The sequence below is a fragment of the Corvus kubaryi genome, unplaced genomic scaffold (genome assembly GCF_017639235.1).
Source record: "Corvus kubaryi isolate FWS band 111438036 unplaced genomic scaffold, C.kubaryi_AGA036_p1.0 72, whole genome shotgun sequence".
NCBI lineage: Eukaryota > Metazoa > Chordata > Aves > Passeriformes > Corvidae > Corvus > Corvus kubaryi.
The window spans coordinates 6,127,121-6,231,677 of NW_024582060.1; the positions used below are offsets into that span (position 1 = coordinate 6,127,121).

The window sequence follows — 104,557 nt, forward strand, 5'->3', positions numbered from 1 at the left end:
TCTTTTTTAGAAATATTTTGATGCTCCCCCTAATAGTCCTACGAGTATCAGCCTCCTTTCACATTCTATGATCTTCCCACATAGAGAAACACTGAACAAGAAGTTCCTCTGTAAAAACTACTGAATTGAGTTAGACGAAGACACAAGAACTATGTAAACAGAGTAATAATCGGGCTCTCCCCTGAAGAGCTGTTACTCTAAAACAGACCCAGGTCAGGGGATCTTTAATCTTAGTATTCTTTTCCATCTAAACTTTGATTCAGACCAAGCATTTAAAATCTTCAGAGCCAGGAATCTGTCTGTGAAGCTCGAAAAATAAATTTTCCTTCTGTTGTATTTTAAATTAAAATTTAATGTTTATGGGTTGGTGTTATTAGTGTAAGTATGTTTTTCTACATTAATAGGATTTTTCTATCAAGGATTAAAAGGGAAAGAATATTGGGGTCTGAATCAAATTTCAAATGCCATAAAATTTCACCCATTCTTCCATTATCCCACTTCACTTTTTCTTCTATGCAAGTAAGGATATTTTGAAATTTAAATGCCTTGAAAAATAGGTTTCTTTTAACACATTCACCTTCATACACTGTTTAGCCCTATAAGTCAATATTACCATGGAGGCATGATATCACTCTACCAGATCAAGCATGTGATTCATGGTGGCCTCTGCTTCTGCTTAGGCAGTTTGGTAGATGATAAACTAAGATTTATTTGTAGATTAAGGCCAAAGTGATATTTTGTTGAAATAAAATATCAAAGGTTGAATTTTCCAGCTTCCAAATGTTAATTTTAACAAGAACTGGTCTAAAAGAGATTCAGTCTTGCTAATGCTGAGAATAATAAATACATCTACCAGAAGGTTTCAGTCGTTAACTCTGAGAAGCCTTGTGAACTTACCCAAGTCTGATTAGATTTCCATAAATTGTTTGTTAGTGTATTTTTAACATAAAGGGGGAAAGTTGAAGCAGTCATGGTGCTCAGATTGTTTGGGAATTATAAGAGCTGAACTTCTGTATATTAAATATTTACAAAAGTAGTTGAAAGAACCTGAAACACTTAGGCAGTAGCACTCTCATGTTTCTGGTCATGGTATAAAGACACATCCTTTTGGCTTGTCCTCATGGTGCATTGGGAATTCTTAATTCCTGTGGTTTTAATTTTTAAAAAATTATAAAAATTTCTGGTTTTCCTAATTCCTGTTATTTTAATCAATAAAAGTTACAGTTAGCTACTCACCCGTTTTTCTTCCATTTTTACCTTTTGTTTCCCACAAACATTTGCTGTGTCCAAATCAAACCCCCAAGAAATGTGTTTTCTCTTAATGCTTGATGCATTTGCAAGTCCACTACACCAAACTAAACTCATTCCAAGGTTGGTCAGAGATGCTCGCAACAAGTAACTGAAGGAAACAGGATGTTTTACTTCTCTCCCAGGCCTGTGCTCTACCAGGCAGCCTGTCTGACCTGCATATCCTCCTCATTCTGCCATTCTCTTTTCCTTTTCTGCTAATCAGGAAACAGATTGTGCCATTTAAATTATTCCTATGCTTTTCACCTTGCCTTTATGTCAGCGCTGGACACTTTATAAGCTCTTAAAAAAAAAAAAAAAAAAGGCAAAAAGAGCAACATTAGGATCAGAACCAGTTTTAACTTCCCAGGTGCAGTTCACTTGGCTGCTTTCCAAAGCCAGCAATTGTTTCAGAAGGACTCATTGCATAAATGTGACTAGAAATGGGACCCCTTCTAGTCATAATTAATTTTAATAACATTTTGCATAGTAGCATTTCAAAATGCTTTATATTGTCCTAATCTCACAAATAAAAGAACTGAGTCATCAGAGAGTTAAATCTGCCACTAGACCAGATAGTGGGCTTGGACATAATTTTTTGACATCCAGTCCTGTCCTTTGATCACAGGATTTCTTCAGTGCATTCAAGCATATAATTTCTGTTCATTATCCCACATATATTATTTGTTTCAAGATGAATCATGTCTCTGTACGCATGGTATAAAACTGTAAGTCAGCTTTATATATTTATTTATTATATTGATTTTTGAAGTGCCTGGTGGCCTAGTATCCATACTGATTTACCAGCAACAACTCTTGACACACAAAGTTGATTGTTCTGTCATGTTTATTATATTCTGTAAACAAATTTCATTTTAATCTTGGGGAAGGTGAGCTTGAAATAGTTTAGTTTACAAAAATCTTGACACTTTAGAAATTTCTTGAAGATGGATACTGCTTGGTATGTTGTTGAAATGGTAAAAACTCCTCTCTCGAGCAAGTTGCTTGAAAAAATAATAGATTATAGCTTTCTCAAGTGTATTTTGAAAGCTATATGAGACAGTAAAAAGCCTCAACGCTCACTGCAGTTTTACAGTTCAATTTTCTAGTAGGCTCCCAATTACTGACACTCATTTAACACACTCCATATCATAACCTGGTTGCAGTGAGGATTTCTGCAACATGTATAGACAGCGAGGCCTGTGGAAAAGAAATAGAGACCGATTCTTGATAGATGTTTTTCAGACATCTTTATTCTCCAGCCGCATGGCTGGACGACTGCCAAAGAGCCCCGACAATCAGGGGACCAGCAGGGAGTAGGGAAACCCCATGCCTCTACCCCAGGGTCGCCTCCCCCCAGACCCCACAGCAGGGGGGAAGAACCCCAACATAACCTAGTTCCTGACTATCTAAATCCTTTTCCAACATGGGAGTGGTATGGTGCATAATGTAATGTGTTAGGATATGTGATTACATGGGAAACAGATAAGAGGTTTCCAGCTCCTTCAGATCTTCAGGGTTTCAAATAGAAACCTAAGAAGTTTCTAGTGGAAGTCTAGACATCTGTGCCAATGGGCTTGGTTACCCTCCAAGGCCTCTCCAGATGAATGTCCAGGAACCTTCCGTCTGTGCTGTCCCTGGCTCCAAGTCCATGAACTGTATGTGAGTAGTTACCCAGTTACACTTCCTGCTGGAAACCTTAGCAAACTAAACAAACCCCTTAACCAGGCCTGTTAATTAATCTCAACACCAGGAAGAGATAAAACCTGATAAAACCTGCCTAAGTCAGTAGGACCAAAGACATGTTTACACTTAAGCAGGTGCTAAATCAAAACAAGCTGCTTAGCAAGGAATTCTGCAGTTTATCCATTTTCTCCATGCTGTGTATTTGTTTAGGGCTATTTATAAAACAATATAGCCACTGAGTTAAAAGAAAGAAGAAAAAAATCTTCATATTAATTACACTACTCAAAAAATACCTGTACAAAAATAGAGATTAAATAAAGCAGCACAAAATCATAATTAAGGCCAGTGCCTGCATTCATTTTAATAGACAAAGCTGTATTTTAATATTTGAAGAGTAGTTACAAGTTGACTGATCCTTGACCAAACTTGAACTCTACATGTGCCCAATGATTTACCATATCCTGGTGTTTTTCGCAAGGGCAATCAGTACACATATTGTGTAAGTACCCAAAAAGAGTCTATTTCGGCAGATTTAAGATCTCTTGCATTCAAGAATAAATTCACCAGCAGCAATACAGGAGGAGGAGTTGAACAGCTTTTGTACCTTCTAGAAATTTATGCTTTTCTAACATTTTATTGACTAATCAAACATCCTCCTACAAGGAAAGTTATAAACACCAGCAATTTAAAACACGGTCTGTGAAAAAGACAATATCAAAAATGTATTTAAATGTCATGCAAGCTGTAAAAGAAGCCTGGAATACTTTTTCCTCTTTCTAAGGTACTATCAGAATGTCATTCTGTATTCTCTAGTGAAATCTCTAATCAATTTTACAGTATAAAGTGGGGCAGGGAGGAGATTGCTGAACTAAATTAGAACAATTAAAAATTGTGTAGGGAATTATCTTGAGGGACTGAGAGCATGGTTATCACATATAAATGACTGCCACTTTACATTCAACCTGAATCAATGAGAAAGGAGAGAGAAACCTCAGACTGAGACCTGGTTGAATGGCAGATCTCAGAGGGTTGTGATCAGAGCCTAGTTGGAAGCCTGTAGCTACAGTGTCCTCAAGGTCAGTCTTGTTCCACTTACTCATCAGTGACCTGGGTGACCATCAGCACATTCGTTGATGATACAAAGCTGGCAGGAGTGGCTGACCCACAAGAAGGCTGAGCTACCATTCAGTAAAACCTGAGCAGGCTGGACAGTTGGGGACAGAGAAATCCAGCAAAGCTCCACAGGGGCAAACACAGGCCCTACACCGGGGGAGGAAGAGCACCTGCACAGGCTGGGGGTGACCTGCTGGAAAGCAGCTCTGCAGAGAAGGACCAGGGAGTCCTGGTGGACAAGAGACTGTCCATGAACCAGAACTATGTCCCTGTGGCCAAGAAGGCCAGTGGCGTCCTGCCGTCCTGGTGTCCTGCACTGAGAAGAGTATTGCCAGCAGGTCAAGGGGGCTTTTATCCTCCTCCTCTACTCAACTTTGGTGAGGCCACCTCTGGGCTGTGACCAATTCTGCACTCCTCAGGACAAGAAAGGCAAGAAAATGCCTGAGACAGTCCAGTGGAGGGCTGTGGAGACTATTAGGGGTCTGGAGTTGTAAAGAAAGGCTGGGAGAGCTGGGCCTGTTTAGCCTGGAGAAGAGATGACTGTGAGGGGACCTTATCAATGCTTCTTAAGAGAAGTTGTCAAAAAGTGCTGGTGACAGGAAAAGGGACAATGGGCACAAAAAACCACAGGAAGATCCATCTGAATAAAAGAGAAAATATTGCTTTGAAGGTGACAGAGCACTGGACAGGCTGCCTAGAGAGGCCACGGGGTGTCCTTATGTGGAGATATTCAAAACTCACCTGGACTTGATCCTGTATGACCTGCTTCAGGTGAGTAGAGAGGTTGGACCAGAGGATCTTAAGAGGTGCCTTCCAACCCCAACCATTTTGTGATTCTGTGAAAGGCAAAGAAGGGTGTTGAAGAGGGGAGATAAGAGACAGAAGGGAAAGGAAAGAGCAGGAAATTGTTGCAATTCTGTGTCAGTGAGAGAAGAAATTACTAAACTGGCTTATATGTCTTCCTCACAAAAACACCATTCCCAGCAACCTTCTTGGTAGTTTCAAGAAGACAAGGATCAATAAAACCAGAAATTATGCAAAATTTGCACTGCACTCCTGTGCTTATGGCCAGTTCCTTTACATTAAATTGACAGATGACAGGAGGACTCTGAGACAACACCACATCCTTTTCCTAAGCATTCCAGCTTGCATGCTGAGGCCTGTGTATCCAGTAGACTCCAAGCTGGATGCTCTTTTGGTTCCCCTCTGTGTACTTTTTCTCTAGGCCTTACTTCAACCTTGTTCATAGCCCATTTCCTACAGAATCAAGGTTAATGTGACCAGATTTTGTGTCTGCCCTCCATTAATGACTTAAGAAGAAGCAACTTTTGAATTTCACTAGGTCTTTTAATCCCAAAGATAGCTTTAAATCCTATAATTGGGAATTACTGAACAGGTGGAGGCTACAATCTGTAGGTCATCATCTCAGGCTGCTTTTGAAAGCCCTACAGATAATTATTATTACTTTCAGGATTATTTTATTATTCACCTTGGAGATTTTATTAACTCCCAAGGTGTTGATTCTCAGAGGACTGGCAAAAGAAATATCGTGGGCACAAGAGAAGAACAGCTCAGAACAGCATGATATTTAATCACAGGCTGTAAATACCTTTTACAGACTTGTCTGTTTGCAACTGTCGCTAAGCATAGAAAATTACTAAATTAGTCAGCTTCATTTATACTCTTCTTAAGGGAGATCTTGGAACATTAGTTAAATTACATTTCAGGTTTAAGGATAATAAAGCTATGTATTCCTCTTGGAAAAGTAAAACAATATTATAAAAAAAAATAAAATACAATAAAATCATAGCAACTATATCAAAGGTAAAGGGCCAAACTTTGCCCAATTCTCTATTTTCCCTTCCATAGGGTTACAGAGTTCAACAGCCACAGGAAGCACAGAGGACTGCAGGGGAGAATTGCTTCCCTGGTTCCTGCAGCTTGGACAACCAGCACTAAGCAATCAGGAGGGTAATCAAGGAGAAAGGTATCAAGAGTTGCTATAAGAACATCGTGTCTTACTAGGAATTTCCATTGCAAGTAAAATTCAGAGTTTAAGTTTTATCAAAATATCTTGGAAGAGAACTGGAAGTGTCACTGCAGTGTAAGCAAACATATATTCTTAATCTTTACCAGCTTTCCTAGATTCTGTTTCTTTCTTCTCTTCCCTTAAAATATTTTGGATTGTGTAGCAGATCCAACTCTGCAGTCTTTGCACCTGAAGATGTGACATACCAGTAAGGTTTGTGGTTTTTTTGAATCCACCAAGCTTTTAACATGTGTAAAGCAAAGAATATTCATTCAGGCTTCCCCCCCCCTCCTCCCCCCACCCTTTCCCCCAGAGCACCAGAGGTGTGGACCCATGCCTGTGATTCTTTCTCATTGACTGGAATTTTGCATTTCTACGTCAGCTGGGCCTCCCTGCCCGCAATCCTTGAAGGCTGAGGTTTGCCCAGAGTAAAGAGAAAATCCTGTGCAAACAATCGCAGCTGCAACATTTTGTTTCTTTGTAATCCGTGTATCTGTTGCTTCAATGTTATTATGATAGTTACATTTTTTTATCTAGGTTTTAAGTTTCTAAGTGAGGAGAATTTTTGTTTAGAAGATACTGTTTTCCCTGGTATTTGTTACAATCGGCTGTGTTTCAAGTATGTCCGGAGCTAGTCAGCTGTTCCTGCAACTGAGACTTGGTTTTCTTCTTTTTATCCCTTTCATCCAGTGGAAAAAGTTTCCTGCTGCTCTCCCTACTGATACTTGATATCCTATCTCCAACTGATGTACATCTTTAACTTTTAAAGAACAGCACCTCAGCTAGCTCTGCTAATTAAGACTCTTTCCGGTTTTGTATTGTTTGGTTTTCATTTGTTGTTTTGGTTTTTTTTGGTTTTCATTGAAAGATTATTTTGGAGGTATTGCTTCTCAGAGGAATTACTTTTTCTAATCCAACTCCCTCTTCTTAACAATAATAATTTTTAAAAATCACTTGCTCATACTTTGCAGCAATGTATTTATTTAATCTTCAGCATTAAAGGAATGCTTAGAGGGAGCAAAGCAGCCAGTCAGCAGCTTTTTTGAATGTCTGCTACAGGTCATTATAATGCAAAAAAAAGTAGGGAACTTGAGAGGTTTGTTTTTAGTTTCTCTAGAAGTGTTTTACATTCTAATAGCTTTCTTGATAATCATCTTTCCTCCTCTTTTTTTCCACAGGAAATAATCTTTCTGGCCCCAACAGCAAATACTTACGGTGGAAAGCAACAGTGGGAAGCCATTAATATGTAGTTATTGATCATGTTTTCAAAATGTATCACTAAGTCAAAGACTAAAAGCTGTCCACTGGTCTTTTTATGATGACTAAATGACAAAAATGCTTCCAAACCATTCAGTGAACACTAAACTCCCTGCTAACCTTTACAAGTATTTGTTCCCCACTGTCTTTGGGAACAGGAAGCTCCAAGTGGCAAAAACCCACAAGTACACAAAAGCAGGAATACTGAAGGAATGTTGCTTTGCTAAGTTGCGTAAAGTCATTGGCTCAAGGTCAACTTCTGTGTGATTCCTGAAGTGTCCCCAAACCAGCTCTGCCATAGCCTCAATCAGATCCTTTCTTACAAAGCTGCATCACACTCTGATGAAGGAAGTAGAATAAACCCAGATATCTGAACCTGCAGAACCTACTTTAAAAAAAAAAAAAAAAAATCACCTTTAAAATCTCCTTGATGAATTTAAGGTCACAGCTTATTGGTAGTCCACTTTCTGCTGGTCAGGGATTTACATTTCCTCCACCAAGAAGGAAAACTTTTCCACCAAGAAAGTTGATGCCAAAACCTAAACCTCTGGCCAAGACTATTTTCCCTGTAATAACATATCACTTGCTTACTCTTTTATAAAGCAAACTCTTCAATTACTTCCAGAAATATTCTGGGCTTCTGCTCTTCTCTGTTGTATTTTAACTTGCCCTTTTTATTTTTGTGGTGTTTTTCAGCATCCTTTCCTGCTAGCTGTTCAAATTTGATCCTCATAATTCACTACATGTTTTCATTAAAAAAAAAGTGAGGCTTCTCTTGGATAGAAAAGATCATAAACAAGAGGTTTCACCTGGTCGAAAGAGCCTGGCAAAATCTGAATTTCATATGGGAAGGATCACAGAGTAGAACACAAGTACAAGAATATAGAGCACTTTTGATGCAGTTGATGAATGCATAAACAAGGTCAGAAAAAGGTTAGAAAATGAAATGTAATTTGTAAAGGGCTTGGGGGTTTGAATACTGTATTGTGAAACACAACCTTAATTGGGAGGAGGGGGATGATAGAAAAATTGCATGATAGAGAACCTTCGGCTTGAAGTACAAGAAGCAGCTGAAATAGGCACAGAAGCAGCCATGGAGAAGTACTTCTCATGTCTATGACCCTGTTCTACGAAACCCCAAAGGTAATTCTAGTTTTACTTGAGGAAAAGGTGGTCCATGTGAACACAAGGTGAGTGAAAGCAGTACAGGCATTTAAAAAATAAGATAAGCTGTTTCCATAGGTATAGCCTAAAACTAATCATTACTTCTATGACCCTTATCAGCAAAACAAGGAATTCATGCAATAAAATTTATGTCCAATGAATTTAGAATAAATTAAAGAAAGGCATTTTTAGCTGAGATAGGCATGTAGAAAATAGTGCTTTGGGCAGTTCAGGTAAATTTTGTGGCTGAATAATTTCATAGCTGATAGTAATACATGCAGTTATTGCACATACCAAGCTAAGGATAATTAAGATAAAGGTGATTAAATCTCCTTCTCATATAGTATAAATTAAATTGCCAAAAGTCAGGAGGGAATTTCTTCTTCTGAACTTTTTTATTGCTCACTGTATATTTTTAGGGAATATTTGAATATGTTCACCAAGAAGCCTCTGCTTCTTGGATACAGCTGGTAATAGAAGAATGGATCACTGATATCATCTGGCATCAGATTATTTTTGGTGTCTGTGGTAGAAAGCCACCGGGCCTGCAAACACAGCACTGCAGAAATTCGCAGTGAGAACCATATATTGCATTGTATGTATATTCAAAAGGATGCTAAAGTATTCATTTAGCCATCTTTAGTATGTTTTAAATTTCCTGGTTTGGTGTTCTGGAAGAATTAGAATCCTTTCCTACATTGAGTATTCGTAACAAATGCTGCTGCATGTTGGCGTGGAGATCTGAGGGAAATGAGTCCTGTCACCAAGCCTTTCTGCTGCCTTAATGAGCTTCCCAGCCCTTCAGTGGCTGCTGAGGAAATCTAGGTCCTCAGAGGGATAATCCACTGCACAAGCAGTGCACATTCCCAGCTGTTCATCAACTGGTGCTGCATGTGTAGAACACACACAGATTAGGTTTTAGTTTCTATACTTCTGTTTTCACAATTGCACTGTGAATGGGCATTACTCTGTTTTTATAAACTTGTCTGTTTCACTAATGTAATACACTTGTCAAAAAGGCAGAAGGAATCCCAGGATGTATTAGAAAAGGTAGTCACAGCAGGGACTACCTGCAAATCCAGAGGCACACGGGGTAAAGAAGTAGGGGGACTGTAGTACAAACACTGCTGAGACCTCATCTGAAACACCATGTCCAATTCTGGTCTCATATAGTAAAAAACAAAAAAGAAAACGAAAACAAGTATAGATAAAGGATAATGACATAATAAGGTAAATGGAGACTCCCATCCTCTTGTAAGTGAAGTCTGTAGCTTGGCTGGTTCCACCTCGTAACAGAAGAGCTGTGTGTGGACAGAACCATTCATCACAAGTTTCTGCACAGATGTACCCTGAAGGCAAAATATACATTTAGGCTATAAAACAACATTAGTGTGCAGAAAATATATCCGGCATAAACTGATACTGGAATTCTACCTCGAAATTTCTAATCGTGCACAGGTCCTAAAACAGACTTCAAATATGAGCAATGGGGACAATAAATGTCTCAATTAAAAAAAACAAAACAAAACAAAACAAAACAAAGCCAAAACAACAACAACAACAAACCGCCACAAAACCACAAACAAACAAACCAACAACAACAAAACAAACAAACAAACAAAACTCCCCCAAATCAACCAACCAACAAGCATAGTTAAATCACAAGAATCCTAATCACTCTGTCCTCTTCAAGACTGAATCAAAAATAGCAGGCTTCTTAATGCTGGGTAGTGTAATATCTGTAAGGAACACCAGACATTCCCAGCAATGCTAGAGCTGTACTTTAAATTCAGCATCCCACTATTTTCAGTTGTTGCAATTTGGAATGAGGAGGGTGATACAGAGAAGCATAACCCCGTGTACATCCAGCCCACCTCTAGTTAAGAGTTTTGATATTTCTCTGCATCTGACCATGTGGTTATAACAGAATTTTTTTTTTTCCAGATTACTTTTTAGCTGCACTTTTCAACTACCTGATTTTGTTCATCACAATTTAGATACCTCCAGTTGACAAAGCTGTGAGTGAGGATTGCATTTTACTACATAACAAAGTCATTTTCAGTGGCTGTGTGAAAAATATGTCTACCACCATGAACAGAAAATGAAACTGTGCCACATATCTGGTTTATGAGGTGAAGATCCCCTTCCCTCTGGGAGCCACTCAGTATCACAGAGAGATTTGAAATAAAACTTCTCACAGAGAGATTTGAAACACAACTTCTCTAACAGCCTGCTCTGATAACACAGACTCAGTTAGAGGCTGGAAAAGACCAGAGTTGCAAAACCTGCATCTGAAAGACTGAGCTGTTACTTCTCTGCTGCAAGCAGATAATAAAAAGTGTTCATGGAAACCATTTTTAAGCTTATCTAACAATCCCTGATTAAAAAAACCTTGAAAGATGTGAATTACAAAGGACAGGCAAGTATCTAAAATGGCAGGGGGAGTCATCATCCTTTCCACACTTTTCTAGTGGTACCCCACCTTGGTAGCATCAATCCCAAAGATATTTTGCCTCTTAGTTCTCTCCCATGTTCTCATCTGTCTAAGGCTCTGCGCTAAGGATTCCTGGCTCAGAGGAATATCAGAGTCCATGACAGTTAAACAGATTGTGTGTGTGCATGTCAAACACTTCATAATGTAATGAGAACTCCTACTCATGGATAATAAGCCAGCCACTTCTAGCAGAGTTTCCCCTAGGCCTTCACTCAGCTCATGGACTATGAGTAGTCTGACTACACCAACTACCAACCCCACATCAGTGGCTACATGTAAATTCAAATCTATCTGCAGTACAACTCTTCTATCAGGATAGTTCACATCGTCTTATCTCGGAGACACCTAAAAACCAAAACCAAGCCCTTACATGCATGTGTTTATTAAGAAAGATTGTACATGGCAGATATACAAGAAAAATGTTTCAAATGTTATCTGAGACAATTTGTGCTTTTTTTAAACTTGAAGATCAGTTCTATCAAACTGTTTCCCTACACATGAAAACAAAAACAAGGTTAAAATAATATAGATCTGTCTTAATTTCAAAACAATCCTCCAAAATGAAGGCTGATGAAGTGATTAATCTATTGATTTGAGGCACTGAAACTTAACATAGTGCTTTGATGTAATCTCTGGCATAAAAGGAAAACCGCTGGAAATGAAGGCCACAGATAAAATAGGAAACTCCAGGTAAAGGCAGTTAACTCTTCCGATTTAGAATTAGGCCTTCACACAGATCACAGCTATGCTTTGCAACAAATTCTTGGAATGGTTGTCCTTTGCAAACTGATTATACAAATTTCTTCACTGGAGGGTTCAGCACCCATAGCAATTAAATCAGGAAGCTCAGTAGGTTTTCATACTACTGAAAAGTCATCTGTGACTTCCTGTGGCATCTCAAGACTGGGAATGTAAAATTATAACACAAATTTAGTGAACATGTTCAAAAATGAGGATGGATGTACTGGAATATTTTTATTCCTCCTTGCCTTTTTCAGACTGCTAAAATTAGCAAAGGACGGTCTGTCCTTATATTAATAATGGCTAGGGAGTAGAGATCTTTCTTACTCCAAGAGCCTAAACTGTAGGATACAGCTCTTACAGGATGGCAATCATATACTTGTGTACATGAAAACTCTCAGCTACTGTAGAGAGGGATTTTTTGTTACTTCTTAAAATACAGTAGCACATCTCCTTATTTTGTGTTAAATACTAGTTTATTTTTAATTTTGGTAGAATTTTCCCAGCTGCTAGGTGCTTTGGTGCTAGGAAGTACTTTTGCAGTATTCTTCTGTATAATTAAGCAATTTATTTAGCAAGTATTTCTCAACTCATGCTGTTCATAATAATCTTGGCTAAGAAAATCAAAGCAGCATCTCCCTCAGCTGCTATCAAGAAATTCCAAGGTGATGATCATAATTCTTCCATACATAAAAGAAGAGAAAGGCAGCACAGGCCTGATGAAAGAGAATTTTTGTGCTTTGAAGACAGTCTGAAGACACTGTCCTTGCATTTCAAAAGCCCCATAAATTGCTGTTAACAGGGTCAAATGCAGCACTGAACACAGCTCTGCCAGGAATGAATTAAGACAGTACTCAAAGAACAAGCACCAATGATAGGCTTCTCCTTTAGCCAGCTTTTAGTGGACAAGAGTTTTTGCTTGAGAATTAAGATGGAAAGTAGTTTGTTCAAATGGCTAATAATCAAGAAAGTCAACTGGATTAATTCCTGTTGGATAATAAGGAATTATCATCTTCTTTCCACTGTACATAATTCAGTTTTATGAATCCACAGCTATATATACATTAAGAGTCTTTGAAAGGTTTGTGGGGTTATCCTGCAGTTCTTGAACTTTTCTGCTTTCTCTGTGAATGGATATTTCCTTCCGACCTTAGGTGGGTATGCATTCAGGAATAAAGATAAGTCTAAAAAAATTATTTGCTTTGTTAGAATTATTCATCTTGTTCCATTAACCCATCAGCCATGGATAAGAGGACTCAGAATTCAGATCTTGAGCCTCTTCAGTCTCCTTTGGCTTGGCACTACACAAACCCCTCTGTATCATGTTTTGACAACAAATAGGTATCACTGTGTAGACACAAGCTTGAATTCCACTTCTGTAAGAAGCTGGATGTGAGGCATTACATGCTGCTAAAACCAAAACTCAGCAATTTGCTTTGTTAATGAGCTTTATTTTTTATATATTTAATACTTTAACATTTAATAACTCACATCACCATGTCCATTTCAAATGGAACATACAAAGCAAAAGCATCACATGATTATTAAGAACTGCACTCACTCCATGTTTTAGAATATAAAAATTTATTGTTTTGATTATAATCCAATTTAATGTCTTTAATGCACCAGAAAATAATTTTCATATCTTGTGAAGTATCTTGAAGACTATTCTAAAGATAGTTTATGCAGTTATTACAGTTGAAATAATCTCTTTGGCAGCACAGACGGACCTGTGGAGAAGCACTTATGTGTTCTTGCTGCCTGTGCCATAGTTGTTGATGAGACATACAAGGACAATGGCTTTAATAAGCCTTAACCTTCTTCAAAATTGGAGGATCATCACCTTTGATCCTGACAGCAATTTCAATATATAAATACATGCATTCATTAATATGTCCATGTTTTGGTGTGGGAGCTGAATAAATGATCTATTTATTACATTTAGGCAGGTAAAAGGAAAATACCAACATAAAATAACATAATATAACCAGCAAATATAACTGTTTTAATAACTGTGGAAGGCTAATACATATTACTGACCCAGTTAAAGATCTCATTTGTCTCAACCCTTAAAAGGAAAAAAGGCAGAAATGCTGAAGGTGTCACTGAAGGACTATTTATTTTTTAATGCTATAAATACTGCTGCTGACAACTACATTTAATTAAATTACTTACTAGGTATTGACTAATTAACTAGGGCTTTGTACACAGAAAGGACTCTGGGAAGTTATTATTATTCCACTGCTTGTAACTCAATATCTTTGCTAGAGCATGTGTGCATGGTTTCTGGTTCAATCTCTGCGAACTGATATCCCAATTATGCCATTGCCACTCATAAAAAGCACCAAGTCACATGCAGTGTTATTTCCCTCAGAACTGTGAGAAAGAGAAATGATATCAAATTACTGGCTGAGAACATGGCATCAGATCCAGTTGTTTGATTCCCCCTGTAGTCAATTGCATTCATTCCTGTGTCACTGAATATTTATTTTATCCAGTTTCTTTCAAGTCTAGATGGAAATCAAGACCTTCAGACAGCAATAGTATAATGAAACAGAATTATAATTATTATGATTTTGATGGCTCTCTATTTTTACAAATTGCTTGATATGGACCAAACCCCAAACTGCTGAAGTCCACAGAAGATTGACATGAGTAGACTGTTGGAAAGGTGTCACATTCAGAAGAATACAAAGTGTTGAGATCTCATTTCCAAGGGAAATACTTTCATTTGATATACATGAAACAAGTGTACATAAAAAAATCAGAAATACAATTTTAGGACTATGACATATGGTCTTTGTTTTTACCCTCTTTAATGTAAGCCTTGAGAATAATTCTTGGCTTATTTTTTACCTTAAAGGACAACCACATTTTATTCAATTCACTAGATCTTCATGGGAATATTACTCTGAATATTATTGGAATTAGAGTTCATTGGATAAGCTTTTTTCATGCATATTATGGGATATTTAAAAGACACATAGATGTGGAATTAGGGTAATGATGTAGTGGTAGAATTGGCTGTGTTGCGGTAATGGTAATTGAGAGTCAAAATGAAGTACATATTTCAAGTTTGAATTGGCTCTGCTCAGGCTTCCAACCTTCCCTTATCACATACCTGTTATATTAGAGATTCTTATGGTAGCAGGATTTTATTCCAGTAGATGGTAACAGACATTAATATTGCTTTAATCTTGTGTTTAAACAGCCTAACTACAGTGAGCTCCTCCAGCGTAAATCAGAAGCCTCAGTAATGAAGACTTGTTCATAATAAACCCCATATCTTCATTTCAGGGAGACAGTTTCACCTTACTGATTTTATTGAGAGAGGATTTCACTGTATCTTTTAATCTAATGAGAGGGATTAGGGTTGCAATGTCAATAAACAGTAGTGACTAGGATTTTGCCCTTATCAAAATCCTTGCAGTGGGCATATAGCACAGCACAAATAGAGCAGAAGGAAGTTTGGGTTTTTTTCTGGGATAGAGGGGTCCTTTACTAAGGATCCATCACTCTGGATAAAGAACCCCTATGAGCATTATTAAAAATATTTTTAGACTGGTGTCCACCAGATTTAAGCCAGATTGATTTGAAAAGTGTGGTTAGTTTTACAGTGAAGTACAAGGATTTTTCCACAAACCAAAATCTGACACTGCAGTTTCCACTGTTGATGATAGCTGAAAGATTCCTGTTTCAAAGACTGCTTATGACAGTGAAGGGAATGAGATAAATTTGTCTTCACAAACAAACTGTGAGTGTGCTGATAGGTAAAGATAGATACAGAGAGATGAAAGAAGCAATGGGAAGAACAATAAATTCCATAGGAAAAGAAAAAGGGGGGGGATACATTAGAAGGGGGTCTCTATTAGGCAATTCAGGGAGTCTGTACCTCGCAACTTCCTCAGCCAATGGGGAAAGAGAGAGGGAAATGCAGCTGGGAAATTAGAATAAAAAGGAGGCTGTATCGTCTAACAGTTTGAGAGACCCCAGGGGAATACCCCACGGCCCCTCCCTTTATGCGAATAAAGTAACAGGACTCCTCTGTCTCTTTTTTGGACATAAACCTCTGGTGTTTGTGGATTAGTTTTTCTGACAACAGTAACTGCAATAGAAACTGAGCCAGTACCTTCTGTAAACCAGAGATAAAAAGCATTTTTTCTGTGTTTCAACAAACTAAAACCCCTCCAAAAAGCTTTTCATTCATTTCTGTTTGAATCAAGTCAAGACAATATAATCCAAAAGCACTTTTCCCTGTGGATAAGAGACAGCCCACCACATCCCAGGTCCTGCTGTAACCTGAGGAAAACCTAGACCACCACCTTCTAATCTCTATCTCGAAGGCTGGTAAACCAATATAATTGAAACCTACCCTGATGCGATGGGCCAGCAGACTGAAGTTACAAGGAAAACCTTATCTCTGAAGTATCAATTTCCAAACTAACATTCAACATGCATGTCTATCACAAACTCTCGATCTTACTTAAAACTGAAAAAGAAGGGACACATGGATCATTACATTTAAGTGGCCAACTCTCCCACAAAAAACTCTCCTATTTTTCTGACACTCACTGTCCCACACGAGATGACTTCAATATTGTAATTAGCAATATTCTTGTTTTTTTAGTTGAGTTACAGTGCCATTTAATACATAACAGTACCTGCTCAAGTAAGATAATGCTGCTCTTTAAGCATATTGCAGTGGTTATCTTGCTGAAACAGGACTTCTATTGTCATGACTTACTAAAACAGCACTACTAAGCAGAAGGGAAAAAACTCAGCAAGAAATAAAGTGAAATGCAAAGTCAGATATCACTTTTTTCCTTATGATGAAAATACACCTTTTAGTATTTTCTGTGGAGTTCTGGCATGCATATTACTGAGCATGTACATACTATAGCTTTAGTTTCCAGTATATCCATTATATTTGCCTAAAACTGATGGAAATTTAATGCTATTTTGGAAGCCTCAAGTAGTTTATAAATTCTAGGGGTCTGAGTATACTTTCAGCGGAGTCCCTGCTACCTTTCAGAAGTCCCTGCTGGCCCTAGACAACTGGAATGCCATTGGCAGGAAATGTGTGAAGTAACATGCTAATTTGTGGAAAGACAGGTCTCATTCTGCCAGTATAGAAAATCCTCAGCCCCAAGGCAGGTCTAATACACCAAACAGGTTTCTTAATGCATTAAATAATATCTAATTCATCTTTCCAAGTATCTAAAAACCAGATTGGAACTGAATCTCCAAAACAGGTGTTTTCTGATTTCTAGTCCTTTGACCACTAGAATCTTCCATTGAAAAAGCTGGATCCTCAGAAATCTTTTGAGAAAGAAATATGCATTGCATTAACCCCTGTATTTCATAATCTCAGAGAGAGGGAGATGTTCACTAGGCAACATTCGTAAAATGTTAGAAAAAGCAGCAAATAAACAGAAGTTTTGCCAGAAATAAAGAACACATGACAAAGTTTACTTTTACGTTGTTTTTACTTGTTTGAAGTCCAGAATTTATTTTACATTCCCTCAATCTTGGGCTCTAAAGCAGAGTACCAGAAATGAAAAAATGCCAAACAATCTGACATGGACAACAGGGAATGTTTGGGGTTTTCTGTAGTCCCATCTGCTGGTAGTTCTTTACTGTAACATGGAAGTTAAGAATGGTTGTGTTCACAAGTAGTGTAGTGGATCAATGGCCCCATTTTTAGGGTGAAGCAGTGCTGAGGACTCACCATCCACATCACACTGATGCCCTAAAGATAGGCTGGAAATAAATCCCCATAGACCGATGTCTATAGAGCAGGTATCTGTTTATTGCGGCGGTGATGGTGAGGGGGATTTTTCCTCCTAACTCACCCACCTTTGTCAAGTGCTGTGCTATATTTATACAGTAAATTTTGCTTAATGTTGCTATGTCATTACAGCATCATCACATATCCGCTGGAACTAATTTACATAGCACGATCTCATGGTTATTAGATAATTCTTTGCACTATGCATGCATTTCCCCAGTTCCAAGGTCTTGTGGGGGTCTTCTTTGATGAAGACTTCTAAAGTCTTCTTCGCACTTGAACTTTTCAACTTTGTCTTCGGGGCATGCGCAGTTACGGTGCTCTTCAGTCCGTCTGGTCTTAACTGGCCTAAATTCTTTGTTTTGTGGCTAAGTGGTTTTGGCTTGCCAATTTCTCATTAGTACTACACTTACCTATCTCTAAATCTATACACCTGGTGTTTTGTTTTGTTTTCTTTCTCTTTTTCTCTATTCTGCATATAAGCAACTAGTTAACTATATACTAGCCATTACATTGTATAAAAAGTTATTAATATTAGATTATATGGGTATCAAAACTTATGATTCAGGTTATATAAGCATCAGGATATATAGCTATAGAAGTTATGATTCAGTCTATGTAAGTGTAGAAGGCTATGCTTCAGGTTATATTGATAAAAAGTAATGATTTAGGTTATATTGATATTAAGATTACGTAGATATATTATAACCCAAGCTATATAAGCACTTTGTTACTTTGACCTAAGTTATATAGACATCAACACACTGGTCTGGTGGGTTATTTAATCCTGGCTTAATTTGCTGCCAGGGCCCAAATGCCCTATAACACCTACAGTGTATTTGATGTACTGCTACCGTACACTTTTCTGTTCATATGCTGTATAACTCCCTGATTATGTGAGCCAAAACAACATTTAAGCAGGCAAGATCAGGAGATTCCACTCCAAAAGCTCATTTCTGGTCTGAACTAAACCCTTAACATTAGTAGCATATTTTCTGCTTCTGATTTCCTTCCTGGGTCTTTGCTCTTCACACCTATCCTGCTGTTGAGATTTAGGATTTTTCCTTTTGTTTCTTACTCTCATGGAATTTTGTCCCATCTGTCGCTAAGAAGCCGTAACGACCGATACTTAAGAGAGACAAAAGAAGTTGCCACAGGAAGGGTGTGGCTGGCTCTTCTCGTAGCTGGGGGGTTTCTTGTGGAGGAGCAGAGATACCTCGAGACGTGGGCTGGGCGCAGCTCCCTGCTCTCTTGCTCTCGCGGTTTCGGAGGAGAAACAGGCTGTGGTTGCTGTCAGGAGATTTCACCACCGCTGCTTGGTTCCGTCTCCTGCTGCCTTCTGCCAGGAGTTAAGCTCTTTTTGTGGGAGCGGCCGTTGCACTGGAACCTTATTAACACCCTACCTCACTAAAAAAAGGACCCTTTCACTATCTGCTCGGGTGCCTCAGGAGAAACTTCGGGACCCCGAGCCCTTTTCCCCTCCAAAGGAGCCTCTCCCGGCTGTGTTTGGGACCCGGGCTGCAGCTGCCCAGGCCCCGCCGTTTCCTTGCCACTGCTCCGGGTTTTTTGCTACGCTGTAGCCACGTACCCCCTGCCTGCTGGGACACCCCGCGGCTCCTGCCACAGCTGCCGAGTTTCTGCTACCTCTTGTTTGCTACCCCGGGTGAGCCCGCCCGCCCTGCCATTCTGGCCGCTGCTCCGAGGTTCCTGCTGCACCTCATTTTTGCCCCCCAGCCCGCCCGCCATTACCACGAGAGGGAGACGTGACGGAACTCGCGCCACAGCGCCCCCTGCAGCTGTGGGGGAACCATCGCACCGCCCTGCCCGGCCGGGAGCCACCAGCGCCCCTGCCGGCTGTGAGCGGAACTGCACCCGAGGGGAAAGTGCTTAGAGAGCAGAAGGAAACTTTATTGGGTTTTCTGTTCTTGTTCGTTGTGTTACCATTGTTGGGTTTTGATTTGCCTTGTTTTATATATACATACTAGTAAAGAACTGTTATTCCTTTTTCCATGTCTTTGCCTGAAAGGTGCTTAATTTCAAAGTTATAATAATTCAGAGGGAAGGGGGTCATATTTTCCATTCCAAGGGAAGCTTCTGCTTTCCTTAGCAGACACCTGTCTTTCAAACCAAGACACTTACCTTGGGAGTAGTCTCAGAATCACAGAATCATTTAGGTTGGAAAAGACCTCCAAGATCGAGTCAAACCTTTGACCCATCACCACCTTGTCAACTAGACCAGAGTACTGAGTGCCACATCCAGTCATTTATTGAACACCTCCAGGGATGGGGATTCCATCATCTCCCTGGGCAGCCTGTTCCAATGCTTGACAACCCTTTCCATGAAGAAATTCTTGATGTCAAATCTGAACCTCCCTGGGCATAGCTTGAGGCCGTTTCCTCTTGTCGTGTCCCTTGTTTCCTGGGAGCAGAGCCTGACCCCCACCTAGCTGCACCCTTGTGTCAGTGAGTTGTGGAGAGTGAGAAGACCCCCCCTGAGCCTCCTCTTCTCCAGGTTAAACACCCCCAGCTCCCTCAGCTGCTCCTTATCAGACTTGTGCTCCAGACCCTTCCCAAGCTGTTTCCTTCTCTGGAAACACTCCAGCCCCTTAATGTCCTTCTTGTCCTGAGGGGCCCAAAACTGAATGCCAGGTTTACATTGAGGCCTCACCAGTGCCAGGTACAGGGGGACAATCACGGCTCTGGTCCAGCTGGCCACACTATTCCTGATCCAGGTCAGGATGTCACTGACCTCTTGAGCATGTAGGCCCAGCTGGCTCATGTTCAGCTGCTGCCAACCAGCACACCCAGGTGCCTTCCTGCTGGGCCAGCCTCATTACAGTATTCCATTTAAACAAGGATGGATGAGTTAAAAACAAGCATTTAGCCTGTTTATAATCTACTTGGATATGATGAATACTGGCAACAGTATGGATTGTTCCAAGGGTAACTTCCAAACAAGCCCAAGAGAAAATGTGCTGTGTTGGTGGGACTAACTGCAGGTAGCCCGAGGACAGCCAGCCAAAGATCTTCTATACCTCAATTCCCTACATCACACACTGCTGCATTTCATATGGTTTGTTTGGAGTATCACATTGGAGTATCTAGCCCATAACATTATTTAGCTTTTTTGTAAAACTACAAAGAAGATAAAATAATCCCAGCAGATCTACTATTTGGCTCAACACCCGGCAAGTGCTTAACCAAAACACAAGGGTTCTTCTATGTTCCTGCTCCTGACCACACCAGCAGCACAACCCATATCCCACAGGATCTCACACAACCCGGTTCCATAATCCCACCTGTAGGACCACACCTGATCCAACTCCTGGCCCTGCTCCTTTGCTTTTTGCCAAGCTCCCACAGTGCTGTTGCCTAAACAAAGAGCTTTTTCAGGCATCAGAAAGTTACAACCTGGCTGCAAGAACCGTATCAAATCCTATTTCTGATAGCTAAATTCCGTTTAATCTATCCATAATCCTTCAAATACTGTAAATGTTTGTCTTTCGATTAAGAAAACAAAGCCAAACCCACGGGGAGGGGGGTGGGGGCGTACTGGTGTTGAATTTCAACGCTTTACAGGACACTCCCACCGAGTGTCTGGGGATGCACGTGTGCTCCATGCTCCCTTTTAACTGGTATTCATCGCAGGAACTCCTTCCTTGGGAAAGCAGAGCATCCCGAGGGTGTACTAGCTCCTTTCTCTGGAAGGCAGAGTATCCGGAGGCTACGCCAGCGGACACAAGGCGGGATGCGATCCCGGTCCATCCCACCGCAGCCGGGACAGCAACTCCCGGGCATCGATGACTCGGCGCTCAGGCTGGCCTGGGCAGCGCCCCACCACGGAACCCATCGAAGAGTCGGCGCTCGACTTTTACCAGCGGCGTCCTGAGGCCGCGGGCGCCATCTTGGAGCCTGGCAGGGGCGATACCGGGGGATAAGGCCAGGTTTAGGGTCCGGACCTGGGGAGGGACAACCCCAAATACCAGCACAGGCTGGGGGTGACCTGCTGGAGAGCAGCTCTGCGAGGAAGGATCTGGGAGTCCTGGTGGGTGACAAGTTGACCATGAGACAGCAGTGTGTCCTTGCAGCCAGGAAGACCAGTGGAATCCTGGGGTGCACGGGGAAGTGTGGCCAGCAGGTCAAGGGAAGTGATCTTCCCCTTCTACTTGGCCCCAGTGAGACCACATCTGGAGTGCTGTGTCTATTTCTGGGCTCCTCAGGGCAAGAAGAACAAGGAGCTACTGGAGAGGGTGCTGCAGAGGGTAAGAAAGATGATGAGAGGTATGGAGGATCTCTAGTGAGAAGGGACTGTGAGAGCTGGGCCTGTTTATCCTGGTGAAGACTGAAAAGGGATCCCATTAATGCATATAAATATCTCAAACGGGTGCCAAGAGGACGGTGCCAGACTCTTTCCAATGGTGCCCAGCGACAGAATAAGGAGCAATGGCCATAAAGTAAAACACAAGGAGCTTAATCTCAACAGAAGGAAGCACTTCTTTACACTGAAGGTGGCAGAGCCCTGGAACAGCTGCCCAGGGAGGGCGTCGAGTGTCCCTCTCTGGAGACATTCCAAACCCACCTGAAGACGTTTGTATGTCACCTGCTCTAGGTGACCCTGCCTTGGCAAGGCTGTCGGACAGGGTGATTTCCAGCCCTAACAATTCCTTGACCCTACGACTCCTCTCCCGCTCCCCGCCGGCCGAGGGCGGGGCGGCCGTGGGGGCCCCGCGCATGCGCATGCGCAGCCGCCGCGCCCGCCTGTCCATGGCACAGGCGCGGTCGCGCTGTCCCTGCAGCTTGCGGGAGGAGGAGGGGAGGGGAGGAAGAAGATGCCGGGGAAGCTGAAGGTCAAGATCGTGGCGGGGCGCCATTTGCCGGTGATGGACCGCGCCAGCGACCTTACCGACGCCTTCGTGGAGGTTGGTGGCAGGGGCAGCGGGATGGGCGCGCCGGGCCCGCGCGGCGGAGGCACCTGCCGGGCCCGTCCCGCACCTCCGTGCTCCCGGGAACCAGGGGCAGGGCGAGGAGACAGTGCCCTGAGCTGCACCGGGGCGGGTTTAGGTGGGACATCAGCAGGAATTTCTTCATGGAATGGGTGATCAGACATTGGAACGGGCTGCCCAGGGAGGCGGTGGAGTCGTCGTCCCTGGAGGTATTTAAGGAAAGACTGGACGCGGCGCTCAGTGCCATGGTATGGTTGTTATGGTGGTGGTCGATCATAGCTTGGAGTCGGTGATCTCTGAGGTATTTTCCAACCTAACTGATTCTGTGATTAGGCAGACGTGTTGTAAGGAGGATGGAGAAGTAATAAGATCATCTTTAAATCAGTTATATTGCTTAATATATGAGTGGTTGTACAGGCTTTACTTTTAAGGCCAATATTCATCTTTCCATTTAAAATGTTTGAAATACTAAAATATTTTCCAAGGGGACTTTTAGTCAATAAATATTTGATATTATTTGTGCGTTTTAATCACTTTATTGCACCCAGAGTATCTAACTTCAACCTTCTTTACAGTCATATACTTAACAGGCAATATATAGGGTGTTTCTCAGGCAGGGATTGTAAAACAAGCTGAAGTGCAAAATAAGTGGAATTATTTAAGGCCGAGGTTGGAGGAGGCTCTGAGCAACGTGATCCAATGGGTGACATCCCTGCCCATGCAGAGGGGTTTGAATGAGATGGACTTTAAGGTCCCTTCCAGCACAAGCCTTTCTATGATTTCTGTTATTTCTGTTACATGATCCTTATGTTTTTCGATTCATTATTTCCAATATGGATGACTTAGAACATTTCAGAAGCATTCCATAGATTCAGGAATCATACTCTCAGAAAAATCAGAGCTATTTTAAAATAATGTGCTATGAAAATCCATGTCTTGTACCACAAATAGTGATTGAGGTTGGCACAATACTAGAATTAAGGTAGGAAGACAGAATGCCTTTCTAGAACTGTATACACTGAAAAATATGATAATATTAATATTAAAAAAATTGGGGTATATAAGTCCTGATTTCATTTGGTGCTTAAAAATTTGGTTGACATTAGACTCTAAGGGCAGTGCTTAATGGGAGAGTTACCTGTAATAAAGTGAAGATGTATTTCAGCTTTTCAGTGGAGCTGAAATAGTACAGCTATTTTTATGTATTTATATTTTATTACATGAAACTTAGCATTTCACTGTTTTGTCAGCTGTTTCACTGGTCAGGTTTTAATTTATAAAATCTTCTCTTGTAGGTTGCCTATTAATCCAGTTTAAAATTACAACAACTGTGATGCTTGCTACCAGGAGACAGGGAAAACAGAACTAGGAAATACAGTTCACTGAGTTTCATGTGGCCTGTTTTTACTCTGTGTTAGGAGAAACAGCTCTCCTCTTCTGTGGGTTACTTGTTCCTAAGCGTACTGTCTGTGTAGCAAAGTAGATTTTTGAAATTCATATAGTAAAATACTAGCATAGCAAAAAAGGAAAATAAAAATTTTCATCAAGACCAGTTTGCTTAGCTGGGTTAACATGAGTTCCATGAGTGTCTTGGCACAGATAAGGCTAAAGAAATACACAGATGGGGGCCTTGCTTTTAGGATTGTTACTTAGGAACAGTGTGGAGTAACTACCCTTTCCATGTGTGGAGTAGGCAATACAGCAGGTGAGATTTACTTCAAAATAAATTGAGCTTGAAACTATTGTTTTATTTTTCTGTATGAGATTGCTGAAAAACTTTACAATGTGTTTTTCCTTAAAAAAAAAATGAAAAGCACTTGTTAAAGTTCTGGTTGTTTACTAGCCTTAAATTTCCTTGTTAAATATTGCAATATAAACTTAGAACTAGAAAAGAAAATGAGAAGAGACTTGAGAGCTCTTACTTGGCTCAGGTTATGCAAAATTTGGACTTCACTAGTATGAGCACAATGATCCTTGTCCCAACTCAGAATATTTTGTTACAATTTCTTCCATAAATGTGCTTTTAACTTTGCACAGTGGACAGCAGTGTGGTGTTTGGTTGTCTCTACAAGCTTCAATGAAGTAGCTGGAGTACTGGGGAAATTCAGTTATAACTGCCTGGAGCTCTAAGGGAACTGATTTACTCCCGAGATAACATGTTAAAATAGGTGGGGTAGAGCTCAGGGCTGTTGCATCCTGGCAGCTTCTGGAGTCAGAAGCTCCCTTAACTTACAGCCAGTGCTAACATCACTTTATTGTACTTAAGCAAGTGCAAAATCTCTTCAGAGCTGGGATATGCACCTGTGCAAAATAATCACTATATTATTGAAATGTATGAAGTGGTTACTTAATACTGTCTTGAGCAGAAGTGTTAAAAGAATTACTACACAGTTTTCAAATCCAGGCCTAAATTTAGTCTCCAAAATGCATTTAGACTTTTAAAAGGTAACAGCTGTCAAAATCTACACACCTCTAACTCCAGCATTTCTTTTCTATCGGTATACTCATTATTTTCTTTAAGATTATTGAATAAACTTAAAAATGTAACTTTCAGTATTTTTAAGTACCATCAGATACTTGGTATGAGGTGAAGTGCTCATTTTTTTGAGAGGCAGCATTCAGAGAACTGCAAGTGTTTGTGAATGATTTGGAATGAAAGCTGCAGTAAGATAAAGGCTTTTACATGGTGCTGTGTGGTTTCCTGATGTATGGAGCATCACAGAAATTCAGTTTCACTTTAAAAAAGCAAACAAGAAACCCCCACAAAACCCAAATGGGCTTTGACTGAAGTAGACACCTGTGGAGACCGTATGGGTGCTGCTGAAATAGGTTATAATGTGGTTGAAGGTGCAATAAGCAATAAAAGTATGGAAAATATCTAATTTTTAATAGTACTCTCTCTTTATTTCTCAAATCCAATTTGGTTTTATACTTATTTTAACAATTGTCTATGAAGCTGATTGAGAAATCCTAGAGAGAAGAGTAATAGGACATAAACTATCAATATTTTTAATATTTTTTTCTTATAGAAGGCAAGGAGAGTATGCCAAGTGACTTTGAAAAGCCAATATAAGTGATATTTTTGCCTCTCAAATGATTGAGGAGGAAAAGAAACAATTTTAGTAGTATGAGAGAGAGATGATTGGAAATGTCATTGATACATGGATACTGATGTATGTAAATTGATTTTAAAAGGCACTCTCCGTGAGAAAAAATGATTTGTTGAAATATGTATTTGAAATTATTTGCATATGTCAATTTAAGGAGTTTCAAAATTTCTTTATTATTTGTAATTGATAATTGAATGTTTGTATTTTTAGGTGAAATTTGGAAATACAACATTTAAGACAGACGTATATCCCAAATCACTTAATCCTCAGTGGAATTCTGAGTGGTTCAAATTTGAAGTAAGTATTTTTTAAGAGTTTGCCTGTAACTATGTAGACACTCTGGTTTAGCTGCCCTTAATGAAATAATTGCATTTCAGGCAGAAGATGAGTTTTGAGCACTGAAGTGTATTTGTGTTTAAATACACAACAAAGCCTTTTCAGGAAACCCAGCTCCAGTCAGTCCTTGTTTGCTGAGGGCATCTCATTGGCTTTTAGGAGTGTTTGTGAAGACAAAAGCTTGCTAGGTTGGATTCAACTTAAATTTTCTATTAGAAAAGAGAATACTGCAGAGAAGGTGAGGGGAATGTAGCAAGGATTAGGCTTTTTCAGTACAGTTATCAGTACAAATATGTATAAATATATGAAAGTATGGGTGTTCTTGTGGGGTTTTTTTTTTAATTTTGAGCAAGGAAAGTTAATTGGTATTTGAAGTCTTACATTTGGTTGCAAAGATAATGGTCTTGTCAAAGGAGAAAACGGAAAATTCCTATGCAAAGATTACAAAATAAAGAGCTTGGACAACAATTATTGGACACTTTATCTTCCCGTTTCCTTATGTAATAATGAGAGCACTCAGCATTTTCCTATAATTGCTGGTTGCTTTCCAGGATTTAATTTGTTGATATCCTTTGACATTATGCCCTGAGCAAGTGTCTACATGTTCCTCTTTTGTTATTACATTTTTTTACTACTTAAAAAATGAGGATGATGTTTAGAATAAATTAATTATTAAAACACTTGAATGTGTAGTTCTGGTTCATTTACCGTGTTCTAAGGCAGTATCACAATTCTTCAAATACATGAGTCATCTCATTGCTGTTAGCAAACTTAATTCTTGGTTTGTGACATTCAACATAAAAAGTTGTGAAATGTCTGTCTTAGTCATAAAAGAAAATAGTTGAATTATCTGTAGATGGATTATTGCTTTTGTTTAGGAAATTGCATATGTAGAATTACTGAATTTTTACTGCAGACTGTGTAAAATATCTTCTTTTAAGCCATTGACCAGTGATGAGAACACCATAATCTTAACTTCAGAGTGTAATAGTCCTCTGAGATATTTTATCTTAAATTTTCTTTTTTTTTCTTTTTTTTTATTTATCAGTATGTATTGTGGAGATGGGTGGGCAATCTAGGAAGTGTGACTTAAAACACTGTAGAATTTAAAAATGCATAATCACTGTAATCTTGCTTTTCTATTCTTCTTCCAGTGATAGCTCTTTTTCCAGGATCTCATCAGTCTCTGAAGGATAAAATCAAAATAAGTGAACGTGTTGTTTGGCTTCAGGAAACTGAAATTACAGATTTATCTGTCAGGTTGCTGTTCGTAACTCCTCTCTTCTGTGTTTGTTTTTCATCAGTGTTTCCCTGCACATTTTTAAATACTCAGATTCCATGTTAATATTTGTTTTCCAGGTAGATGATGAAGACCTCCAAGATGAGCCTCTCCAGATCACAGTTCTTGATCACGATACATACAGTGCCAATGATGCCATTGGCAAAGTGTACATAGATATTGATCCTCTGCTCTATAGTGAAGCAGCCACAGTTATTTCAGGGTGGTTTCCAATTTATGATACCATTCATGGTAAGATTTTCTAATTTAAAACAGTCTTGTTTGAAATGTAATCTGCTTCTTATAATCTTGTAAACTGTCTTCAGAAATTTGTAATAGTTTTATCTTTGGAGTTGGAAAACTACTTTCCTGGCTTTTTTTTTTTTTCCCCTCCCCTATTCGTTTCTGGCATGAGAAGATTTCTGGCATAGGAGTTCAGACCAGTGCTTGGCAGAATGCCTTCCATAGGACTTGTGACAAGTGGGAAAAATCTTCACTAGTTGCTGCAAAATTCAGATTAAAAAAAAAAAAAGACTCAGACATATTCATCCAATTACCACGTGTTTGCTAAATGAGTGTAACTTTGCTGGAGTTATTTGGGGTGTGCCTTCCTGAGACTTGGGATAAACTTAATTGAGATGAAGGGACAGAATGTGAGATATCTTCAACAGGATGAAATTCCTTTTCCGTGCAGCAAGTGCTCTCAGTGTTAGGTGAATTTCATCAGAATGTCTTGAAGGTATGAGAAAATGAAGTTAATGATATTTTTGCTTTTGATTTTAATGAAATAGCTTTTGTCTCAGAGAGCCAATGTCAGTTTAGAGCAATTAACTTGCCGATTGAATACCTTAGTGCAGAACATCTCTGTGGTTGCCATTATCTCCCTCGTTCATTATTCGGGGTGAATTAAATGACCTAATAATATTAAAAGCTAATTATAAATTATTGTTGGGCAATAATGGTGTTTGCCAGATGCTCGTCATAACTGATGCAAAGTATTTTTTGCATCTAAACCAGTTATAGCGAACAGAAATATCGAGAAATATTGCATGTATTTTTTTAATTGCCTTTTTATCCTATGCACATTTTCCTGTCACACATTTTCTTCTGGAGCTAAATTATGCAAACACTTGTTTCAGGATGTGTACAGCTGGTAGGTTAGAGAGAGTTAGATTTCTCTATATTTTTTCAGATATGTTGGTATTTCACAGCTTTTTTCTATTTAAGTAAAATTGGAATTCTTATATTTTCATGCTCATAGCTCTAGATTCCAATTATCTTGACTCTTGGCAAACATTAATTGATGCTTCCTTAAAAAATAATAAATACAGTGTTCGTAAGTTTGTATTAAAATTTTTTTCTTTCACCTCAACATGATTATTTGTGAAAATACATAACCCTGCGGCATTTCCTGTTATAGTAACTGAAGGCTTCTTTCTGTTGGCATTTTGGAAGGGAGATGCAGCTGATTTTATTGCAGTAATATCTGAGTTGAACAACAAATCCAGTGCTGCTCTTTGGGTATCATGTACTGATGTGATAAAGGCTTCTGAAGATGCTAGAAATCAGACTCATCAAGAAGTTTAGTCCTCAATATGTCAGAACCTATAATATGTGAAATGATTTTGTTACTGGGTGGGGAAAAAGTAGAAAAAACTCAGAACAGGAAAATAGAGAAGTCGAAAGGGAATGGTTGTGTGTTAGAAAATATTCTATTTCTAGTAAGGTTTAGTCATAGTTGAAAATTAAGCTTTGTCTAAAAGGTCTGTAATTCCTTATTTTTTATATATTTCTCATCACAGTTAGTATTTTGCAAGCACTTCCTGTTCCACTTTGTGGTTCTAGAAAGAACCATAAATCTTTCTCCTTGGGTTGAACTTCAGAGAGGAGCTTTACTGCAATTTTGAAATTGTTTCAGGGATGAAATTCAGCAGAGAAAGCACCCTGCAGCAGAGGCCACTGCAGCATCAAGAGGCTGATGGCTTCTCTTTTCCCAGTCCCATCTTTCTTACAAAGTCTTGTTTGGTGCAAATAGGCATTTGAGGAGTGTTGCTTTTATTGCTTCAGCCTCAAAGCCTTGGCAGAACTAAAAACTTCTTCTGAGTCAGTGTTTCTGCAGCAGACCTGACAAGCAAGGATATGGCTTCCTGCTCCTCTGGGATTAATTACTAATAATAGGAAATAATTTGTAGGTCTAGTTTTGTATTGAACAGTTATATTGTTATAACTTCTGGTATTTAATTTTTTTATCAATAGGTATACGTGGGGAGATCAATGTGGTGGTGAAAGTAGATCTCTTCAATGATTTAAACAGATTTAGGCAGTCATCCTGTGGAGTCAAATTTTTTTGCAGTAAGTAGAGGAAAAAAGTTTATTTGAACAAAAACCTTTTTTCCTCCTTTCCTTTCTTTGCCTCTTCTGTTGGCCTCCCTTCTCTTACCACCTCATTGCATAAACTGAGTGGAGATAACATTGGAGCAAAATGCAAAGAATTGTTTAGTTTGCTTTTCTTTTTTAACACATTTTTACTGTTCGTATCTCAAAACAATGTAAATAACTGATGGGATTTTTTAATCTCCATAAGTTGCATTTCAGTGTCTGTGCATACACATGCGGTGTTATTTTGGGTCCATATCCTTTTAAAGAGGCACAAAGTGAAAAGGTTTCATAATGGTACATACTGTAACTGGTGCACTGAACAGTTATCTTACAGGGTTCCGTGATCTCACAAGCAAAACTGCCTGGGTATGTCCACATTGTCAAAGAAAATTGTCTGGAAAACTTTCTGGAATCATTTTTATGTCTAATTTTATGTTTTTCTTGCTATTCTTGGCTCATAGACCTATGTCTTATGTCTTTTATGTATATATTTTTTAACAGCTACATCTATTCCTAAGTGTTACAGAGCAGTAATAATTCATGGATTTGTGGAAGAGCTTGTAGTTAATGAGGACCCAGAGTACCAGTGGATAGACAGAATCCGTACTCCCAGGGCATCGAATGAGGCTCGGCAACGACTCATTTCACTCATGTCAGGTATTAAACATGTGGGCTGTAATGGTTATTGCTACTTCTAAAAATGTTCAGGATTTGAATAAGTGCCTTGCTTAAGATTGTATATGAGTTTTGTTGTTAATTATGTTGATTTTTTTCAGTTCACAGTGTCTTCTGTTTCTGAGGATTATGTTTTTCTAATTGATGGACAGGGTGACTGATTTTTTTTTTTTTTTTTTTTCTCTCTTCCTGACGAGGCCATGCTGCTGCCTAATTTTTTGGTTGCTTTTAGCAAGGTCAAACCTGTGAAACTTTTCTGAAGATGTTCTTAACCCATATGAGGAGTATCACTAGAATTTTGACTCAAACAATTAAAGTAATGAACTTCACCCTCTTTGAACTGTTTTGAAGTGTGTGAGCAATTACACACTATCTCAGATACAGTGTATATCAATACTTACGTTACACATCCTATCTCTTTGAGGTCAGGCTTGGTTCATTGTTTCTCAAGCATCTCCTGTGAGGAGAGGCTGAGAGATTTGGGATTATTCAGCCTGGAGAAGAGAAGGCTTTGGAGTGACCTAATTGTGGCCTTCCAATACCTGAAAGGAGCTAGAAGAAAGATGAAGAGGGCCTATTTGCGAGGGCCTGGAGTGACAGGACAAGGGGAATGGCTTCAAACTGACAGTGGGTTTAGATTAGGTATTGGGAAGAAATTCTTCCCTGTGAGGATGGTGAGGCCCTGACACAGGTTGCCCAGGGAAGTTGTGGCTGCCTCATCCCTGGAAGAGTTCAAGGCCAGGTTGGATGGGGCTCAGAGCAACCTGGTCTAGTGAAAGGTGTCCTCGAGATCCTCAGTAAGTAGTGCAACATAAAAGATTATGGAGATGTTAGTACCTTCATTGGGAGGGCCAGCACGCTGTGGGGGAAAAAAATAACTAAACTGTTGTGATAACTAACATGAAGACACTTTTTTTAATATAGTTCCCATATTAATTTACAGAATTCACATTTGCATATTTCTTGCTGTGCATAAGTAGTGCAGGGAGATAAAGTATTCTGCTAGATTTTATTCATGGCAATAGATAAGAGGATAAAAACCCAAAAGAACTCACAGCATTACTGTTTCATCTCATGTAATAAAATGTGTGATACTGTTATTGGTGGTCACACATAAAGAATCTTGCATAAATCTATAACTTCTGACAGTGAGCCAGGCTGTTTCACAGATCTCTGTCATATTATGTATTATGTTAAAAAGAAACTTTCATACTCTATCTCAACTCTAGAACTTTTTCAAGACAGGTACGGACTGTAACTTCAGTTAAGAAGTTTACAGTAGTAACCTGTGCTGGTAATTTTAAAATCAAACTTCCAGAAAGCAGTAGAAACCAGAGCCAGGAGTTGGACTTAGGTGATCCTTGTGGGTCCCTTCCAACTCAGGAGATTTTCTGTGACCATTTCATTCCACTTGATTTCTCAGCAGCAGTGACATTAGGACTGTTAGGCCATCCTTTGTGACAGTGAGGATTTTTCAGTTTGTTTTAAGAGGATTTTAGAAATCTTTCATTTTCATAAGAAGAGAGATGATATTTTCCACCTTAGTTATTACCAAGGCAATCCAACTACATAGATCAATTAATGTTTTTATGATATCCTCCTAAATAAGCATCAATGGCAGACCAGTTTCTTATAGTCACAGTCTTTCAGCCCTTGTGTGCAGCTAATACAGTGGTAATCTTTGGTTTGCAGTAGAGGGGCAAAAAGTATGAATTAAGTTGAAATATGCTTAAATAAATTGGTAAATGAAGAAATGTAGATTTCAAAGATGTTGCATTGTCTTGAACTATATGAAGTATTCAGAGAGAGACAGAGGTTGTGTTCTCGAACTCATGTAAGTTTCTAAATAAGTAGAAAAAAGGAAAAAAAGCCTACTGAAAATAAAGACTAGTGGAAAAAACCCCTGTGAAATAACATGTTGTTTTGGCAATCAGAATGGATTTGGAGAAAAAAGCAAAAAGCTGTGTAAGTCATTAGTATCACACAATGTTATAGGAGGCTGAAGTTGTGACCGGCTCCTTGGCCTAGCTACGTAGGATTGGATTTATTACTTGTTCTACTGACTTGGTTGGCACTCCAAAAGCAGAGGTCAAAGACCACAAAAGAGAATATAAGTAGTTCGCTGCAATTATGAGTTCTTTACCTTTTGTTTTGTAGGTGAATTGCAAAGGAAGATTGGCTTGAAGGTGCTTGAAATGAGAGGAAATGCTGTTGTTGGTTATTTGCAGTGTTTTGATTTGGAGGGAGAGTCTGGACTTGTAGTGAGAGCCATAGGAACAGCCTGCACTTTGGATAAAATAAGTAACACATCAGCATTTTTACCTGCATGTAACTCCCCATCCAAAGAAATGAAGGAGTAAGTATGAATTAGTAGCTTGTAGGGAAACAAGTTTCACCTCTTCTTTTCATACTCATTCAGTTTTTCATAACCGGTGTGATTTCTTTTTTTCCCAGAACTTTTCTTTTGTAGTTTTATTTGTCTGCAACCCAGTTTTATATTCTGCAATTCTGAAATGTTTTAGGTTGGATGATTAGTTATTTCAGTAGAAGCTGGAGTGGTAATTCTTACTTAAGATGACTTTCTTTGAATTTATGTAGTGATAGTACTACATATCTTGGCTTGTAATCCACCAGTTTAACTGTAATTAGTTCTGCTTTGGCGCTGTGTTTGTGTGATGAACGTTTTTGTGAAGGCCTCTCAGAAATACACCTTTAGTCCAAGTTTAAATGTTTGTGAGCATATAAGAGAAGATAAATTTTGAATTCTGATGGTTCTGTCAGTGATTTAGACAATGACCCCAAAGAGGTCTCATCTTTTATTGGGTGTTTTGCTTTTTACTGTTGTAAAACAAGTTAGGACTGTGGCAAAGCAGGTAGACAGTGAGCTTGCAGAGCAATCTTTATGATGAGAAGTATAATTTTGTGATTTTTGTCATATGTACTGCAGCACCAAACAGTTTGAATGCAGTATTTTGATATTAATAGAAATTACTAGAAATACACTTGCAGTCTTCTTCAAACTGTTGCTACTTTTTTGCTTGGATATTTTAGTTATCATCTGTTTGGTAGAGCAATCCAGGAAGGAAAAAACTGCACCAGGAAGTGTATTACATATCCTGTATTTCTGGCTGTATTAATTGAAGTAGCCATTTTCATTAACTTGAACTGTTGTGTCACTACAATAGAGATGAGGCATTTTTGTTGTGCAAGCATCAGTTGCTCTGCAAAATATTGCAAAATATGGACTGACTTTTAAAAATTACTGGTTTCTATTTCACAGCATAGCTTGTGGTGACTTGTCTTGATTTTAAAAAATTGCCTTTAAAAGGACTTCAGGATACAGTGCAGCATAGAACAACAGCATGGTGTTTAAAAACAAAAAAAGATAGACCTGGTAATTATCAACTTAAAAAGTGTCCATAAATAAACCAGTGGCTTTCACTCTGCAGCAATATGTGGAAATTCCACCTCCCAAATTATCCATGTTCAGCTTGGTGATGGATGTTGTCTCAGTTCAAAAAATGGGAATGTTTCTCTAAGGCAGCAAAGTCAACTAATTTGATTCTTCTTATTCTTGGCTTTACTAACTTTATGGCTAGTTGCCAAAGAATCAATGATGCAGTCACAAGCAAGTGCTTAAGCTGTTCCTTTCCCTCCTTTTATTTCATCTGGACTCTTGCATGCTAGGAATTGAAATTCTTAGAGTCTGCTTAGAGTAAGAGATCTCCTCTAGCTAAACTTCCCTGAAATCATTGATAACATAACTTTGCAACCTGTTTGTGTGTATTGTTTTCTTTTCTTCCACCTTGGCTGCAAACTCTCTCAGGTCTCCGCTGGTTCATCCGCCAAGCCATGGATGCCGCTCGACTCACAACAGCCCAATTCACACTGCTACTGGCTCACGACTTACTCAGAACTTCTCTGTGTCTGTTCCCACTCTCATCTACACTGGTACGAGACTGCTCACACTCCAGAGCTGGGGAGAGGCAGCCCACAGGCACAGTGGTCCCAAAGGGCAGGCAGGCAGGCAGTGTAGGCAGGTACCACCCATCTTTCCTCCCTCATTTTCTCGTGGACACACCTTCTGTTATCAGGGAAGAAGCACCCAAGGTGCAGCTGCTCAAACAAAGGCAGAATAGTTTCTTGGAGATGCCTCAGGGTCTCTTCCACAAAGCCACACTCTTCACTTCAACATGCTCTTGCTTCCTGTGAAATTAAGTAAAAAAATAAGGTGATGTATCTGGGAAACATTGATTTGAGCTCATAATGATTTTCAAGCATAATTCAGATACAGTAGGTTTTAAAATGGTTCTAGGGAGGGTCTGTGCCATTTGTGGAAGAGATGGTTTTAGAGAGCAGGTAAGTCAGCTGTGCATAAGTAAACTGTTTGTCAATAGAGTTGTTCCCATAAAGATTCTCCTCTTTGCTCTGTTTTTAGCTGTGGCATGCTGCTGATGCTATAGGATAAGGAAACATATATTTTTTTTACCTTAAAATGCATATGTGTATATACATAAGTGTATAAATATGTATAAACACAACTATAACTTGAAATAATTTTTTCTTTATTAAACTAACTCAGAGCATTGTGTATTTGACCAGATTTTTAAGCCATAAACTTTTCAATTTTTTTCTTTTGCCTTTTTTTTTTTTTTTTTTTTGTCACATCTCATGCCTTTCATTTGGCATAATTGTTTCATTGTAGATGATTAGCATCTCTCTGTAGGATGCTGAGAGGGTAAAACAGCATTTCTTTGCCTCTGGCCTCATTCCCAGTCTCGCATCTAAGGAATAACTGCTGGCCCTGCCCCAATCACATCCTGGTGTTTGGATCATGCTGCTGTCAGCCAGGTCCCTTGGCACAGGATTACTGAATATGTTTCCACCTTCTTCTGGCAGGATTCCTTTCAATGAAGATCCCAATCCCAATACTCATTCATCAGGACCCTCCACCCCTCTGAAAAACCAAACCTATTCCTTTTCACCTTCCAAGTCCTACAGTCGACAGTCCTCTTCTTCTGACACAGATTTGAGTTTGACACCCAAAACTGGTAAGGCGCTTCCACCCACTTTTTGTTTAAGTTGTGTTTCTCTTTATATTTTCATTCAACCCCTTTTTGCTTTTTGGCATTTAAGTTATCAAAATGATGTGAAAATTGAAGACCTCACATAGCACACCTCAAGCCTCAAGAGAATTTCTGTAGGGTCAAAATTTCAATCCTGTCTGTATTTCCACTGTCCTGGATAACCTGAAAATGACTTTTGTGCCACAACTGTATTCGAATCAAAATAAAACATCTTAGAGCATTAAGGGAGTCCTAAGTAATTGCCTTTTTCTTATTTCCTCCATTTCATATCACAGATCATAGGAATGTATTTCTTACCACAATATGTTAAGGATGGTGTTACTAAAACTATGTAGCCTTCAAGCCTACTGTGTTGTGCTCTAAGTTTACTGCATACATTTATCTTAATATTGCAAATGCAATAATAGAAATGTAGCAGCCACTGTCATTTTATTCTCTTGGTATATGGAAATAGCTTTACATACACAGTATACACTTTCAAAGTAACTTAAATTACATTAGAGGTAATCCAGCCATCTTCAGAAAGCATTTTTCTTTCTCTATTGCTTTATCATAATTTTTTCAACTTGTTGTTTCCTCCTTCCTTATTTTTTAGTCTGTTGTTAGAATCATGTCAGTAATAATGTCAGCACAACTTAAAGAATTATTGTCTGTTTATTCTTCATTATGTGACCAATGCCCTGAATTTTGCTACCATAGGGCAAAGAATTTTGCAGAATTGTTTACGGAAGTGTGGTTAGTTTTATAATGATGTTTTAAATTGTGGTATTTGAAGCTCAGAATATTCTGGTGTCCATCTAGTTAGACAATTTTAAAGCACATTAAAGTAGTTGATTCAGCTTTACTTGATAGCACCCCTTTCAAAAATTTTTCCTAGCAGATAAATTGAATATTGCATTCAAATGGAGTTGTATTAAATATTTCATGCAGTTTATTCCCTAAATATGTTTAAAATATTCCCAATTAGAAAGCTGTCTTTCTTAGTCCTGTCTTCTCTGTCTCATTTTTAAAACAAACAAGCAAAAGAAAGCACACTTTATTTTTTTGTCTTTTTTAAAGGATGGCTGTCCTGTGGGTAACCTATGGTGGTCACTCATTTAAAGGACCTACAGATATAACTGGATGCTTATTACTTAGGAGCACCCCAAATTCATGTGCTTGGTTTACTGAATATTTGAAAACCTGTTTCTTTTGATCAGATTTTCCATGGTAAAGATCATGTCATGTAAAGGATTTAAATGTAACGTAGGTGGTCATCTTTATAGATGTGGTGTGAATTTAGGCATGTGGCAACTCACTGTGAATGTGTTCAGGTTTTAAAGCAGCAGCCTTATATATTTCCTGGCAATGTTATGTAGATGGATAAACCCTGTTGTCTTTAGTCAGTTCATTCAGAACTGAAACAGATTGTGCATTTGGTGCCTCTTATTTGTAGGGATTTTTCAAGTATGTAAAGATACTTTTTTAGCTATCTTTCTAGTATTAAAGCAAACTGTGGGCATAGTTTTGCTTATTAGCACTGTCTTTTTGGCAGCTTTTAACTCTGCTACTGAAACTTGTCCAAAGAGGATTTGCTGGTTACATTTAAAACTTCTGTATCTTGTTATGACAAACTCGATTTTGAATCTTAATAGATTAAAAGGACAGTATGTAATGAGTAATTTGTTTTACTTTTTACCCAAAATTTGATGATGTGCAGAAGACACTTCCATAACATGCTAAATTCGGTGTGTTGTTCTTAGCAATTACTGTATATGTTTAGACCTCTGTTTTCATTTCCCAAGGCTATTACCAAGTTGAAATATTTCAATGTGTAAGTTGGTGATCTTAGTGGTTAAACAAAGTTAAAGAAATGCAGACTTCTCATGTGACACATCAACCATTATCAAATTTGAGATGCCAGTTTCTCAGATTGGCTGATGTGAAAAACAAAGTATTTTCTGCTATTTCTGCAGTATATTCTTCTTTATTTCTCAGTCAGGTGGTTAGTGTGCTGACATGTCTGAGATGGAGACTAACCTGGAGAAACAGTGCAGATACTACAATTTCACAGTATGAGTAACAAAACACTGGAGGTTTAAACTTGGATCTGCTTAAGCATCTAGTTTTCAATAGCTGCAAATCTGGAAAATATTACCTTGATGTCTTCTGTGAAAGACAGTTGTGCTTGTGTTATCCATTCTGGTCTATAAATACATTTGGTGAGAAAGCTTGTTTGTGTTTGAAGTTAGACTTCTGGGAGCAGGGATATATTTTATGCCACTGCAAATGAAAAGAATCAGGCTGACAAAAAGTATGATGTATTTTAATCAGATAATAATACATTTTGATATGCCATAGCATATGTTTGGAGGAAATGGAGAAGGTGGGAACTCCTTTTCTTGGTGTGGGAACTTAGAATTCTACAAGATTTATCACACTAGAAAATCATAAAACAAATCCATTACCTCTTTGGAAAATAACTTTTTCTATTGAGATAATGAAAGTAATCAGATTAAGTGTGTGCAAAGACTCTGTTATTTGGGTTTTACTCCATACTATTTGCTATCAGATTTTGTTTGACATTTAAAATAATGTTAAATTACCATGTTTCTAAAAAATTAATTTCAAAATAAAGTTAATCAGGTCATGATTTTTAAAAGCATGCTTCTCATGCACATTGTGGAGCTGTATTGTCATTCCATTTCTTTGTATGTCGAGAAATAATTTGCAGTAAGTGTTGATTCGTTTAGAGAAAACAAAAATGCTTCATTTTGATTTCTTTTGTCTGTTTCTTTAGTCATCTTCTGAATCTACATCTTTGTCTCTATTACTTTCCTCCACAGCACCTTCCCCACAGGGACCTAGGATTTTCCTGTTTCCCAGCTCCCCTACACTTTCTTGTGATTCCCCACATCTTAAAAAGTCCTGTCTCCTCCTCTCGGGGTCTAGCATTAAACCTCTACACTCTAGCCATGTCAGCCCAGTTGTTCTGAGGAAAAGCGTTTCTTTAACTGAAGAGCTGCTTCTGGCTGCTTCTGGTAGGATCTATCTATTATGGCCTTTTAAACAAACTTGTAAGGAAATTATGTCATTTGATTAACACACAGATGCTTCTATAACCCTGGGTTTGCTCAGTTAGCCTCCGAAAACTGCTGGCTACATGACTATTCATTCCATCTCTCACCTCTGCCCCAGAAGCTTGAAACACCTTCAGAACTTCTTAGAGGATTTGAAACAATTTCATTTATGCTACAGAATTTCTTCTTTACCCTTGCAAAATATCTTTTGATAATTGGTAATTGGACTGAAATAATTTACTCGATTTGTAATCCCACACATTCTCTTCACTTTGTTGTTCCTGCATTTTGCATGGAGCAAATGCTCATTGCACTTTTTCATGAATTCACTCATAATTTGTTGAAATAATGGTTATCAGATGGCTACCAACTCTGCTTTTTAATTTAACCTTTTAAACAAAGCCCATGTTTTTTATTTTTACTGCTCACTTTTTCATTTCACTGACATGGATTATTTTAATAGATTTCAATTAAATAGTTGATATTACTGCTTTTTTTTTCAGAAACTCTTTTGGTTAGTTTGTCATTCTTGAGTTTGTTTTATGTGTAGTATTTATGCTATGTTTGTCTGTATTTAAATATTGTATAGTCCCCGACAATGATGTTTAGAATCAATGCCAAATAGTAAAAGCAATTTAATCTTGTTTATGGGACTATACAGATACTAATATTTTTGTTTCCTTATCCAAGAACAGCTAAAAATACTCGTTGAAAATTGTAGTGTTTTTATATCTAATTATATAGTAATGATAGCCTAGTAACTCTTGAAAATGAATGAGTGAGTTTAGGAATGAATTTACATACAGTATTAAGTCTGATATTATTTCTAGATCTTCCGGTCTTTGGTTAAAAAAAATAACTGCGCTTTGATGTATATTTACAGTCTTGTTGATCTTTATCAGATGCTTGATAAGAAGAAAAAAGAAAGTAACAAGGAATTGTTATATTGAGTTAGTTACAAATTCTGTAAAAGAAAATCTTGGCTTCATTTCTAACTGTTTGCACTGTGGTGTTTGTATTTCATCCTGCTCCTGACACCTTTTTGTTCTTTATGCTCTGCTTTCCTCTACTACTTAGGGGCTTATTTTTGCTTGCTCATGTTAGCCCTCATGGCTTTTAGATACAAGGAATAGCAGTGATAATGTGTTTTTAGGCATGAAGTATTACCAAGAAAATCTGTTTCACTAGCATTGTGTTTACTTTAGGAAAAACACAATCTTGGTATGTGTTTACTTTAGTGATTTTTTAACCACAGAGCCCATAATTTACTGTCAGACACTTAACCTGCATCTCAACATGCTCTGCTAAGGGGACAGGTCCTTAATAGCAAATAATTCAACATCAAAGATGTTAGTGAATCTAATAAACTCTCTGCAGAAAAACTCCTATAGTTGGGGGGTAAGGCTGGAGGTAAAAATCTGAAAGAAGGAAAGAGAGAATTACCATATTATGCAAGATTGGAGTTTATCTCATGTTCATTTACAGATAATCTACAGGTTACGTGTGTGCAAATATAGTAATCAAATAAGTGTAGTTTTAAATGCTGAGCAGTAGCCCCTAGCTTATTTGAATGAATCAGATGAGTATTTAATTATGTAAAATAATTTGTAATTTTTTTCAGAGTTTATATTTCAAATCAAAGGATGTGCATTGCCGTTGTATTTTCTTGTTCCTAATCATGCATTATGTAACTGCTGCTGTAATTATGTGTACAGTCTCCTACTAGTAGTTATGAAAGGTGATTTAGTTACCTGAAACTCTCTGAAAACCAGAATTTTATTACTTCTATTAAATAAAAATATTGTAATAATATTAGTGAGAGATACATAACTATAGAGTAGTCTGACAGTGAGACTGTTTTTGATAAGGGCAGAAAACCTGGTTATGTAGAAACTTTATGTGAAAAGTAGATCTATATTTAAATCATAGGCAAAAAGGCATAACAAGAAAATAAAAAAAAGTTACATGTCACAGGAAAAGTTTTAAACCTGCATCTTAAAGTTTTTCTGTTTAAAAGTTGATTTTAATTCAGGTTGACAGCAGAAAAAAATTTTAGTTGGGGGGGGGTGTCCAAATACTGTAAAATCACTGCTAGTCGTGTAAAAATGAAAACCTAGAATAACCCCCAAACCAAAATTAAATTTTGATGCTCTTTTTTTTTTTTTCTTAAAAATTAAAATTATGGAGATAATTTGACTGTTTTCAATAGCTCAGTTTAATCTATTTTGAAATCACCCTTTGATTGCAAATTATAATATATGTTTCTTTGAATGTCATTTGTACTGATACTCTTCAGGAATGGGCAGTGGGAGTGCTGGAAAAGAAGGGGGGCCATTTAAAACTCTTTTAAGACAACAGACTCAGTCAGCTCTGGAACAAAGGGTAAGGCATTTTATACTTCCATTTCTAATCTACTGAAGTGAAAATTTATCTTGTAGTAAGTTAAATGTTTGCTGTTACTTTCTGTTTGAAAACGTGTAACTAGGTCTGAACTTACTACAAATGTTGGCTGTTTAATAGCTCTTTTTTACACAAATTATTTAAATACTAATATATTACTAAAGCATTAAGGAAAGTGGAGCAATTAACTGTGCACAGCACTCAAGTAATTCCAGTGGTATTAAGAAGTTATAGGAGAAACTGTCGTGTGGTCTCTGTAACGTACTGATGCATGTTAAGTTTAATACTTGAGTAAATACATGATGATAAAGTTTTTACAGAAGCCTAATTCAGAAACACTGGCATAGCTTTAAACAAGTTGAAAATCCCGTTTGGAATTGGGAAAACTTTCAGTTTTTGGAAATTGAGTTGGTACATTGCTCCCCATTTCGTGGAAGGTAGCCTTTGATTGGGAACTTGAACCTGAACTACTTGCCAAGCAGAAAAAGACATTTATAAATTTAAACTTTTCCTCTACAGGACTAAAAATGCCATCTGTCATTATACTGAATAGACTATATGATGAAAATAGTGGTTTTAATTAATTGTTTACATTGTGTAATTGCAATTTCTTAGTATAAATTATATACTGCTTTGATCAAAATGTTGATAATGAGGTGTCTTGAAGGAAAAAATGTGAGTATTTTCCTACTCAGAAATAAATTTAATTGCAATTTCTGACTACCTAAACTAGTGACATAGGAGCATGTAAGTTAGTTGAGAAGAAAATCACTTACATCTGTGAAATAAAAGTGCCCAGCTGCTATTTTGAGTAAGTGGATGATTCTCTTCTCATTTCTTGTGTTATCCATGGCTAAGGGAGGATCTCCTCATAGGTTCTGTAGAAGGCGGGGTATGTGAAAAATACTGTGACTCTTTCTAGCCCTTTCTTCTTTTATTGGGGATTCCTAAAGCGTCATTTGAAATACTTAATTGTTTTTCTTTTTTTTTTTTGATGAGGCTTTGCAGATGTCTTTGTAATCTTATTTATGCAGAATTTTTTTAATTCGTTGTTTTTAAGAGAATTTTTAAAATCAGTGTACTTTGCATGTTGATACATTTCAGTTAAAATTTTTATTAAGGTATGAATACAAATCCATGGGTTTTTTTCTTTTAATTTTTTAATTTGGCAGAAAGAATGCTTTAAAATGAGCCTTTTTTCTGTTTACCTTTGATTTGACATTCCATGGCTGATCTTTTTGTTTCCTCAGGAAGCTTTTTAAAGACAATAAAAATGTAAATTAAGAGCCCTTAATATATTTTTAGAGCTTGAATTATTTGCACATTATTTTGATAAGGTCTGTGTATTGTCTAGTAGAAAAAAAAGTACTGTAAAATAGGATGGAGACATGCTGAGTCTGTTATTGATGACAATTATGATGTAGCAGCAAAGCATGTGGGCAGTTAATTGATATAAAATATGTTCATTCTGCCTTCTGAAAATTTCATATTGGATGTGTTTTTGCTATGGTGTTACCTCTTTTGGTTACCTTAAAGTGGAGTTAACTAGAATGAATAACATCTGTAAGTTTTGTCTGTTTTAATATTACACACATAAACAGTGCACTCTACTTGTCTGGATTACTTAGGATAACAAGTATTTGGGAAAACCAAGAATAAATTCAATATTTTGAGTTTAAGGGACCTTAAAGATCATCTTATTCCAACCACCCTGCCATGGGCAGGGACACCTTCCACGACACCAGGTTTCTTAAATTGTTCTTTTGAGTCTTACTTAGTTTATTTGGGTATATGGTAATGCTAAGGTACCTTAAAATAAGTTCATTTAATTGCATGTCTCAACAGCTTTATTTAATCAAATGTATTTTTGGTGTATTACTTAAATAACCCTAACTGTAAGCAGAACAGAGTTAGAAGGGTAATATTCCTCAATTTCTTCCCTGAAAATAAACCTGTGGAAAATACAGCTGTGGAAAACTCATGTACATGTTACATTGTACATTAATAACTGGTAGCAATTCCCTGTACATATGTAGATAGCAAGAGTAACTTTATAACAGCTGTCTTTCTATATATTTTTGACTAAAAATATGTATATTGTATTTCCATTAGTAGGAATATTTGAGGTTATCTTACTCCTATAAAATTAGCCTATGTTTTTGTAGAAATGGCCAAATGCTGCTCTCAATGGTATTTTGTGTCTCTGACTTCCACTTGGACAAATTCTGTTTTCTTCCTGTTTTTACATTCTGCAAGTGCGTGAGAGATCTTTTCTGCTGCCTTTTCAGAATGGGGATCTGTTGGCCTTAATTTCTGAAGGGCACTGCAGGAAATCTGTAGTGTTAAGAGCACAGTTCTCTGGGAGATTCATTTGGCTGAAATCCTGACTTAAGCATCTTTTCTTTCCAGTGACTTCTTATCCACTCATCCCCTCAGTTCAGGTCAAGAAAAACTGTAGGGTTGTTTGGCCACCTTGTGAGATGGCACAGTGAATGTGCTTAGAATAAAAATAATTAGCCAGGAAACGAACAAGATCTTAATGTGGACCAGTTCCCTGCTCTGGTTCAGCCCCAAAAGCTCTGTGAGCACACCCGAGTATTTATCTGTGGGAGTGGTTTAATGATGGGAATGAGTGAATGACTGGAAGGGGATCAGAGAACTGCTTCAGTTGGCACTTACACCAAAGGATGTGTGTAGCCTTATTCCATGTGCTTCTTCATTGTTTTGTGTGTCTTTGAATGAAATGTACTTTAAAAAGGGCACTAGCAATACATGTCTGTGTATATACATTTTTAAACATTGTATTAAGCAAATATTTGAGGATTTGATTGTAACCTTATCAAACTTTGCCCCCCCCCCCGCCATCCACCCAAAAAAAAATCTCTGTGCAGTTGCGAGGACTAAAACGGTGACAGTTCTTTCATGGTCTATGCAATCAATGACTGTAAAGTGGAATAGTGAATTGGTATTGGTAGAATGATTGACCATCTTCAGTTGTAGCTTGGAAATCGTTGTTTGTCATACACTGAAATACCTTGTGGTTGCATCACCTTGATGTAAAGGTAGTCCTTTGCAAATTGCAGTAACAGAGGGGATTTGTAATATGGCAACTGCATCTGGTTCTTACGAATTCTCTGTTTTCCCTGAAATAACTGTAGATTTATAATTTTGAACTATTACAGTTTACAGCATGTAATTGAGGCAGGAACTTGTATTTGAGTAATATAATAATAAAATTCAAAAAATCTCTAAATGAGATTAAAAAAGAAAAAAGAATGTCATCATATGAAATGATGGAGTTCCATCAGTGTCAGAATGAATGACAGATTGTTAGCAGAATTGTGTCAAAATGGTTCAGTGAGGCTGTTACCCAGATTTGTCTGTGGCTCGAATTAACTGGTAGAACACCTTATTTTATAATGTAATACAGGCTTGGGAGTATTGATATATTGATTGAGATAAAGCCATGTTATTATTTGAGGTTTTACTCCTGATTTCTAGTATAGAGAATCAGGCAAACTGGAAGTCTGAACATGTTAAAATTACTTGCAGTACCCAGCCTTATGGAAATGAATAGAAAATGAAAAACCTTCTGAATTTCCATATAGATTAAAAAACATTGGATTTGCTTAAGCTTTAGAGCATGGAGTTGTTTACTTTGAGCAAAGTTGTTTACTTTGTTCACTCCTTACTGCTTCAGCACAGTGTAAATGTGAATGTATCTATAAAATGTAAATGTAGTATAGGCTTAATGGAATTTCATATAGCTGGCACATTCAGTAAACTTTTTTATTGATTTCTGCAGTCCTGGAAAAGCAAATATTTTGAGTATTTCGACTTTTCTGGTAACTTCCAAAGCACTTTGCAATCTTTTAGAACCTTCTGGGGGAATCTTTACTGTATCATTCTAGAGATCCATTGCTGCTCCTGAAGACCCATCAGTCAAGCAGGTTTGCATAATCCTGGGCTGAAATCTTCCTGCTTTTTAATTGCATCATAAGGCAAAACTGCAGGGTTTGGGTTTTGGGATTGTTTTGCTTCTGGTTATTGATACTATGGTTGCTGATTTCAAAGTTTGCCTCTTGATTTTGAAAGTTTAAGCCAAATGAAAATCCAGAAAACATGACGTTTGTAGGACCTTTTAAAAGTTTAAAGAGTTCCTGTAACAAGGGTGGTAAGAATCCTGGAGTATTAGTTTTTAAACCTACATTGGGCTTTAGTTTTAAGATGACTTTTCATGCCATGTATTGCTGGAAGAACCTGATCCTTATTGAATCTGCAGCATGTGTGCTGTTCAGGTAGAAGCTCAGTTGAATTGTACTGTTTCTAAGTATGTGAGAAAGGAATCTATCCTATACTTTCTCTCATATAAAATTATGGTATTTATTTGTTCCATTAAATCAGTTACGATTATATGAAACATGATTGCATGCTTTATATTCTTTTTTTTTTTGCTTTCTGTGTTTAGAATTGCTGAACATGAATTATTGCCTTTCCCCCATAAGTGTACTATTATGTATATATTAGACATATCGCAGAACATCTCTGGAGAAATTAAAATCTAATTTTGGGCTCAACTTCTTTGAATATGACTTTTATTTCATCATATGTGCCTTGAAAAATTGCTGTTATTACTTACTTTGCCTCTTTTATGAATTACAAGCTGAAGTAGTTGCTGAAACTTATCTCTTCATTTTACTTAAACCTGGTAAAAAGTAACTTATGCAAATTAATTGGAAGTGAATTACCCTAGTTTAAGAACTTACAGTTGTGTTTCAAGACTAATGCTTTATTTTAAAAGATGGATATTTACTTGTTTTATTTAGAGCTCACGAGCAGAGCAGTCTTTTGATATTTTTTCGGTATGTTTTCCTGTAATAAGACATTCCTCATTCTTGCAAGACTTCAGTTTGTTTCACCTTGTGCTTCAGAATCAAACTGCAGTCAGTTGTAACAAGAATACCTAAAAATTGAGAAAAATGTTTATTTTTTATCAGCTAATGAAAGTAGAATTAATTTAGCAGTAGTAGTAGTTTAGCAGCCATAGTAAAAGTGGATTGATAGAGGTTTTGTTAACATAAGTATGTAAAGTTTTGATTATTTATCATTGTTGTGCTGAGAAACAGCTCTATGGGGGAAAAGTATTCTTTCACTCTGTAAAAACTCTGCTTTTTTGATACAATGGGTCCGTGAGGACACATGGTTGTGTAGTGCTCAGTAAGCCTGAAGGACATGTCTGGCCCAGTGTAACTGCTTTGCTTGTATTTCAGGGAAATGATCAATTCATTGCATGTTAATTGGCACTCAGCAGTGGTTGGTAAACAGTCATTTAATGTTTGCTTTTAATCATAACAGGAATTCCCATTTTTTACTTTGACGACCTTCCCACCAGGCTTTCTTGTCCACGTTGGGGGTGTTGTCAGTGCTCGCTCAGTGAAGCTCCTGGATCGCATCCACAATCCTGGTATGTCAGCACAGGAGTGACTTCCTTGCACAAGGCCTGTCATCTAACCTTTATAACATATCAGTGCTTGAATAGATACAGATCTATTCTAACAATGTGTATCAAAAGCAGTGTATTTCAGACAATCATTTAAGCTTGAAAAATAAGTTACTCAGTGGTTATGTTTTTAGTGAGAAACATTTCAGCAAGTTAAAGTAGTACTAAAAGTACTTTGAATCAATAACTTTGCACTGAAAACTGTCTTTGAATTATTCAGGTCTTAATTAATTTTTTTGCCATTTTTTGGTATTAAAACTTGATGCAAGTTTTCTATTCAAACAAAAATGAGATTAAATGCTTGATCTTAACTATGAATGTTTTCTCATTTTCAGCTCCTTGAAATCGTTAAGGACTAATGGCTACAATTTAGCTCACAACATGGTTATTAACCTTTACAGCATTGTTTCTGTTCTTGAAAACCTTTACTGAACAGTACTTCAAGATTATTTATTATTTTCCTGGGAACCCCAGTACTAGAACATGTGTATTTTGCATATCCTAGTTCTAATGTTAGAACTAAGTGACTTCTGACTCTGAAGACTTGGTTTAGTCACTGAGACCAGATGAGGAATGCTTTGCGAAAAGTTGGAGTTGACAGTGCACTTAAAAATGCAAGGGAGAGTAGAAATAGTACCTGTAGTGGTTTTGCATGCACTAGTCAGGAGTAATAAAAGGAAGTTTAGGCAAATACATCCATAAAAACAAGTACAAAAACCTAATATTTTCCTTTTCTTTCTATGGCCCAAGGCAAGCAATTCTCCAAGCAGGTAGATCAGATTGCTGCTGATCTAAAGATTCAGTAAACTGGCAACATGAAATTAAATCCAAGACTTAATTTGAATTAGATCCTCCTACTTTAAGGCATTTTTTTCAAGTATATTAGTAGACAATATTGCTCTTTAGTTTTCCTATTTTAAGATCTATTTACACAGTGAAGTGAATATTAAAAGAAATGCCAAAGTATAATTTGTGAGTCTTTCCTTTCTTTGCCACAAAGTTATTTTAGGATTCTGTATTTTCAGCAGATTTCTGATACAGGTCTCTTATGTGCAAAATTTACTGTGCGATAGATGTAAGACAGAATGGGAAAAAAATCAATTTTTTTCAGAAGTTTTAAAAGCTAATTTCTTGCATTATGCATTCCTTCATTTTTACCAGCTGACTGGAAGCAGTATAAGACGTAAGGCAAGATAGAGATGTATGTTTGCACAGCTGCAGTGTTTCTGTGAGACTTGAAGATTGCTCCTGACAAGTGAATGTAAAATGCATGATCCTTGGAACTCAGTATATTGCAAAATAGTGAGAACAAAAGGGGAAATGAAAGCACATGGCTGTGGGAGGGAAGGTGGAGAATTAGAAAAATATTCTGATATAGTTATTATCATGAAGCATTTGAGTAAAATAAGTCTGTAAAATATTAAAGGAAGCAAATAAACTGGCCAGTGAATAAATCAGGAAAACATGGAAGAGGAGAGAACATTTGAAGGTGGATTAAGAACTTGCCAATAAGACAAAATTGCCATATACTGTCCACTTTGGTCACCTAGTGCCAGATTGCTACAGCATGCTCCTTTTTCCCTTTCTATTTCAGCCTCTTATTAACTCTGCTGTCTGTGTCTTTCCAGTTCCTGTGGAGTGGTGTTGTCAATTGTGTTCTTGTTGGTAGTTTTTTTTTCACTATTCTGCTTCTATAACTGATCTACTAATTTGCTGTTTTGAACTCAGCCTTTGTCGGAATTATGGGTAACACAAGATCATACAAACTGCTAGACTGGAATAGTTTCAATTCAGGTATTTTATTAGTCATTCAGTACTACATATGCTGACAGAAATTATGGCAGCTCAGTGAAGTTATTAGAAATGTTCTAGGATATTTAGGTTAATGTTTCAAATTTAAATCTATTTAATCATCAAATGCCTAAATGTGATGTTTTCATTCTATTAAAGACTTTATTTAAAATTAAAACCCATTGTTTTAGTATAAAATAGTATTGCTAAGAATAATTTAATATCAATCTGGAAAGCTGAATGTTCAGATGTTTATTTGGTAGTCACTTTCAGCTCAGCATCCATGAAGGAAGTAATTTAGGGAAAGAACGCATTCTTGCTTACACAGTTGGGATTGTGTCAAGTGTGATTTTTTTTGTTGTTGTTTGGGTTGGGGTTTTTTATGTAATAGGTTGGGGGTTTTTTTGGCCTATTGGTTTGATTTGGAGAGACTGTTGGGTTTGTTTTGTTTTGCATGAGCTTGCACTTTCTTCAACAAAGGCTTTCCTCCTGTTAATTTCAGGAAATTGATGAATGTTTGTTTTTAATAATAGCTCTAAAATAATAGATGTGGTATAGATAATAATAGATGTAAAAATTGTCCAAGAAAAATAGAGAACTATCAGGTTAAAGAGAAGGGTAGTATGTAGCCCAGGATTTGTTGGTTCAAAAATCTTGCATTGTAAAACGCAGCCAGTTTCAGGACTTAAACCATCATTAGTTGAACTTTTTAATCACTTAATTACCTAGCTTGAAAAAAGCCCCAATATTCTTACTTTTTTATGCAGTTTTAGTAATCAAAGTGTGTAATTTCCTTATACAGCTGTAGAAGGAATAGATGAATTGATGCAATGTAGATGAAATAAAGACTCTTCCCTCTCACGTTTTCCCTCTGGAAAGATAACATGCTGTGGAAGAGAGGCAGGTGTAACTTCTCTGCATATAACGTCCAAGCCAGCAGACCTTGTCAAGCCTTGATGTTTTTAAAGCTGGCACAATAAGAAGATACAAAGCTGACCTCTGAGGGCTTTTTTCCCCCAGAAACAAACTTTCCTTCTTGGTAATTCAGTGTTGCCATGCAGCTCTGTGTCATGCTCTAAAATTCAGTTTAAATGTACAGTTATTAAAAAGGAGACATTTTTCATTTTGCAAATTGTTTGAAACTAGGGAGAACCTAAATCTATTGGCTCATTTTTATTGTTCCTTGTTACAGTAAGCATCTTTTAGTATTATAATTATGAGCTTTTCTGATTTTGTTGGTTTTCTTCGCTTGTTCTAAAGTTACAATCTTTTAAAATTAACTTCCAGTATGAAAAGAATATTATAAAATTCTCAGGTCTGTGACTGGTACAGCATAGTCTGATCCAAGCTGTTAAAAACATGTTAAAATTTTTGTATATTGTGTGTGACCATGAAAAGTTGGAATTCATTGCTGCTTCTTCCAGATTGTTTAGTAGGATGTTTTTATTGAAAGAATTTTATTAGAATACTGGAGTAAATGAGTTACGTACAGACATTAAACATGCCTTGAACTAGACTAGAAAGTGATCCACAATGTAAGATTAGGAAGCTAAGTGGAAGTCAGGCATTCAGTTCTTGACAGACTATCCAAAATTTAGACAACAATTTTTTAGAGATTACAGGAAAATGAATGTGCTTATATGTATAAAAAACATTTTACCCAGAGGTGCTTGTTACCTAAAAGTGTTGGTTGGAGTAGAGAGGTCTAAACCAAACAGTAATTGTAGAGTTAATACCTCCCTGAGAACTGGCTGTGTTTCTGTAGCCTTGATGTGTCAGTAGTTCTGTAGGAAGAGCTGGTTAATCCTACTGGTTTGGGACTGAGCAGGTTACATTCATATTCCTGGAAGTACGGGGTTTTTGCAGTGCTAGGTTTGCTGCTGGACAGAGAATGTAATCACAACCATAAGTGGGCTAAAATTATTTTCCTTTTGGAAAATGTTCAGGCTTCATTTCCGCTTGCTTAGTAACCTGTGTAGTGCAGAAAGATTTTTTTTTTTTTTTTCCTTGCCAATGGTTTAATTGTGTGTAAGATAAAACAGGAGCATCCAGTGGTAGTGAGAAGTCAGAGATTTGAAGATACTTGAAAATCAGATACAGAAGTAAAGACTGACTATTTCATGAATGGAAAAGAAGCTGTTTATACATCTGGGAATTGCATATAGTTCAATGAAGAGTTGTTTAAGTATAAAATACAAAAAGGTGGACATGAAGATGAATTTGCAAAAAAAAAAAAGTAGGGAGTTGAGCAAAAATTCATAGAAAAGAGAGCACATAAATACAGTGGAAGATACACTCTGATGCTGTCTCTGAGAAAGAATGTACTTACTATAAGTACACAAACATGCAAGGAATCCTCAATCCAGAAAACTAGATCTTTGTTAAAAGTTTGACACTGAGGTTAAACATGGAGCAGAAAGGTAGGCAGTGCAAGAACTTGTTGAATAGAGGCTACTTTTCCATATGGCCATTTCATAGTACCAACATATAGTTTCTCACATAATTAAATTTTAAACTCCTCATTCAGGAAGCTGCTCCAGCAGTGCATCTTCATCTACAGTAGTCAGAAACATGGAAAGATAAAAGATTGTTAAAAATTTCCTAAGAGTCTCCTGAGCTTCTTGTGTGATATCCAGTCTTGCTGTTGGAGTATGAAGTTCTCCAGAGTTAGTTTTGCATAAGAGGAAATGCAAGAGGAAAGCTTGGCTATGTTTTGGTTCTGTAACTGAATGTTTTTCTTTCACAGAAATACAAACAGAGAACGTGCAAATTATATTTCAAGCTGCTTTCTGGAGTGTAAAGGTGGCCCATTTGTAGGAACACAGTAGGAAATGTCAGAATGTTCCTGTTGGTGTCTGATGTGGTTATCCTTCGTAATTAGTAGGAAAAAATCCAACATTTTAAGGTAGACTTCTTGACTTTTCTTGGAGAATTTCCAGGTTGACTTCTTGTCCATCAGTGTGCGTTGATATGAAAATGGGAGGTTAAGGCAGTCGTCAGAGGCTTTTTCTGAGAAGAGTGAGGAGTGTGATGTTCTGGTGTAATAATTTACTCCAGTTTTCTGCATCCTTTCCAGAGGAGTGAATGTTCCTAAGTAATTTCTATGGTTAATGGGAATGGTGTTTGAATATTCTTTCTGGAAGCTGATACACCCTTACATTAACGAAATAATTTTTGTTGGGATTGTGCATTAATTTTTTTTTTTTCTTTTTTTGAGAGTTCTAAGTAGATATTTATGTAACTGAACAAAGGGTGGTCACTGTCAGTGAGCATAGAATAGTATTCACATGTTCTGTTAGAGATTAATAAATAAACTTGACATTTAAAATCTTTGTTTAGAATTCTATGCCTACCTAAGTAAAGCTATTTAATCTGTTCACACTGATTTAAAACTCTCCCTGAATTCTGGCTAATGGTGTGAAAGCCAATATAAACTTTTCCTTCCACAAGTGCTCCAAAAAAGTTGCTTATTGCACAACTACACTTTGGTTTTGAATTGATAGTACACAAGAGAGAACACCTTGGTCTTGCAGAAAATTGTTATTTTTGCACATAATTCATCCTAATTTAAAATACAGGGCTTGACTAAAACTATGGTCTTCATAAAATTTCCTTCATGGATTGCATTGAGTTTTTTCAGCCTTCTGATATTTGCTTCTGTGGTTGCAAACATACAGTTGTAAAACTGTTTGCCTGGGTCAAAATATATCATTGTTAGAAGAAACCAGAATGGTTCTGGTTGAATCAACTCCTTCCTAACTGCTACATAATTACAGGTAAACATGGCCTTGTAAAATGTCTATAGACAGTTTTGTAGGAAAATATACAGACAGAGAATACAAGTTCTAACTGACTGTAAAAGGATTGTAGGAATAACTGATAAATGTCAGTGGATAATATGAGGCACAAGAGATTTTCTTTTTAAGTCTCCTTGGATCCAGAAGTTGAAAGAGGCTTCTCAGCCTAGTTTGTCTTAAAACAAAATAAACAGTTGTGAGTGTATAGAAATAATGAATGCAGAGGTTCTGCGTTCCTGAGGAGTGCAAACAAGGAATAGGAAATTCCGAGAGAGTGTCATTTCATGCCAGATAATGCCATCCCTTTCCTGCTGCAATAAAATAGATAAAATCTGGTTTAGGAAGCCCTGTCTTGTTACAGCACAGTGTCCCCAGTTTTGGGTAACAGCCCCTTTGTTGTAGTCATTTGAAGCTTTTCTTTGAAGATAGCTCATGTTCTAAAATAGGTTGTATTTATTGTGTCAGGGTGACAAAGCAACAGAGACACAAAATAGAATAAGTAGTTTATTACCTGCTGAGTCACCATTCTAGGATGAATGACTGAAATAATCACTAAAAGCTGGATTGACAAAGGTGCATATTTATGCATGGAACTGATTTTCCAGAGGCAAATTTACTTCCTATATTTAATGGTTTTTTATTTCTGGGCAGTATTTTTGGGCTTGTATAATTCTAAGTGTGATGCAATTTAAACCTACATTTTTAAGTATTGTAAGGTGTTATTTAATAGTTTAATTCTAATATATTCTGAATGGTTTTTTTTTCTTCAAATGCCTTATCTTTTGACATTACATTTTTCATTTTATTTAACTTGTATAACATGGTGGTTTCTTTTCCTTTAGCTCCACACTAAATAATTTCTGCTGCTTTGACATTATTGCAGGATTTTTTTTTTTTAGATAATACTTTTTTCAGCTTGTGCTGTTTCTATCAGACCTTCATCTACAATTAAAAGTTATAGCCACTGTTGTGGCTGTATTAAGCCATAAGGGGAACACCCTTCTGCTTCTCCATCTTGGAGTGTATTTTGGGATTAAAGCTAACACTTCTCAACAGTGAGCTGCCACTGAAGGGAATGATGTATGGAATTTTCTATATGGTTTCTATACGGAATCTTTTGGTGGTCATGTAGTGGTTTGGCCTGACTGACCCAGTAGAAAACTGCCCTGCACATGAAAGGGTTTGTGTTTAATCAGCCAGCCAATATCTCATCCTGGAAATGCAGTTTTAATCCTAAGTGTTCTTAAAATTGTCTCCTTAGTAATTGAAGAATTCTTTCAACTTTCAAGTCTTTTTTTTGCTCATTCAGCAGTTTGGGGTTAGGAAGTGAGATGTGTGCTGCTCTCTGACTTCATCTGGTAGAAAAGCACTGGTTATCAATGATATTTTGCAAGCTGGATGTTTTATTTGGAGTTTTAATTTTGTAAGAGTTAAGTGTACCTGTTGTCTTTGGGTGTGCTTACACTGTTGCCTGCTGGTTTAGTGTATCCTAGTTTTCTTTTGATATATCCCAATAATCTACTTCCTTCACTTTTTGTAACGAAGTTTTCATTTGTACATCTTTTAGTCATAAAGGTGAATATAGGGAGTAGTTTTTTAAACAAGGATGGAGTGGCTTGGAAACTTTTTTGAAAGTTTTAGGTTAATCTGCTGTAGGTTTAGTTATTTTCTGCCTGAGTTTGTGTTAATCTTTACAGACCAGAGGATTTATGTTTCTGTACAGTTATTTAGTTGTTAAATATTTTAGAAAATTGATAATGTCTGTGTTTATGGGATAACCAGAAAAGATTAAATAGAACTTCAAGGTCCAGGAAAGGTTGCTTATAAACCTAACAAAGGTGTCAAAAAAACCCAACCAGCCAAACCTACAGAAAAATACCACACTTCTTTCTGTATAGGCTGTTATTAGGTTTTTCGTTAAGAAGATACAAAAATAAGGGAATATTGAAGGTGTGGATAATGGCTTTGCCTAATGAAAGACTCAGAGATTGAATCTGAAAGAATATTATTTGCCATTTTTGAAACAACGAGTCATTTATAAATGGTGAAAATTTTCCTCAGATGATTATCCTCCTCCTATCAGAATATTGTGTTATACATGTAAATATTTATTAAATTATACAATGTAAAATTGGTTGAAATTAATCAGACAGTTTCTACTTTGGAGTAATTTCCTCAGGATGTCTAAGGATTCAGCTTTAAGGATACAGCAACTCTTGTGTATGAGCTGTGTCATCAAGAGACCAGTCTTCTTAATCTTCAGTTTAAAAAAATCTGTATGGACTAGCAAAATGCAGCTTCTGGCTAAATCTTGAAAGAACCTGTACAAGTGAACCTCTAGCAAATAACTTGGGGAAGGTGTTGCTTCTTATGAATCAGAAAGTGATAGTTTCTAGGTGAAAGATCTACACAGGCTACTGTCCCATGGATAGTACAGCTCAACCTTGTATTTTAAAGGAGATGGGTGACTTGGTGGTGGATAGAGCTAGCTCGAAGAACATTCTGGGTACAAAAGTGCTATTTGTATCTTATAAAACTGCTGAATAAAATCAGTTTTGAAAGTTTTCAGTTGGAGGAGGTTTGAGTTGGCACAATTTTTATAGAACACTGTACTATTGACAACATTGTTTCTCAAGTCCTCAGCTATAAAAAACAGTGTGTTTTGCTTCCACTTGGTTATAAATATCCTGCCAATTTGGAAACATTAATAAAGTAAGTTTAATATTCAGCCTTTGGTTTCTCACATAGGGTGCATAATTAGTAGTGGAATTTCCTGTGAACTTTTCTGCTTAAAGTTGTAGAGAAACCTTGGTCCCAACTACTCGGTACATTTGCTAGAAAAGCTTGTGACTGAGTGCTCTGTATGCTTGCCTTTTTGCTTCCACCTAGAATCCAGGGCCATTACTTTCTGTAACCATTTCAGTGAGCTGCCATAGTTTTCAGTCTGTACTGTCACCTGATCCAAGCATGCGCCAAAATACCCACTGTTTCTGGCTCCTGTCTGCTGAATCTGCTTTGCAAACCCTTGGTTATTAAGCTTTTGCGTTAGCAAAAAAACCAACAGGCACTCTCATGGAGTGTGCTGGACACATGCCATCCTGCTTCCCTAACTCCTCTAATTGTTTATGTAAATTCTTAGCTTTACTAAACTTGTAAATGCTACGACGGCATCCTCATGTGAAATTGTGTGGCTCATGTGTCAAAAAAGGCTGCTTGTGAAAATATTTGTCAGAAGAATATGAATGCTACACATTGCACTGCATTCAGTATTTTGTATCAACTTATTATTGCAATGTCATGATGTTTGATTTTAATTGTAGACAATTGTTTTGTGTTCTAATATGCAAAGGTAAGTTCTTGTAAACTGTGAATGTACAGTATTTTTATATAAACATAATTGTTATTTTTTGGCCTCCTTCTGGAATAAAAAATAGTCAAATATCTTAAACAGAGGTCCCAGTCTTCTTTACAAACAGTTGTTTATGCATGACTTATAGAAATATTTGTTCTTGTGCAATTGTTGGATTCTTTGAAAGATATTGGGCCTGATCCTGTTAACTCTGAAGACAGTGGCTGGAAAATACTTCTTACCTCTAATAAGAATGAAAATGATCCATTGCATTTCTGTAGTTAATAGTTTTGTTAGTGCTGATGCTGAACAGATTCTTAGAATACGGGGTTACATGTTGTTTTAGCAAGGCAGAGTTTTGACCAACTTCACAACAGTATGTGTTTGCCATAATGATAACGTGTTCTTGTAGATGTTAGGTAAGAAAATAGTTAAGTCTCCTAGTAACATCAGTAACTTAAACTATAAATTTCAATGGAGAAGAGCTAAATATTTGCATAGAGTTTGGGACCCGTCACTATTTCTACCTTTTCTGTTCACTTTAAGGATCCCCGTTTCCTTTCAACATCTCATTCCATTTCAGTTTTCACTGTGGCTACATTCCTTTTCAATGTCATTCTTGTCTGTAATCTTACCTTTATTTCGCAGCACATTTTCTGTCTATCCTTAACCACTTCACCTGTTGCTGGCTCCCAAATCTTCATCATGACTTCACATTTTCATGCTCTTTGTCATAGAAATGTCACTGGTGAAAAGTAGAAGCAGTTTTTACCACATGGAACCAAAAGGTGTAAAAAGTTATGGTTTTGAAATTTGGAACCTTTTTGCCTAGAAAAAAGGGTTCTCCTTTGCAGGTGGTTTTTTTTGTGAAGTACAAGAATTTGTGTGGCTTAGTGGTTTTTTTGTGGTTTAGTTAGTGTTTGTAACCGGCTGCCTGTGATCCAGTCTCATTGAGCAGGTGTTTTTCTGCATGGTCAGAGAACCACTTTTGCTACTACTTAGACTTTTTGTCTACAGAGAGAAACACATTGCTTATGAAAACAATCTCTGGCCCATGACTGAAGGGGGAAGGGGGAATTGCTCCCAAGATCCTTGTCCATTCCACCAAAAAGAGTTGAGAGAACTTTCACAGAATGTGCTTGTGGTCTCACGTCTTCCATACACTCCGAACTTGTCAGATATTGTAGCCTGGCCTTACAATCCATTTCCAAGACTCTCCTTCGATTCAACTACCCCTACTGCTGTTACCTGGTGGCAGCAGAAGCGGCCTCTGTCCAGAGGTGTAACAAGCAAAGAGAAGACATTTCCCACTTTTTGTACTGACACTGAACCGTGCCATAAGTCAAATCCCTCCTGATGGGAGAGAATTTTCTAAAAGTCCTTGCAAGGAGTTTCAAAGATAAACCGAGACTTTTCCTTGAGTTTCAATACTGCCAGATAGTTGGTTATTAAGTCTTATCAGAGGAACAAAGCCACTAGCGTGACCCAGGTACAGCAATAGAGCACAGAAAGCAGGAGAGAAGTCTCTCTTTATCAAGATTTACACAGCCTTTTAAAGATAATTTAACCAATAGTTACTAAAAATGTACATTATTTTCACTTTCCTACCAGTTATTGAGTAACACGGCCAGGAACTGCAGAATTCTCCAGTCATTCCAGACTAATTTTACTGCAGAACATGGAGTAGTAGAAGAAGGAGAAGAAGGTTTAGAGAACAGCAACAATCCTCCATTTTGATATTTTTTACTTTTATCTATTTACTACAAAGAGAAGCCCAAAACCTCTAAATTTTTTACCGTGACAATCTTACATAGTAGTCTATCACCTAATTCCACACCACTGTATTTTCTAGTTCCTGTCTGATCGTTGGTAATTTTTTCCAAGGTTGGAGGTTAAAACAGTGTTGTTCAGCGGGCTAAGAACCCCTAAAAACAGGCAGAGAAATATTCTCGGCACTCTGGGTTCCTACATTGTACCACAAATGGTTCTGACAGCTGAGCTGGGGAGCTCCAACCCTGTGTTGTGATGGATTATTTCTGTCGGATTCTCATTTTCCAAAGCTGAGAAGAGCAGGTGCTCCAGGAATCTGAGTCAGGGTTGCTGAGTATCATCATAAGCATTTATTTTCCCAGTCACTGAGTTAAACAGTGTTTTCACACTGGGAGTGAAGTGCAGCACATCAAGATTCTGCCAGTAATGCACTGAAACCTGCTAAAGTGAACTTGGATATAACAGAATATGATCGATACAATTCACAGAAATCCTTTGTTTTGTGTCCTAACGTGTATATTTTTGTTGATTGTGGAGAATATTCCTAAGAACTCTCACTGTAACGTTTTTTCTGTTCAGTGTTCATTTCTTAAAGCAAAGGTTGAATAAACTTAAATCTGAGCATCCAGGCTGCTCCTGGTCAGTATAATGTTTTGAGTTACACAAGCATTGCCATCTAAAGTTAGGTATAATTGAATATACAGACCTCTGTGTTCTTCCTTTGAATTAAAAAATGATCATTAGTTTAGTTTAGAAAAATGAAAGCCTAGTTCTAAATGCAAAGTTGAGGTAAATTCATTAATGACTACATCTTACTTTACAACATTTCTGTTTCAGTAACTTTTAAATTATCTTGCATTTTTGTTTGTCATGTTGTCAGAGAACCAACTGTATGATACTGGGATTATCATACACTGTGTTGATAAACATTCCTGGTAGTACAGAATTGGTTCCAAATAAATTTCAGGTTTTGACCTTGGTATTTAAATTATGATTCAGCAAGGAGAACTCAGTGGCCAGAAGTTTGTGTCTGTACTAAGTTCAGTTAGTTTCAGGGAAATTCTCTTAAGAATCTCTCTACTCAGAACCCTTGGTAGCATCTGAGTGCTTATATTTTGTTACTGGTTTTCCCTTTTTGTATCAACAATTAACACAGTTGCCAACTACATTCATTCATTGAAACAGGTAAGAAGTTTTGAGAGAAGAAACAGCTGACAAATTCTAGTTGTAAGTTCACTATTTGTTGACTCCATATGTAAAAAGCTTGCAAGACAATAACTTTAGTTATAGGAACTAATTGATGAGGAATTAAAAGATATGGATTGCATGAACTTATTCTAGCAGCACAGGGTTTTTTTGTATTTTTGTATCTTGTAGTTTTCAAGAAAAGCAGGCAGGATATATTTAACATATAACCTTGAGGACAGTAAAGGTGATTTAAATCCATTGGTGGGCGTGGAGGGAAGGTGCAGTTTCCAGGATACTGAAGAAAAAAAGCACTGACAACACACATCCTGTACTTCTTCATGTTGTAAATGTAGAGGTAGTTTCATGTCCCTATGGCTTCTCAGAGTTAGAAGTGCCACAGAACTGTCTGATTAGTGATACAGTCTTGAACAGGTAGTTTTAAAGTCTGGTTAACAGAGAGAACTGCTTGCAGTAGGAAAAACTGTTTAGGTTATTCCAAAGATACCAAGTGTACAGCAAAGTCAAATATTACTTTGCTACTACAAATACTGTTTCATTACAGTTAGTTTTTCCACATTACAGAGTATCTGTGATGCCTTGTTGCAAGTTACACACTGCTCTTGTGTTGTTGGAAACTGAGAGTGTGGTTTGGAACTGAAAATGGGCAGAGATTGAAACAGTATCTACAGTATTTTGCTGTTATCTGTTATATGGACAGCAATGCGAATGCAGTAATTTGTCAGAACTTGCTCACATGGGGGCGAAACAAGATAATTAGTGAAAAAGTCCCATTTGTGTTTGCTTGAAGTGTGATAAATAGGAAGGAAATAAAGTGTCCAGGTACAACAAAACACTTGAATATGAAAAACTCAACTTTTCAGATTAATTGCATGAAGCTTTGTGCTGGCATAGTACAGAATAGTGAACTGATTTATACTTTGTCTTTCAGATGAACCAGAGACACGAGATGCCTGGTGGGCAGAAATCAGACAAGAAATAAAATCCCATGCCAAGGCATTGGGTTGTCATGCTGTAGTGGGCTACAGTGAATCAACCAGCATTTGGTAAATCACGATGATGACTTGATTTTCAAAATGTCACAGAAAACATATTTCATCATCAGTGGATTAAAAATTAACTATTCCAACACAGTTGTTGGTACTGGCTATTCTGTAACTACTTCAGAGAGTTTAAGTGAGATTATCAAATTTCAGTATTAGGTGTGTTTTATATATGTTTACATCTGGGTTTTAGGTTTTTTCTAATGAATGTTACAATTTTTTCTTTTAAACTAAAGCATACAATTTGCTTTGTAGTAACAATATTAATTTATCCATGAAGTTTTCTCAACCGAGTCTACCTAAATAATTAAGACTGTTCTTAAAAGTATCGTATTGAGGTTTCATTAATGGTTAACAACTGGCAGACCAGAACTTAAATGGAGAACTTCACATTTCAGGCCCAGAAAAAGCTTGTTCTGGGGCCAGGTGTGTCTGATGATACTAAACAGAAAATTACTCTGGTTCCCTATTTTGAATTGCTTTTGGGAAGTAATGAGCAAATTCAAACATCTGAATTTATTTTCTTTCAAGTTGATTTTGCCTAAATATTTTAGGGTAAAAGCACTAAAGATTTGCTTTTTTAAGGAGAGAAGTTGGAAAAGTTTTGGTTTACCATATTTACGTCAGAATTACTCCATCGCTGAGGGATGAACACACCAAAACGAAGCATTTATTCCTTTGCTTGTTGGTCTCCTTGTAAAAAGCATGAACAGTTTGTATTATCTCTTCTACCTTAACTATGGAGAAGGAATGTGCAGAGCATAGGCAATCAGTTATTGGGTTACTGATGCTTATGTTTCTCTAAACGAATTTAATGTGGTAGGGTTTGATTATTGATAAAATATTTATTGGAATTCCCATGCTTGTTGCCAGTTCAGCTTTATTCCATGCTTAAAGCACAAGCCTGTGTGTGTAAGTACTGCTCTGCCAGACATGTTATGTATGCAAAATTATTTTGGGAAGAGAAACAACAACAAAAAAAAGGCACATGTATCATTCTAGAAAATGTGGGAAAGATTTTCTCTATTTTTTTTCAATATAGTATTTTAAGTATTGAATACTAGAGATTTGTTTCTTACTTGAGAGCTTGAGAAATATTAAAAGCTCTGTGGTTGTTCTGAGAGCTTTAACTCTGCTAAACCCTAAGTATAGTTGGTTACTTTACATGTGAAATGTACCATTATTGTAGTTCTTCCTAGTAAAATTTTACTGGTTTGCCACTTATCTTTCAAGAAGCGTCCTTGTCAGTGTTGGGGGTTCTTTTTGAAAAATTTTGAAAATTGAATGTTAATAAGATGCTGAGGCTCTCAACTTCCCTTCTACTTTAGAAAAAAATCATGCCTTGTTTTTTTTTTTATGTTTGGTGTGCTGTATTTCTTTGCATTGTTAACTGTAGAACTGAAATCCATACTTTAACCTGGTTAGCCTTTCTGATGTTATATTATTTATAACATGAGTCAAAGCTCTTTAGTCTTTCTGTTCAATCCTTCTTCATCTTGTATTTACGCAATGGTTATGGTTTAAATACCAGAAGTGGATTGTTTGTGAGTTTTAATGGATAAAATTGCACAAGTGCACAAAATCAGTGGTGATGTTGAACTTCTTTGAGACTTGTACTAGCCTTTTAATCTGATAATTTTATATAAAAGCACCATTTAGGAATTCACTCTGTTGTTATTCTTTTCTCTTATAGTGAAGAGGTCTGTATTTTGTCCGCGTCTGGCACAGCAGCAGTATTGAACCCTAGGTTCCTTCAGGATGGCACCATGGAAGGCTGTTTGGAACAAAGGTTGTCATGGCAGCCTGGCTTCTTTTCCATAGGGTCAGAGAAGGGAGAGGTTGATTTTTTTCCTCAGAGCCAAGATAGTTCTTCTCTATTAGGGTAGGTTACAGTGTTACAGTGCAGGATGCGGGACCAACCACTTTACTGCTTTTCACTAACAACAACCACCACAGGAGTAATGGAGCTCTGCACCAAATTAGATACTCTGTTTTTATTTCTAACAGTCTCAATAAGGTAACACGTTTGACTACTAACACAGATCATGACTCAGCTTTTCCTTTGCTGCTCTTCAGGTCTCTCAATTTTATATCACACTATAAAAAATGACACATTTTTAATAACTTACATAAGCCAAAAGTGGCTATGTCTGTAATATGTGTATATATGCTCCATTAAATACTATTTATGTGTATATATGCTCTCTAAATATTCATCAAAAGCTGCATGAGAAATAAAATAGGTTGGTTATAAAACAAATATGATGCCAGATTTGTCCAAAATAGGTATGTGTTAGTTTAAGTTGATGAACAAAATCATGAAACTGAAGGCCAAACATGAGGTTTCCCTTTGTTTCTGCTCTTGCAAATAAATTTTGAAGAATGAATATTGCCACAAAGTTATTTTTGGGGAAAAAAAGATTAGTTAATGCATATTGGGAATTTATTATGTATTCATCAGGATAGTAATCAAATATTTCAAGGGATTATTCTAGTTGTCAGCAAGGCTATTTATTACACTTTAGCACTTGCATTGCTTTTTCCATAATAAACCAGTCAACGTATATTATTTGTTATTATTTTACTTTGTTAACAGAAGACCCTTGTCTTTTAGTGTAGATAGAGTATTAAAAACTGTAGCCAGAACTAAAATACTTGTTTTTGTAGTCACTATATGATGGAGAGAAAGAAAAATTATGTTCATAACATAAAGAAAATAGCACTTTTATAAAAAAATATAAAAACAGTATTTTGGTGCTTCTAAGAGTCTTGGCATAGATTAGAAATGCCAGAGGGAAGTAAAACAGGTAAACAGACAAAGTTCATGCTCAACACAAAATATATTTGCCATAGTCTTATGATAACTAATGTTCTAAATCTGTCAGATTTGCTTAAGCACCTCTTCAAAATCACTGAGAAGAATTGTTTATGTGAAACAGAATCAATTTGCAGTGATGCAGTTGACCTGCTTTTTCCCTGTGGTCATTCCTGGGTATTGCTCATGGGGGAGAGAGACTTAAGTGTTTTAAGCAAATAACAAGTTTTACCTGATACCTTATCTTAGGAAATAATCTTGCTGTTCTTTTCACAATGTTAATATATATTGTGCTGCTTCTCAGTAGGGTGATTGGTTTGTTGTTTGTATTCTGCTCATTAAGTTTTTATAGGGTTTTGGACACAATGAATGTAGAAGAGACTTTTTGGTGTGTTTGGTACAGTGAATTCTTGGGATTATATTTAGAAGTCACAATGCTTAAAGTCAGTTCAGTAATGTTACAGGTTTATATAAACCGTTGGTCTCTGAATGTCCTTTTTCTCAATCCCTGCATAAGAAGTTTTAATGCAAGTTTTATTGATAGTATTTTAGCAAGTAGCGTGCAACCTTTTCTTCTTCTAATTCATATATTGCAAAAGTTGTCACATTGGTATAATGGAGCAGAGTTTATCTGTGGTGTATGATTTAAGTAGGTATCTGTAGGTGTTTATAGACGTGCACTTACTGATCATTGTTAACAAGATGCAGATGTTTTAAGTATGTTCTCCATAATGTATTTTTAGGATGGAAGACGCTTCACCACCAGGTTGTGGATTTTGCCATATCCCATATGATGAATTGAACATGCCATTCCCTGCTCACCTCACTTACTGTTACAACTGCAGGAAGCAAAAAGTTCCTGATGTCCTTTTCACCACAATTGACCTTCCTGTAGAGGCAATAGTTATTGGGAAGGGATGTCTTATTCAAGCCAGGTATCTGTCAAAATATTTCCTAAGTCTAGTAAAGTTCTCAAAGATCTCAAAGGAGATCTTTGAAAGAATTCCTGTTGCTAAAATCCAGTGTGTCATCAAATCTTATAAAACATACAATTGCTATGTGTTATTGAATAAAATTTCTCTCTGAAAGTATCGTTGCACTGGTCTGGGGTTTGAATTTCAGCTTGTAGGACTAAACCCAGAGAGTGGAAGATGACTAACATATAGTCAGAGATGGGATTGCTATGCTTTTTCTTTTATTCTTTTCAGATAAGTATGGTTAATGCTTTAGCTGTGAGGGCACTTGGGTTTGGTTTGGTTTTGGGTTTTTTTTTCTTCCTTCCAATGTGTGTCTTGAATAACAGTATTAATAGGAATTTTAAAAGTTCTGCCACTAGAAATTACGGTAGTAATTTTCTGTGCTTGTACCTGAAGTGCTTGAGGTTTGCAGCAAGCAAGAGAAATAGATGTTTGTATTGGGGGTCTTTCTAGAAGAAATGCTGAAAATAGAAGTTTTCAGATGACATTGTCTCAAGGAGTTCTTGTAAAGAACTGGCATTTTATTTTACTGTTGCAGCAATCTAGAAGAATTGAAAAGAAGCTGTATCAGGTTATACAATGAGGGAAAAAAAATCAAAATATCCTGTGATCCCTTTCAATCTTCAGAAATCCATTAAAGCTCTGTCTGTGCTGGTCTGTGTTGCCAGGTTGTGCCGTCTGAAGAAGAAAGCTCAGGCTGAAGCAAATGCAACTTCTATCAGCAACCTCTTGCCATTCATGGAGTATGAAGTGCATACACAACTGATGAACAAACTCAAGCTGAGAGGAATGAATGCCCTCTTTGGGCTGAGAATTCAGATCACTGTGGGGGAAAATATGTTGATGGGCTTGGCAGTAAGTACAGTTGGAATCCTGGGATTCTTTTGCTTTCTTACAGTATTTTTTCAGGAAGGACATGCAGATGTTGTGAGATTTGGAGTAACCAGACATACTGAAACGTCATTTTAAGAGCAAGGTGCCTTAATTATTGTAAAATCAGGACAGACTTGTCTTTCATAATCAGCAGAAGGCAATTCAAATCTCTTGAAAATGGTAGAAGACAAGATTATTAGAAAAGGGATGAGAGGAAAAGAAGCTTTAAACAGTTTAATGGCACAAATTGTAGAAGAATGATGGTATTCTTTAAACGTCCTGTCAAAGAGATCCCTGTTTCTCAAATTGAATTGCAGTTCCATGACAAATCAGGTCAATTAAGTCTCAGTACATCTTTTGGTTATTTGCCAACAAGGGAAACAGCAAGGTCTGTTGCCTCTTCTTTGATCGAACTGAAGAAATAAATGATAGATTTGAAGTGTCTTAGAGAAAGTCAAGAAATGTTCATTAACAACCTTTTCTAACCCCATTCTGTCATGCCAGGTTAGAACACTGCATCTTCCTGCATCAGAGGGTGCTTGGGTAATTCTGGCTGGCATCTTTTGTCTTTCATGATCTGTTTCCCGTAAATAGAAATCAGGTTGTCACAACCTCAGTGATGCTGTAAATGGTTTGGCCAAGTTTTAAGTCTTCAAAAATTGTAAAAAACTATTTGCTTATGCAAAACATACTGGGGCAGAGGCTTTAATTTTTAGTTTGTTTGGAATTTTTAGGCAAGATTAAGAGTCCCACAATGAAAAATGAGGAGGAGGGAGTATTTTTAAAGAATAGTGAAGTTTTTTCATAAGTGAACAGAAGAGAGAGATCCATTTATTTATTTGCAAGAGATGGTGCTGTAATTTGCATGTTACAATGCTGTTTTAGAATAAGCATTATGGAAGGCTTTATATGAAAGTATTAGGAATTCATGCTTATATAATTGTCTTTTTCTGTGTGACTTTTAAAAAGTCTGCAACAGGTGTGTATTTAGCAGCTTTGCCAACACCTGGGGGTATTCAGATTGCTGGGAAGACTCCAAATGATGGCACCTATGAGCAGCACATATCCCATATGCAAAAGAAAATAAATGATACAATAGCAAAAAACAAGGAACTTTATGAGATTAATCCTCCAGTAAGTAAATCTTTTATTCTTAAAAATAAAATATTTTGAATCAAATATATACACTGTATATCCACGTTTTCTTCCTGAGTCATTCAGAACATAAGTTTATTTACCAATAGAGATACAGATTTTTTTCACTGTATTTTGGAAAGCTGATGGAATTTTCAGATCTCTTTAGCCACATAGTCAAATCAGTTTGGTCTTATTTAGATACATTGCTCAGTAGAATAATTTTCAGAATGACCTGATCCTTAGAATTGTTAATAAGTTGTGTAGAGTTGAAATTATTTTTAAATCGTGCAGAATATTTGTTAATTCTTACATTGTTTTTAGGAACTACCAGAAGAAATCATTGGGTCTCCCATTCCAGAGCCAAGACAACGTTCCAGGCTATTGAGATCTCAGTCAGAAAGCTCTGATGAAGTTACAGAGCTTGACCTTTCACATGGGAAGAAGGATGCTTTTGTCTTGGAGGTGATAAACATTTTCACTACTCATGTTCATACTTTTCTTCTCCTGAAATATATATTAAAAAAAAAAAAAGTTTTCTTACTCATCTCCAATAACAGTTCCTAAATTGTGTATGAGTTTTTCCCTTTTGTATCAATAGAAGAAGTGAAGTATTAGATTTTGCTTTGTCTCTCTTTCTTACTCTGTTTGCTTAAAGCACAGCTCTATTATGTCTACAGACAATATCTGAAAAACAATTGCCATGCTGTTCATGAACATGTAGCAATCTCTAGAATAATAATTAAGAGCTATTAAGAAATGTCCTTCTGCCTGCTTCAAGCAGCAGATCAGACTAATCAAAAAGTTAAGATCTATTTTTATAAACACTGAGGTTCTGTGTTGCCACATCTTATGTTTAGCAAAGAAAAAGATTGTATTTTCTTCCTGTTTCAAAGCTCTTACTGTTGTAGTTGAACATTCAGAATTATTAGTTTCCAGAATGGGTTGTATTCAAAGCATTCAAAAAACTGCATGTGCCAAGAGAGCACGTAAAAGAAGATCTTCTGAATTTCAGCTATTGCTTTTCACAATTTAGGAATTCACAACTTCTGACAGTACCTTCCAGTTCTTTCTACAGCTGCAACTATAAAGATCAACACCTATAGATAAATAAAGAACATAGATTTCTTTTACCTCTCTATTCACTAAAATTCAAAGATGTGACTGAACATTGTCCATTTTGAAGCCTTTAATACTCCAGCAAGTATTAAAGAAGGGCTGGAGTTTTGATCATCCTGTAGTACAAATACCTATCGCTGATTGAAAACCACTTTAAAATACAGCCTGTAATTGCAGCCTAAGGTACATTTAAGACTTTGTTAATCTTCACAAATCACCATCTTCATAGAAAATAATCTGGAAGAAAGGTTGTAGATAGGGAGAATGAAGGAGCTGTAACAGCAGTTTGTTTGAAAACAGAGGTATGAAAGGAGTGCGAAAAAATAATGGGCTGGGAGAGGTTGGGATAATAAATTAAGATTGGTTGGTGCTTTTGCAAAAAGGGTTGAATACCTACGTAAAAAATAGAGGATTTTGTAAGGCATTTATAGAAAAAAAGGACTTTTTATTGTGGTGTTGGAACCCAAAGTGCAGGGAATATTTCTTTGCCTGTCCTGAGGGATCCATCCCCCCAGGGAAACACTGTTTTTAACCTTTGTCCATGGAGAGAGCTGCCAAGGCTTTGGGGTGAACTAGAATCTATAAGGGTGTGAGTTAGAGGATAGTATAATATATAGTTTGTTACAGGGTGAAAAATTTCAAATTTTAGGTTTATTAATATGGTAAGTAGATGAAGGCAAGATGGAGGATCCCTGTGGTTTTTCAGGTCTCTTCCTTCTTCAACTACACCATTTTTTGCAGTGTTGGTAGTACAGAATGATTGGTTAGGAAATGCCACAGTACAGGGCTATGTGAATGGATAGTTCATTAGGCATGGGTAGAAAAGTAAAAATAATGTACGTCCTTAGTGACAATTGGGTGATTTATCTTCAAAAGGGCCTTGAGTTTCCTGCATTTTGTCTTTTGGTACTTGCTCTGCTTCATTCTATGTCAGCAGCATGTAAATTGCTGATAAGATATAATAAACAATCTGAAGACTGAGAAGATCCAAAAGTCCCATTCGTCTCTTACTCCTGGCAAGGACTTTCACCCCCATCCAGGGAGGACATGTGGGGGTTGAGAACCCGCACATGTGGAATCACTTACTACTGTCTTTTTTGAGAAACTGGATATTTGACTGATGATTAATTGGATATCAGAAACAATATTCCAGAAGATTTAGTTAAACTCCTGACTAAGCTTTCAAGAGTAAAATCATAGTTCACTGGAGCTATGTAAGAAAAAGCAGTAAAATTTTCATTGTGATGAGGACATGCTGAAAGAGGCTGGGAAGGCAGTTATGAGAGGCAAAGATATCTGGGTTGGTGTCGTTTAGTTTTTGGGTTGTTTTTTGAAGGAAAAAAAAGGCACCCCTTTTGCATGGAGAGCAAAAAGGAGACACATTACTTGACAGAGAACCCTTCAATACTGGAGTTAAATTACAAACCATTTCTAAAACACTTGATAAGAAAATGTTGGAAGGTAGAGGTAAATTTGGATCTCTTGCCGGTCAGTAAGACAGGATGAATGTAAAGACATGCCAGAAATATTTACAGAATGTAGCAGGGCACTCAGTCTGATCTAAAATAAGAGTGTTTAAAGGTTGGGTAGAATAGAGGTTATTTTGTTTCTTTCTGAAATGTCTTACTGGCATAGCAACATGATTTTCTCAATTACTCCCTCTTCCAGATTGATGATACCGATGCAATGGAAGATGTACATTCTTTACTGACAGATGTTCCACCACCTTCTGGTATAGTTACAACCATATTTTTCTAATTTATGCTGTAGGCTGCAAAATGACAGAATATGACTAGTTTCATTAAAAACTATTTAAAAAGTTCCAAGAGAATTGACAATATTACTGTTTCTGAAGATTTTTAGACTGAATTACAAGTTTGTAGGTTCCAGGTTAATAAAAGTAGAATAGAGAACTAATTATTGCCTAGTATCAGTTGTCTTTATACTATTTATCATTGTATAGATATGTCATACTTTCCCCAGCAGAACTCCTGGATCTGGATAAGAGGCAAATGAGGTTGTCCATTATATAGAAAATGCTCTGGACATTTGATTTGTCCTTGTCCTCCCTCTTGTCATTGTGAATTTCCCTGTGTTTCGTTTGTGCAAGTCTTAGTTTCCTTCCTAATAACTGGTATCAGTATTAATAATTTTGAGTCGTGTTGAGCACAGAACTGTCCTTGTAGTTATCTATTACTATCACCAAATCTTTTATTCCTCACTGATTATCCAGTCCTGCTGCAGTTGATTTTATTGCCCTAAATTAAGGCCATCAGCAGTCATCTTGTTTTATCCTCTTCTGCATATAAGTTATGTGTTTGAAGCATAAAATCCAAACTTATAGATGTCTTCGCTGTGAAAATGAAGCATTTTTGTTCCTCTTTTTCTAGTCTTATATTTACATTTCCTTTGATGATGCTTCATTCTTAGTTTGCTAAAAGAGACCTTGGTGAAGGATCTTTCCAAATGCTTCCTGATGTCCAATGTAGATGGTATCAGCCTTTTGTCTGTGTGCTTGTTGCGAGCTTGTGAGCAGTGACTGCTCCTTAGGAAACTGGTATCAGCTGCTCCGCAGTCTTGTTTTTCCGTCTGCCCATGAACTTCTTTCTCTGGAATAGTTGCTATGGATCAGTAATAGAGATACCTGTACTAGGGAAATTAGTAGGACCAGTCACTTCAGCACCTTATTACTTGAAGATTAAAGAATGTTTTTCTCTGGTAGTGGAGTAAGTTAAGAGTTCAGTGCCAATTAGCTGTTTGACCTTTTGCCTATTCTGTGGTTTATAGGAATCTTTGTTTTTCATTGGCCTTTTTGTTCAGTATCTCCTTCAGACATTTGTTCAAGACAAATAAACAAGGGACTGGTTTTCTGCTATTGTGGGAAGCTCTACTACACTGCTGTAAAAAGAAAAAGCATGTTTTCTGCTCTCATTATTTCTGCATATCCTTTCTAAATCTTACTTGATTCTTCAACAGAATTTCTGCTTTTGATGCTCTGAAAGGCAATCTACTAATATTTATACCCTCTGCAAGCTGCTACACAATTTCTTTTCTAGCTTATTTTTTGCTTTTATATAGGCCCTACCAGGTTGGCCTCTTTTCTGCTTATTTAACTATCTTCAGGCTTTCAGAATTGCTGATTTGCTGTTAATAACTTATTTTACTCTGCCATTTAGTCATTATATTTCTGGTTTTAATTTGCATTCAGTCACTATGGTAGTTCCTTTACAGCCTTTTCTGTGCTCTCTGTTAAAGGTTGGCTTTTTAGCTTTTCATATCACACCTTTTAAAAAAAAATTCCTCATTTGTGAATAGTTTATCTAATAGAAATAGGTGGAGCAGTTGTGAATTTTGGATATTGGCCCTTCCTACAAGAATTCTACATTTGTTTTTTGAATGTTGATCTCATTTCTACTGTATTATCCAATATTCAAAACCACATTAGGGAAAATATTTGCAAAACCTTGTCACATATGTTTCCTTTACAAGTATTTCTGTATTGTAGTAGATAAACAAGATTTTTTCCCCAAATATTTTCTTCACAGGTTTTTACAGTTGCAACACAGAAATTATGCCTGGTATAAATAACTGGACACCAGAAATTCAAGTAAGGTTATTCAAAATTGAAACTTTTTGCTAAATTGTATTGAAATATGCTGTAGTAATTTAAATGTGTATTTGGAAAGATAAATTCAAAAGATACCCTTGTGACAGAAATAAAAGTAGTATTTTGGTAAGAACAATAGGGTATGAGAACCTGTTTCTTTGTTGGTTTTTTTAATGCTGTTATGTAACAAAGAACCTAATACAGAAATATGAAAGTAATTACAGTAAATATGAACTTAAAGATTTTGGCTTTTTAAAAGGCTTGGCTAGTTTTGAAGCCCCTTAAAGGAAACAGATTATTGACTGTGTTGCTTAGCTAATATATTTTGTTACTTAGTTAACATATATGTTAACATATTTTACATTATTTTCCTTCTTTATGAATTTGCGTTTAAGACACTGGATAAAATATATTGGCATATGTTGGCAAAAAAATAAACATGTTTGTTTCTAATTCAGATGTTCACAGCAGTAAGAGTGTCCAGATTAAGCAACATTAACCCAACAAATCAAACACTCAATAAGAACTTCAATGATCTCTGTGAGAATCTGTTGAAGGTAAGAAACTTATTTCAAATACTTCTTTAAGTGTTCAAATGGAAACCAAGTAAAATTCAGCTATACTGGAAATAACATGTGCCTCATCATTTTGAAAATAGACTGCAAAGTGTATGTAGTTAGTTTGTGAGTTGCTATAAAGATAGGTTCAGCCTTTTTCAGTATATTAGGGATTTCCAAAGCTTTTGGAATCTGCAGGAGTCCTTTGACTGGCAGTGTACTCTAGAAATAGAAAGACGGCTCCACAGCAGATTGCATCCTGTCCTGACTTTTCACACATGTAATTCTTCTTCAAGAAAAAATTAATATCATTAGATGACTTCTACTATGAAAAGAGTTTTGATCCTTAATTTCTCTGAAATAAACCACACTTTCTTTTTTTCTGAGTAACACAAAATAATATCCTGTCTTCAACAGAGTTTGTATTTTAAACTCCGGTCTATGATTCCCTGCTGTCTTTGCCATGTAAACTTTACAGTTGCTCTACCAGAGGATGAATTAGTTCAGGTAAGTGAATTGCTGCTTTTAACTTCCAGCACATAGGCATGGCCCTAGTTAACATTTGCTGCTCAGGGTAAACTGGGCTGGGATTTGATTTACTGCTTTACTGGGATTTGATTTACAATTCTTAGATGGTTTTTTTCCTTATTATGTGTCTATGCAAAGAACTGCTTGTTTGCAAAATCATTTTTCAGATTGCACAAGAGATCAACTTACCTAATATGCCAAATATTTCTGATTTGCAGATTGCAGTCACAGCTGTTGCCATTACATACGACAAAAACCAAGCACTACAAGCCAATAAGGCACCTACAGAAAAATCACAGCAAAGAGGTAAATATTGTGAGGCATCTTTTCTTTTTTATCCCCAATGCCGAATGAGTCTGGATTTTAATTTCAGCTACATACACAGATCAAAGACCACAGAATATTCTGAGTTGAAAGGGACCCACAAGGATCATCAAGTCCAAATATATATATTTTTGCAGGGAGATTCTTTCAACACATAGAGGTTTTTCAGAGTTAATGTACTTGACCTCCAGCAGGATGACTTACTTATCAAGTATTAGCTATTTATTTTCCATAATCGATAAATTTGTAGTACTTTCTTATTCTATCTGTGATACTACTTCAATTATTTTTCTCTAAAAGGTTAGTGTAACAGATAATGACATTTCTGTTGTATTTTGGAACATGTGGTGTAAATCATCAGAGAATACTTGTTCTTATAAGTAAAAATTTTGTCCATACTTCAAGAAGGCAGAAAATAAATTATTCTTAATACTTAAAAAAAAAAACCAACCTCCCTAAAATCCTTAAGCAGGTGAGTAATGGTTTTGGAGCTCAGTGAAGCACATGGAGGGAATGGAAGAGACTACTGTGATCTGCATATGTGACCTTGCTAATGAAGTAACATCTTATGCTAGAAATGTATGTGTGCAGTCTGGATGTGGGAATTCAGACACAACTCTGAGGATACTCAATTCTTCAGAATGGAATTAGGTAGTAGAACAGAGCCATATGTTTCTAAAACATCAGTTGTAGCTGACTTCTTCAATAATAACAGTAAAGTGTTTTCTTTCATGTGAAATAAGTGTTAATTTTTATTATGGCAGCTGACTTAGATCCAACTGCAGAATCAAATTTAAAATGCATGAATGGACTTCATTTTTTCCTAAAAACTCCAAATCCTTTTCAGTGGAACACAAGTTCTGTTCAATGTTGCAGCTGGATGTGTTGTCACACACCTCTTTCTGCAGAACTGTATCACTTTATGCACATGCTGAAAATACCTGTTCAAGTCAGACCTGACTAAATTGACTCTGCTTGTAATTACTGGCAGATCTTATTTTGCGGGTTAATTATCAATTGACCATGTTTTCTTTATTGAAGCATCTACAGACAATGAAGAACAGCTACAATTTCCCTTGGAGCTTTGCTCTGATCCCCTTTCTTCTCAACCATTCTCTCCAGCTAAAGGTCAGTTAAGGGGAAGAACGTTAAACTGTTGTTTTTTACTGATTTTGAGTTCTGCTCTTTCATGGTTGCAGAGGCTTTAAAATATGTGTATTTTCACAGGCTTTAAATGTGCTTTGCTGCCTAAACATAATGGGGTATATTTACTCATGACATCAAATTTTTTGAGAGTCACAGATGATGGCTTGGTTGATCATTCTGTCTATATTTCCTGTAGAAATTCCTGTCCTGTAGTTCTGTCTTTGCATTTAGAATATTGAAGATGCTCCAAACCACTGGGTGTTGGGTGTCATTTGACATAATTACAAATTACCTAATAATTAGGCTTGTCTCATACTGTAAATGGCCCATATAAAATACCTCCATGATTTCTCAGCCTCACATAATTAATCTCATTGTTTTCATGCTGGGAAATACTTTATCTACCAATTACTGGTTGCATGCAAATTTCCTTTAAGTGAAAGGAGCCTAAACTTGTATAGTAAATAATCTGTACAGTGCAGCATATTGTAGCTTTTAAACAGCTGCTTTATTTTACCTGAGATAGAGCTGCATTTCAAGAATGGTTGTCACAGTTCTTCTATGATTACATTAAAAATTCAGTTCATTGCAATCAGCTGTCTTTAATTCCTTCTCCCTTGTTGGATTATCTACCAAAATGGTTACTGAGAGGAAATTAAATATCTGGGAATTACTGTAAATGTTTGAGCTCCCTTTTTTGCCTGTTAACATCAGTTGTGTAAAGAAGGGTGCCTACCACACTCACTTGTATTTTCAGTGGCCAGATTAATTTCAGCAAAAAGATCCTTACTGTTTTTTAGTTTTTTTAATGCTTAACTTTTAATTGGCTACATTTTTTATTTTAAAAAAGAGAAGATACCCAGAAATTTCTGCTGGTGTCTCTCTACCCCATTACTGGACTGTTCTCCCTGTGTGCTGGGCACTGACCAGTGGAGGGCAGCCTGTTCCCATGTATCCTTTTTCCTGATGTTGTCCACATTCCATATTGTGCTGTAGACAGAGTCTTTCAGCCAGAAAATTATTCCATCTGTCATTTCCTCATAACTTCATTGTAGTTACATTTACTTAGCAGGTTAATATATTTTTACTTTTCTGTAGGATTGTTGTTTTAAAAATATTTTTAAATATTTGTTTACAATCTTACACAGTTATTTAAAAAATAAAATATTAAAATTGCAAGGTAGATCTAGTAAAGTGAATTATTTATACTAACTCTGTTATCAAAGTACACAGTACACTATATAGAGGGTGGGTTTTTTTCATACTTGACTCTAAAATCTTTTATAAGGGTTGTAGAATCGTGGAGTAGTTTGAGTTGGAAGGGACCTTAAAGATCATCTCATTCCAACCCCTTGCCCTGGGCAGGGACACCTTCCACTATCCCAGGTCGCTCTGAGCCCCATCCAGCCTGGCCTTGAACACTTCCAGGGATGGGGCAGCCACAACTTCCCTGGGCAACCTGTGTCAGGGCCTCACCATACTCACAGGGAAGAATTCCTTCCTAATATCCAATCTAAACCTTCTCTCTGTCAGTTTGAAGCCATTCCTCCTTTACTGTCACTCCAGGCCCTTGTAAATAGTCACTCCCATCTTTCTTGGAAGATGTTGTCCTGTACTATCTGACTCTGCTTAATAGATTATCTCAACGGAATAAATTTTGTTTTATTAGAAGTCCTGGAGGGTGCAAGTTCCCACACAGGTATTCCTGCTGCTCAGAGAGGTGAGTTTCCTTAATTTAACCATCTGCCAGAACAGAATGAGCATTCTTGGGATGTTGGTATACCCTTTTTTGGATGTGTCTTAATCCAGGAAGTGTTTACTACTTAACTGAGAATGCATGCTCCGGTGTGGCTTAATTATATCCTAATATTTCGATATGATTTTTAATAATAAAAGTTAGATTTGTTAATAATAACAGCCTCTCTGTCAGATACATTGATATAGCTTTATCTGACAGAAAATTAGACCCCAGAAAGAGAGCTGTTTTGCCTGTGTTAATTTGAAGTTAGCATGTGTTCCTCCCGTTTCTTCAGGGTAATGAAGAAACAGTGTTTGCAACCCCCCCCCTTTTTTTTAAAGATATGCAAACACCCCTACAACTAATACCAAAAGTCATAGCAGAAACAACTCTTACTTCTTATTGTAATGATAATGGGAGGAGTGTTGGAGGGAGGATGTTGGGGCAAGGAAGACTGTTGTGTAAAGAAAATTAATTTGTGTTTAAAACAGAGGTGTTGTTTCAGCTTGTGACTCTTATCCTCATCACCAAAGCTTTTTTTTTTCAGTCTGTAGGTTAGTTATTGATAAAGACAGTTGGGAAGTTTAAATCTTGATCAGCAGCTCTTTGTAAGGAAAAAAAAAAGCAATGAAAATGAAAATTTAAAAAGGCTTAAATAAAGTTTAAAAAGCCATAACTTAAAACCTAAATTGAGATTAAAAAAACTAATCTAGCATAAGTCCTTAATGACTGTATTTGCATGTTTTTTCAGTGCTGAAGTCCCACTCAGGCAGTTGGTTCAGAGCTGGGACATCACCAGAAATTGGTACTTTGGTTTGGACAAATCCAAACCTATCCTGTAACTTTTCCTTTTAAACAGACCTGCAAAAGGATGGTTGTTCTCTCTCAGACACTAATCATTGCTTCCTCAAAAAGGAGCATTGAGATGAGCAAGAGACATCATCCATATATTTTTTTTCTGTTTTTTTTTTCTTTTGTTTTTCTGTCTGTGTTTCCAGCAACGTCAGTTGATTACAGTTCCTTTGCAGACAGATGCAACAGCTGGATAGAGCTCATTAAACTGAAAGCTCAGACCATAAGGCGCGGATCAATTAAGACAAGTAGGCGGCTGTTTCTACCACATTCTGATAATCTGAGACATATCTCTGATTTCCCAGTGGTGACTTAGTGGAGTGCCCTGCCCAGCAGTAGCATTGCAGGTCACATGTAGAATGAATTACTGAGTGTGAAAACTGCCGACATTGTTCTGTAAGCTCACACAGGGTTGATCAACCAGTAGCATAAAAAGCAAAATAAAGTCTTGCTGTAATTAGTTCTCCATACATGTGTACGCCTACTAATTGTATAACATCCACTGCATGGATGTAGGTGTATGTATGATCTTGGAAAATTGGGGGTGAGAAACAGGAAGCAATCACCAAGGGGACAGTCAAGTCAATGGTCACTAAATTAGCAAGTGGTGAGTTGGTTTTTAGTAGTTCTTTGGCCACAGGTCTGACTATCTTGCTTAAATTAGCAGAGATTAATACCTGTTTTAATGGAAAATGCTGCACTGGAGAAACACAACAACTTTCACACTTCCTATAATTTGTTCCTCCAGCAGAATAAGTTTCAAAATGTTGGCACTTTTTTCTTTACCTTCACATTATAACTGATTGTTGTATGTGCAGCTGCTCGCCTCAATGTTTTCCTTTTGCAGGAATGCCACTCTTCCAAATAAATGCCATTTCAGCTTCTTGTCTCCTTTTGCATGCTTTGCATGATGATTTCCTTTCTCACATATATGGCTGAGCATCACAGGCAGCTGAATGTTGTCACCAAGCTATTTGGAAAACCAATAAGAAGAGTTTTTGTGTTTTGAGGAACAATGATGGATCTTGATAGTTATTTTCTCCTGTTTTTTTCCCATTTTTCAGCTACTTCCCTTGAAAAAGCAAGTCCATTGGCTGAGGGATACTTACGGCACCGTTCTGTCCCATCATGCACCAATTCCACTGTCTCAGTTGTTAAGATGACACCTCTTTCCTTTCTCCCTGGGGCAAAAATAACCAAATATCTTGGGATAATCAATATGTTTTTTATACGAGAAACCACTTCTTTGCGTGAGGTGAGCTGTGTGGCAAGGATTTATTTTATGTCAGGGAATAATTTTTTGTTAATTGTAAGAATCAGAGGTTTTAGTTGAGGTGTGGCACAGCCAGGGAAGAATTTGTGTCACTTGTGGGAAGGTGCTGAGTGCGGAGCAAGTTCCATTGTATTGCTCTTGTCGTGGAGCACACAAAGCTGTTTTGTGTTTGGCACTGTTAGGAAGGGGTTACTTAACAATTGCCATTGCTGTTGAATTGGATAGAACACGAAACCAGTGAGTTCTTAAACAGAACTATATGGAAAAAATGGGTCTTTGACCAACAATGGTAGAAGTTGGGATCATTTGAACCCAAATTAAATGCTAAAGAAAAAAATAAATCATCCGTTCTTCTCTCATTTAGCAAGCTCAGTGATGAATTTTCACAGTGTATTTGGATTTTAAAATTCTTTGGTTAATATAACGTTGCCCATATCATAGATAATGTTATGCTAATTTTAAACATTACATTCTGTGCATTCTCTGTAACAAAACTGTGTGTGACGAGCATCAAAAATTACACTGTGGAGTCCATGACCACACAACCAGCTTAGAGGTGATGTTCAAACCATGATGTCCAGTCTGCATCTGGAAAACAAATAATCCTCTGAGCATGCCAAAATGCAAGCCATGTTCCTTATAATTTTCCTGTCCTTTCGGGAAGGAGCTGCATCTTTGCTTTTGGCCACACAAATAGAGTGTACCTCTTGCCTGGTTTGTCAGTGCTGAAGAGTGCTGTTTTTTCCTAATTACACATTGCTAAAATGACAGAGCAGATGTTAATAAAAATGATCAGGCTTCCTGAAAATGGGCTGTGAGCTCTCTAGAGAAACTTGGATCAGACAAACATTTTGTTTGCATCTTGCAAGTTACTTTTAACTTTCCCTTTTAACTTGAGAAATCCATGTGTGAAAAGGACCGTGTCTTCAAAAGGATGTCAGAGCAGGGAAATGGTTACAGGACATTTCTGTACTAAGTGCAGATTCTGTATGTACAAATTCAATAGCTGATACGCTTTTGTATCTGTCATAACAGATCCCAACAAGGATAGGTCATTCAAGTGTTTGATTCAGCTTTCCTTCATGAAGCTGGAATGTTGCAGAGTCCCTGGGATGCTGTTACTGCGCTCTTTCCAGCACCCGGGGAGCTAATTTAAATTATTTCAGCTACATAGGCTGAGTCACAAACTACTCTTACTGCAGGATTGCCTTGAGTTATAATGGAGTCAGAACAGAGCAGTCATTATATCCAACTCCAGCAATGTGGTTCAGGTCCTACAAGAAAGTAATTATCAGCATTTGTGTTTGTATTACTTTATGTTTTGCTTGTGGTAGTGCTGAAATATATACCTGAATCAAAAATTAATGATAATTTCAAGTCAGATTAATCCACTGTTGTTAGGCTTTGCTGTTTACAGGTGGGTTTTGTTACCTGTTGTCATCCAATGTTGTATTAGGTTTATAATGCATATTTTTTCCCCATCAGTTGTTGTACCTTTAAAAGACTTGGACAAAATCAAAATTCCATGAGAATTATGAATTTGTATTGAATTTTGATTTCTTGCTGCAGTTGACTTCATTCCTGCTTTATGCTGGGTTTGACAAATTATACCTGTCCTTTTTGTTTGTAAATTTTCATCCAAGATATGTTTTTTTAATGCCTTTATGAGTCTGTTCAGGGTACATTATACTTCTAGGAATGAACACAGCCCTTAGAAATTCAGCTCAGTTCAATCTCTTCTTCTACCTGCCTCTTCTGTTTCTTCTAGTGGCACACACACACACAGAAACATGTGAGAAAACTACTGGTCTTGCCTTTCACTTGAATTTTTAAATTTTATATGTATTTTGAACCAACTGTGAGTTCTGTTCTGATCAGTTTCTTTTCTCAGCATTTTCTGGGGATTTTTATTTCTTTGGTTGATTGCCTGGTTCGTGTGCAATAGGTTTTTCCCCACAATGTACTTGCTCACATTCTTTCATAAGGATTTTTAGGAAAATCCATATTTGGTTGTTTTCCTTCTCCTTTCACATTAATTTAAATTCTTCAGTTTCACACCAAAGAAGTAAAAATGCCCCACAAGCACCATCAAGTCAAAAAAATAATGAAATGAGATGGCTAGAAGTTCCTTTGGGCTTCAAGGGGGAAAATAAAATAAATAGTTTGAATAGTTCAAGTCTCTGCTCTGTCCCTTGCTTACTTTTTGAGGGATCATTTCTTTAGTGAGTGTTGAGAACTAATGACAGTCATTAATATACATGAAGTTGCAGTGATCAAAGATAATGGTCACTCCTTACTGGGAATTTCCAGGAATTTCATAGAACCATAGAATGGTTTGGATTGGAAGGGACCTTAAAGACTCTCTTGTTCCACCCCCCTGCCATGGGCAGGGACACCTTCCAGTAGACCAGGGTGCTCCAAGCCCTGTCCCTGGCCTTGGAAACTTCCAGGGATCCAGGGGAAGCCACAGCTTCTCTGGGTGGGCAACCTGTGCCCGGGCCTCACCACCCTCATAGAGAAGAATTTCTTCCCAATATCCAATCTATACCTGTCAGTTTGAAGCCATTCCCCTTGTCCTGTCACTCCAGGCCCCTGTAAATGGTCTCTCTCCATCTGATTTGTGACCCGTTAAACAGTGAATGGCTGTTAAGTTCTCCACACCATTTAGGATTCACTAAATTTTTCAGCTGATAAATATGGAAGAGAAGCACTCAGCATCTTGTAGCTAGACTTAATATAACATGTAATGTGTATTTTTTCCATTCTAGGAGGGTGGCGTCAGTGGTTTCCTCCATTCTTTTATTGCTGAAGTGTTTGCCATGGTGAGAGCTCATGTTGCAGCTCTGGGAGGGAATGCAGTTGTGTCATACATAATGAAGCAGTGTGTTTTCATGGAGAACCCAAACAAAAATCAGGTACATTAGGATGTGAAATAACAAGTGCTGTTGTGGTTTGTATGATACAAATACGCATTTTATGTCTTTAAAAACTTGCAGTGCTGTAGAGCCATATCTGCACAACATTTCTTGATATCTCACGATAATGTTTTAAGAATCCAAGAGTCTTCTTGTATAACACAAAATTATGAGGATGCTTCATAAATACCCAGATGGGTAAAAGAACTGAGCTTGCTAGAGTGAAGTAAATTGCAGGAAATAGTTGCACAGTAGTGCAGAACTTGATATTTCTGATGTTGCACTGTAGGATTTCCATCCTAACTCCACATAAAAACGCCTGGAGCTGCTGACGTAAAATGCTCCATTTTGTACATAAAGGGACAAACCTTAATTTGTAAACACAGTAACAGAATGTTCAGTAAATTAAATCTGTTAAAAACAGTAATGAAAGCAAGTACAGATATCCAGATATTTCATCTGTGGTGGTCTTACAACAATCCATCTGCATGTTTGGTAGCACACAAGTGAGCAGATAGAAAAGAAAATGTGGCACATGTTGCCTCGCCGATAAATTCAAATAATTTGTCCTTCTGCCAATCTCTGTTGATTTTTCTGTGTAGTTATATCTAGCAGATATAAGTTAACATAAAATACGTTATTGTTTATTGTTTGGTAACTGGGTATTGGCTTCTTTTCCAGGCTCAGTGTTTGATAAATGTCAGTGGCGATGCCGTCATCTTTGTCCGTGAATCCGAGCTAGAAATGCTGCCAGTGCAGCCTTCTACAACTGCTCCTCAGCCCACAAGTTCTGCAGGAGATGTCACAACATGAAGGCAGAACAAGTGAAGTAGTCTCTGCGAAATATAAAGATTATTTAAAATGTGGGAATGTTTAGGTTTGCATCTTCAAAGTCAGTATCTCTCCATGACATTAATAGCCAAAATCCAAGACAATCACTTTTTTGTTGTTGTTGTTATCATATAACTTACGTAAGTCAGAGTGGTGAACTGGCAGGTGTGCTCTGGTTCTTCTGTTACTCTTTCTGGCCTCTGTGAAACCAGGCAGCAAGTGAAGCACTGGTAGGAGAACATGGATTAGAATAGCAGGCATCACATGGAACTGTGGAAGGAAGGAAAAATGGTGTTGCATTTTTGAGCTGTTCAGTGGGACCATGTTAAGTTGTTATTCAGAACCATTTCTGAGTTTGAGTGTTGTCAGAGCTGATTCTCAGGTCAGGGTGGGAGGGTTGAGAAGTCTATGTTGGAAACCTTTGATGAAGAAGGGAGAGATTGTGTGCAGGACAAGAAAACATGGGCCTGGACTCAGAAATTCCCTTACATCCTAGAGTGTGAAGAGGAAAAAGCAGTACTAAAAAGTTACAGTTTGAATTTCTGCACATTAGAAGTATTTTTTCTTGTTTTGTTGTTGTTTTTGTATTTGGGGGGTGGGGAGTGTTATTTGTTTTTTTAGTTGTCTTTTAAAAGCTGCCAGGCCACAATGCTGTGAACCTGGGCATTCCTGTGGTGGAAAAAGAAAACAACAAACCAATAGAATATAACAAAAAGTTCCAGGGTGTGTCTGGTGCTATTACAAGATGTTCACTTCAGTATTGACAAAGCAGGTCTTCTTGTTATTTAGGACTTTGTGAAAGAATTGTCCTGAGGTTCATTTTCTTAAGGCAGGATCTGTTTCAATGATGGCATAAACAGTCCCCAAAAATCAGTTGTGCAGAGGTTATTCTGCACCCTCCTTCCTGTTTAAATGCCTGGCTAACTGGAGATTGATGTATGCATGTGACAGTGGTTCCTGCGGGTTGCTTTTGTGTTCGGGGTTTTGTTTGGGGTTTTTTGTGGTTTTTGTTCTTTTCCAGTGCTGTAGCTGGGAAATAATTCCTGTCGTTGTCTACTGCAAAGACAGGAAATTTGTCATTTTCAGTAAATGTCTGAAAGGTGGTGATTATTGTAAAAAAAAAAAAAAAAGCGAACTTTGATTTGAAGATGCATTCTTACTTAATTCTGACAATATTGTACATGGAACTTGAACAAAGATGTAAACTTGAATGTAAATATTATGTTTAGTGTTGAAATTAGGCAATGGCACGATTATTTGTTAAAACTGATTATTTCATTGTAAATGAGCATGAAAATCATTCTTACACAATAAATCTCTTTCTAAAATTCACTGTCTTACTAAATGTGTATTAGGTAAATGTGTAAGCTGGATATACTAAAGATATCCCACCCCCATTCTCTCAGAGGAGTATTTTTTGTATAGAATGTTACAACCTCATCTGTATCCTGGGCTGAAATTTGTATCCTGGGCTGCATCCAAAGCCCTGTGGGCAGCAGGGGAGGGGGGGATTCTGCCCCTGTGCCCTGCTCTGCTGAGACCTCACCTGCAATCCTGCATCCAGCCCTGGGGTCCCAGAACAGGAAGGACATGGAGCTGCTGGAGTGAATCCAGAGGAGGACCAAGATAATCAGAGGGCTGGAACACCTCTGCTGTGAGGAAGGGCTGAGAGAATTGGGATTGTTGAGCATGGAGAAGAGAAGGCTTTGGGGTGACCTCATGGTGGCCTTCCAGTGCCTGAAGAGAGCCTACAAGAAAGATGGAGACTATTTACAAGGGGGTGGAGAGACAGGACAAGTGGAAATGGCTTCAAACTCACAGAGAGTTGTGGTGGCGGTAGCAGCAGACGCTGAGGTAACCAGGGAGCCAGGAAGGGCCAGGGCAACATTAGACTCATGGTGGACTGGCACTGAAGTGTAGAATCTCGCCCAAGGTTATGGAGAGTTCCCACAGTCCCTTACTGTGGTATGTAGATTATTGCTTTATGGGTGGTCAGTTGACCTTCCGCCTAGTTCTGTGTAGATCCCGTTGAATATGCATGTCCCCTAGTTATTATGTATAATGTTTTGGAAGTTTTTCTGCACCCCATTGGTTCCCTGTCCCTATTCCCACCTCCCTCCTTCCCTGGTTTGTTGCTCCCCTGTCACTCCAGGTTCTCTCCTCCCCCTAGCCCTCACCCAGTTGGTTTCTGGTGCTCTGCCTGCCCCCAAACCCCCAAGTATAAAATCCCTGAACCCGCCTCTATCAGGGACATTTTGTTACTGGACCCTCCTGGGTGTGTTTTGGAATAAACCTCATTGGAATCTACACAAAAGGCCCCTCCCGCCTCTTTATCTCTGGTGATGCGGCTTGTTACCCATCTGGGTTCATGCTGGCACGAGGCCTCTGTGAGCAGAGCCTGGCGTTGTCGTGCTGAAGCTGAGTATCTGGGATACTAGTGGAAGCAGCCCCAACCAGGACGCTCTCCAGGAAGGACGCGGTGGCCCCCCACACCAACAGGCTAGTGCGCATCAAGAGTAGTTTACTTAGGATATCAGGAAGAAATTCCTCTCTGTGAGGGTAATGAGGCCTGACACAGGTTGCCCAGGGAAGTTGTGGCTGCCTCATCCCTGGAAGAGTTCAAGGCCAGGTTGGATGGGTCTCGGAGCAATCTGGTCTAGTGGAAGGTGTCCACTCCCAACATGCACCCAACAACCCCTGAACCCCCTCCTCAACACCTCCCCTCTCCTTCCACCAGATGAACTTTTAAAGTCCGTTCCAACCCAAACCATTCTATGATCCTGCAATTCTGGTATTTTGGAAGTTAATTATCCTTTATATTTGAAGTGTTTGAATTTGGCCCCTACATCACTAACACAGTCAATCATCTTGCTAAATTCTGTAGCTGTTGCAACCAAAGCTGCCATGAATTAATTTGCCTGTCAGTTGCAGCTATTTTGATTAGTTTGCAAGGCAGATCTTGTTCCCCATTGAAGCTAATGGCAGAATGTAAATAACTTCAAAAGGTCTTGGATCTGGCACAAAGAAGTTGTTTCCAGTGTAAGTATTCAGCATGAAATATCTGAAGTAGCACAGTTAAGTAGCTGGTTTAGATTATTTTTCCTTTTGGGGAAAAGGGAAAAAAAAGTTGCTTCTATGGAAGCATTAATGCCATCTTTTCATTTCTAGCTGTTTAAATGTCACAGCTTCCTCTAGTGTGTTTCTTTAGACATAGAGCAGCTTTTTTATCTAAAAATTTTAATTCTTCTCCAGTTATTATTCCAGAAGTGACAGACAGTTTTTTACTGTTACTAATTGGGATTTAACTTTTCTTAATTGGCCCAGCTGAATAAATGTAACCTGTAGAGAGGTGTACACTTGAGTTTCATTGATTGTCTTTTTTTTTCTTTCCTGTATAAAGAAAAGCATAAGTATGTTGCATCTGGAGAACAAGGAAGAGCCTCTGCAGATGATGCTGGTGCTCCTTGGTGGTTCTTTCCACACCTTGCTCTAACCACCTCTATTTTAGGAGCTGTGTAGTTCTTGCTAAGCTTGGAGGTGGGCAGGAATAAACTTGAAGGGAATTGTTGGCTTCGTGTTGCAGTCCAATGAGTGGTGCTTTAGGAATGAATCTTCTGGAATAACCATTTTCTCAACTAAAAGCTTGTTTTAAGAGCTGGTTGGAAAGTCCTCAGTTTGCTTTTTTTTTTCATGTTAACATTTGAGTCTGCAAAGGTGCAAAGTGAGAGCGCATCTTCCCTAGTGAATGGTGTGGGGTTGATTGTTCCCCTCTTCCCCAAGTGGAACCAAATGTTTTTCTTGGTGTTCAGCTGGAATCAAAATTTCCTTGGAAATGAATCCTGAGGGTCTGGTTCACTTTGTCAGACTGGAAGGCAGCCCTGCACCTAAAGCCTTGCTGGGGGGCAGATACATGAAAAGAGGAGCAGGACAGATGCAGGGAATTACAAACAGTTGCAAAGAGTGAGACATTAATGACTTTGAGGTTTTTGGAGAGTTCTCAGTTCCCTTTAGGTGTTCATATAAGGATGGATGGAAGTTTTGATGACTGATCTGAGTAACAAATTTTTTTTTTGCAAGGAACAACTGTGCTGCTGTGGCATCTGCAGGATCCGAAAGTTTCCAGTGGCAGGAAAGACTCTCAGGGTCTTCCCCAGGCTCTCTTCCGTGCACAAGCTGGCTTTCTTCTCAGGTTTTGCGGGGAGGGGGGTGGGTTTCCAAGTGCAGGGGAGCCAGCCAGAGTAATGACACAAACACTGATACGATTTGAGCATCGTTCTCTGCTTTATTGTTTACTTACACTAACTTATATCTATTTTGCAAAGATTCACGCCCTATTCCCACAAGACAGCCTCTAAGCAGTGGGGGAACTGGCCAGTGTATAACTTTTCCAAGGATTTTCAAGGCTGCCTGCTGCCAGGTGTCTTCCAGGCCTGCCTGCAGCCTGAGGCCAATTCGGGGGTTTTTCCACAGTAACCCTGGGTTGGCCAGACTGTCCTGGGGTATCATATGCCCCTGTTCCACAAGGAATCCCTCTACACATCCCCCATTTTCTTTTTGGGCGACCCAGGCCTGGTCAATGATCTTTTGCAGCCCCCCTTTAAGGCAAGAAAAAATACACCCAAGTATTATTAAGCCTATTATAACTACAAATAGCAATTGGCAGCCTTCTACTACCAAGGTACGCAGCCATCCGGTGATACCCAGACCCTTAAGCCAATCTCCAATAGGGTTTGTCTGTCTCCTGAAGGTTGTGCAGGCCCCTCTGGAGGTCAGAGAGGTGCTTGTGAATTGAGACAGAGTGGTCAGAGAGATTCATGCAGCACATGCCCTGGAAATCTTCACAGCCATGGCCATGGGCTAATAGTAGAAAATCAATGGCTGCTCAATTTTGTAATACTGTATGCCTAATACTAGTACCATCTATGCTTAGTTCGTCAAGCATCTGCGAAGTTATGTTTAGCTCATCCCTCACCCAGCAAGCAAGGTTATGTAATATTGCGTGAGCCCTAGCTGCTGAAGCACCAGGTAAAAACAGATGCTAGCCAAATTATGCCACAACTCCAAAAGACAGGCTCTTCATTCCTTTTACAGTTGAGCTCGGATTGAACGCCACACCCTAGTTTTAGTGCGGTGGGTGATATTTAAGAGTTGATGCAGGCTTGGATGGAACAGAGTGAATTTTCCTAAGTAGCACGGTCCCCCATGTGGGCGGACCCCACATATTAAGAATGTACCACTGAGGAGGCGTTTCGGGGCTTGACCTGTGAGGTTGATTCGGTGGTAAATTGCTTCGGACTTGTAGTTTCTCAGAAACCAGTCTGCAAGAGGGTCAACAGTGGCCCAAAGGTGCTTATTAACATTTAATTGACTGGTAGTGGGAGGCTCGAATGTCGTGTAACCATCCCCAGTTTGGTTTGTGGAACCTAGTAGATCTAACTCTTCTGGTGTCCCCATGGTGACATTGATGCTTTTCAAGAATGCACGTTGCCAGCAGGCATGCTGCTGCGCAGGCTTGAGTCCGATCAGCCCTGAACACTTGCCATTGTTTGTGGCGTTCCCTATCAGGGAGCTATTGTCTAGCATCCCTCGGAAGTCTTGCGGGTTAAAATATGGGACCCCAATTAAACAGGTGCGAAAAGGGTCCCCTGGCGTGGCCAGGCTCAGACACATGGAATCTTGCCCTGTTAATTCAGCTAGGGTGACCCACATGTTTTGTCTCTTTTGGATGGCTGTCAACATTGCACGGGACCCGGTTAGGATGCTTACGAGAAGCAAACCTCTCAGAATGTTTGTGGGTCCAGCGCTGCTTTGTCGCTTTCCAGCACTCAGGGACCACCACATGCTGCTGCGGGACACGAACCTGTGTACTCTCGCCCTAACACTGCCACACTCTGTACTGCCTTCACTTGATCTAAATGGGCGGACAGCCGATCGAAGATGTCCACCAATGCCCTTGTCTCAAGACAGTCAAAACAATTCCCCGCTCTACCTCTGTGTCTGGTGCTATACGCAAGAATTTACGCAACTCCCCTTCTTGGTTCTGCCTTCGCTGAGGGTTCCCCGCCAACCACCACAAGTCACTAGCAACCACCCAGGGCGGCTGTTACATTCACCCCAGGGTTTCGCTATTTCCCCCGCTACGGAGAGTGGTGGATCTGGCAAGTCCTCAGCTCCCTCACTCAGCCACGTCTGCAGCCTCTCCCAAGGCTTCTCGGGACGGGGATCCCAGAGTTCCAGCTGTTGTAGTAGTGGCATCGCTTTCCTCAGGAGCCGATGCTGACTGTGCCTTCTCACTTCGGGGTCCTGTAGCATGGCACCACCTGCTGGGCACCCACCTCGGCCATTAAATAGCACTGGGCTGGGACCTTCCCACAACCCCGTTGGAGGGTTACGGTACAAAACACTTATTCCTGGAAGGGCCTGCTCGATTCCCCTACAAACTGTCTGATAATGGATTGCCACTGGAGGCTCCTCCCTAGCCCAGGCCAGAGAGAGGAAGTTCAATGTAAACAGCACTTTGCTTAGCCGCTTACTTGGTTCCATCTCTCCCCCTTTCTGTCGGTCCAGATATTCTTTTAGTGTACGATGGGCTCTCTCTACCACTGCCTGACCGGTGGAGGAGTGTGGAATCCCCGTGATATGTTCTATCCCCCACTGCTGCATAAATCTGGCTAGGCGACCGCTGGTGTATGCTGGCCCATTGTCTGTTTTGATCTTTTTGGGTACCCCCATTACTGTGAAGCAAGAGAGCAGATGCCGCTCCACATGCAATGCCTTCTCTCCTGTCTGAGCGGTAGCCCACAGGAAGTGTGAAAAGGTGTCAATTGTTACATGGACATAGCGCTGTCGTCTGAACTCAGGGATGTGCGTGTCATAGGTTAGCAAGCATAGTCCCGGAAGGGATGTCCTTGCTAAGGGGTGCTTACAGTTTCCTCTGGGAACTGATAGAACCTATCAGCTGGCCAGTTTGAATATGGACAATTCTCTAAGCCACTTAAAGTTGTGACCACCTCTGTGATCCACATTTAAGAATAGGCAAACTCCCCCTCCAAGCTCTCTCTCGTTTCCGGCGCTGGGACAAGTGGCTGCGGGCCCCGTGCGGGGGCCAGTGGGCCCAGCCAGGCCCTGCTCGGGCCAGGCCGGGCCGGGCCACGGCCATCCTGGAGTCAATGGACCTGTTCCAGCCGTGGAACCCCCGCCACTGCCTTGCCGTGGGCAGCCGGAGAGGCTCGGCTCTCCCCCCTCTCCACTTCGATAAGAAAAATTCAACATTCCAGCTGCAAAGCTGCAAGGCCGAGGTGAGATTAACCCTTTTAGTGCTGTGAAGAGCTGAAAACCTGAGGGAAGAGAAACAGGAGATGCTTAAAGCTGAAAGTCTGTTGTGAAGCTATGATATATCAGAGTATCCCGTTGTAATTTCATGAAGATATGGGGGTGGAGTGTTCAACTCGTAAGCAAAAGCACCTGCACTGAGATAGGCAGATGCTGACGCAGCTGTAATTTCATGAGAAGTTTGGACAGGGAGAGATGAACCAGATGAGGACTTTTGCTCCAAACAGGAAAGGAGAAAACCTCAGTCCCTAGAGATGCTCCCAGAGATAGTCCTAAAGATGAAGATGATGAAGACCCTTTGCTCCCAGGGAAGGAGAAGGGCCTCTGTTTTTGTTTCTGAATGGCTCAACCTTAAAATTGTACCCCAAAAAACTTCAAGAGTGGACCCTCGAAAGCAGTTGCAGGAAAAGCTGCAAGTTGGGGGAAAGGACTCACACGCAGGCAGAGAGACTCCTCTTCCTAAATGGACTGAACAATATTTGGAAGTGGGCGGCTGTCTCATTGTGATAATGTTTTCATAGCATGAGCAAGAAGAGACTTCTCTTTCTAAATGGACTGAACAAGCTTCTTATGGAAGTGGTAAACAGACTGAACATCTTAAGGGTTGTCTTTTTACATTGTCAGTGGGAGAAGGGAGGAAGGTGGGGGGAGGAGGAGAGTTCTGAAGGTGGTATAATATTTTTTTTCTTCTTTTAGGTCTGTTAATAAACTTCTTTATATTCTTTCAAGTTTGGTGCCTGTTTTGCATTTCTCCTAATTCTTATCTCACAGAAGATAAACAGTAATGAGTATTTTGGACCAAACCACTACAGTGCGTGACGTCCATTTGCCAAAGTTCGAGGGCTTTCAGACCCTTGGGGTTAACTCCCACACCCAACCCCAGGCCGTGATGGCTACAGCGGGGACAAGCCCGCACTATGCCTTTCACTTCTATCAGCGGGATCTTAAACTGTCTCTGAAGGGATTTTGCATTTTGGTGGAACAAATCATGGCTACATCTGGCTTGCTCAAAAGTGTTCGCAGGCAGGAGATGCACTATGGGGGCACAGGTCACCGCCTCATCTGCACGGGCATTGCCCTCTCCCAGCCCAATGTTCCACTGGTGGCTTCGAACGTGCAGGATACAGTAGGGGTGTGTCCGTTGTTGCAGGGTGTGCCGCAATGTAATAAGCAGTCTGCCCAGATGTTCGTTGTTGGTATGCCAGATTTCTGCATCATAGATCCCTTAGGCTACTCCAATGACATATAGGGAATCACTGACTACATTCACTGGTTCCTTCGACCACTGTTGTAAGGCCCATATCACGGCGCGCAGTTCGACTGTTTGCAAGCTGTCAGCTGGTTCTCCCGCTATGATATGAGTCTTCCAGTGGTCATTGTCTTTCCACACACAGGTGGCCTGCTTCATCTTCCTCCCCGCATCCGTGGACACTGTGCACCCTAGTACTGGCCGATCTACATTCAGCGGGCGGTCCAGCCACTCATAGCGCCCCAGCAACTGCGCCAGCCTTCCCTGTGGGCGCTTGTTATGGACCACGCCGGTGAATCCGAGCAGAGCTTCTTGCAGTGCCTCTGCATCCACTGCAAGTCCACTGTCTGGACTGGTATACTGATGTCCTCTGCCTCCCTGCCGTCCAACTCCACCACTCAGTCGTGACTCTTTTGGATTAAAAGCGCCACCATCTCTACCCTGGACTGCAGTCTGAAGCATGGCTGAGTCGGTGGGAAGATCCATTCGAGAATCCGGATGTCCTCCCCCTTTTTCTTTTGCCATTGATGGATGATGGCATGTGAACCTGCTGCACTGATCAGGGTGATGAGGATGGCGAGTGGGACTCCTCTGCGCGATACCCATGTGTGCCGCAGCTTATCTGCGACCTTGGCGAGAGCTGCTGCTTGGTCCGGGGAGCATTCTCGACGTTCGGTAGCGTTCGTCCTGTGCAGCCATGGTAGGAATGGGGCGAGGTCGGCGTTCGTGATTCCCGCGACTCCATGGACCCATTATAGATCTCCTAGCAGCCGTTGCGTATCATGGAGTGTGGAGATTTCTGTGTGTAGCTCGATCTTTTGGGGCCTAATTTGCGAGTCTGATATGAGCCAGCCCAGGTACTTCCATGGTGCAGTCCGCTGGATCTTCTGGAGGGAGATCTCTAATCCAGTCTCATGCAGGTGTTCTCTGACCCATTGCCTCTCTTTATCTGGGAACTCTGTAGCAGTAACTATCAGGATGTCATCCATGTAATGGTAGATGAGTGCTTCTGTGTAGCGTCGTTGAATCGGACGTAGTGCCCAGCCAACATATAGCTGACACAGCGTGGGAGAATTTTTCATTCCCTGGGGTAGGACAACCACTCGTAGCGCTTAGTAGGCTCACTGCAATTCTTTGTGGGCACTGTAAAGGCAAAACATTCTGTGTCCTTTAGATGCAGTGGGATTGTAAAAAACCAGTCTTTTAAGTCAATTACAGTGATTTGCCATCCTGCTGGGATCATTGTAGGAGCTGGTAGCCCAGGTTGCAGTGCCCCCATAGCTTGCATGTACACATTCACTTGTCGAAGGTCATGAAGGAGGTGCCATTTTCCTGACTTCTTTGGGATCACAAAGATGGGGGTGTTCCATGGGCTGACCGATGGCTTGATGTGTCCTGCCGCTAGCTGTTCTGCAACAAGTTGTTCTACTATCTTCAGCCTTTTGTCTGTTACCGGCCACTGCTCGACCCAGACAGCGTCATCTGTTAACCAGGTGAGAGCCTGTATGGGCAGCGGCCATCAGCATAAATGCTGGTCTGTGGTGAGCACAAGGCCTAGCTGCGCAAGGATGTCACGTCTGATCAGGCCTTACAGGGTCTGAGGCAGATGCATAACATAGGGGCGACACACAATGGTTTGATTGTCCTCAAATTCTAAGGTAATTGGGGTTGCACTTACTTCGGGGATTTGTGTTCCTCCCACCCCTACCAGCATGGCTGCTGGTTTTTCCAGTCCCCAACCAGGTGGCCATACCGCCTGGTTAATGATGGTAACATCAGCCCCTGTGTCGAAAAGCGGCTGTATTTTGGTGGCTTCTGCCCCCCTTCACAGGATCGCTTGCCGCTGAGGTCTCTGGGCCAGGTTCAATGTCCAAAACACGTCGAACCCAGAGGACCCAAAAGCGTGGTCTCCGTGGACACTGTTGTTGTTGGTTCCCCCGTTGGCCATTAGGGGAATGGGAATGATTTGGGCAATGCAACTGCCCTGCAGGATAGTCACGGGCTGTTGCAGCGCGTAGGCCATGATCTTAATTTCACCAGTGTAGTCGGCGTCGATGATGCCAGGGATCACCACTAGTCCCTGCCGGCTGGTTGATGACCGCCCCACGAGTAGGCTGCCCAGACGAGGGCCGTCTGATGACAGGGGGCCCTTGGCTGTGGTCGGGATCAGGGTGACCTGGCGGTCCGTCAGCGTGACTTCTATTGAGGCTACCACGTCCACTCCGAGGCTTCCCCGGGTGGTTGGCTGGTTCTGGTGAAAGAAACCACTGGGGTTGCACTCGACTCGTGGCTCTTTGGGGCACTCATTTGTGTCCTGGCACGAGACCCCACCACGCTGCGCTGGCCATTTCCCGCATAGCGGCATGCTATGGTGGCATGGTTGCCAGAATTGCAGTTATGGCACCACACTGTTTTCTGGCAAGCACGCCTCATGTGCCCCTCTTCACCGCATCGGAAACAGGCTACTCTGCCTGTCTGGGGACCAGGAGGTGGGCCAGCAGCCTTCACCCCCTTTTTTCTTTGCACTCTTTTGGTCAGTACTGTGGCAATGACTTGTCCCTGCTTTTGCAGGACATTCTGCAGCATTGCAGTAAATGCAGCTGTTTGAGATGACTGCTCCACACAGCTAGCACGCACAAGCGTCTCATCTACTCCTGCTCCCTGGGGCAGCATGGCAAGAATTGTCTTAGTTTGCTTGTTAGCATTTTCAAAGGCAAGGGTCCGGAACGTTTGCTCTTGGAGCTCTTCAGAGAGCTCAGTTGCATCCTTCAAGGCTGCTGACAGACGGTCAATGAACTGACCATATGGCTCTGACAGCCCCTGTTGGACTGCTGCATACGGAGGTGACTTCTTCTTTTTGGGTACTGCCAACAAGGCTTTGTGGGCAAGTCTGTGACAACTGATGAACGATTGTGGGCATGGTCAGCTGCGTCACCGTCGCTCCATAAGCCCCGCTTCCAGTTAGCATGTCAGCTTGGATCGCATGCAGTGGGTCTTGCGTATCACCTTGGTGTTTGCTAGCTTCTTCTTGTGCTAGCCTCTTCCACATTCACTCCCAGAGCAGGAACTGTGAAGGGGTTAACAACAATTGTGCGATGTTGATGCAATCATTAGGACACAGGACATCTGCTGTAAAGGTAACTGCAGGATGCTCCGTGCAGCTTCGGACCGTAGGCCGTGCGTGGTGACCGTTTGCTTTGCTTGCTACAAGAGCTTCCAGTCATGGGGTTCCCACTTTGCAGCGTCCCCTTGTATCAGTACAGGGCAGGCGAGGGCATCTACGGCGTGCCAGTCACCTTCAATGATAGTGTCACGGATAACTCCATTCCATCTCCTTTGCAACGGGTCAGTCCTCACCGTCGGGGCTGATGGAGGCGATGGCTGCACCTCCCCTCGTGGGAAGGGAGGGATTGTAGGCACTGCGCCCGGTTCTCTTGACGGGAATGGAGGAGTTCTGGTGGCTATCTTGACTGGTGGGTCCACGGGATGCCACGGTACTGGTGGTGCGGTTTCGCAAGCCTTAGACTCCAGCGCGTCCTGACCCGTAGACAATTCAGCAAGCTTCTTGATTACTTCATGCATCATCTCTCGGTGGTTCTCCTCCTCTTGGGGCTGACCCCCAGCAGCCCTGGCTGGCTCTGTCTCTGCAGGCGACAAAGCCGTAGAGGCTGCTTTGCCGTCGGATGATGATCCGCTGTCCGGCAGAGGGGGGTTGCGCACTGCCGCTTTCAGCCGGGAGATAGGACTGCTCGTTTCTCCTCTGCTCGCCTGCGCCCCGCCCCCAGGGTCGGGAGCCTGCACTTCCGCCTTTTCTCCCTCAGACTTCAGAGGGGTAACTTCCTTCCCCACCAGGTCCAGCAGCTCCCACAGCGAGTGAGCAGGTGGTGCTGTTCCCCTCATTGGTCTACCCGCGGTCAGCCCAAAGAATCGTGCAATCCTGGACTCCGCCCTGGTCTCTGGCCATCGCTCCGTAACACCCCCGTCTGTTTCCTTCCCAGAGCCACAACCCGCCAGGGCTTCCATGGCCGCCATGGCCACCTTCCTCTCTGCTTTCATTTCTGCAAGGGTGTTAGTCATGGCTCTCCAAGTTAATCCGAGAGCTTTAGCTTCTTTACCTTCCTTTCCACCCTCAGTTGTGGACAGCCACAGTTTGCTCCCAACTTCCCACCACGCTTCAGTTGAAAACAAAAGCGAAGTGTATTTCAAAAATCCTTGTTCCCGGGCCCACGTAACGAGGGCATAAAGATCTCGATCTCTTACAGTCTCGCCTCTCTTAGAGAGGATACTGGCTAGGAGGCGAGTTCCTGTCTCGTACTCCGTATCTTCTTACTTGCGGGTGCTTGCTCAGCCGCACGAGCTACGGTCTCTGGCTTCACTCAGCTTTGAGACCTCCCGCTCCGGCTCCCCAGGCTCCAACACCGATGCGATAATTCGGAGTCTTGCCGCATTCAAGTGAAACTGCATTTAAGTGAAAAACACACTGCATTTAAGCGAAACCGCATTTAAGCAAAAACCACACCGCATTTAAGCAAAAAAATCACTCGGGTCCCTGCTCGGGTGCCAGGTTTTGTGGGGAGGGGGGTTCTGAGTGCAGGGGAGCCAGCCAGAGTAATGACACAAACACTGATACGATTTGAGCATCGTTCTCTGCTTTATTGTTTACTTACACTAACTTATATCTATTTTGCAAAGATTCATGCCCTATTCCCACAGGACAGCCTCTAAGAAGTGAGGGAGCCGACCAGTGTATAACTTTTCCAAGGATTTTCAAGGCTGCCTGCTGCCAGGTGTCTTCCAGGCCTGCCTGCAGCCTGAGGCCAGTTCAGGGGTTTTTCCACAGTAACCCTGGGTTGGCCAGACTGTCCTGGGGTATCATACACCCCTGTTCCACAAGGAATCCCTCTACACCCAGGTGTTTGAGAAGTCAGGTGCATAAACCCTTCATGGTGTGAGAGCAAGCCAGGCTCCTGCTCCTCATTGTACAAACAAGTGTTACCCACCAGGTAACATTTCCCATGAGTGACACCTCCAGTGTTTCACAAAATGGCTTAGTGGCATTTCTCCATTTCATAGCTACGTTAACTGAGATGGAGAGAGAAGAATCAATGTGCCAAGGATGTATTGGGGGCTGGGGGAGAAGCTAGTAGGATAATGCATTGTTACAGCAATCCTGAGCTCCTTCTTGCTCCTAGGACTTCATGCTCTATCAATTTACATGGATTTGGTTTTGTACTGAGAAGATCTGTCTTCCCAAGTACTGGGATCTAGCCTGATCTGCTCCTCCTAACCCATGTTCTGGTGACTTCCTGGCAGGAAATAATGAACTTAATTATATATAGGGAGACACAGTGTCTTGGTTTAAAAGACAGGTGTCTTGCCAAGGAAGGCGGGAACCTTCCTGAGATGGAAAATATGACCCCCTTCCCTCCAAATTATTATAATTTTGAAATTATGGCACTTTCAGGCAAACTTGTAAGAAAATTAATGCCAGTTCTTTACTAATATATATATATAACAAGACAAACAAACAACAACACCGGCAGCAACAACAACAAAACCAGAAACCCAGTGACAGCCCTCTCTCAGCCACAGGCACTTTCCCCTTTGGTGAAGTTCTGCTCACGGCCGGCAGGGGCATTGGTGGCTCCTGGCTGGGCAGGGCGGGTGCGATGGTTCCCCCACAGCTGCAGGGGGCACTGTGGCACCAGCTTGGTCACCTCTCTGCACATGGTGATGGCGGCTTGGGCAGCAGGAGAGAGAGAGAAAAGAGGCTCCCCTTGCAAAATTCATGGGGAGCAGCTGGTCTCACTGCCACTCTGGGTGGCCAGCAGGGCTGTAGTATCAACCTCGGAGCAGCAGGCTGGAACAGCAGAGGTGAGCACACCTGGGGTGGCAAACAAAGTGTAGCAAAAACCCTGAAGTGGTGGTAGGAACAGCAGGAGTCTGGGCAGACACCAGGTGTCAAGTTAAAGTGTAGCAAAAAAACCTGAATCAGCAGCAGAAAACAGCAGGGCTGGGCAGTGGCAGCCAGGCTCCCACAAACAGCTGGAAGACATTCCCTTCAGAGAGTGGGAGGGGGTCGGGGTCCCGGGCTTCCCTCTAGGCACCCAAGATGGTGAGGGCCCCTCCTAATAAGGTTGGGGGTAGAAAAGGTCTCAGTTCAATGACTGCTGTTGCAAGCAGAAGCTCACCCTTGGTAAGGAGAAGCAGTGAAGGGAAAAACTCTGCAGTGGCAGTGAATCTTCTGGGCAGCAGCAGTCTGGCACCAAAACCACAAAACTGTCTCCACTCCGATCCCGAGAGCTAGAGAGGACTAAGCCCAGCCTGTGAGGAGCCAATTCAGTTTTCTTATGCCTCAACAATGGTTGTCAGAGGCATGTGGAGGAGGGGTGCACATGTGCCAGGTGCAGGAGGCGACTAGAAGAAGCCTTGTCTCTGGGAGGACTTCCCCTGGCAACACCTCCCATGAGGCAGGCAGTAGGAGACACTGTGGAGGGGCTTCTAAAATCAGGTCGCGAAAAGGTCTCCACCAGTGGGCGGCACAGGAAGGTTGGACTGGACCAATGGTTCCCTGTTAGCGGGCAGACTCTGGGAGGGGTCAGGGGCATATAAAAACCGACTGCGTTGCTGCTCGCTGGGGTTCAGTACTGTTTGCTACTCCGGCTCGCTCCCTCCCTCCCTCCTTTGCCCTCCCCCCAGCCCGCCTTCTGGCCCTCCTGTCCTTCCTGGCTCGCCCTCGCACCTGTCCTGCCTTCCTGTGTCCCTGACCGCCGCCTTGCCCTGTGTCCTTGCCTGGGCTGCCTGCTTGCTTCCCTGCTGTCCCGACCCAGCCATCACTGCCCACCCTGCCACCCCAATCCAGCCGGTCGCCGCGACCCTCTACAGGGTCCCGGTCCTCCCATCCAAGCGCCCACTCACTGCATGTCTGGTGCCGTCACTGTGGGAGCTGCACCTGTGGAGCCGTACCCCTCCGGGAGCCGCTCAGGCTCGGTCAGACCCAGCCCGTCCACAGGCAGGCAGCATGCACGCCCCCCACCACCTGGACAGTTGACAGCACCGCCCTGACTCGTTGGTGGTAACGCCCTCTTACTCTCTATCCTCTCTCTCCTCTCCCCTATTCCATTTCCAGTTCCCTTTCTTCTTTTCTGTCTCTTCTAGCCGTCTTTTGCTCGGGCAACTCCTTTTCTTTTTCTTTTCTGTTATCAATAAACAGTTCTAAGATACAATGTTTGCCTCATTTGGCTTAATTTCGTTCCTAACCATCCATTTTTAAAAGAACTCCTCGTGGTTCCCCACAGTGGAACGCGACACAGCCCCTGACCCCCAGCCAAGTCTCACTGTATTTTTGCACTTTCCGAGAGAAAACCCCTCCAGCTACCAAGCTAACTCCCCAGCTAAGAGACTACAGCCAACTGCACCCCTTCCCCCTCCTGGCCACATCTCTTGTCTCTCTTAAGTATCCATCATTCCCATTTCTTAGGCAACAAATGGGAGAAAAATTTACTGAGGGAAAGGAAAAATCCTAGCCTCCAACACATTGCTTTTTACAGTCACCTGTCCTACAAATAAACTGACATTATTTTAATAATGTAATGAGAGTGGCATAAAATTCAATGAAGTTGTTGTTTACTTCCTTGGAAGAAAGGTTTATTATGATTTGTCTGAACTCACCGTAGAGTTTAGACTTTAAAAAACCCAAGCAGGCCCCTCTGAAGAAAAAGGGGTTTGTACTACAGCAACTAAATCAATGTCCAAACTAAATGGGAGTGTGAAAATAGCCTGGACAGAAATTTGCTCAGATCTCAGCGCAAGCAGTAATTCAAATATATGTGCATTGATTTAACCTGATATTCAAAAAACAGTAACATTGTCTCATTTAATTTAATGAACCACAAAGTCCTTAGTTTCTGCAATTAAAAAGGTGTATGGGACAAGCAGCTGATCTCTCAAGCACCCTGGCTGTGCTTTAGAGACAGATTTGACAGGAAATGATGTGAGACTTCTCAAAGCAGTTGCCCAAGCCATTAGGAAGTCTGACAGCAGAGGCCGGGAGTGATTAATGACTTTGGTGGGTTAAGCATAGATTGGTTTGATATCAAACAGCTGCTCTGGGGAAGATACCAACAGTGTGTCATTAATTTCTTTGCAGCTCATTCTATTACAAACTTGCCCAGCCAACTGGTTTCAAATACCTTCTGCAAAGTCAATCTGTGTGCTGGATCCTGTCAGTGTAGTCCGTTTGCTTTCTTTGAAGCCCTCTGTGAGTTTTTTTGACAGAATTTAAGGGCACAGTTCAAGCCCAGTCCACGAAACATCAATGTAGATGCTATAGCACAATGTAGACCTTCTAAGGAAATAGGAGATACCTACCTGTGGTGGTGGAATACAAGAATGTTAAGGTTTAGGTAAAAAGGATATTGCAACTGGGCAAATCCAAAAGAAGGTGCATGGTTTTGGTGCCTTGTTTGGTTAGAAGTTTGTTCAAGATAAACAGTGTCACATGTTCTGTAGCGATTGAGACATGGACTCAGACTGGCAGGGAATCTGAATCGTTTATTCAAATAAATGAGCTGGTTTTATACACTTCCAAGGCACAGTATTTCCTTACATGGTAATTCTCCCTATGTGACCTATCCCGTGTTGCCACGTCAGCAACACACTTTCTAAATGTCCTTCCATGGGGTGATCATGCGCTGTTCACCCGTCCGTCAGCTCCCGGCAGGCTCCTTTCCATAGGGGTCTGCCATGTGACACCTCCTCCTCCCAGGGTCTGGTGGAGACGAGCCTCTGTGTGCCAACATGTGCTTCTTTGTGCCACCATGTGCCTCTGAAGGCACATCCCACAGCCCATAACCCAATTCTATCTTATCTCTCCCCACAATGTTCTGTAAGAGCTTTAAGGAAATCAGAGAAATACTTTGTGAGAAATTTAAAAGATGGCGCTTAATAAGGAAAAGAGTTTGAGTGTTGCTCTTCCTTTATGGAGTACTTGTCCATGGAATAATGCAGGAGCAGTTTTTTCCACTGTCTGCCCAGGTTTCATCTGGGATAGAGTTGTCAGTGGGATGGGGCACTGAATGAGTGGCTGTGTGGTACTCGCTGTGTTGTGATGCTACTGGAGAAGGAAAAAAGTATACACTCCAATGAAAACCGCAGATATTTCTGGCTGGCTAGACACAGATTTAATTCATGTGATTTGCTTGAATGTATAATTATGATATTAATTTTCCTCATGTTTCCTAAATACAAATGCAAGTGCAGAAACAGAAGACTGAATTGACAGCCAATGAAATGCAGTTAACGCCAGAAAATATCTCAAACTAAAGTAATTTGTAGATTATGAGAATGGGTGGGAGTGAAGCATCAAGAGAAAAGGAAAATATGATATAGGGAGATGACAAGAAATCAAATGAAATACAAATTTTACTTTTATGCATTTTACTATCTGTCCTTACTTTTCCGCTAAGAAAATCTCATATTATATTAGCTCTGACTACCTTAATGACAGGGAATTAAAATATTTTTGACTGTTCTCTTGCATCATGTCCAAAAAACCTCTTCAGTTGCCAGAATGAGGGGACTAAGGCACCTGAAGCCTCAGAACAGTCAGAATTATTGAAAAAAATGCAGTCATTCAAAGGATAGAAGCGTGTATGGCTGGAACGAAGAGGGGAAACACCCAAGTGCTGATACAACTTCTGAGTAGTGACATCTGAGCTGTAAATCTTCAAACATCTAGAACAGACTGGAAAATTATGATTTTTGGGATTAAGGAAACTTCTGAAAATTAACTTAGACTTAGATGGATGAGGCAGTAAAATACTCACAAAATCTATTTTCTTCCTTAGCTTTCCAGTTTATCAAGGGAGGGGATTCTGCCCCTTTGCTGCCCACTGGTGAGACCTCACCTGCAGAGCTGCATCCAACTGTGGAGTCCCAGCACAGGAAGGACATGGAGCTGCTGGACCAAGTGCAGAGGAGGGACACCAATGTGATCAGAGGGCTGGAACAGCTCTGCTGTGAGAATTAGGATTGTTCAGCCTGGAGAAGAGGCGGCTTCAGGGTGACCTAATTGTGGCCTTCCAATACCTGAAGGGAGCCTACAAGACGGAGAGGGACTATTTACAAGGGCCTGGAGTAACAGGACGAGGAGGAATGGCTTCAAACTGACAGAGAGTAAGTTTAGACTACATATTGGGAAGAAATTCTTCCCTGTCAGGATGGTGAGGCCCTGGCACAGGTTGCCCAGAGAAGCTGTGGCTGCCCCATCCCTGGAATTGGATGGGGCTCTGAGCAACCTGATGTAGTGGAAGGTGTCCCTGCCCATGGCAGGGGGGTTGGAACTGGATGATGTTAAAGGTCTCTTACAGCCCAAGCTTTTCTGTGATTCTATCAAATATATTTGTGCTATTTCTGGATGTACAATCATGAACCTAAATGAGCAGTGCAAACATATTTGTGCTGTGGGAATTCCTACCTAAAGATGTAAACATGAGCATCTGATTTCATGGGGTTTTACCTGTTGAAAAATTCTAGTTAATTCTTGGAGGCAACCCAGCAAAAAGTCAAGGGGCACAACTGGATGGCTTGCAGAGAAACAAGGACAAAACCTGCTGCTCCTGAAAACCAGGTTACAGAATTGAAGACATTGGAAATCAAACTCTGGTCTGATACAGAGGTAACACAGAAGCCAATAAAACAGCAAGTCACTGATATCATGGCAATTATGTTATTTTTGAAATATTTTAACTTATATTTGGGTTAATTCCTATCCTATGAGAAAATTAGTGAAGTGAATCGGTTAGGACACTGCTGTACAGTGCTCAAATGCTCCTAAGTTAACAATCAGGGGGAAGAAAATCTTAACAGACACAATGAAAATCAACTTAAAAAGCTCCCCATTTTTTTTCCATACTGTGACAAATGTTTTAATTCCCTGTGAAATTAGGTAATACACTTGGTAGAAGTTGGTCTAAAAGATCCTTTTTTTATTAGAAGGGATGATGGGTAGTCAGCTCAGAAATGTCTTGCTGAGTTTCTCTAGGTTTAATATATGATCTTCATATGGTTTTATAAGAGTATTTTTGAGCAACTGAACCCTTTGAGTTGTGAGTAATTAACCCCTCTGGAAATCTGACTCCTGAGGGCATCTCATGTTGAATAATCATAAAATGAATCACTGGAATTAGGCATGGGAATATTTTGAACTCATCACCCAAAAATTTGGAGACACTGTTTGGACATACACTGACTGAAAACCCAAGGGATCTGCTCCTGCAATCTGTGTCATGCAGGAAAAAACCCCAGTATTTGAATTAATCTAGATGGCAAGAACAGCAAAGGCTATAGCTAAATCCTAGGGCTGAAATTTTGCCTGACTGTAGCTCTTATCCATGCTCCAAACCTAGCAATCATAAAGCTTCTGACCCCAGTGACAGAACATCCTTTGTTACATGAGTTCTGTGCTGATGAAGAGCATCACTTGCAGATTTACCCAGCTGTCCTTCCACATTCATTTCCTCTTCAGCCTCTATTACCAAACTTATCCTTGTAAAACTACAAACAGATGCCAACAAAGCTCCCAAATTTCTATCTCAGGAGTTATCTGCTTATTCAGCATTTAGAGTTTGGAAAATCTGTGGAAGGAAAAGAAATGCAAGATGTTTGATGTTTGTAATTATTGTAACTGCAAAACACAGCACAGTATTTGTTCCAGTAATAGGTCTCAGCAGCAACAGAGTGCCTGTCTTCCAGGTCTCAGCTGTGGGAAGTATTTTGACAGCTCAGTCCACAGTGTGGAACTACATGTGGGCAGAGTTGTGTTTTCTTTTTGCTGCTGAAGAGACTTTCAAGTTTGCCACAAATCCTGGGCATGTGAGCACATTTTCCTACTAAAATACATCCTTACACTCTTCCTCCCTTCCGAGGGAGGGAAGTTGATATCCACATTGGTGTTTACTAGTATCACCCTCTGGAAATGCTTCCTCTGCTCCTGGTGGGACACCACAATATCAGTTATGGCTTCCTGTCACAGAGTTGTGACAGCTGGGACTGTAAGATAAAATTTGACTCTGAGCCTGGAGCCAGCGAGCCTCCCCCACACCCTTCCACTGCTCTGGCCCCTATGGATGTAGGCACTGAGCTTGCCTTAGTTAGGCCTTTCCAGGGGCACATTCCACCCATTTCTGGCATCAGCTGCTATAAATCATGACCCCTGGAATGGGGAGAGCACCCTAGCAGCCCATCATGTTGCAATGAAACCTCCCTGACAGTCATTTCCCCTTTTGTATGGGAAGAGAAAGTAGGTGATGATGTGGGCTGACATCCCACACAGGCACCACTCAACCATCACTGCAGGATGTGTGAGACCTCCAGTTTACATTCATGAACTAGAAACAGAAGCCGAATCTAAACCCAGTTCAAACCTAGAAGAAGTTGAAGGCAAGCATCTGGAGAATCCAGGGTCAGCTTAGAGAAATCCACCCTCCATCTTGCAAATCACGGGCTCTCTGTTCACCTAGAGTGACAGGCTCCTTCTTTTTTATACTCTGTAGAGTCCAGGCAGCTTCAGTTTGAGTATTCACAGATAATGTTTTAATTTCCACTTCCCTTTCTGAAGACAACTCTAGAAAGAGATATCCATCTCTTTATTTTTCTCTCAATTTGTGATTACAGTGATTAAAAAAATAGCTTTCACCACATTTTACAGCTTCCTCATCTCACATGAAGAAGCTCAGTGGTTTCATGTAGTTTGGTTAAATGGCCTACATTTTAAAGCTGTTTCAAAGCACTGTATAGCACTTTACTATGCATTTTTTCCCAACATTTTTTCAGGAATATCATGTCTGTTTGAATCTTCAAGTCCGCAAAAGTCATCATACTATGCAAGTAAGGACTTTATTTTAATAACTGATTTTTGAATGGCACTCAATAATGTGTTATCTCAATTCAGACTGTGTATTGTACACAGTGTGTATTGTACACACTGTTGACCCTTCCAGTTCAGCAGAAAGCATGTTAATAATGATAGAATTACACCTGCTTCCAGGTGACTGATTATTTGCACATCAAAGATTTTGTTCTTTGCTCCATTTCTGATACACTGGCAATTTTCTGTTACTCTCTCAAAAAATTATTCTTTGTGCAACAGTGTTAAAATATAATGAACTTATGATGTCAAATTTCCCTCAAAGTGAATAGACAGGTTCAAAAGTATGTTGAGTCTCCAAATAAAATAGCTTTGTTGATATTTATCTTTGCAAACAGTTTATGTTATCTATTAGACTCTGTCCCACCAGCTGGCTGATTTAATGACTTGTGAAACTTCCCTTCTACATGACGGACATCACAGTGTGACATTTGTAAGACAAAGCCATCCATCTCCTGGGTCCCTTCTCAAGAGAGAAAACTTGTATTTCCCTGTCTTTCAAATGGTTTACAGGACTAATCTCAAAACAGAGTGAAAGCACAGCCCTTCAAATCTTTTCAAAGGGATTCACGTTTGAATAAGTAACTTGACAAAAATAAGAATTACAAGGCTTCAGAACTAAAGATGTCTGTGTGTCTAGAGTTCATGGTGGGATCACATTATTTGACAACAGTGAAAGAGCTGTTGTGGTCTGGGATGAAAAGTATGGCTGAAGTTCAGCAGAGGAATGTGCATGTTGGTCCCTGGTCCTGCATTTCTTGAGTTTTTAGTCATGGTGTTGATGTAGTCTTTGGGAAATAACTGCAAATCCCTGTGAGAGGCTGCTTTCCCTTGGAAACCACACTCAGTCAGAGGATATTACCCTCTTCCTTCACTAGCACTTTGTATTGTCACCCAGTATGAAAAATAATACTCCAGATGTTTTCAAGTTCATCTGTGTCCTTTGGTGGACAATTTCTGTGCCGAGCCTTGCTTTTATCTTAGTTATGTTTGTGAAGAGACAGAATAAATTCTTCATGATTGTTTGCCCATTAACCAAATTTTAAATTGTCCGCCTGGGTCCCAATAAATTGATGCTGCTTAAATTTGGAGGCCATTAAAAAAAATCATTATAATCTTGAAGCACTTCACTGATATTAGCTGTTGGTGCATCCAGCAGTTTGAATCACAGCTGAATTTCTCTGGAATGTGTGTCCCAGAGCACTGCATTAGGCTTGAAGGAGTCTCTGCTACAAATCTAGCTCAGTCATCTGTCAAATCTTTTCAAGTCTCTGTTTCTCTGTTAAGTGGTGATAAGGGTAATGACAACTTTCTTCCAGAAAAATTTTAAATTACTTCTGAGGCATACTTAAAAATGCAAGGAGGTCCTGGTTCTGGTTCCGGTATGCCACTGTTGCTGTATGCATACTGCTGCTTATACTAGTTTGAAAACAAACTAGTGGGAGACACCAAGTCAGAATAACAATTTAATAGGGAAATAAAAAGGGGGAGAAAAAATAAAATATAAAGGCAGATAACACTGCGTTAAACTGACAGAGTCAGGATACAACCTAACACCCTGTTAATCAGGGTGGTGGTAGCAGTCTGGTGGAATGGTGGCTGCAGTCCTCCTGAAGCGGTGATCCTGTAGAAAGAAGGTCTGCTCTTCCTCAGAAAGTCCAGTGGTGGCTATGTAGCTCCTGTCCTCTGGAAATCCAATGGAAAGATTGTCTCTGGTGTTCAGCATCTCAGATTATATCCAGGATGGAATGCTTGGTTCCTCCCTCTGGGTGGAGCATCTCACAATGGGATAATGAGTCATGAGGCCAAGTGTTGATTAGGCTCATTAACAGAAGATGGTCCAGAGGGAATTATCTCTGAGTCATGCCGCATGGCATTGATGGGCCATTAACAGAAAGATAGTCTGGATGGGAGGAGGCAAGGAAACGCTGCCCCACCTGTTTTCAACAGCTCATGAGGGTGGTAATAGAATACACTGCAACCCAGGACATTATCCACCCCTTGTTCTATTACCATCTACATCATCCCAAATCGATACCTTCCTTAAACTCTACACACACACATGCACATATATATATACACAACAAAACCCTACATACAGTTCTCACCTAAGATTAGGTCTCCTTGTGGTACACAACGGGTTTCCTTATCTTTCTGCATTACCCACCAAGTGTAACCAGGTCCTTGAGCAAAGACAATCCCACGGGTGGGTTTGCCTTTGCCTGAGGTGGGATTAATCCAAACAGTCTTTCCTAAAATACCTCTCAGGTGTACCACAGGGACTCTATCTCCATCCACTGTGTGCAAGGGCTCAGACTCAGCGGGACCAGCTCGATTGATGGACCCTCAGGTATTGACCATCCAGGTGGCCTTTGCTAAGTTCACTTCCCAATTTTTGAAAGTCCCCCCACCAAGTGCCTTTAGGGTGGTTTTAAGTAGTCCATTGCAGCGTTCGACTTTTCCGGCAGCTGGTGCATGATAAGGAATATCATATATCCATTTGATACCGTGTTCTCTGGCCCAGGTGTTGATGAGGCTGTTCTTAAAATGAGTCCCATTGTCTGACTTGATCCTGTCAGGGGTGCCATGTCTTCACAGGACTTGCTTTTCCAGGCCCAGGATGGTGTTCCGGGCAGTAGCATGAGGCACAGGGTAGGTCTCCAGCCATCCAGTGGTTGCTTCCACCATGGTCAACATGTAGCACTTGCCTTGGCGGGTTTGGGGAAGGGTGGGGTAGTCAACTTGCCAGGCTTCCCCATACCTGTACTTTGACCATCGTCCACCGTACCACAGAGGCTTCATCCGCTTGGCCTGTTTGATTGCAGCACAGGTCTCACAACTGTGGAGGACCTGTGAGATGCTGTCCATGGTAAGGTCCACCCCTCGGTCACAGGCCCATTGGTATGTTGCATCTCTCCCCTGATGACCAGAGGCCCAACGAGCTAGGAATAATTCTCCCTTGTGCTGCCAGTCCAGATCCACCTGTGATACTGTCACCTTGGCAGCTCGATCCACCTGCTTGTTGTTGCGATGTTCTTCATTAGCCCAACTCTTGGGTACGTGCGCATCCACATGC

The 104,557-nt window shown here is 39.5% G+C and overlaps 1 protein-coding gene across 24 annotated transcripts; it reads left to right on the top strand.

The window, feature by feature from the left end:
• Nucleotides 1–22,320: 22,320 nt before the first annotated feature.
• C2CD5 (C2 calcium dependent domain containing 5) lies at nucleotides 22,321–81,304 on the top strand. Of its 24 annotated transcripts, none has more exons than XM_042050112.1 (27): nucleotides 22,321–22,478; nucleotides 25,823–25,909; nucleotides 27,308–27,479; nucleotides 29,484–29,579; nucleotides 30,108–30,263; nucleotides 32,439–32,637; nucleotides 34,108–34,232; nucleotides 40,724–40,809; nucleotides 46,183–46,291; nucleotides 48,056–48,121; nucleotides 59,172–59,286; nucleotides 60,977–61,165; nucleotides 62,842–63,033; nucleotides 63,744–63,930; nucleotides 64,918–65,082; nucleotides 65,407–65,547; nucleotides 67,870–67,933; nucleotides 69,747–69,808; nucleotides 70,267–70,365; nucleotides 70,783–70,872; nucleotides 71,112–71,199; nucleotides 72,259–72,345; nucleotides 74,033–74,083; nucleotides 75,100–75,201; nucleotides 76,018–76,208; nucleotides 78,995–79,141; nucleotides 79,823–81,304. In XM_042050112.1, exons 1-27 carry the CDS (start codon nucleotides 22,389–22,391, stop codon nucleotides 79,952–79,954), a joined length of 3,288 nt encoding a protein of 1,095 aa, XP_041906046.1. In that variant the 5' UTR covers nucleotides 22,321–22,388; the 3' UTR covers nucleotides 79,955–81,304. The 24 variants fall into 24 exon arrangements, 23 of the variants coding, with proteins under 23 accessions (XP_041906046.1, XP_041906054.1, XP_041906055.1 ...); XM_042050120.1 differs by having other exon boundaries at nucleotides 60,977–61,072; XM_042050121.1 differs by having other exon boundaries at nucleotides 60,977–61,072; nucleotides 75,130–75,201.
• The last annotated feature ends 23,253 nt before the right edge of the window (nucleotides 81,305–104,557 follow it).

Excerpts from the sequence above, each read along its gene's own strand:
- C2CD5 (XM_042050135.1), top strand. The coding sequence starts at position 22,389 with ATGCCGGGGAAGCTGAAGGTCAAGATCGTGGCGGGGCGCCATTTGCCG. Across the intron at positions 25,910-27,307 it reads CTGAGTGGTTCAAATTTGAA|GTAGATGATGAAGACCTCCA; the intron begins GTAAGTATTTTT and ends TTTGTTTTCCAG. Across the intron at positions 71,200-72,258 it reads AGAAAAATCACAGCAAAGAG|CATCTACAGACAATGAAGAA; the intron begins GTAAATATTGTG and ends TCTTTATTGAAG.